Below are 144,179 nucleotides of genomic sequence, written 5' to 3'. Positions count from 1 at the left end.
CTTTCTCCGGTAAGAGACCAGATGTGGGTCACTTCAGGATCTTTGGCTCATCAGTATATTCCCATGTGACAAAGGATGCACGGAAGAAGATTGAGCCGACAACAGAGTTGGGGATATCTGTGGGGTACACTAATACACCTCACAACTATCGGGTGTACTTTCCTACCAGTCGGAGGACAGTGGTTCGTAGATATCTCAAGTTTGATGAGAAGAAATCCATGCGAGTTTCCCTTGAGAGGGAGCTCCAACTACAGGTTGTGGAGGAACTGTTGGTTCCTAAGGATGAGGAGCCTCAGACTGATGCGGAGCAGCCACATGCAGAGGTTCCAGGAGTGGAGACATCCACTCAAGCAGAGACTTCCAAATATGTACGGAAGCGCACAAGAGAAGCTGACAGATTGTTGGAGGATGCGAGAGAGAATGTGGGAGCACCATCTTCTCAGCGCAGACAAAGGAGGTCACCTGAGAGGTACACTGGATACATGGCCCTTGCTGGGGAATGTGTTGAGACTGAGCCATCTTCCTTTGAGGAAGCAGTGCAGCAGCCGATTTAGGTTGATGCTATGGTGGAGGAGTATGACTCCATAGTTCGTAACAGTGTTTGGGACGTGGTTCTGAGACCAGAGAACAAGTCAGTTGTGAGTTCTCGTTGGCTTTACAAGGTAAAGCAAGTTGCTGATGGTAGTGTGGAGAAGCATAAGGCAAGATTTGTTGCCCGTGGCTTTTCACAGGTCGAGAGGATCATGTTGCTGCAATATATTTCAACAAAGGAGCAAGATGCTGACATTTTGACAAAGGCATTGTCAAAGTGTAAATTCGAGTTCCATAGAGATAGGATCGAGGTGGCAGATAATCCCTTTCTTGTTGAGAGGGAGTGTTGAAATATCGAAACAAGAATATTCCAATTTAATTCTTCCTTGAATTAAATTGTGAATTAAAATTGAATTTAATCTTAACAGCTACTTGGAAATAATTAATTAATTTATTTTAAATTAATTAGTTGGAGAAATTCAAGTTAGAAGTCTTTTTGAAGTCATGCAAGAGTTATCCCTTAAATTAAGGACATAAGGTTGAGTTATATTTGAGTTGTAATTAGTTAACTCAGTTTACTAAGTTAAGTCGAGTTAAATTAGTTCCAAACTATTTGAGTAACTAATAGTGAGTTAACAATCAGTTGATGCATTAATGCACTCAACTAGTGCTACTCCAGTTAACTGAAGATTCCCTCATCAGAAACTCATGCATGTCTATTCTGAGAAAGACTCGGTTGAAATTAATGTTCAAGGACAGTGTACTATCAGTTTCATGTGTTTTCTTATGGAGAAAACTCATGCATGCAATCAAGGATTCATCCTTGAGGATTGCGCAGTTTGAAAGCTTGTTTTTCCACTTGGTAATAGGCTAATCATCCATAAGGAACATTGCAAGGAAATAGGAGCTTGGAGGGCAAAGAGGAACGCTGGAGAGAAGCCAAGATTTCCTGTGAGCATTTGTGAGGATTGTACTGAGAGTTGGCTAGCTGTGACAGCTAAGGCTTTGCATAATTCCTATGTATTTCTAATGAGCCCCAAAAATAGATAACTATATGGGCTCATTCAGCCTCCTAATTCAACTTAATCCACCATTCTCATTAGTTTATTGCATGTTTTTTATTATATTTATGCTAATAGAGTGAATTGGGTTAGTCATTATGCCAACAAGTCTAATGTGTGCTTTATGCAGTCTTTTTGGTCAATTTGGAGACAAAATCAAAGGTTTTAATGAGCACTTGGCAGCCAAATTCGTGGAAGAACAAGGGAGAGGATTTGTAGGAAGGTGTCCCCTTCATTTATGGGCCCTTACCTCGAATTCTCCACCATCAGCTCGGAGTTCAAGGGCCACCACATCAATTATCACAAGGGCAGCCGAGCAAGGGCTAGTAAAGTTGTTGTTAACTACAAGTTTTGGAAGCCAAGTTCCTAAAGTTTAGGAGGGCTGTTGGGGTCCTCAATTTGTATAAATAAGAGGGCTTAGGGCCTCATTTGGGGGTTGGCAGAAGTTAGCTAGTTGGCAGTTCGATTTTAGTCATTTTTTAGGCAGTAGGTTAGCTCTGCATTTCAGCACATTTTTGAGCTTTTCCTTGTGGACATTTTTTGGAATGTAACTATTCTTTTGATCAATAAAGATGAATCCAGCTTTGCACCAGCTCTAATCTCTCTTAGGAGGCTGTAGCTCTTGGGGTTGGGCCCAACCCAAGTGCCCAATACCTCCTTTGTTTACTTTCATGTGTCTTTGCTGCATTCTTAGAATAAAATCTGTTATTTAGATTAAAATATTGCTTTGTTACTTAGGTCATTTTTGATGATTAAAATAGCTTTTCATGTTCAGATTGATTTGATAGGTTAATAACAGAGAAGATCTTTAGAAAAAGGCTATCAAGCACCTCTGATCTCACCTCTCCCTCAGTGGGACCATGAGTTGGGACCAAGGTGACCTTGCTGCCACCAAAAACATTGTCTTTGCTTCATCATGCAATTATTAGTGTTAGATTCTCATTGGTAGAAGTTGATACCAGTTGTGGTTACATGCTCAGGTTCATGATTACTTAGTTTGCATAGCTATTTCACATGATCTCATTGCAAATAAACTTCTGTTCATTTTCTTTGCTGTTATTTAGATCAGATTAGGTTAAAGTAGCTAGGTCCTTGATTTTTCAAGTCTTTGTTTGTTCAGTTTGAGAAATAACTTTCAGAGAACCTGTATTACCTCTCTATCTACCTTTCCTCTATCATATAATTTGCTCCAGCCCTTAATCCATGATTCCTACCCTTCATTTTCCATACTTTTCCCACTGTTAGCTACCTATACCAATAGGTTTCATATTTCATGATTGGCAAAGAAAGTTCCAAATATGCTCTGCTTTGGTGATGCAAAGATCCCATATTTTCAAGGAAAGACAACATGTGTATACAGCTTGATGTTGACTCAATTTTGATGGATGGTCCAACAGCCTAATCTGGATCATGCCATGTTTCAATTTTCTGTTGTAGAATAGAGAAAGAAGTATGTCCAAACTGTTTAATCTTGGCAGACCAGTAGTTAGGTAGAGAATTAAGGTTCCCAACTGCTTAATCTGGGACCTTGGAAGCAATAAGGGTAGCCTTAGATAGAAAATCAAAAGAAAAAGCCAGAAGAAAAGAAAAGGCACATAAGGGTCTGCAAGTCTAAGTGCACCCTCCATGAAGAAACAAAAAATGCTAGACAAGTAGATGGGTAGGTAGATGGGGTTGCAGAAATGTCATTCATTTCAACTGAATCTTGCTGGTCTAACATAAAGGAAGCATCAATGGATAGAAAAGCTCCTCTTCTCTATCATTTTGCAACAACACAATGGAGCATGTCTAACTTCCCATTTTCCCCCTCCACATTCATTGCTAACACCCCTACACCAATTGTGTTCATGAAATAAGTCAAGGTCTTGTGTTGGTTCTTGGTTCTTTAAGAGCCACATTTCTTGTCTAAAATTCTTTTCATTTTGATCTACTTCCTAAACTAAGTTAATTCCATACAAAACTTAGTGTTTCCACTTCTAAAATCCCTTCTCATTCACTTCTCCCATTCATATTAACCCCTAACTTCTTATTATCTAAATCCCCTATGTTACCCTTTTCCCTCACTATTATAAACACTATGGTGTATAAACCCCAAGCATTCTATAAATATCCCTTCCCCTTTGGCATTATAGCCATATGTTCACAGTCAGGGATTAAAGTGACATCTGGTCAGTTTAAGAACCCAAACCCTACCCCTCTTCCCCCTTCAGAAGTCATTTAAACCATTTAACCCTTCATTTGCAAAAGAACCTTGTAAAAAAACCCATTTTCACCCCTAACCCGCTTTATTCGCAAAAATACATAAAAAACCCACTTTTCTGTCTTACCCAAAGTATGGGCGCAATACATATTTTCATAAAAATACATTGAAAAACCATATAAATTCGCCAAACTCCAAAGGTCCCCGCCGGGCGCGTATTCCAAAGAAAATATTATTTTATTCCCCGCCCCCTTCCGTATTGTCCTGGCACCTTGGCGATCCGTCGACCGTCAGATCTGGCTCTTTTCATCGGACGGCCCACATGCATATCGGGTCGGGCCCGACGTCCGTAAGTTAGCTTCCGAAATTTGTCAGAGGGTGACGTCAGGCCTCTGCCACGCGTCACCCCCAAATTGTATCGGGCCGCCCTCTGACAATCCCGCTTCCGTATAAAGAGCGGTGCGATATCATACCGCTTACCGTTTCTGGTTTTGTGTGAACACGTCATTGCTACATCACCGCCGCGTCAGCGCCCCCGTCCGCCACTGCTCCGACCTGCCCGCCACCTCACCACCCCCGTGGACCACTCACAGGCCGCCACGCCAGCCAATGACGTCATGCTGACGTCATCCGACCTTGACCCCACCTGATGACGTCATGCTGACGTCATCCAAAAAAAAGAGCCAAATAACCCAAAAGTCCACATTTTTGCCCAAAATTGTCGTTTTTGTCACTTTTGCAAAAAACGACTGTTGCTCACCTCTGCATGTATTTTGCGACCAATCTGTCGCCAACCTGCAAGAATCGAACTGAAGACCGTTGGCGTGCCAAATCCACCTGCATTTGTCACCATTGCCGGCAATTCACGAGGTATTTATCCGAATTATTCCTCCTGCGCCTGGTTTTGTCCATAAATCTCCAAAGATAGTTTAAAAGAGTGAAAAAACACAGCATTTACCAGCAAATCCCGGTGTTTAGCCTCCATTTTCAACTGTTGAATCGAAATTCACCTGCAGAGCCTTGTTTATCCAAGTTTTCACCAAACCTGCAATCTGTCCGCGCATTCGTGGACTTAAAACCCAAGCTGCTATAATTCACCGTGAAGAGAGTTTTTAAGGCCAAGCATTTACTCTAGCAGTGCTTTGTGCACTGTTTCAATTGCTGCCACTGCCATTCTACCCTCTGTTCCTCAGTAAGTCACTTCTCTGGTCCAAGAAATACTCCTCTGTGTCGCTCTGTTCAGTAACACCAGTTCACATACAAACAGAGTCCTAAAGTAACCATGGATGCACCGGTAGCACCTGTGGCCTTGAATATTGCTCCATTAAATGCCCCTCAAAGAGAATTGGAGTGGAAACCATTAGCAGACCTAGATTATCAAATATCAGAGGAAATGCTAATGCATAGCAAGTACCACATCCACTTGCTAAATGAATTGAAGATTAAGCATGAGAGTGGAACGGATGTATTGGGCATTTGGGACTCTTTCCTCCCAATCTTCAAGCTCCCTCAGGTCAACCAGTTTCCTGACCTAATCCACCGATGTGCTGACTGCTATGACCCCGCTCAGAGTGCTGTGCTTGACCCTTCAGGCTCAGTTGTTTTTTATGTCACCCCTGAAGCCATCAGAGAGATGCTACACTTCAATACTGATAAGAAATTAGTTCCTTTATCACTGATAGATCTGATAAAGCAAGGAGCTAAACTGACAGATGCTCAGGTCACCAAGTTGAATCAATTGTACATTGACTCTGACACCGTGAAGTATCCTCCCATTTCTCATGTATACCTCAACCAATTGGGCAGAGACCTTGTAGACATGATTAGTCCCATATTGGGCTATAATTCAATTGAGTTTGTTGATGAAACTGTGCTGGTGATGATGCTCATGTTTTTCCCTGGCAAGTCCCCAATCTGTTATGACTATGCCACTTACATATCCAATAAAATACATGAGCAATTGATGAACTTGTCAAGAGAAAGGGTGTTCAGATACACCTCCTATATCTACCACTTAATCTTATATTATCAACATGAGAAATTTCCTTTTGTTGTGAAAAGAGTAGATGCACAAGGCAATCCAAGGTCAGTAGTCTATTGGTCCTCTGTTTTCCACTGCAGATCTTGTTCTCCATACACTTATTGTGAGTTTATAGACCTTTTCATCCACCCAGCCATGTCTCTGCTTCTGAGCTCACCTCCTCCTAGACTAACTGATGAGATGCAGAGGATTCTTCAGCTGTCTAAGGTATACAGCATTGGGGATTGGTACTATTACCAAAACCACACAGTTATCAGAATATATGCGTGTGAGTTGCCCCCATACAGATTACCCAAATATGTGCCTATGAGATTGTTTGCCCTTGAATACTTCAGGCAATTTGGGAATGCTGATGTACTCCATTTTTCAGGCAAAGGCAAGAAAGCACAGCTCAAAGTCAGAAACCAATTAGGCCACTTCATTTACAATAAAAGGGAGGAAGGTTGGCAAGAAGCAAATAGCATGCTAGAAGCCCTTGGCTTACAAACCAGCTTCCTTTGGAAACCATACGACCCCAATCATTTCATAAGTTTAAGAAGGATCAGATATAGGCTGGCCAGTTATGACCACTTAAGTTTGCCTCACATAGAAAAATATGCAAATCAAATAAAGTGGAGGAAAGGCACCTTAGAGGAGGCTGCCACACAAGAAGAACTAAGTCAAAGAGCAGTAAAAAATCTCCAAAAGTTGGCTGACTTAGAGCTTTGTTCACAGGTATTTGCTCTTCCAGGCACTCAAGTGGGAGCAGCTGCCTCATCCTCTACAGCACATCAGCAAGCAGCCAAAGCTACTGATCAAACTTCCAGCAAAGGCAAAGAGAAAGAGATGGAGCCAGAGCAGCCACCTCATGAGGAGGTACAGCAGCAGGAAGTGCAGCAACAGCAACAGGTACAACAGCAACAAGGGGGGCAGCAAGGAAAAGAGCAGCCAGTGCAACAAGAGCATACATCAGAGGCCCCAATGTCCACCGGGCAGCAGGCTCAGGACACTCTGCCTCCTAGGCAGGAGACAACAGTGGAGGCCTCAGTCCTCCAAACCCCACAAAAAGAAGACATAAATAGAAAGAGGGACAGAGAGCTGGAGACTCCCCTCACTACCTCCACAACTCAAGGGGATAAAAGACAAAGGTTAAATCCCCTCTCAGAAGAAGAAATGCCTATAGGGCAATCTTTGGGCATGGGCCCACCAAGCGTGGAAGCCTCGGCAAGTTCCTTCCAGTAGGAACAAGAAAGGACAGTGGGAGGAGAAGTCAGCTCCTCAAGCCAGCAAAGGGGAGGTGAACTATGCATCAAACAACAGTTTATTGATATAAAGAAGAGGAATGAGCCAAAAAGAATACAGCTGTACAATCATTTGTTAAAGATGGCTCCCACTAACCAGCAGAGATTAATGTCTGCATATCATGTCCAGGAGGGCAAAATGATCATGAGCCACTTTATGCCAACCGCGTTGCAGCCACAGTCGCCTGCAGACTACTTAAGGACCAATCTTGAGGTCCTTGCCAAGGACATCCACCCGATGGATCAGATTGAATTGCATAAGCAAACAGGTGAGATGGTGTATGCCTCCTTGGCAGACAAAACATTAGTGAACTACAGGCTGGAAAATAGCCTAAACAACACAACTGCCCAACTTGAGTTGGAGAGAGCATCCTCCCAGGCAAAAGACAACCGAATCAAAGCATTGGAGGATATCATCATAGAACTTGGGCATGATCCCAAGGACATCAAGGCCGTACAAGCACTGTTGAAATTGAGGGATGCAGATATGGCAGCATTGAAGAAAATGATTAAGATCCCAGCAACCATTCACCCACAAACTGAAGAAGTTGCCCAGCTGAGGCATGATCAAGATGCAGCAGCTATGCTGGTATCATTATATAAACAGTTGATCCAGACACAAGAAAAATTGGGAGAATCAGAGGCTGCACTGCAGGCAGCACTACAACAGAAGGAAGGAGGCCAAACTTCTCAGCCCCCTCCAAAAATAATCAATCTGGAGGAACCTCCTCAGACTACTGCTCCTCCTACTGAACAGACAGCACCATCTACATCAGCAACTGCACCAACAACAGAGCAGGCTCCAAGCCTGGATATGCAGAAGCTCAAGAATGAAATTCAGGCGTTAGAGGCCCAAATGGCAGAGCTAAATGAAGCCAGGGAGAATTGGCTAAGCTCAATGAAAAATATGACAAATCCAAGCAGACTGTAGCAAAAAAAGGAAGGGAAATAAAGGCCCTTAAGGAGAAGATAAAGGAGCTAGAGAAGGAGCTCACACTTGACAAAGTGATAGCTGAGCTTAAGACAGTTTTATGGGCCAACATTGGCCAATCAATCACTGATCAATGGCAATACATTGAGACCATTCATGAACAAATAGAGCTCATAGGAAAGGCACACAGGGAAATCCAGAGAGCAAGGGCATCTCTAGGCAATATGCCTGAGGTTGCCAATAGAATGATCAATGTGCCTAATAACAGAACAAGTGCTCAGTTGGCAGCAATGGGAATTTCCAACAGAACTGAGACCATTTTGCTGATAAAGAGGGTCCTGACACTAAGAAGCCTGGTACAAACACTGGAAAGAAGAAGCCAGGACATGCAGACAGAGGTTAATAAGTTTATGGACAAATTTGTAGCGTTACAAAACAGAGGTCTTCCTAGCTTACTGAACAGCGCAGGGAGACTACTTTCACATGAAAATTATGCCAAGAGGGTCAACACATTTGCTACAAATCAGATCACTGAAAGGCCAAGTACTTCAGAAGAAACAGGCCCAGCATCAGGGAAAAGTATCTATAACAGGGTAGAGAACCTATTTTTCATCATGAATGAGATCAAACATTTGTTTGAAGTACCTCAAAACTTCTACAAATACACAGAGGCAGATGAGACTTTAGAGGCAATTCTGAGACATCAATTGCCCACACAGGAAGTCTGGACCAAAATGATACAGTTAATACTGTAAACAAGAACCTGTAACCAAGTTTTTTCATTAAAATATATAAGTTATCGTGCACAGGAAAAGTTTGATGAATTCAGCATGTATGGAGAAAAATGGGCTGAGCCAACTCAGCAAAACCATTCGGCCACTAAAGCAGCATTGGCTGTCACAGGTGACAGGGCCGAGAAAGCTACAGGATGACAGGGACATAAAGACATATTATCCAGCATTAAAAAAGAACGTTCAAACCGACTCAGTGGCCTCCAAAGGTCAAAAAAGTCTTCTGACATAATTAAAGAGCATTTATTTTGTATTCAAAGCTGTAATAACTTTCTTATCTGCTGTTCTGTAATAGTTGGTGAATGTATTTATTTCTGAGATGACTCAATGGTTCAGATATTTTGTATGACCAATTGTATATATTCCCCCTCGCATAAGCTTGCAGGGGGGTTGTGGATTTCTCTTCTAGAGTTTCTTATGTTGTAAATTTCCAGAGTATTAATACAAAAGCTGATGGAATTTCCAAAGCTCTGTGTTAGCTGAGGCATTGTGGTGTTTTGCTGAATATTACAGGATTCCTGCGTACTTCATGGCACAATAATTTCTCCTTAAAAACTCTTCGTTATGTGTTTTTGTTATCTTTTCATAGCTCATTCATGTTTCTGTGTTTCATAGTTAATGGCAAAGAAAAAGAATAGTTCCAGGATTTATTCACAGAATACCCTGAACTCAATCTATGCTGTTATAAATGTTTTTCTTCAGTTATAGTCATAAGGTGTAATTCTTAACTGCTGCACCTCCAAACTATATCTTTCACAGTGATTGTTGTTTCAGGAATTCAAGTTTGCTCCTGTGCAATATATCTCTTTCTTACACCCCCAGCTTAGTGGAAAATTCTTAATTTCTTTTCGCTGGTTAAGCACACTTCATAATCACAATTTCAATTTTGTTTCATGAGGTATTTCAATGGCCCTGCAGTTTCAACAACTCAACTCAATATTTCAGACAACCTGTAGCCACAAACTCCATTGCCCAATGAACTAATACTGCCTGAAGACTTCCACCTTAGGTACAGAGAGACATCTCTCAACCAAAACATAAAACCAAAACCCTGAACTCATAACTAGCCTAAAATCTTCACAAAACAGAGACAAACCTTAAAGAGAGAGCCCTCTCTGATTACAGTTTGGCTAGAAGCTGTAATCCAAAGATTGGTTAGTGGTTACCCCGGCCGTATTCCCTTGGGAGTCAAAGGGAACAACCTGGGTGTTAACATAATTGGCGACTCCACTGGGGAGAGCATATTTTTCAACTATTGTCTGTCCCTAGACAGTGGTTCTAAAAACCTGAGCAGTCCCTTGAAACAATTCTAAATATATCCTGAAAATTTCAAAAATAAGTTCAGAAGCTGGCTCCTAAAAGGAAAACAAGGCACACTAGATCAAATCCTGACCCAAATCCTCCTCCTGTTTTCGATAACCCCAATTTGATCCATAAAACTCATAAAATCCAAGAGGAATGGGAGCAGTCTCCTGAATCTAGCCCTGAGGCAGCCCAGCATAGCTTTATCCCCACCCCTGCTAAACCTACTATTCACCTCCATTCCACTCATTCCTCCCCCTCTTCATCATCCACTTCACAAAATATATTGGCAACACCTAACACACAAACTGCTATCGTTGGTCCTGTTGTTCCAGTTGTCCCACCTATCCCACCAAATATGGCAAATCGTTATGCACCCCTTCAGCTGCCTAACAATCCTGGGGCCATGCCTCAGGATTACCAAGGAAAAATAACTTATTTCGATGGAACCAGTACATACACTGCCTTACAGCATACTAAGAAAATGCAAGACTACTTTGAAAACTATGAGATAGATGATGATGATGTAAGGATGAAAATTTTTGTACAAAGTCTGACAGGTGAAGTAAGAACTTGGTTCAGGGCATTGGCACCAAACTCTATAGCTAATTCGGGTGCTCTTTACCAGACCTTTCTAAACAGATGGGAAAAGAAAAAAGACCCTCTGCACATTCTATCTGAATATGACACCATAAAGAGGGGTCCACAAGAAACTGTTTCGGACTACTGCACTAGATTCACTTCTGTCTATAGTGTCATTCCTCAAAACCTTAGATCACCACCTGATCTAGCATTAATTAAGTTCCCCGATGGATTTGATGTTGATATGGCATATCAATTGAGAGAAAGAGCCCCTGCTACTTTGGCAGACATGCAAGACATAGCAGTAAGTGTAGAGGCAAATTTGATTGCCAAAAGAAATAGGGCAAGAACTGAAAGAAGAACTACATTTAAAGAAGAACCCTCAGCATTTGAGCAGAAGTTAGATGCAATCATCAAAGGTATGGATAGACTTGGGGACAGAGTGGAAACCATAGAAAGAAAGTCATCATGGGAAGGGCAAACAAGCAATGTAAGAAACCAAAATTTTAGAAAAACTCAAAATCCCAATGTTGGAAGGACTGATCCTGACCAACATGTCAGACCCCCTTTCCAAGAGAATTATGCTGAGGCTTCTACATCAAGTGAACCCAATGAAGACCCTCACATTAATCTAATGGGTTTGGATGGTGAAAATCAAGTCTTTTTAACACAAGAAGATCATAAAGATGATGACATCAAGCAGTTCCAAACCAAATCAGGTGAGTCATTTGATTTCAAACAAGGCTATGATACAGCTGTTTTTGAAGTCCACAAGCAATACAAATTGAGAAGTAGAACAATAAATGTGACACAGCCTGACAAAACAAAGGAAACCCCACAACCTAAGAAGGCTATTGTCACAGAGCCAATTGACAAAACTGATCCAATCTCAAAGGAAGTAACAGTGGAAGAAATAATTGAAGCATCTTCCTCAAATCAACAGCCAGTGGCAACGTCACCCTTGCAGCATAATCCCAGCAATATTTCTCAAAAGGTGAGTAAAAAGGACACACTCCAAGATCAAAATGAGAATCAGGAACAAAGCTCTAAGGAGTCCATTGAGAAGGAAAAGGTTGTTAACCAGAACACTAAAACCCAATCTGAAAAACCTTTTGATTTAGAAGCTGAAATTGGAAAACTGAAAATAGCCATTCCTCTCTCAGAGCTGGCTAAACATGACATCTATAAACAACAAATCAAGAGATCCCTTCAGCTTACCCATAACAAAGATGATGTCAATGTACTGGATGACACCCCTGAACTACTTTTCGGTCCAGAGGTTGATGGAAAGACAGCGGTTACAGGAATCTTACCTTTTTATGTCAGTCTGCATGTTCATGACAAGGTATTACACAATGCAATGTTTGATTCAGGCGCTTCCCACAACCTGATGCCCAAATCAGTCATGGAAAGATTAAATCTAGATATTACAAGACCATACAAGGACCTATTCTCATTTGACTCCAGCCAAGTTAAGTGTTTAGGTCTCATAAAGGATCTCTGTGTCTCACTCGTCCAATATCCCAATAAGACAATCTTGATGGATGTTGTAGTTGCTGATATCCCACCTAAGTATGGAATGCTGTTATCAAGATCATGGGGAGCTAAACTTCAAGGTTCCTTGCAGTTAGACATGTCATATGCCACTATCTCTGTCTTTGGGCAACCAAAGAGACTATACAGAGAAACACTCATGAAATACATGGTCAGCAGTGAAGAAAAACCTCAAAATTTTCCCATATATGCTGTCCATTCTGATATAGATTCATACATTCTCTTCAATGATAATTCAGGCCCTATAAATGATGATGAAACCAAGACACTCAAACAAGATCAGGACATTTATGAACAAGCTGCTGATCTAGAAATCACGCTGATTCAATCAAGTGATGAGACTGTCCTAAAAGACAAACTAAATGGAAAACCAGAACTTCAACTCACAATTCCAGATTACAGAGAAGCTATTAAGTCTCCCCTTGAACAAGAAATCCTATGGTTCCTTGAATTTGATGGGTCAGTCAACAAATTAGGGGCAGGAGCAGGAGTTTGGATACATAATGAACTAAACAGTCATGCAGAAGGTCGAGCTTATAGACTAAATTTCAGATGCACTAATAACATGGCAGAATATGAAGCTCTTTTACTAGGCCTCAAACTGGTAAAATCCTTACAAGCCACAAAGGTTTCAATCATGGGAGATTCAGACTTGATTATCCAACAAGTAAAGGGAAATTTTGTCACTAATGACAAAAGGTTGAGATCTTATAGGTCTGCTGCTGCTGAAATACTAAACTCCTTCACTGAATTTCAAATCACCAAAATCTCTAGAAACCATAATCTTCATGCTCATAGTTTGGCCACATTTGCAAGTACCTGCAAGCTGCCCTTCGAACCTAAGCATTGTTTTACAGCTGAGATAAAACACAGACCTTCTGTCCCAAACAATGTTAAAGATTGGCAAGTATTTGAAGATGATACACAAATAAATAATTTCTTGACCTTGCAACAAGAGTTTGCAGGACTAAATATTGACACTGAGGGAGCAAGTCAATCACAAATACTAGGTGAACAGAACCACAAGGCAATATCACCCAAAACAGCTAACCAAATGCTACATCCAACAATTTTTAACAAAGACAACATACAAGAAATTCAACAAATCAGTTGTGAAGAAATAGCTGGTGCTGAAGCTGAAGTGATACAATTGAAAGACAATTTTCTTCCAACAGGCCTAACTCCATTAGAGGATATTTTTGACTCAAATGATGTCCCTAGAAAACCAAAAATGCAGCCCCTTAATTCTGCCATTGAAGAATGCAACATTGGAACTATTGAAAGGCCCAAGATAATAAAATTGTCTGCGTCCTTACCTCCTGATCAGAAGCCCAAATACATTGATCTCTTCAAAGAGTTCCAAGATGTCTTTGCATGGAGTTATGAGGATTTAAAATCCTATGACACCTCTGTTATCCAACACACCATCCCTCTCAAGCCTAATCAAAAGCCATTCAAGCAGAAATTGAGAAGGATCAATCCCATGCTTCTCCCTTCAATTGAAAAAGAGCTGCAAAAAATGTTTAAAGCCGGCATCATAGCACCAATCAGGTTTTCAGACTGGATCTCAAATTTGGTGCCCACAAGAAAGAAAACTGGTGAGATAAGACTTTGTGTTGATCTTAGAAACCTAAACCAAGTGTCCCTCAAAGACAACTATCCCTTACCTAAGATGGATCACATTCTCCAAAGAGTGGTAGGAGCTTCAAGGATCTCATTACTTGATGGATTCTCAGGCTTTAATCAAATCCTAGTGCACCCTGATGATCAAGACAAAACTGCATTCACAACCCCATGGGGAACTTTCAAATATGTAAAAATGCCTTTTGGATTGAAAAATGCAGGGGCAACATTTCAAAGAGCAATGGATATTGCTTTTGCCAAGGAGATCCATGACTTCCTTGTTATTTATTTAGATGACCTCACACCTTTCTCAAAATCTGACCAAGAACACTTGAAGCACTTAAGGCAGATCTTCTTAACATGTAGGAAATATGGAATTTCCTTGAATCCCAAGAAGTCTCTATTTGGTTTGGAAGAAGGTAAGCTGTTAGGTCATATCATTTCAAAGGATGGCATTAGAATTGACCCAAACAGGATACAAGCTATCTTACAAATGCCCCACCCAAGAAACATCAAAGAATTACAAGCCTTCTTGGGAAAGATCAACTTCTTAAGGAGGTTTATCCCAAATTTAGCAGAATTGATCAGATTACTAAATAACATGCTAAAGAAGGATTCAAAAGTGAAATGGACAGTAGAAGCAAACCAAGCCTTTGAAGGTATAAAATTGGCCCTTACCCAAACCCCAGTCTTAACAAACCCTCGATTTGACAGAGAATTTATCATTTTTTCTTTTGCCTCCCAGCATACTATTGCTGTTGTTTTATTACAGAAAGATGACCAAGGAAATGAAAAACCCATTGCTTTCTTTAGTAGAGTTCTTAGAGATGCACCTCTGAAATATCAAATCATGGAAAAGCAAGCTTATGCTTTGGTCAAAGCCATCAAAGACTTTAGGATTTATATCCTATACTCCCATGTTATAGCTTATGTGCCAAGTCCTATTGTAAAAGACATACTTACCCAAGAGAACTTAGAGGGCAGAAGAGGCAAATGGATTGCCAACATCTTGGAATTTGATATTGAAATAAAACCTACAAAACTGATAAAAGGGCAAGGTTTGGCCAAATTAATGACAGAAGCAAACTTCCAAGCCTTAGACATAAACCAGCTAGACAATGAACTGGAGCTGGCGACTCCAAAGATCAATGTAGCCTTTGAACAATCCCCTTGGTACTCTGATATATGTTATGTGTTGCAAAACCTGTGTGCTCCACCAGGATTGTCTAGAACTAAGTGTAGGTTCCTAAAAATGAAAGCTTCAAGATTTTGTGTCATGGATGGTAATTTACTTTGGAAAAACCATGAGGGTATATTGTTAAACTGCTTGATTGAGAGTGAAACTAACAATATCATAAAAGAATTTCATGCAGGTGATTGTGGTGGACACTTGTATTGGAAGTCCACCGTGGATAAGATACTGAGGGCTGGTTACTATTGGCCCACTGTTTTCTCTGATGTCAAGAAATTTACCACTTCATGTCACAAATGCCAAGTATTTGAGGGAAAGAGAAAGTTACTGCCACTACCTTTGAGACCTATTGCAACAGAGAGACCTTTTCAACAATGGGGCTTGGATTTCATTGGGGAAATTCATCCCTCATCCTCAGGCCAGCATAGATGGATCCTCACAGCCACAGACTACTTCACCAAATGGATTGAGGCCATCCCATGTAGACAGGCAAATGATTCAACAATCATTCAGTTTTTGGAAAATAATATATTGTCCAGATTTGGTTGTCCTGATAAGATAATAACAGACAATGCTGCTGCTTTCAAATCTAAGAAGATGGTGAACTTCTGCCACAAATTTCATATTACCTTGGGCCATTCTACTGCATACTATCCCCAAGGAAATGGCCTTGCTGAATCATCAAATAAAAGCCTTATAAACATCATAAAGAAGATGTTGGAAGAAAATAAGAAGAACTGGCATAAGAAGCTAGTCAATGCCTTATGGGCAGACAGACTAACAACCAAGAGATCCATTGGGGTCAGCCCATATGAGTTAGTTTATGGATTAGAAGCCAAATTTCCTTCATCACTAGGGGTTCCTGTTATGAAACTGCTTCAAGAAAGTCAAGCTGAGCCCAATGACATGCAAAGAAGGATCAATCAAATAATATGTTTGCAGCAAACTAGAGACCAAGTTTTCAGCAGAGTTCAAGTTTTACAAGAAAAATTAAAGAAAGCTTTTGATAGAAGGACCAAGGCAAAAGATTTCAACATTGGTGACAAAGTCCTCAAGTGGGATTCAAGAAGGGAAGATAAGGGAAAACATGGAAAATTTGATTCCCTTTGGAGAGGACCATTTGTTGTTCAAGCAGTACAAGGAAACAATACTTATTTCCTTAAAAGTCTTGATGAAGCTGATTTAGATGAAGGTCCTGTGAATGGCAGGATGTTGAAGCACTATTTTGACTACTATCCATGAGTGCAGCCTAAGTATCCCTTGTACATATTCAGCTGTATATATTACTTTCTGTTAACATGTGAAAATGTAGTTTTTTCAAGTTTTGTCAGTTATCAGCAAAAGGCAAATAAGTTCAGAGACCTACTAAGATGGGAAGGGCACAGTGTGGAGAATTCAAAGAAGAATATTCCAAGTTTTGATACAAGAAGTCAAGGGCCAAGGCATTCTGACCTGCTGTTCTTGGTCTTTCAAATGGAAAAACCATCCCCATGTGGAGCCACTGTTAGCTACCTATACCAATAGGTTTCATATTTCATGATTAGCAAAGAAAGTTCCAAATATGCTCTGCTTTGGTGATGCAAAGATCCCATATTTTCAAGGAAAGACAACATGTGTATACAGCTTGATGTTGACTCAATTTTGATGGATGGTCCAACAGCCTAATCTGGATCATGCCATGTTTCAATTTTCTGTTGTAGAATAGAGAAAGAAGTCTGTCCAAACTGTTTAATCTTGGCAGACCAGTAGTTAGGTAGAGAATTAAGGTTCCCAACTGCTTAATCTGGGACCTTGGAAGCAATAAGGGTAGCCTTAGATAGAAAATCAAAATAAAAAGCCAAAAGAAAAGAAAAGGCACATAAGGGTCTGCAAGTCTAAGTGCACCCTCCATGAAGAAACAAAAAATGCTAGACAAGTAGATGGGTAGGTAGATGGGGTTGCAGAAATGTCATTCATTTCAACTGAATCTTGCTGGTCTAACATAAAGGAAGCATCAATGGATAGAAAAGCTCCTCTTCTCTATCATTTTGCAGCAACACAATGGAGCATGTCTAACTTCCCATTTTCCCCCTCCACATTCATTGCTAACACCCCTACACCAGTTGTGTTCATGAAAGAAGTCAAGGTCTTGTGTTGGTTCTTGGTTCTTTAAGAGCCACATTTCTTGTCTAAAATTCTTTTCATTTTGATCTACTTCCTAAACTAAGTTAATTCCATACAAAACTTAGTGTTACCACTTCTAAAATATCTTCTCATTCACTTCTCCCATTCATATTAACCCCTAACTTCTTATTATCTAAATCCCCTATGTTACCCTGTTTCCTCACTATTATAAACACTATGGTGTATAAACCCCAAGCATTCTATAAATATCCCTTCCCCTTTGGCATTATAGCCATATGTTCACAGTCAGGGATTAAAGTGACATCTGGTCAGTTTAAGAACCCAAACCCTACCCCTCTTACCCCTTCAGAAGTCATTTAAACCATTTAACCCTTCATTTGCAAAAGAACCTTGTAAAAAAACCCATTTTCACCCCTAACCCGCTTTATTCGCAAAAATACATAAAAAACCCACTTTTCCGTCTTACCCAAAGTATGGGCGCAAGACATATTTTCATAAAAATACATTGAAAAACCATATACATTCGCCAAACTCCAAAGGTCCCCGCCGGGCGCGTATTCCAAAGAAAATATTATTTTATTCCCCGCCCCCTTCCGTATTGTCCTGGCACCTTGGCGATCCGTCGACCGTCAGATCTGGCTCTTTTCATCGGACGGCCCACATGCATATCGGGTCAGGCCCAACGTCCGTAAGTTAGCTTCCGAAATTTGTCAGAGGGTGACGTCAGGCCTCTGCCACGCGTCACCCCCAAATTGTATCGGGCCGCCCTCTGACAACCCCGCTTCCGTATAAAGAGCGGTGCGATATCATACCGCTTACCATTTCTGGTATTGTGTGAACCCGCCATGCCAACCTCACTACCACGTCAAGCCCACGTCATTGCTACATCACCTCCGCGTCAGCGCCCCCGTCCGCCACTGCTCCAACCTGCCCGCCACCTCACCACCCCCGTGGACCACTCACAAGCCGCCACGCCAGCCAATGATGTCATGCTGACGTCATCCGACCTTGACCCCACCTGATGACGTCATGCTGACATCATCCAAAAAAAAGTGCCAAATAACCTAAAAGTCCACATTTTTGCCCAAAATTGTCGTTTTTGTCACTTTTGCAAAAAACGACTGTTGCTCACCTCTGCATGTATTTTGCGACCAATCTGTCGCCAACCTGCAAGAATCGAACTGAAGACCGTTGGCGCGCCAAATCCACCTGCATTTGTCACCATTGCCGGCAATTCACGAGGTATTTATCCGAATTATTCCTCCTGCCCCTGGTTTTGTCCATAAATCTCCAAAGATAGTTTAAAAGAGTGAAAAAACACAGCATTTACCAGCAAATCCCGGTGTTTAGCCTCCATTTTCAACTGTTGAATTGAAATTCACCTGCAGAGCCTTGTTTATCCAAGTTTTCACCAAACCTGCAATCTGTCCGCGCATTCGTGGACTTAAAACCCAAGCTGCTATAATTGACCGTGAAGAGAGTTTTTAAGGCCAAGCATTTACTCCAGCAGTGCTTTATGCACTGTTTCAATTGCTGCCACTGCCATTCTACCCTATGTTCCTCAGTAAGTCACTTCTCTGGTCCAAGAAATACTCCTCTGTGTCGCTTTGTTCAGTAACACCAGTTCACATACAAACAGAGTCCTAAAGTAACCATGGATGCACCGGTAGCACCTGTGGCCTTGAATATTGCTCCATTAAATGCCCCTCAAAGAGAATTGGAGTGGAAACCATTAGCAGACCTAGATTATCAAATATCAGAGGAAATGCTAATGCATAGCAAGTACCACATCCACTTGCTAAATGAATTGAAGATTAAGCATGAGAGTGGAACGGATGTATTGGGCATTTGGGACTCTTTCCTCCCAATATTCAAGCTCCCTCAGGTCAACCAGTTTCCTGACCTAATCCACCGATGTGCTGACTGCTATGACCCCGCTCAGAGGGCTGTGCTTGACCCTTCAGGCTCAGTTGTTTTTTATGTCACCCCTGAAGCCATCAGAGAGATGCTACACTTCAATACTGATAAGAAATTAGTTCCTTTATCACTGATAGATCTGATAAAGCAAGGAGCTAAACTGACAGATGCTCAGGTCACCAAGTTGAATCAATTGTACATTGACTCTGACACCGTGAAGTATCCTCCCATTTCTCATGTATACCTCAACCAATTGGGCAGAGACCTTGTAGACATGATTAGTCCCATATTAGGCTATAATTCAATTGAGTTTGTTGATGAAACTGTGCTGGTGATGATGCTCATGTTTTTCCCTAGCAAGTCCCCAATCTGTTATGACTATGCCACTTACATATCCGATAAAATACATGAGCAATTGAAGAACTTGTCAAGAGAAAGGGTGTTCAGATACACCTCCTATATCTACCACTTAATCTTATATTATCAACATGAGAAATTTCCTTTTGTTGTGAAAAGAGTGGATGCACAAGGCAATCCAAGGTCAGTAGTCTATTGGTCCTCTGTTTTCCACTGCAGATCTTGTTCTCCATACACTTATTGTGAGTTTATAGACCTTTTCATCCACCCAGCCATGTCTCTGCTTCTGAGCTCACCTCCTCCTAGACTAACTGATGAGATGCAGAGGATTCTTCAGCTGTCTAAGGTATACAGCATTGGGGATTGGTATTATTACCAAAACCACACAGTTATCATAATATATGGGTGTGAGTTGCCCCCATACAGATTACCCAAATATGTGCCTATGAGATTGTTTGCCCTTGAATACTTCAGGCAATTTGGGAATGCTGATGTACTCCATTTTTCAGGAAAAGGCAAGAAAGCACAGCTCAAAGTCAGAAACCAATTAGGCCACTTCATTTACAATAAAAGGGAGGAAGGTTGGCAAGAAAGAGATAGCATGCTAGAAGCCCTTGGCTTACAGACCAGCTTCCTTTGGAAACCATACAACCCCAATCATTTCATAAGTTTAAGAAGGATCAGATATAGGCTGGCCAGTTATGACCACTTAAGTTTGCCTCACATAGAAAAATATGCAAATCAAATAAAGTGGAGGAAAGGCACCTTAGAGGAGGCTGCCACACAAGAAGAACTAAGTCAAAGAGCAGTAAAAAATCTCCAAAAGTTGGCTGACTTAGAGCTTTGTTCACAGGTATTTGCTCTTCCAGGCACTCAAGTGGGAGCAGCTGCCTCATCCTCTACAGCACATCAGCAAGCAGCCAAAGCTACTGATCAAACTTCCAGCAAAGGCAAAGAGAAAGAGATGGAGCCAGAGCAGCCACCTCATGAGGAGGTACAGCAGTAGGGAGTGCAGCAACAGCAACAGGTACAACAGCAACAAGGGGGGCAGCAAGGAAAAGAGCAGCCAGTGCAACAAGAGCATACATTAGAGGCCCCAATGTCCACCGGGCAGCAGGCTCAAGACACTCTGCCTCCTAGGCAGGAGACAACAGTGGAGGCCTCAGTCCTCCAAACCCCACAAAAAGAAGACATAAATAGAAAGAGGGACAGAGAGCTGGAGACTCCCCTCACTACCTCCACAACTCAAGGGGATAAAAGACAAAGTTTAAATCCCCTCTCAGAAGAAGAAATGCCTATAGGTCAATCTTTGGGCATGGGCCCACCAAGCATGGAAGCCTCGGCAAGTTCCTTCCAGTAGGAACAAGAAAGGACAGTGGGAGGAGAAGTCAGCTCCTCAAGCCAGCAAAGGGGAGGTGAACTAGGCATCAAACAACAGTTTATTGATATAAAGAAGAGGAATGAGCCAATAAGAATACAGCTGTACAATCATTTGTTAAAGATGGATCCCACTAACCAGCAGAGATTAATGTCTGCATATGATGTCCAGGAGGGCAAAATGATCATGAGCCACTTTATGCCAACCGCGTTGTAGCCACAGTCGCCTGCAGACTACTTAAGGACCAATCTTGAGGTCCTTGCCAAGGACATCCACCCGATGGATCAGATTGAATTGCATAAGCAAACGGGTGAGATGGTGTATGCCTCCTTGGCAGACAAAACATTAGTGAACTATAGGCTAGAAAATAGCCTAAACAACACAACTGCCCAACTTGAGTTGGAGAGAGCATCCTCCCAGGCAAAAGACAACCGAATCAAAGCATTGGAGGATATCATCATAGAACTTGGGCATGATCCCAAGGACATCAAGGCCGTACAAGCATTGTTGAAATTGAGGGATGCAGATATGGCAGCATTGAAGAAAATGATTAAGATCCCAGCAACCATTCACCCACAAACAGAAGAAGTTGCCTAGCTGAGGCATGATCAAGATGCAGCAGCTATGCTGGTATCATTATATAAATAGCTGATCTAGACACAAGAAAAATTTGGAGAATCAGAGGCTGCACTGCAGGCAGCACTACAACAGAAGGAAGGAGGCCAAACTTCTCAGCCCCCTCCAGAAATAATCAATCTGGAGGAACCTCCTCAGACTACTGCTCCTCCTACTGAACAGACAGCACCATCTACATCAGCAACTGCACCAACAACAGAGCAGGCTCCAAGCCTGGATATGCAGAAGCTCAAGAATGAAATTCAGGCCTTAGAGGCCCAAATGGCAGAGCTAAATGAAGCCAGGGAGAATTTGGCTAAGCTCAATGAAAAATATGACAAATCCAAGCAGACTGTAGCAGAAAAAGGAAGGGAAATAAAGGCCCTTAAGGAGAAGATAAAGGAGCTGGAGAAGGAGCTCACACTTGACAAAGTGATAGCTGAGCTTAAGACAGTTTTATGGGCCAACATTGGCCAATCAATCACTGATCAATGGCAATACATTGAGACCATTCATGAGCAAATAGAGCTCATAGGAAAGGCACACAGGGAAATCCAGAGAGCAAGGGCATCTCTAGGCAATATGCCTGAGGTTGCCAATAGAATGATCAATGTGCTTAATAACAGAACAAGTGCTCAGTTGGCAGCAATGGGAATTTCCAACAGAACTGAGACCATTTTGCTGATAAAGAGGGTCCTGACACTAAGAAGCCTGGTACAAACACTGGAAAGAAGAAGCCAGGACATGCAGACAGAGGTTAATAAGTTTATGGACAAATTTGTAGCATTACAAAACAGAGGTCTTCCTAGCTTACTGAACAGCGCAGGGAGACTACTTTCACATGAAAATTATGCCAAGAGGGTCAACACATTTGCTACAAATCAGATCACTGAAAGGCCAAGTACTTCAGAAGAAACAGGGCCAGCATCAGGGCAAAGTCTCTATAACAGGGTAGAGAACCTATTTTTCATCATGAATGAGATCAAACATTTGTTTGAAGTACCTCCAAACTTCTACAAATACACAGAGGCAGATGAGACTTTAGAGGCAATTCTGAGACATCAATTGCCCACACAGGAAGTCTGGACCAAAATGATACAGTTAATACTGTAAACAAGAACCTGTAACCAAGTTTTTTCATTAAAATATATAAGTTATCATGCACAGGAAAAATTTGATGAATTCAGCATGTATGGAGAAAAATGGGCTGAGCCAACTCAGCAAAACCATTCGGCCACTAAAGCAGCACTGGCAGTCACAGGTGACAGGGCCGAGAAAGCTACAGGATGACAGGGACATAAAGACATATTATCCAGCATTAAAAAAGAACGTTCAAACCGACTCAGTGGCCTCCAAAGGTCAAAAAAGTCTTCTGACAGAATTAAAGAGCATTTATTTTGTATTCAAAGCTGTAATAACTTTCTTATCTGCTGTTCTGTAATAGTTGGTGAACGTATTTATTTCTGAGATGACTCAACGGTTCAGATATTTTGTATGACCAATTGTATATATTCCCCCTCGCATAAGCTTGCAGGGGTTGTTGTGGATTTCTCTTCTAGAGTTTCTTATGTTGTAAATTTCCAGAGTATTAATACAAAAGCTGATGGAATTTCCAAAGCTCTGCGTTATCTGAGGCATTGTGGTGTTTTGCTGAATATTACAGGATTCCTGCGTACTTCATGGCACAATAAGTTCTCCTTAAAAACTCTTCGTTATGTGTTTTTGTTATCTTTTCATAGCTCATTCATGTTTCTGTGTTTCATAGTTAATGGCAAAGAAAAAGAATAGTTCCAGGATTTATTCACAGAATACCCTGAACTCAATCTATGCTGTTATAAATGTTTTTCTTCAGTTATAGTCATAAGGTGTAATTCTTAACTGCTGCACCTCCAAACTATATCTTTCTCAGTGATTGTTGTTTCAGGAATTCAAGTTTGCTCCTGTGCAATATATCTCTTTCTTACACCCCCAGCTTAGTGGAAAATTCTTAATTGCTTTTCACTGGTTAAACACACTTCATAATCACAATTTCAATTTTGTTTCATGATGTATTTAAATGGCCCTGCAGTTTCAGCAACTCAACTCAATATTTCAGACAACCTGTAGCCACAGACTCCATTGCCCAATGAACTAATACTGCCTGAAGACTTCCACCTTAGGTACAGAGAGACATCTCTCAACCAAAACATAAAACCAAAACCCTGAACTCATAACTAGCCTAAAATCTTCACAAAACAGAGACAAACCTTAAAGAGAGAGCCCTCTCTGATTACAGTTTGGCTAGAAGCTGTAATCCAAAGATTGGTTAGTGGTTACCCCGGCCGTATTCCCTTGGGAGTCAAAGGGAACAACCTGGGTGTTAACACCCACATTGCCCTAATTTCTACATTCTTGTGCATCATCGCTTCCTCCATCCTCGAACAAATCCAATTGCTCCTTAGCCCCATTCACCAGGTCCTAGACCCCTTAACATAATTATCCAACCTCTATTTCCACTTTCCCACCATTTTTCCTCCATCAACCCTCCAAATTCCTCTTTTCGAAACATCCTGTAGAACCCTTGCAGACTTCCTGTAGAAGCTCACGAAAGCGGTTTCTTGAGATCCGATCACTGTGAAACTCTTTGGAAGGGTGCTAGGGACCCCTTAGGCCCTCTTCTAACCTTCCAAACCTCTTGCAAGCATTCCCTTTCGCCAATCCACCTCTGGACAGTCAAAAACAGTTAAAGCACATGCACAATAATTCTGCCAACTTACTCAAAAATACAAAAAGATGTTTATTTTCATATTTCACTTCAGAAGTAGCTTAGTCACATGCATTTTACCTTTCTAAGAGTCCATGGCATTCCTTTTAGTAGCTTTCATCCTCTTTCTTGCATCAGTAGGGCTAGCTGGTAAAATTAGGGTTTTCTAGGGTTTGCATTTCCTTTTAGCTTTTCAGTTTCTTTCTGCAAGTAGATTAGCCTCCTTTGAGTTAGCTTTCATCCATCAGTTAAAAAGCTTCTTCTAAGATCTCATAGAAGTTAGCTTAAGCTCCTAGCAGACTTGTGCCAGCTGACCAAGTGATAGCCGCAGCAAGAGCCAGTACTTGTGCATACAGCACCGTCACTTTCAAATTTGTTACGAACTACCGGGCTGATAAAATTAAAGAAGGGTGTTCCAGGAGTTGCAGCATTATTGCTGCAATACTGGGGCCCACCATCTTTTTAGCGCCGTTGCCGGGGAAGCGTCAAAGTATTGGTGATTGCTACTTTTCTTCTATTTTCTACTACAACTTTCTGCTAAGTAGTTTATTTCATTTCCATTCTACAATTTCATTTCCGCAAAAGTAGATTAGACATTTCCTGCTTTCATAGATTAGCATTTCAATTCCACAATTTCATTTCTGCAAGCGTAGATTAGCATTTCAATTCCGTAATTCAATTCTGCAAGCATAGATTAGCATTTCATTCCTGTAATTTCATTTCAGCAAGATAGATTTTAGTTAGTTGTAGTTCAATCTATTTCAGTTTTGCAGGTACAAGCAGAAAAAAAAAAAAAAAAAAAAAAAAATAAATAAATAAAATAAAATAAATAAATAAAATAAATAAATAAATAATAATAATAATAATAATCAACGAAAAAGATTTCATTTCATGCCTTGTAGGAGTAGAGATAAGTCAGAAAAATGTTTGCACAATACCCCCCACTGCTTCACACATCCAACCTTCTCCCTTCTTCGATGGCTGTGAGTAAGAACAATCCCTAGGTGGACATCAAGACATATTTGAAGAACCTCTAGGGGAGAAGAAGAAGAAAACATTCCTCTAGAGCAAATGGCTACAAACAGAAATGTTGGGAGTAGTACCTTATCCAAAAATGAATTTGCAAATCAGATGGAAGATTTCAAGAGCGAGGTGAGGCAGTTTCTTACCATGCAAATGGATAACTTGTGGATCCAAAGGAAGCAAGAGGAAGCCGAGAGGGCTTTGGCCATCTTCTGTCCTAGGTGCACTAGAAAGCATCCTAGGAAAGAATGTCCAATGCACTCCGTAGAAGTGTGTTTCGTCTGTGAAGAATACCATCCTACGAATCGGTGCCCTTCCTTGCCTGGACTTAAAGCTGCATATCAGAGAGCCAAAGAAGCCACTGAATCACTCTATTATATGAACCAAAGGAGGCCACATGGACCCATACCCTACCAGCAAGGAATGCAAGGGACATCCCAGACCTATTACGACCCCTATCAAGCCACTTCCATGCCTTCTTGGGGTCCCCCTGCTCATCCTTCCTGGTCCACACCCCCTCCTTGGTCGTATCCTCCTCAATACCATGCTTCTCCAGTTGCTCATTCGTTTCACTCTTATGCTCAGCCACAGCCTCAGTGGAATGCACCTCATCAGGGGTGGAGGCCCTAGTACAACTCTCCTCCCGCTCATTTTCCTCCACCACCTGCCCAACCACAACCCCATCCACATCCATCTCAAATATACACCCCCACTCAACTACCCATGCCACCATTTCCAAACTCACACATTGGAGTAGCTCAACCCAGTTACAATGCTGAGGCACAACATGTCCAAACAACTCCTCTTGAGCTCAATGATATTCACCATAGCTCAGGAAGAATATTGCAAGAAAGAGATTATATTGACAGCATTGAAGGACCACATCCAGCAAAAGAAGATTCAAAAGAGGAGATCAAATAACCATGGGCTGCACTTGATGAAGAGAAGACATCAGAATCAAAGATTGAGAGTACTCCCTCATGGTTACCATCAAATCCTCCATGTATTCAAGAGAAAACTTAGCAAAAAGAGGAATATTTGAAGGTCATGATAGAAGAAGATATGGAGAATGATCCAGATCAGTAAAAGGATATCAGAGCCATATTGAGATATGGTTCCAGACAGTCACTAAGTTGCAGCAGTACTTTCTTCCTCAACTATGTTTGATCCCTTCAAAGTCAAATCATTCGGTCTTTGAAATCCGGATAGCTGTCAAAGCATGCATTTCAAGCCTCCACATCATCTTGTCTCTAATCTCGATGTGCACATGGCTCCATTGGAAGTATTCTTATACTTGAAAATGATTTTGTTTTTCAAGTAGGGTAGGGTAGGAAAAAAGAAAAAAATGAAAAAATGAAAATAAGAAGAAAATAAAAATCTAAGGTGAAAACCTCCTTGGAGGCACCTCAGATTGGCTCATTGATTGAAAACCTCCATGAGGCGGTCAATGGGTTGGAAAGAAGAAAAAAGAAAAAAAAATAAGATTCATGGGTGAAAACCTCCCTTGGAAGCACCCAAGGCAGGCAATTAGGGTGAAAACCTCCATGAGGCAGCCTAGTTGTTTTCAAAAAAAAAAGAGAGAAAAAAAAGAAGAAAAAAGAGAAAAAATAAACCTAATTTCTATTGAATAATTGTAGGTTGCAAGAAGGACATTGCAGGTCAGGAGGATCGCTCAAAACAAAGACAGAGGAAGTTTTGTGCCTTTTACAGGAAGTTCTGTGTCTTCTACAGGAAGTTCTATGTCTTCTACAGGAAGCCTACAAGCAAGCCAAAATTGATCTCTGAAGAGGACCATAAGGCTAGGAATATGTCCATGAGGCCTGCACACATCCATGTTTCCATCCCTCACCCTTCTCCATTATTCTTTCCATCTCATTGTGCTTCTTTCCTAAAAACTGTGTGCTCTACAGGAAGTTCCTCTAGAAATTATAAGAAGCTAGAAATGGATTTCAAAAAGGCAGTATGGCGAACATGATAGCCTCCTAAAGGGTTCATAAGTCCTCCTACAATCTTCAAACTCCTCCTCCATCATTTCCATGCCTGCATCACAGCCCAAGCTCATTTTTTCTTACCATGTAAAAAACTGCAGAATGCTTGGAAGCAAAAATACATAGTGCTGAAATTTGTTTTTTCCCTAACTTGAAAACCCTCCATCCATTTACAAAACCATTTTACGAGGAGTTGTATAGGGATGATGGCAACACACCTGAGCAATTTCAACCAATTCTGGTGCACGGTTTCCAAGAAATCAACCTCCATCACCTTCATCCATTTTTGCATTTTCTCCATATCTGTGCATCTGTTTCAAAATCTATTTCATGGGGAGATGCATATGGGTGATAGTCACCTACCCAAGCAGTTTCAGCCGATTCCGATGCACGGTTTCCGAGAAATTGACCTCTGTAATATTAAGATATTTTCAGTTTTTCTCGATATCCGTGCATCCATTGACCATAATTTTGCTATGGGAGGTGAATAACAATGATAGAAGCATGCTCAAAAAGTTTTAGGTCAATCCGATTTATCGTTTGGGAGCAATGGAGGAAACAAGTTGTTGTCCTGCGAAAATCCAGCATCAGCAGCATGAAGGTGCAAATCTGAAGGATGAAACTGACTTTTGCAACTTAGATCCAACCAGAGGATACCTGCACAAGAAAAATAACCACACATCAAACAACAAAAAGCTTATAGCATAAAGGATCCAGGCATGCAATAATGGAATATGAGCATGCAGCAGCAAAAGCACCTCACAGCGACCACATTCGACTTCCAGGTACGTGACTAAGCTCGTTCCTCTGATTGCATGAATGTAATTTGAGAACTACGTGAACAATGAGATGGTTGTGATTAAAAAATTGGTGGCCAGCTAACTGGCCACCCTCATCCAGTTCAAACAGTGCTCGGTGGGTGAATACGACACGTGTGCTCAGCCATCTCAGGAGGAAATCTGGAAACAAGTAGTGGTGACCATTTAAACTTAAATGTAATTGATGGAAGTGATTACAGGTAGAAAAAATGAAGTTTCGGGACAACACTGCCATCTGCATGGGGCCAATGCACATTTTTCCACCTCATCCCCTCACCACGAATCACGCCGCAATTAAAAAAAATGTTGCGCTGAAACTCACACCACCTGTTGTTCATTTGCACTTGCAATGTCCTCAACTGAAGTATGCGTCCTCCGCTTCCACAAAATGATTAACTAGTCGTCCTCCACTGGTTTTTCTACCTATCTTCGAGATTCTGTTGCATATCGGGCTCACTCAGAGGCGCAGTAGCGTTCTACAGGAACCGGGGGGGTCTTCTACAGGAAGTACGACACAACTTTCCGGAGCAGGGAAGCCTGGACTTTTCCACGTCGAATTTGGAGTTCCGAGAGAGGTAGGCTCGAAAACACTCTTCCATGCATGGTATGTTTCAAAAAGGTGGTGAAATTGAACTATCTTGAATTGGAAAGTCCGAGAAAAGTCTGCCTATGAGTTAGCGATAGCAGTTGCCTGTGTATTTGCACGGAATTTCTCAGTCGTTCTACATCAAAATTTTCCTCCACAGTTCCTGTTAAAAAAATTCTCCTATAGGAAAGATAGGCAACTGTGAGGGCTAGCCTGTATATAAAAAATTTGAATTTGCATGTTTGTATGTATGCTGGGAGTAAAAATTGAAGTGCTGTACCCTGTTTGTGGAAACCAAATTTCTCCCTCCATAAACGGGCAGCCGAGTTCTGGGCAGCAACAGCCGTAGAACCAGGGAATCGGTGCTAATTGATAGTTGAAATCCCTTGTCCAGGGGAGAAATCCATACACGGCATTCCCTTTTCTGATCAGAGCATAAAATAGAGCACTCTCACCATGCCAGGGGGGTTTATTAGGAAAGAACCCTCGGATCCCAGTAAGCTGCACGAGCATCCTGAGGTGGTGGACCTCTTCACCCACGCCAATTGGATGTCCTTTTGTGACAAACTTCAGGGTTATGACGATGAGATAATGGCAGAATTCTTAATGTCCCTAAAAACTGAATCAAAGACACAGGCCATAGTGAATTTTAGGGGATTGACCCTGGAAGTTACCCCTGAGCTTATATCCAGTAGTGAAGAAGGGGAACACACTGAAGCAGGATAGAAAACCAGTGGTAAAGAAACACAGGCCAAACAAGCACAAGCATGACAGAAAGAGAAACGGGAAAAGGGCCAAATTGCTGAGCCCAAAGCAGTAGGAGGAACAACGGCACAAACACCTAGGGAAAAACAATTGCAAAGTAGAGCAGAGAGGGCTGAACAAGTCCAACTGAAGAGTATCACATCCAAGGCATCCACACAGAAACAAAAGGAGAAAACAGAGTCAGCAAAATAGGCAGAAACAGGCACGGGAATTTCTACAGGAAGCGAGGAAAAAGAGTAGCAAGAGGAGAAATCAATCGAGATATTGGCTAGGGAGGTAGCAGTTGTGCTTGCTACCTTAAGCACATCTCCCAAGCAAAAAGGGAAGCGAAAAAGGGAGACCCCCATGTACTTTAAGGCAAGAAGGAGCACATGGATAAAAGTGGGCAGACCCAAACCACAGTCAAAAGAGCCAATTACTATTGAGGATGCCACAACTAAACAAAAGGAGGAGTCTCATTCAAAGATAACCATCACCTATGAATGAGGAAGCCAAAAACCTTCACTTGGAGAGAGAGAATTCAGATGATGGACTCAAAGACAGCTCTACAGGAAGCTGAGACAGTTCTACAGGAAGCTGAGACAGTTCTACAGGAAGCTGAGAATTCTCTACAGGAAACTCAGGCTAAGCTAAGAGAGACCGAGAAATTGGAGGAAAAGGCGGCCAAACAATCACATGAAGAAGGAAAGACAAGGAAACATCTGATGAATAGCAAAGAGAGGACAAGCTGCAGGCTAAGGTTGAGGCGCTAACAAAACTACTACAAGAAAAGGAGCACAGGCAGTGGGAAGAAGTAGAGAGAAAAGCACGGTTTCATGACCGAGAAGAGGACATCACTTCAGAAGCTTGGCATGACAGGGTGGCCACCAAGGCCATCAAAGATGAAGAGATATATTAGTTGCTCAGAGGATGAGCAACACTTTCAGTAGGGGGGTGATGATGAGCCCCAAAAATGGATAATTATATGGGCTCATTCAGCCTCCTAATTCGACTTAATCCACCATTCTCATTAGTTTATTGCATGTTTTTTATTATATTTATGCTAATAGAGTGAATTGGGTTAGTCATTATGCCAACAAGTCTAATGTGTGCTTTATGCAGTCTTTTTGGTCAATTTGGAGACAAAATCAAAGGTTTTAATGAGCACTTGGCAGCCAAATTCGTGGAAGAACAAGGGAGAGGATTTGTAGGAAGGTGTCCCCTTCATTTATGGGCCCTTACCTCGAATTCTCCACCATCAGCTCGGAGTTCAAGGGCCACCACATCAATTATCACAAGGGCAGCCGAGCAAGGGCTAGTAAAGTTGTTGTTAACTACAAGTTTTGGCAGCCAAGTTCCTAAAGTTTAGGAGGGCTGTTGGGGTCCTCAATTTGTATAAATAAGAGGGCTTAGGGCCTCATTTGGGGGTTGGTAGAAGTTATCTAGTTGGCAGTTCGATTTTAGTCATTTTTTAGGCAGTAGGTTAGCTCTGCATTTCAGCGCATTTTCGAGCTTTTCCTTGTGGACAATTTTTGGAATGTAACTATTCTTTTCATCAATAAAGATGAATCCAACTTTGCACCAGCTCTAATATCTCTTAGGAGGCTGTAGCTCTTGGGGTTGGGCCCAACCCAAGTGCCCAGTACCTCCTTTGTTTACTTTCATGTGTCTTTGCTGCATTCTTAGAATAAAATCTATTATTTAGATTAAAATATTGTTTTGTTACTTAGGTCGTTTTTGATGATTAAAATATATTTTCATGTTCAGATTGATTTGATAGGTTAATAACAGAGAAGATCTTCAGAAAAAGGCTATCAAGCACCTTTGATCTCACCTCTCCCTCAGTGGAACCATGAGCTGGGACCAAGGTGACCTTGCTGCCACCAAAAACACTGTCTTTGCTTCATCATGCAATTATTAGTGTTAGATTCTCATTGGTAGAAGTTGATACCAGTTGTGGTTACATGCTCAGGTTCATGATTGCTTAGTTTGCATAGCTATTTCACATGATTTCGTTGCAAATAAACTTCTGTTCATTTTCTTTGCTATTATTTAGATCATATTAGGTTAAAGTAGCTAGGTCCTTGATTTTTCGAGTCTTTGTTTGTTCAGTTTGAGAAATAACTTGCAGAGCACCTGTATTACCTCTCTATCTACCTTTCCTCCATCAGATAATCTACTCCAACCCTTAATCCATGATTCCTACCCTTCATTTGCCATACTTTTCCCACCTTGCCCTAATTTCTACATTCTTGTGCATCATCGCTTCCTCCATCCTCGAACAAATCCAATCGCTCCTTAGCCCCATTCACCAGGTCCTAGACCCCTTAACATCATTATCCAACCTCCATTTCCACTTTCCCACCATTTTTCCTCCATCAACCCTCCAAAATCCTCTTTTCGGAACATCCTGTAGAAATTACAGAACATCCTGTAGAACCCCTGCAGACTTCTTGTAGAAGCTCACGAAAGCGGTTTCTTGAGATCCGATCACTGTGAAACTCTTTGGAAGGGTGTTAGGAACCCCTTAGGCCCTCTTCTAACCTTCCCAACCTCCTGCGAGCATTCCCTTTCGCCAATCCACCTCTGCACAGTCAAAAACAGTTAAAGCACATGCACAGTAATTCTGCCAACTTACTCAAAAATACAAAAAGATGTTTCTTTTCACATTTCACTTCAGAAGTAGCTTAGTCACATGTATTTTACCTTTCGAAGAGTCCATGGCATTCCTTTCAATAGCTTTCATCCTCTTTCTTGCATCAGTAGGGCTAGCTGGTAAAATTAGGGTTTGCTAGGGTTTGCATTTCCTTTCAGCTTTTCAGTTTCTTTCTGCAAGTAGATTAGCCTCCTTTGAGTTAGCTTTCATCCATCAATTAAAAAGCTTCTTCTAAGAGCTCATAGAAGTTGGCTTAAGCTCCTAGCGGACTTGTGCCAGCTGACCAAGTGACAGCCGCAGCAAGAGCTAGTACTTGTGCATACAACACCATCGCTTCCAAGTTTGTTACGAACTACCGGGTTGATAAAATTAAAGAAGGGAGTTCCAGGAGTTGTAGAATTATTGCTGCAATACTGGGGCCCACCAATTTCCACCATGTATGATAATACAATAGTGTGGGGTTTTTATCTGAGGACTTCCCCAAAATATTTTCATATGTATTGTGCCATTGATTCTTCTTCTTCTGGTTATATTGTTCAGCTTGATCTTTAAGCTTCCACAAATTGATAGTAGAAGTAGGTTATAGTATTCTGCTTTGATTTATATTACATTATCGGGTTAACCTATCACAGATTTTCTACATGGTATCAGAGCTGTGAACAATATACTGAGAAGAGAATTCGAATTTTGAAGTTCGGGGTTGGAGGTGAAAATAGAATTCATATCATACTTCAAGGTTGGCCAATGGCGTTCTATGGCTTGAGACTCGAGTATGCCTTGGAAGGTAGTTCGAATTACATAACATGGAAAGATAGAATGGAGTTGTATTAGAAGACAATGGCTTGAAGGAATTCATTGATCAAGAAATCCCAAAGCCAGCTTCAACTAATGCAAAAGAGTTGGCTAAGTGGAAGAAGTGTGTGGCGAAGGCGAGACGGATCATCCTTGAGGGAGTTCGAGACCATATTGTCTTGAGTCTCCATGGGAAGGATACTCCATTTTCAATGTGGAAGACATTGAAGGACCTCTACCAGAACAGTAGCGACTAGAGGAAATTGGTGCTCAAGGATAAGCTTCGAAGAATCAAGATGGAGAAGGGCGATACTATTTCCACATATCTGAACAAGCTCACCACCTGCAGAGATGAGCTTGGCAGTGTGGGAATAACTACTGCCAATGATGATATGGTGAGCCTCACTCTCCTTGGCCTTCCAAAGAGTTGGAATAACTACCAGGACTCTGTGAATGGAAGGGAGAAACTGTCAGATTGGGAACGACTGTGGTCGGATCTTATGTAGGAGGAGATCAGGAGGAGCACACAAGATGGTTCTTCATCCAAGAATGATGATGAAGAAAATCTGGCCTTAGCAAGTAAGGCAAGGAAAGGGAAGGGAAGGGGAAGGCTTCCCATTTCAAATCAAATTCTTCTCATGGAGGGAAGAAGAGTGACATGTCTAAAGCAAGATGCTTTAATTGTCACAAGATGGGACATTATGCAACTAATTGCCCATCGAATAATTCCAAGAAGGGATCCTCGGAAGGATCGAAAGGTGAGGCATTAGCCTCTCAGTTCGAAATGGACTTTACCCTCATCGCATGCATGGTGTCATCGATGATGGATTGTGTCTGGTATCTTGACAGTGGAGCCTCATTCCACATGACTGGTGATAAAAATTTATTCAGTGCCTTGGAGAGAAAGACCTCAAGATGCGCATAGAGGTGGGTGACGATGGAAGGTATAGTGTTTCAGGAGTGGGCACGGTTGCTTTTCAGAAGAAGCATGGAACTCCTCTCACCTTGACAGATGTGATGTATGTGCCTGGACTGAAGAAGAACTTGGTATCGGTCATGATGTTGGAGGACAAAGGCTATGATGTTGTCTTCAGTAAAGGAAAGGTGTTCCTAAGACACATAGCCACGGGTCAGACCAAGAGGAGAGGGATTCAGGTGAAGAATCTCTATAAACTAGAGGTAGATGATTGTGCAGTATTGAGTACGAAAGAAAAATTGGTGCAAAGCCAAGACATTAGCGAGTTGTGGCACAGGCAGTTGGGCCATTTTCATCATGGGGCTTTGAAGATAATGCAGCAGATATCTACAAGACTTCCCAAAGGTAAACTTGAGCAAGTTAACACATGCAAAGGTTGTACCTTGGGAAAGTACACCAAGTCTTCCTTTCATGATCGAGACAGTTGAGCAGAGGCTATCTTAGAGCGAGTTCATACTGATTTGTGTGGACCATTATCAACGACATCCACAATGAAGCAAAGGTATTATGTGATTTTCATTTATGACTATTCTCGTAAATGTTGGATTTATTTCATGCAGAAGAAGGACCAGACCTTCACAAATTTTTGTGAGTTCAAAGCTTTGGTCAAGAAAGAGTCAAGGAAGAAGATCAAGGCCTTGAGAAGCGACAACGGTGGAGAATATGTCTCTCAAGAGTTTAAGGACTTCTTTGCAGTGGAAGGAATTAAATGAGAGTTGATAGCACCTCATAACCCATAGCAAAAATGGGTGTCCGAGAGGAAGAAAAAAACTATTGTAGGGGCAGCACAGGCAATGCTGCATGACCAAGGCAAACCACTTCACTTGTGGGCTGAGGCATGCAACACAGCGGTCTATTTACAGAATAAAAGCCCGCATCGCATACATGGGATGAAGACACCAGAGGAATCTTTCTCCAGTAAGAGACCAGATGTGGATCACTTCAGGATCTTTGGCTCATCGGTATATTCCCATGTGACAAAGGATGCATGGAAGAAGCTTGAGCCGACAACATAGTTGTGGATCTTTTTGGGGTACACTGATACACCTCACAACTATCGGGTGTACTTGCCTACCAGTCGAAGGACAGTGGTTCGTAGAGATCTCAAGTTTGATGAGAAGAAGGCCATGTGAGTTTCCCTTGAGAGGGAGCTCCAACTATAGGCTGTGGAGGAACTGTTGGTTCCTAAGGAGGAGGAGCCTCAGACTAATGCAAACCGGCCACATGCAGAGGTTCCAGGATTGGAGAGATCCACTCAAGCAGAGTCTTCCAAAGATGGACGGAAGCGTACAAGAGAAGTTGACAGATTGTTGGAGGATGCGAGAGAGAATGTGGGAGCACCATCTTCTCAGCGCAAACAGAGGAGGTCACCTGAGAGGTACACTGGATACATGGCCCTTGCTAGGGAATGTGTTGAGACCGAGCCATGTTCCTTTGAGGAAGTAGTGCAACAACCAATTTGGATTGATGCTATGGTGGAGGAGTATGGCTCCATAGTCTGTAACGGTGTTTGGGATGTGGTTTCGAGACTGCAGAACAAGTCAGTTGTGAGTTCCCGTTGGCTTTACAAGGTAAAGCAAGCTGCTGATGGTAGTGTGGAGAAGCATAAGGCAAGATTTGTTGCCCGTGGCTTTTCACAGGTTGAGAGGATCATGTTGCTGCAGTATATTTCAATAGAGGAGCAAGATGCTGGCATTTTAACAAAGGCATTGTCAAAGTGTAAATTCGAGTTCCATAAAGACAGGATCAAGGTGGCCGATAATCCCTTTCTTGTTGAGAGGGAGTGTTGAAATATGGCAACAAGAATATTCCAATTTAATTTGTCATTGAATTAAATTGTGAATTAAAATTGAATTTAGTCTTAACAGCTACTTGGAAATAATTAATTAATTTAATTTAAATTAATTAGTTGGAGAAATTCAAGTTAGAAGTATTTTTGAAGTCATGCAAGAGTTATCCCTTAAATTAAGGAGATAAGATTGAGTTATATTTGAGTTGTAATTAGTTAACTCAGTTTATTGAGTTAAGCCGAGTTAAATTAGTTCCAAACTGTTTGAGGAACTAATAGTGAGTTAACAGTCAGTTGATGCATTAATGCACTCAACTAGTGATACTCCAGTTAACTAAAGATTCCCTCATCAGAATCTCATGCATGTCTATTCTGAGAAAGACCCAGTTGAGATGAATGTTCAAGGACAGTGTGCTATTAGTTGCATGTGTTTTCTCATGGAAAAAACTCATACATGCAGTCAAGGATTCATCCTTGAGGATTGTGTAGTTTTTAAGGCTTGTTTTTCCACTTGGTAATAGGCTAATCATCCATAAGGAACAATGCAAGGAAATAGGAGCTTGGAGGGTAGAGAGGAAGGTTGAAGAGAAGCCAAGGTTGCCTATGAGCATCTATGAGGATTGTATTGAGAGCTGGCTAGCTGTGAGAGCTAAGGATTTGTATAATTCCTATGTATTTCCACCATGTATGATAATACAATAGTGTGGGGTTTTTATCTGAGGATTTCCCCAAAGTATTTTCATGTGTATTGTGACATTGATTCTTCTTCTACTGGTTATATTTTTTAGCTTGATCTTTAAGCTTTCGCAAATTGATAGTAGAATTAGGTTATAGTATTCTACTTTGATTTATATTGCATTATCGGGTTAACCTATCACATATTTTCTACAAAAAGTCCTTGATGTTTTTCATTTTTCATTTCTTAAGAGATATGTGGAGGATGTTGATCATGTGATTGATTGGTTTATATTGCATGTGGAACCAAAGGAAGAGTTCCATCTAGAACCTCAATGCAACCCACAACAAAAACAACTCAAGATCCGAAACCGAGCAATAGAGCAAGTTAAAGTGTAGTGGAAGCACTTTGGGCCTGATGAATCTAGATGGGGGATGACTTATTAGATTCGGGCTTTGTATCCTTCATTATTTGTTGGTTCAAGAAAATTATTTTTTGGTATATATACATATATGGATTAAATACCGCAATGAGTTTTGTTATAAAGCTCCATTAAGTGGTATGTTTATTTTGTTTTCAACAAGATGTCATTGTAAATATTGTATAGAACTATGATAAATCTCCATAGGAAGTACGTTTTATTTTCAGCGGTTTGTTGGTGATAGGTGTCACAGAACATCGAGGATGTGTTCCCCCAAGGCGGATGAGTTTGTAACAACCTTGGGTTAGAGTTTCATGTAATAAAATATAATAAAGGAAAAATAACACCAAGGTCATGGGATACATATTCAAAGATGAATGTTCGGGAAAACACTTTAGTGGACATCACTTGTGGTTTAATAATGTCTATGGAAATTGGAAAATGCATTGTCAAAGGAAAAAAAAGGCAATAATTGACATATAATTATGAAAATAATGGAAAATAGGAGAAGAGGAAGGTGAAGAGACACAAATTTACATGCAAGGGAAATTAGACGAAAATGAAGAAAAAGGGGGACATCAATGATAAAAAGGCATAAGAGAACCAATTCACATATTTTGGCTTAGCTTTCTTTCAATTTAGTTTTGGATCTCATTCACTCTTGCACACTTAGATAATTCTTGGAGAACTATAGCATTCACTTGGATTTTGAGAAAGGCAAGCAAGCAAAAAAAGGAAGGAAAAGGAAAAGTAAAGGAAAGTGAATGGAAGCAAGGAGAAGGGTGGATCAACAACTTCAACATGAAGAAATTGTAGGTAATAGGTTACATGTGTCATTTCCTTGGTGGGATGTGAATACATGGTACATGCACTTGTTTATTTGGTTCATTTGCTATCATTAGCATGAGTTTTGCCTATTTTGACAGTGGTTTCAAAATTATCTTGCCATTTCCTGAATAACCATGGTGTGAAGGGATTCATTCTTGATTGAACTTTGGATTGTTGAAAGGTTTTGGAACTGGGTGAGGTGGCCTGAGGAAAATCCCAAAGGTTGGGGGTGGAGATGGTTTTCTTTAGGAATCCCTCGACAGGTGGGTGGAGATTGGAAAATTCCTCAGGATATGGTGAAGGAATTCTGAGGCATCCAAGCTTGGTTTGGTTTTGTGATTTGGGGACCAGTTCATGGTAGCTTGAGGGTGGAGGTGGTTTAACCTCTGGATTCCCTGTTTGGTTATGTCTTGGTTTATCCCATGATATCCCACATTCATGCTTGGAATATGGCATGAGGTGATTGGATGAAAGAAATATTTGGTTCAACCCAATCTATGGTCGAGTGGTACGTGGAAGTCCCTGACTTGGTTGGATTTTGCATAAGTTAATATGGGCTATTCTTCTAATGTAATTAATGAGCACAAGTACTTTTTATTATGAGTATTTTATGGCTAATTTGTCATGGTTTCTATTATGGTTATATGTTGCTTATATACCTATTTATGTGATGTGCTCTAGCTATGGCTCTTTTTCATGAGTTGATATTTTTTGAATGGTTGATGAATGCATAGGATAACAAGTGTTGTTGCAGCTAAATTGAGAAGGAATTGAGCCTTCTTGGTGATTCTCAAATGAGCTTCAAAATTTTATGATCAGATATGCATTCATGACCTGTAGCTTATATGTTTACCATGTGTTTGACGAAATTTCTATCATGTACTAGGCATGTTCTGGCCAAGATTGTGTTCAAGTTTTGAATGGTTAGCCTTGCTATCATGTTATTTATGTTTCTAGAAGCTTACAAGCAGTTTGGGGTAGTGGTCTAGAGGCTTGCCTAAAAAAGTGGCATAGATCTCGTGATCACATGCACATGACAGGGGATTTTTAGTCATAACCACATGTAGGAAGACTTATGTGGGCAGTTGGAGCTTCATGACCACATTCACAGTGTGTCAAGGGTGCGGTTGGGGTGTTAAGTCAGTGAAAAAGAGTTCCAACTCAGGGATTGATCACTTGGGATCATTATCAGGCTCATTAATGGAATGTAGTCTCTGAGGGATGTCAGGTCATGTCATGTCATAGTAGAACTCAAATCATGTTTACCTTGGAGAGATTGTTAAAGAAAGTAAACATGGGAGGATGTTTTACATTGGTTGTAGATCTGATACATGGGCAATTTGATCAAACAACCGAATGTGGGGCTCCCCCCTCATTAAACTATAATAAGGAAAGAACCCTTGCACTCAGTTGATCTTTGGTTAATTTATAAAAAAAAATTAATATGTGCCAGTAGTTTGCAAATGCTAGGCATATACCCTTTAAGAGAACCAAAAAAAATTCCCAAACCACTCACAATTTCTTGAATATTCCCAAACGAAACTCAACTGGGGCCATTATCCAAAAAACCCATATCACGTTTTTTTGAAATTTTCCCTCAATCATCTAGAAAATGAATCCAAAATTTTCTACTTGGAGACCACTAAAAAAATTGAAGAAAGGTCAATTAACATTGAGTTTCTTAGCGACTTCAACCAAATCATAACATATGTTCAATTGTTGTCCATAATAGTCTCGTATCCTATGTATAATAGTAATTACAATGCATTCTACAAATTCCTTTCTAATGATTTCCTGGAGAATGACATATGTAACATTGTCTATTGATGATGTTATCTCACCAAGAACAAGGATTCAACTTTTTCCTAGCAATGTGTGCCTCAAACAAAATAATTTTCTTTTCCCTAGACTCCAATTCTCTCCATTATCCTCTACTATTGCATCCACACCATCCACCTTCCCATTTGGAATAATTAATTTCAGTAGAAACTAACAGAGTTGAGAATATCTCTTTTAAATCCACAATTGTTAAAATCCCAATTTTCTTCATTCCATAAGATTTGTGTTGCCAATACTAGTAACCTGGGTGTGCCTAAATATTTTTACTCAAATAAAAATAAATAAAGAGGATGCAATGTTGTGGAGATATCTCAGCCTTTAAGATCTCATTAAAAGGAAAACAATGGATCAAATTCTTGAAGACCCCACCACTAGAATACACCATCATCATATAAAATTTTTAGAACCAAGGAGACCTCCTTGGAAAATCGATTGTCGCATTGTTATTCTTTGCAAAGTTTCCATTTTTATTGAGAATCCATTCAACTAACTATGTAGTATCTTTACTCTTAAAAACATATTACAGTTCTTGTGAGGGGCATGTGATATTGATTTTCATATTTTACATTCACAAATGACTTTTTAGTTTTATAGCTAGACTTTAGAAGTTTTTAGACTTGAAACATGATACTTTGTCTTGATCTATGCACTCCATTCAAATTCACATGACTTAACTATGATAATTTCAATAGATAATGATCAATATGAAGCAACTTCTAATATGTTATTTGCATTTTTTTTGGTGGAAAATTCCCAAAGAAAATCAACTTTCCTGATTCGTGACATTGATATATAGCAACATCATCTACTTGAGCAATCTTTGAAGAACTATCGAAAAATAAGTTTCTTGATACCAAAGTACTGCAAATAATGCTTGATCTGAGCAATCTGTCACAAAATAAATACCAAAGAATAATTTCCTACATCTTGAAGGTACCCATCAAAAGAGTGTTGCCCAAAGAAACCTTCTCAATATGGAGCTTGCCAAAGGCTTCTCTCGCTTTTCTTCCCCATCACCATACTTTATGGGGTATAAATACACTTTAAGGTATTTCCATTGATTGACACACTCATGGATCTTGGTGGCATCTATAATAATGAGATCATGTTTTGTCTTGAACTATGTTGATTGAAAATTTCTACAATATAATCATATCCATAACTCCTTAAAAATAAAAACCAAGTTGAGCTAATGACATGTTATTTCGTGAAAGCAGTCTCTTGTTGGATTTTTCCTCAAAAATATTTGACATTTTAACTATGCAAGATTCTGGTACAACATCGGCTCCAACTATGGACAATGTCTCGCTTGCAAGTAACTGAGAATTGTAGACTAGGTGCCTTATTGGGCTATGGAGTTAAACTTTAAAATTTCTCCTAGTCAGCTCTAGAAACCCTTAGATATGATATCTCCATGAAGGCTTCATTCTCTGGAGCATTATTCTTCATGAACTAAAGCATTAAAATAAACTTCTATAACCTACAATCTATAAATTAAATTCTCACTTGCTGAGCTTATCTATGTACAACACTTGCATAAAAAAATCAACTAATTTCTATTAAGTGAATATAGTCTTCTAGTGGTACCATGACAACATTTGAGTACTTAATCTTATGCCATATCCTTGTTGAACTTTGAAAAGAGGAAAGGACATGAATAGAAGAAAGTGATTAACAAAAGTTGATACATATCCAATAAAATATTGGTTGCAAAAGATATCTTATCTCCATCTTATTCAAAGAGTCCATATACTTTACTACAAGGTCATTAAAAACATGAGAGAAAATATCATCTTAACTAGTAAATGGAAATTGCAACATAACAATAAAATTTGTTTCAATAAAATATCTTGATCAACTGAACATTTTCTATAATAGTTGTTTGATGTATATTATGAATATTTTTAACCAACAATTCTTTGGGACATGTGAGGATATCTTCTTCTACAAGTCTGCCTTCATTAATTCTTGATTCTTCAACTTTGGATCTTTTGCAAAAATATTGATATATATTTTTTATACAAAATGCATATGGCCAACCTCTTGAAATGTACTTACCTTTATTTGAGGAGTATCAATCTATTCTTGTGGTTGTATTTGGCATGTGATTGTACCCCTCTTTTCATCTGAATCATATGAAACATAAATAGCAACACCTTCAAAATGCACAAAATAAGACCGTTGATGATTAACTTGTAGCTTGATAATTTTTTCTCTGTCTTGACTATTGAGCAGTGGTTCTTGGTGTAGGTATGGAAGGATTCTTGATATATGTACATCTTCATTTTCTTGAGAAATAATTTCATTACTTCTTGAAATTCCTCCTCATTTTCAACAAGACAATTTCTTTCATAATCTTCTTGAGGAGATTCTTGATTTTCAATTTTAGATTTGTCTCCAATAGCTTTATTAGTAACTTCATAATTTGCATGAGCATCACCATCTTAATTGTTTAAACTTTTCTTAGATGAAAAAAACTTGCACCAGTCTTTAAAAATAAATTCTTGTGGATACAAGGTTTTGCAAAAGGAATTAAATGTTGCATGAAAAAATTTCAAGGGTGAAATTTTGGAAAAAGGTAGGGTTTTATACCAATCTTGTTCATCTTTTTCCAAAGAATAGAAAAACAACTTATTTTTGCATCTTCGTGGAAACACCTTGCTAGTCCATACAATTATGAAAGTCTTTGAGGTGATGGTTTGGACTTTCATCTTTAACTCCACTAAATCTTGGGAGATAAAGTTTCCACTTATGAAATGTAGTCACAAGACTTGGAAAACTAGGTATCCTAGAGAAATATAATGGGGCAAACTTGTTGGCCAAGAATGTAGGGACTGTCATTTTTTAAATCCGGAAAAATAAAATGGCAAAAGATGAAATTATTAGGTGAAGATTTATAGCATAAGCCTACTTCTTGTCACCATCAAGAATCAACTCTAAATTTTCAATACCCAGGGAAAATATTCAAATTCATCCCTAGAAACAACACCAATAGAGGTTGTTCCCTGGAGACAACCCCTAGCTATAAGAGGTCAGTGTCCAAGAAATTTATCAAGATTTAATGAAAAATGTTTAAATGATTGGTTGGAGTTGGGAAAACAAAAATTGCAACAAACATATCTAATTCAAAGACTCATAACTTTCAATCAAAATAGTCGACATCTGACATTTGAGAAATGCAAATCTTCAAAGTAATAGGATGGAGAAAAGAAAACTGAGAATGCAAGATTTAATAGTTTGAGAAAGAAGAATTCAAGCTTCAAACCTTCAAAATAAAGTGATGAATAAAACAAAAAACTGAGTAATTATGAGTGAATTTCTGAAAAAAATGGAATGTCCATTAAAAAAATTTTTACTCAAACTATAGATACTATTTGATACAAACAATATCGTAAATAAATATATAGTATTGATTTAAATTCATCCTCCTACTACATACATCTTTCCCAACAACGAAAAATGAAATAATAAAAACATAAAGAAACATAACATTACATATTACATCTTTTGCTTAAAATTTAAAATTAAAATAATCTTTCATTAATCTAGTCTTTGAGAAATTTCGTACATTGCATCTCCATATGAATTCCAAAGCCTCTTAAAGTTATAATGTTTCACTTTTATTTCTCACCACGATCTAACTGTCTTTATTAGTTGTAAAATTGATGGAATTAACAACTATAAAACTAACTTTGGTTTATAATAAAAATTACAATGTTAAATGGATTTAATATTATATAAATATTACTCCTTTTTAATAAAATGAAGTCTCGTTGCCTTATACAAAATTTTACAATATATAAACTTTGGGAATTTTTGAATCAAAACAAAAAAGTATATATATAAAAAACCTTTTTGAAATGAAGTGGAGGGTTGTTAGAGTTGAGAATATCTCTTTTAAGTCCACTATTGTTAAAATCCCAATTTTCTTCCTTCCATAAAATTTGTGATACTAGTAACTGGGGCATGCCTAAATATTTGTACTTAAATGAACACAATAAAAAGGAGGATACAATGCTATGGAGAGGTATTGGCCTTTAACAATGGACTAAATTCTTGTTGACCCCACCACTAGAATATATCATCATCATATAAAACTTTCAGAACCCTTCGACTAAGTGTGCTGTACTTTCAAAAACATATCGATTTGGGTATTTTTACTCTCACAAATGACTTTATTGTTATATCTCTCGGCAAGGATTTATATTTGAATGCATAATATTTTGTCTTCAATTTTGCACTTTATTCAAAATACAATTACCTATCAAAGTAGAATGGAATGAATTTTTTATTTTTAGAAGTAACAAAAAATTATAATTTTGAAAAGCGTTGATTTAGAATGTATTTTTTGGAGCATATTTTTGATATTTTAAATATTTTTTTGCACAATTTTTTTTAAAATGTTATTGCTTAATCATTTAAATTAAAAAAATCAAATACAAAAAAATTGTTTTAAAAAAATAAAAAATAACACATAATTTTTTTTTTAAAATAACAAAAAAAACCCGATAAAACTATGAAAATTCATATATATATATCTTTAAAAAAAATATAATTATGTCTATCTATCTATATATAACACATTGAGAAAAAGAAATCCATCTTTGTTTGGCGGTAGGGCAGGGGTGTCAAGTTGATTCCCGGAATTACCCTGCTATCCTTGCTTAGCAGCCAAAGGGTTGTGGGCCAAGGCAGGTGCCTTTGCCTGTGGCCCCTTGGTCGTTGGGCGGGGCTGGCAAGCCGATTATGGGGGGTGGCAGGCTGATTCCCAAAATCGACCTGCCACCCTCGCCCAGTTGCCAAAAGGCTGCAGGGTAGAGCAGACACCCTGGCCCATGGTCCCTTGGTCCTTGAGTAGGGGGTGGAATCCATTGATTATATATATATGTTTATTTAAAAATATATATATCTTTTATTTATTTATTTATTTTATGTCCTTTTTAATATTTTTTTTGTTTTTACATTTTTCTTGTGTTTTAATTTTTTTTCGTATTTTTTATGAGTTATTTTTCATTAGTTTTTCTTTTTTAATTTTTATGTATTTTATACAAATTTTTTATATTTGATTTTTTTTGTCACTTTTAATCTTTAATTTTTCTTTTCTCAATGCTTTAATTTAATTTAATTTACTTTTAGACTTATTACAATATATGTGGCAAGCACGTTGTTAGGCAAATTTTTTTTGACTGCATATTAGTTTGTTTTGACCAAAAATTTATGTCACTTATCCATAGTTTAACAATTTAATTTTTTTTTAATTTTTATTATTATTTAAATTTATTTATTGGTAAAGTGATTGGTTTAAGTCTTATTTTTTAGTAACTTCCATTTCTATTAGTTACTAATTTTTTATTTTTTCTATTATTTTCATTTTCATGAATTACCATATTTTCAATTTAAGATGACTTATTATTATATTAAAAAGTATATATATATATATTTTTAAAGTGCATATATTTTAATACAAACAATATTAATTAATCATATTTCTTAATTTTTGGTTATGAAATTTAACAATACAATGTTTTATTAGTTATTTTATTTTGGTGATTAATTTTTTGTCTTTATTATTTTTTAGTTAAAATAAGTTAATGAAGCTAAGAGGCGGGTACTAGCGACTATGTAGCCCTTGTTTTTTTTGTTGTTATGATTTAATTTAATTTTTGTTTTATTTTATTTTTTAATTTATTGATTTATTTGTTTAATTTTTGTTGTAGAGCTTGTGTCGATGTTGAACCAGCGACTCGACCAAAATATGTGTCAATTTGATAGTTGATTTTTCAGTTTTTGTTACATGAATCAAGTTCGCTTCCACTATGTGGTAATTTGATAAGATTTTTAAGTTTCAATTGCAATGGGTCAAGCACACCCCAACTATGTGCCAATTTGATAGTTGATTTTTTAGTTTTCATTGGAATGTGTTAAGTTGTCTTAGGCTTAGAATTAAAAAAAAAGCTATATTTTTAGCATTTGGTATAATGGATTTTTTATTTAGGTATTTATTTGTAAAGTTTAATTTAGTCATGGTATTTGATCTAGAAATATGTTGAAAATCTAAAATTTGTTATAGTAATGATATTTGTTTTTAATTCCATGGTTGAAAAATGTTGAAATTTTTTGGTTTTTTGGAGTCGTGATATTTTATTTTTAATGCCATGGTTGAAAAATGCTAAAATTATAATGTTTTTTAGAGTCATAACGCCATGGTTGAAAATTGTTGGAAATTTTAGGTTTTTAAAGTCATGGTATTTTATCTTCAGCGTATTGTTGAAAATCTTTGGAATTTTAATGATTTTTAGAGTCATGGTATTTTATTTTTAATGTCATTGCTAAAAAATGTTGGAATTTTAGCGAGAAAAGAAAGTGTTGATGATGTTGAAATTTTAGTGAAAAAATAAAATGTTGATGCCAGCATCAAAACTTTTTTATTTCAGAGTGTTTTTTGCGCAAAAAAATAGTTTTTACTATCATTTAAAAAAATTGTTGAAAATTTACCCCTAAGAAAATCATCATTCCAACATACACACTTTTCATTGTTGTGTTGTTTTCTCATGTTTTTTGTGGGTTTTTTAGCTTGATTTCTCCTTTTGAGGTTATAGTTCCTATTTGATTCATAAATTTGTTTCAAATTCCCATGACTTATCTATGATAATTTCAATAGATAATTATCAATAAGAAGCAACTTCTAATTTGTGCTTTACATTGTTTTTGGTGGACAATCCCCAAAGAAAATTGGTTGTCTAGATTCAAGACACTGATATATAGCAACAACATTTGTTTGAGCAAACTTTGAAGAACTACTAAAAAGAAGTTTCTCGATACCAAAGTACTCCAAAAGATGCTTGATCTAAGCAATTTTCCGCAAAAGAAATACCAAAGAATAATCGCCTAAATCTTGAAGGTAATTGGCAAAGGAGTAATACCTAAAGCAACCTTCTCAAAATGGATCTTGCCAAAGACTTCTCTTACTTTTCTCCCCATCATCATATTTGATGAGTTAACACTGCACTTTAATGTCTTTCAATTGATTAACAAGGCTCATGGAACTTGGTGGCATCCAAAATAATGAGATCATGTTTTGCCTTGGACTATTTTGGTTGATAGTTTCTACAGAATAAGCATATCCATAACTCCTCTTTTTTTTAAACGAAATTGAGTTGACGACATGTTATTTGGTGAATGTGGTCCCTTGCTAGAGTTTTCCTAAAAAATATTTGACATTCTAACTATGCAAGCTTCTACTACAACACCTAGGAACAACCCTTGCTATTAATTGAGCTTTACATTTCTCCACCCTACCTTTTGCATTCAACTTCTTCTTAAACACCCATTTAATACCAATGGGTTTTTTTCTCGCTGGCAACTCCACTAGATCCTAAGATTTATTCTTGTCTAAGGCCACATTTTCTTCAACCATAGCCTTTTTCTAGAGTTTTCCATCATTTGAATCCACTTCCTCCCTAACATTTCTTAGATAATCATCAGTAATAAATAAAGAAAAAATTGAACAAAAATAAGACAGAGTATACCTTTCTAGCTACCTTCTTTTTTAAATTGATATCCTCAGTGTTAGAGTCTATGGTTCTCCTTCTTATTATTCCTATTCTTCTATAGATTTTGATTCATCATCCTTCAATTCAAACTCTATCTTTTCTAGTTATTTTCCCCTTAGTAAGACTTCATTATTTACAGTATCTTCGACTTCTTTGAATACCACATATTGGCTATCCACGACCTTCTTAGTTTATGGGTTGCAAAGCTTATTAGATTGTCATCGAATGATCCAGAAAAGGAGAGTACAATGATTCATATCTTCATCCACACAACTATCCAACAAAAACAACTACACAATATCCATGAAATGAACTCAATAATGTTTATACTCAAAATTCTGATTCTAAAGCCTATAATGAACTATCCCTATCTGCGGTCAACTTCCGAACACTGTGGTCACTGAGCGAAATCTTTGGACAACTGAAATTCCATCATTTAGGTCTCGGGCACATGGAGGAGGAGTCATTCGTGTGAATGAGAAGGTTTTAGTCGCTCCCTGGAGCCTATAAGCCAACGACTGTAGTCTACAACTAAGTCTCAAAAACCCTGGATGCCAGCGGCATGGAGGACGAGCTATGTGTGCGACTGAGATTCTTCGGTCACATGGATGAGCCAGTTAGCGAGCGACTGTGGTCGAGTTCTTCTTGTGTCATGCTTGCGACTGAGGCCCAAAACCCTAAAACAAATATGCAAGCTTCAGACCATGCAATTTTGTCTCTGAGAAAACACATTCCTCCACGGATGTACCTCACACCTATGCGAGCCAAAAACCAAGAAGGAGAATAGAAGAATGTCTCATGATGATATCCAAATGAGGTTGAGGTCATTTTTATTTATAGCCTTCCAAGGGTGTTCAATTTGCTTTAGGGCCGACTTTATCAAATATGTGCATGTGGGCTTTTCTTCATAAGTACATTTTTCTTTATCCAATTTGAGTGATCTTTAGGTCAATTTTGGCCCTCTCAAAAAGATGAATTCAATGCAATCTTTATCTTCTTCAAATGAATTGTCCAAATTGAAATTTGACCACAATTTCATATTTTAATAGAACATCCAAAAAAAATGCCCATTCATTCATTCATTTGTATACCTCATTAGTTATATAGTCAAAACCAAAACATGAATAAAAAATAAATACAAAATTTTCTTTCAAAATATAACCACCATCAATAACCCTTAAAAAAATTCATATAAAATTATTAAATAAATAACCCCTAACACTCCAAAAGACACCATTACTTAAATAAACCACTATTTGCTTTTTGTAATTTCCAAATAAAAAATCCCAAAAAAACCCAAATTTATTTCTCTTTTAATGATATTGATTATACAACCAATTCAATCAATCTAATCCAGGGAATATATGTATATATAGCTTCATTTCCAACATAAAAATAAATGCTAAATTTCGATAGACGAAAGTAAAAGCATTAAACAAATTACCTAAAACAGTGATTCTATAGTAATCACAACCCATTTACCTAAAATAGTGATCACATAGCCCATTCCTTAAGGTTGTCGAGAGAAAGGAGTATAGAATGTTGTGTATGGCACAATATCTTCGCCATTACAAGCAGACTTGGACGCAAAACGAGGGTTGAGGATTGAAGGAATTTTTTTGGAGTGGTTTAAAGAGGTGGAGGAATTGAATTGATCTTATGGTCAAAAGTGGTTAGAATCTGGGCAAAAAAATTCAAAAAATCTTGCAGAGGCAATGTTTGAATCGTGTTTTTGATGGTGGAAATGAATTCAGCACTATCAAAAACGTCTAGGACACCTGAAATTATGAAATTTAACAATTATAACGTAGATTTACAAATATCTTTGCCAGATTTTCTCTAAATATGACCAGAATTTCCATAACTTTCTAGGCAACTTCTCCACCTCATTAAACTACGCGAATCTTTTCTTGAAAGTCAAAAAATGGGAAGGACTTTTGCCCTAATAAATTATGTATATTGGCGTTAGGGAAACAGGCTGCAAGGGAGAAAAAAATATATATCAGAGAATCTTTGTTTTGAAGAATAAGAGGCAAAAAGGAGCAAGAAATTAAAAGCAAAATAAAAACTCTAGAGGTACCTAGTCCCAACTATTAGTTTTCCTTTTTTTTCTCTTAATTTAAAATACAATTTATTGTATAGTTAAATTTTTGAGACATTCTTAGTGCATAGAAAAACACTGAAGAAAATGTGTAGAGTTTATAGATGTGATCAAACATTTCAATGTTCATTTAAATAAAAGATATGTTTTACTGCTTTAAGATAAGTATTAAATAATAATAATAATGTTTTTTTTAATTGAAAAAAAATAATAAATAGATTTAATTTAATGTTTTATATTATAATTTTATTTTTATTAATAAAAGTACATATATTTTTTTTTAAATAAATTAAAATAATAATGATTTATATTAGTAAACAATATAGATCTATTTTGATCTACTAAATTTAGAGAAGAATCAAATCTCTCAAGTATAAATCTTTTTTCAAATTTTACATTCAAAATAATATTTCTTTTTTATCTCATAACTTTACTAAATTCACTAAATCTAATGTGCAAATGGATCTATGTTAATTTGTAATCAAATGTTGTTTAACTTATTCTAAATCACTCAAGATTTATCATTTATTTAATCTATACCACTACACTAATATATAATATATAATATATAGTGCTTTTATTAATTCTTACTCTCAATCAAAATTTTATTGAAATACAATCTATTATAATTAAATCTTTAAAACATTATCACTCTGTCATCCAGTGTAGATAAACTCATTATGTGATTCATGTCCATATGGAAAACAAGGTGACATATTTTACAGTTTTATTATTACAAATATTTAACTTATATTTAAAATTTAATAAAAAAATTATTTTTCATGATTACTGTTTAATGGAAAGATTTAATTATTTTATCAAATTATATGCATTTTATAAATGGGAATTTGTGACCATATACCTTTTTAAAAGAGTTTTTTTTTAATAATTGCCTTAACATTCAAATCTTGGTTATTATCACAATGATTTTACTTGCAACGATTTAAGTTATATTAGGATGTTAATATTATAACTATCAACATTCATCATCACAATCATCTTTATTTTGGGTGTTGTTAATAGAGGCATCAATTTTGTTTAATAAAAAATGACCAATTTTGAAAAAAAAATCTCACAGTGGTAGTGATTGATTCATGTTTTTGATTTACCACCATTAGGAAAAAAAAACCCTAGTCACCCAAAATCTTGAATCTTGCCAACTAAAACCTAGATTTCCAAAATTTTCATAATTTTCAGAAAAAACAAACCTATGATTTTATAAATATTGTAGAATCTTATAAATAATAATAAAAAATTGACATAACTTTTATCTATAAAAAAATCTACCAATCTACCATCAAATTCAACCCATGTATAACCTATTATATAGGCCTTATTTTCTCAATGCAATAATCGAATTAAGTTCAACTTATATATATGGCCCATATATTGCCCTTGTTTTCTCAGGAGTTGTCTTTAGTGTGATTTTTGGACTTTCTGGCAGCGGAAAATTTTGAGGTGAAATCTTGATTTGTGTTATTTGAACTAGTTTTTTGACTGTATATATAGATTCAGCACCCTCTAAAACTCCTAAGGCACTTCGATTGCACAGGATTACCCATCAAACTTGTGATTTCAATAAATTCCTATATTTCAGAAAAATTTCACAGGAAAAACTCATCTTATAAACTTTCAAAAAATCTCACTAAAAACAATTCAATTTTCTCATATTGATCCAAACTTTTATATACTTAGATTTCCAAAGTACGTGTCTGTAATGGGCTCATTCCGAGGCACTGCTTTTACATTCGCACCGCCTGCGCCGTCTTTGTGTGCACTGATGCGCCACATTTGGTCTACTGCACCACCTGTGAGCTGCCCCACGATTTCAGTGGCTTCCCATCGACACCCACCTGGCACAAGGTGCGCTGCGCGCCGTCTTTGTGTGCACTGATACGCCATATTTGTTCTACTGCACCACCTGTGACCTGCCCCACGATTTCAGTGGCTTCCCCTCGGAACCCACCTGGCATAAGGCGCGCAAACACGGCAGCGCATTCAACTGAACCACATCTGAGGCCGCCAGGAGGCTTCAACACGCCTCCTCAGCCATAGGGCAGTCAACCATACGCAGAAAGGCCAGGTGCTCGCATTCCGGCAACTCTGGGCTAAAGGGCCAAGCACATTCTCGTTACGCCCGGCCAAGCAAGTAATCGAGAGCCCGCAAGAGGGCAGTGATTTCTGAATACCTTAATCGAATGGGTAGGAGGGGCGGCATGGCCAGCAACTGAAGCACGGGTAATCATGGGCCACTGTCCATGCATGCCCTGAATTTTGGGAATATCTAGGAATTTAATAGTGAGGATAGAGGTAAATTGTTTGACAGTTTTTCTGCCTATCAGATTTTTTAATATTTTTGAAATCCTTAATTAACATAAGGATATTCCAATGCATGTTAAGAGTATTGATGTTAGTAATGTTCTGAAATTTTTAATAGACATAAGGATGCATGTATGTTGAATAGGTCACAATTTTGTTTATAATTATAGGAATTCTGGTCAGATTTAAAAAAAATCTTGGTTATTGATGTCAAGCTTGGAATTCTGTGTATCTATTGGGTTCTGGATGATGCTAAATTCATTTGTCATAAATAAATAATTTGAACACTTCCACAATCATACTTCCACAATCATATTAATGAAAAAGATAGTAAAATTTCAGCAAAAAAATTATGACCTCAATAGGCAATGCCCATAAAAAAAGACCAACACAAACAACACCCATAAAAAGAGCCAATGCATGTCACCTGAACTATGCCAGCCTGCCCAAACAATGTAAATTTGAGTAAATTGTAAATTTTAAGAATATGAAATAAAATTAAACCATTTATTTTTAATCTTGTTTTAATTAATCAAAATAAAGATTATCCTCCACCACCACCAGCGCCGCTGTAGCTCCACCTCCACCTCCACCTCCACCTTCACCTTCACCTTCACCATACACCTCCACTTGAACAACATGTAGCTACGCTTATCTTAATGATAAATTTTACCTATATTGGTATAAAATATATATATATCTGTTCCACAAAATTTGCCAAGAGAAGATGGTGAGAGCTACTCCTTGAAAGCGCAGAGCTCAAATTTGACAACAGTTCATACATTATCAGCTGGTTTTGTCCACGTTCGGCAAATATTTGTTCTACAAGCTTCCAGAACGAGGGTTTTCCTTCCCTATACAATTTCACAATTATAAGCAATTTTATGCACAATGTTCTCAGTTGTGTTTTCTGTATTTTTATTAAGAATAATAGAAATATTTTTGGAAGAAATCATATTAGAATAAAATGGAAACGTTTTGGACTAATCAGTGGATTCATCAACTTTTTATTAATAAAAAATTTTGGATTCATCAACTTTTTATTAATAAAAAATTTTAAATACATAAATAGCTTGAATAGCGCAAAAAGAATTCCAGAAAATAAATCTTAACCTCTGCAGTTTATATCCATTAAAACTAATTACATATAAAAAAAACAAATATGTCTCTGGCCTTTAGCATTTAACAAGCTTGGGAAACTCTTAAATAGGAAAACATTACAATTCAGAAAAAGGCCACTTCCACGATTCTAAGGCATTACCACCATACCAATGAAACAAAAACTCTATCGTCAACCTTCGAAACAACCAGCCACGAGATCCTTCCATGACGAGAGCCAAGGAAATATGAAATTCAAACTATAGTTACTAAATTCGAATTCAAATATTAGAATTTCAATATAAATTCAAATTTAAATTTGATACGGAAAAAAATTGAGAGTATAAAATTCAATTGGAGAATATACATTTTATATAGATTAATATATTATTATTTTTTTTCAAAATTTTATAAAATTATAAAAAATCTTTTCTATAATGATAGCCTTATTTCTAGTCTTAATATTTTTTGTCTATTTATTTTTTTATTTATTTAAAATAAATATTTAAATAAAATATAATAATATAAATAACAAAAGCTAAAAGTTGATGTTCAATGTAAAGAATGAAATAAAATAACAAAAGCTAAAAGTTGATGTTCAATGTAAAGAATGAAATATTGGATATTTAAATAATCTCCACAAATAAAATATATATATATATATATATATATATATATATATATATATATATATTACTAATTCCCTTTAGAATCTAAATTTATTCAATAATAACTCTGTAGATTAATCTTTGTGGTAAATCATACAAAATAAATGCTTTAATTGAATTCCAAATCAACTATTAGTAAAACCAATTTAGATAATGACTGTTATTAAAAACTATATTTTAAAGTTTTTGCAATTTTTAAAATATAGAACTTACCCTTTCTTGTACTTTTTTAATACAAAACCACATTTTTAATAAAAAATTTACTATTTTATATTTGAAATTTTTAAATATAAAATTTCCATAACATTTTTTAATATATAAATTACTATTTTTTTCATACTTTTAAGCCATTCAGAAACTAGTGAATGCTCCCGTGGATGGATGTTTATCTATATATATATAAATGCTCATGTGGGATGGATGTTTCTATATATTTGTATTAGGTTGGGTGCTTGATTATTGAATGCTCCAATGGATATATGTTTCTATATATATAAATCCTCATTTGGATGGATGTTTCTATATATATGTGTTGCGTTGGTTGCTTGTTGGTTGCTTGATTATTGACCTGAGGAAATTCAAACAGTGCTTGGAAGCATCGTACCCTTTGTTGAGTTGTTCAGAGTCACAATTGGAAGTAGAGATGTGTAAAATTATTGTAGGAGCAAAAAATTCCTATGTATCGAAATTAATGTATTAAATGGTGAACTGAATCGTATTAGCGAATTTCTGAACTTTTTCGACGAATACCACCAAACTTGGTAACTATGATTCAAACCATCCAAAAAGCCGTCTAGAAAAAAGACCATATCCCAACCAAAACAAGCAAGGTCGTAACTCTTTTACATCATCGTAAACCCAAGAAAGGAAGGTCATGCCATGGCCAACCAAAGACAAAACAAAGGTGCATGAGGAAGAAGCCAAACCTCAACACCCACCACTCAATCTCACTACTAGTTTTCAAACGAGGACACGTCGGTCGGAGCACAAACACTTGAACCAGGAGGATCTCTGACCTTCCCTCCATCTGACTCACAAGGAACGTGGCTCTCCATGTGTATGAGACGTGAATCCATTCTATCCACACAGAACCATAAATTTCTTATCATCATCTTGACATCTTCTAGGGAGGCAAATATGCATTTCTCAGCCTATTTGTCTCTCGGCGCTAAACTCAACAGGGCCTTCATTTGTAAATGAAGTGAAATTGAATCTAAGTACTACTTCTTTCTTCCTCTAGTATGGACAGGGTCTCGCACCCACCCTACTAAGTCCTCAAGCAACTCTGAGTTTGACATAGACTGTCTCTCCTCCCCAATCTTTACATTCAACTCCCTTATATCCTGCTCATTTTCAGCAGAATCACGTTGAAGCAAGTCACCATAGAGTCATGAGTGAAGAGCATTGCTCCGTGTGACCCAGTTGATCTATGCCCCCTCCAGCTCTTCAATTTCTCTACCTCTATCTTGGCAGCATCTCTGAGTCTCAACTAGAACAAAGTTACCGATCAAACGAAAACTATTACTTCAAAACGAGAATCTAACAAAAAAAACCCTAAAAAACATGAAAAAAAGTGTTGATGTTGGAATAACAATGGTTTTTTGTGGGGGTAAATTTTCAACATTTTTTAAAAATGGAAGTAAAAGCCAATTTTTTTTTTGCAAAAAACACCCTGAAAATGAAGTGTTATGCTAGAGTAATTTTTTTTTTTTAATAATTACATTAATGATAAAATATCATGACTCTGAAAAACTTTAAAATTATTCCAAAGTCATGGTGTTAATATTTAAAAAAAAATTATTACCATTTAATTTATATTAATTTATTTTTATTTAAAGTTTATCATATTAATAACAATTTATTAAATATAATGTCTTTTTTATATAATGTATTGAAGTCAATATATAGAAACACTTCAGTTAGGATGAATGAACAACTTTAATATGTTGTTCATGACGATGAACCACAATTGTTGGTTCGAAATGTGTCGACAAATGAATTTTGATGTGATTTTCGCCTAAAACTCTTTTCAATAAACCTTACAAAACACATGAATTTATATGTGATCACATGAATTTATATGTGATTTTATAGTTTTTGATACTCTGATATTTGTTTTTTTTAGAAATTTGTGTAAACATTTTTCTTTTAATAATTTTAAGATTTTGAAATTTGCAAATTATTTTTTAAAACTATATTTCATTATTCAAAAATATATATATTTTAATTTTATTTTAACATATGTATATAATAATAATAATATTAAAATTAAAATTATATTTCTTTTGAATTTAATAAATGTAGGAATTTACAGGGTAAGTTCCTTAGATAGAACACCAAAGGACACCTCTCACAAACAGATCACACATCAATACAGCAATATTCTTAACGTGGTTAAAACCCTCAAAGTGGGAAATAGTCAATGGCCTGAGCCAACGTGGCCACTTCAGGCAATTTTTTAATGTAAAAGAAAGAAAATTTACATAAGCTTTTCTCATGAATGATCACTTTACAAATGACCCTCCATGCTCTTTAAATAGAGATCATGGACCAATCCTGTGTTAAGCCACGGATCAAGTGTCGGTAATACCAAGGACAGAATGAACCGTTGGATCACTTCATGTCTAGAACAAATCGTGATCATCAGATTGTAAGTTACAAAAGTACATAGTAAAAAAACACACTTTACCTAACTCTACACTAGACCAAGTTATACTTAACTATTTCCTATGTGTCAAAATATCTTAACATCCTCCCTTAAGAACAACTTAGGATAGGATTGAAGGATGTACAAATATGGCACAATAGGAGAAGGAAGGAGGCATTAGAGCCTATCCCCCCTTAGTGACAACTTCCTGAATTCCAACCATAAATCAAAGTTTAGTAAACTTCGCCTCTGTGAGAGCCTTTGTAAAGATGTCCACAACTTGATCATTGGTTGAACAATATTGCACTTCAAGAACATGGTCATGAATGAGCTTTTTGATGACATGGATGTGTAGTTCAATGTGTTTGTTGCGCTGATGTCAGACTGGATCTTTGCATAGTTGAATGACACTTTTATTATCACACCAAAGTGTAGTTGGATGCTGCAGTTGAAAGCCAAACTCTGACAGGATCTGACGAAGCCACAGGGATTCCTTACTAGCTTCTACGGCACCACGATACTCTGCTTTTGCTGAAGAAAGAAAAATGGCACTTTGTTTCTTGCAAGACCATGTAATAGGTCCAGAACCAAGAGTGAAGACATAACCTGCAGTAGACTTCCGATCATCAGGGTCATGCCCAATTAGAATCAGTGAAACCAACCAATAGAGGAGATTCTTCTACACTGTAATGAATCCCAAACTGAACTATACGTTAAACATAACGAAGTATTCTTTTAGCTGCTTTCCAATGAATTTCATGTGGGTTTTTCATAAACCGAGCAATAAGGCCAACAACAAAGGAAATGTCAGGATGGGCATGGGTCAGATACAAAAGTTTTCCTACAAGCTGACGGTATAAGGTAGCATCAACTTCAGGGGAAGTACAAGTGACTGAAATTTGACTCCAGACTGAAAGGGAGAAGGGGCTGGCTTACAGTCTTTCATGTGAAAGTGGCATAGAAGATCCCAGGCATACTTGGACTGGGAAAGGGAAATACCTCCCTTGGATTGCAAGACTTGAAGACCAAGAAAATAATGCAAGTGTCCTAAGTCTGTCATTTCAAACTGATTTTTAAGGTTGGACTTCACATGCTTTATAAGGTTTGGATCACTACCAATAAGGATAAGATCATCAACATAAAGAATAAGAATGATAAGAGACTTACACACTTTCTTGGTGTAAAAATTATTGTCAGAATGACACCGAGAAAAGCCAATATCTAAGATAATGTTATCAATTTTGGCATACCAAGACTGAGGAGCTTGCTTGAGACCATAAAGGGATTTCTTAAGCCGACATACAAGGTTGGAGTTTGTTTGTATAAATCCGAGAGGTTGTTCCATATAGAATTCTTCATGCAAGTCCCCATGCAAGAAGACAAATTTAACATCCATCTGTTGTACTTCCCATTTGAAAGAGGCAACAAGGGAAAGAACAAGGCAGATAGAGTTCAATTTTGGCAACAAGGGAGAAGGTTTCAGCATAGTTAATGCCTTCAACTTATGAAAAAACCTTAGCAACAAGATGAGCTTTATGTTTATCAACTTTTCCATCTGGTCCAAACTTGGTTCTATAAACCCATTTGCATCTAACAAGTTTTCATCCCTTTGGAAGAGGAACAAGATCACATGTATCATTTGCCAATAATGAACGATATTCTTCATCCATAACTGTGTCCTAATCTAGATGGCTTGAAGCTTCTGCAAAGGTGTCAGGATCATAATTCGTTGAAGCTTGAGCCAGTAAATAAGAGGCTCTATCGAATTGAGAATGTGTACATCATTGATCTGTAGGATCACCTACAAGAGCACCTGTTGCGTCCCAAGTAGCACAGACCCATGTTGGAAGCTGAGGAGTTGAAGGAGGATCCCGAGAAGGGTGGGGGGGGGGATTGTCATCCTCATTGTCATCATCTAAAGAATAAATATTTTCAGAAGTATAAGGGATAGAGAAAGGTGGCACATCCACCAAACTAGGTTGGTAGGCCGATATATTTTGAGCAAACTTTACATCTCTTCTAATGATAACAATTTTGGACTTAGGTGGAAGAAGTCTATATCCTTTGACATCTTCAGAATATCCAACAAAAATATATTTTCCACTCTTAAGTTATAAGGCTTTATGTTTCTCATCAGGAATGTGGGCTCATTCTTCACTTCCAAAAACACGAAAGTGACTTACATCTGGTTTAATTGAGCTCCATGCATCTTCTAGAGTGATATTCTTTAAAACCTTAGTAGGAGTGTGATTTACTATGTAATTTGCATAGTTAATTGCTTCTGCCCAAAAATTAAGACTAAGTCCTTTAGATTGAAGCATACAATTAGCCATTTCCTTTAAGGTGTGATTCTTCCTTTCAGATACACCATTTTGTTGTGGAGTATATGGAACAATATGTTGCATTTGAATTCCATGCTCAATGCAAAACTTGATAAATTTGTTGTTAATGTATTCTCTGCCATTATCAGATCTTAGCGTAAGAATTTGATATCCAGATTGTTTCTCAACAAAGGCCTTAAAGATCAAGAACATGTTAAATATTTCACTCTTTAGTTTTAAGAAGAACACCCAAGTGCATCTGGAGAAATCATCAATGAAAGTTAAGAAATACTTGTAGCCAAAGAATGAAACAACTGGAAGTGGACCACATAAATCACTATGCACAAGCTGTAAAGGGTTGAGGCGTGCCAAGAGGCACTTTTTTAAAAACTATCCTAATGATGTTTTCCGAGTACACATTTGGAACAAACACCATCTCTACAAGATACCATAGGAAGACCTGTCACCATATTTTCTTTACATAGATTTTGAAGGGAGCGATAGTTTAAGTGACCAAATCGCTCATGCCAAAGTTTTCTCACTTCATCATTATGAGAAACAAATACTGAAGGAAGAGTTGATGACCCAAAGTTGTTAAACTTATACAACCTTATAGAATCATCAGCAATGTCAGTAACTAAAATCTATCTAGGATCTCTTAGGTCCTTAATTACAACATCATGAGGTGAAAATTCAACGATTTTACCTTCACCTGAATGAGTTATCTGATATACAAATAGAAGGTTCCAGGATAAGGTTGGAACACATAATACATCATTAAATTGACCATTGTTTAGATGAATAGTTATAGTCCCTACAACACTAAGAGATCTATCATCACCAACATATATATTTTTGGTGTTACAACCATTTAAAGAAGAAAACATGGCTTTGTTTTTGGCCATGTGATAAGAATCTCTAGAATCAATGAGCCACTCATGAGAATGATAAGAACAAGATACATTTAATGCATAACCAGACCGAGATGCTTGACAACCACATGCAGAAAGTGTTATTCCTAAAGATAAAGTTGAAGTTGAAGAGTGCTCCAAATGGATGTTATGCTTCTTCATTGCTGCTTCCAAGGCTTCCATCTTCTTAAAGCATTTGGATTCTAAGTGGCCATCTCGATTACAAAAGTTGTAATGTCTATTAGTCTTCTTCCCTTTGTTTTTATTTGCCTTATCATTTTGTTGAATTGATTTTTCATTTTGAGACTGAAAGTGCTTAGGACCCTTGGTTGGTTTAGGACCATTATTTTTAGGATGTTTCTTCTTAAGATTCTTTGAACTTGGTTGCTGTTGGGTGGCTAAGGCTTTCTTAGAAGAGTTTCCAAGATTAAGAAGACCAAGATGTAAGAGTTTTTCTTGTTCTCTTATTAAAGAATCACAAAAGGCATCAAAAGAGGGGGACTTGTAGGCTTGTCTTTGAGAAATAAAGGCTTCTCTAGTAGAATGGAAGGTGGAAACAAACATAGAGTAGGCTGGTCCTAACTTAGTAAGAATGGAATAGATAAGGCTACCATCTTCTTTCTTAACCTTAACACCTTCCAAGAGAAGTCTAAGGGTCTTGAACTTGGACAAAAAATATTAAATGGAAGAAAAATTATTGGGGTCCAACGTAAGCAACTCATTTTCAAGTTGATGGGCTCTAATTTTGTTTTTAATTCCAAAAACTTTATTGAGCTGTTTCATTGCTTCATCAGGGGTATCAAGTTCTGCGATATGGAATCTAAGGTTTGGAGAAATAAACATCCCTATCAACCCACGTGCTTGATCTTTCTTATTTTCCCATTTGACTGCCTTATCTTCATCATTAGGTTTAGACTCTTGACCTCAGGCTATTCTATAAAGACTTTTACTTCTAAGTAAATCCTCCATGTAGGACACCTATTGGAAGTAGTTGGTGCTGTCAAGAATAACTTGGCATGGAATTTCCATTTTAATAGAAACTAAAGCTGAAAATGTTCAAATTAAGTGTTTCAATGGAAAGATCTCAAAAAATTAGGGCAATTAAAAAAAACAGCTTCTGGATGAAGAAGTTATGGTTTTTTGAAGAAAAGTTGTTGAAGATGCCAACGAAGTACATGAATGTGTGGAAATGAATAATAATGTTATATTTAAAAAAAAAAAATCCCCCCTCTTTCCAAACTTAATCTAATTAGCTCACTTTTAAAAAAAAATATGTGACTCAATTTTATAAATAAGTGAACGTCACTTTTACAATGGTACTTTATGAGCTACCCATTAAATTGTAACTTGAATAAAAGATAAAGAGACTTTAGAATTATAAGTGACTCACTTTTTATAATGGGTGAGAACACTTTTATGTAAAGTAACTTTAAAACATAAGTTACATGTGTTTTTTGAAAAGGTAAAGTAACTTTAAACTCAACAAAAGGGAAGACTTGAACTCAAGACATTTATTCTCATAAAGTAACTTTGGACCAAGTGAGCTAGTTTAAAAGGTCAGTAATTCTTGGAAAAGAGGAAGGGTTTTTTTTTTAATCACTGAAGCTTTGGAGTGCGTGCTTACCTGAGAAAGTCCTTTTTGCCTCTAAATCTTACAAATGACGTAGCTAGGGCTACTAGAAACTTTTTCGCATGAAAAGAAAGGGGTTCCTCACTGGAACAGATGATCCTAACACATTATAGCAGTGATCTCGGCTTGAAAGCGGTTAGAAATAGTAAGATCTAGGAAACAACAGCCAGATGTAGTTGTACCAGTTTCGGATTTGGATCACCAACAATTTGGCCCTCAAATAGCTCCGATACCATGTAGGAATTTACAGGATAAGTTCCTCAGATAGAACACCAAAGGACACTGCTCACAAACATATCACAAATCAATACACCTGTATTATTGATGTGGTTAAAACCCTCAAAGAGGAAAACAGTGCATGGCCTGAGCCAATGCAACCACTTCAGGCAATTTATTAATGTAAAAGAAAGAAAATTTATATAATCTTCTCCCATGAATGATCACCTTACAAATGACCCTCCATGCTCTTTAAATAGAGATCATGGACCAATTGGGTGTTAAGCCACGGATCAAGTGTTGGAAATACTGAGGAGAGAACGAACAGTCAGATCACTTCATGTCTAGAACATATCGTGACCGTCGAATTGTAAGTTACAAAAGTACATAGTAAAGAAACACACTTTACCTAACTCTACACTAGACCAAGTTATACTTAATTGTTTCCTATGAGTCGGAATATCCTAACAGTAAATTGAAACTAATAAATATTAAGCTAAAAAAAATGTCCTTTCGACAATCCTATCGACTGCAAAGGAAGTACACCATCAACAAAAGAATTGTTCTCCTAAACTTATTACTTTTATATATTTTTATTTTTTTCCTTTCGACAATCCTATCGACTGCAAAGGAATTACACCATCAACAAAAAAATTGTTCTCCTAGACTTATTACTTCTATATATATTTTTTTCATTTTTCGATGTTTTCATATTCTCATATAAAAAATATTATTGTTATTTTTTTTCAAACTTTGCAAAACAGATTAAAATTTTCATTATAAAAAATCATTGCAAAGAAAAACAAAAAGCACATGTTTGGAAAACCTTTAAAAAATAATCTTAGGACAAAAATCAAGAAGATGAATAAGATAAAAATGGTAAAATAAACAACATCTAAAAAAAATATTCACACTTAATACAATAGAAAATTTAAAGTGTAAAAAATGAGCTCTCTAAAAAAGGGGGTTGATGTTGCATTAACACTTTTCAACATCAGCATGAAGATCACTAACTTTAAAAAAAAATTGTTCATATTTGATACATAAAAAAAAATTAAAGCGTCAAAAATATGCTCAAAAAATAAATGTACATTCCGAATAACCAGTTTTCAAAATTTGTTGATTTCTTTGCTACCTTAAAAAAACGGGTAATCAATAATTTTCACGTTTGATTGGTAACTATGTTCTAGACAGATGTAATTCTATGAATGAGTTTCCCCTTCATGCAAAAGGACACACAAACCTACCCAAATCCCTCTCTACCAATTTTGGACACCAACACACTAGGTCATCATAATAAGACCAGACATAGGGATTGAATTTTGACAACAATCCCCCTGAGCAGGCCAAAGACAACACAAATTCAAACACTGACCTAATTCATTCTGCTAGACACAAAAGACAACCCCCCAAGAATGCGGAGCTACCATGACCTCGTGCACAAAGACCCCACTTCAAATGCTTCTCATAAGACCTAACTCAAGCAACAACTAAAACTATCCAGAACCAACCCAACCACAAAGGCTCATTGGTTTCACTAGCAACACCTCCAAGTTGACACAGACCCAAACATCCAAAGACCCTTGACAATTCATAAGAATTACACAACTTCAAGGTACATTAGATGAGCCACAACTGAAATATACGCCCAAAAGGACCCCAAAGACCATAAAGGCCCACTAGGGTAACAAGCTAGACTAGACACAAGAACATAACAACTGAAAAACAGTTAGAGGCCAAGTGCTCCAGCTCGAAACAAGAAGCCTTGAACTCTACCTCCCTACGATACCCAAATACAAAAGCCTCCACTACTACCACGCACCAGAGGGTGAAGAGCCTCGAAATATCGTTTCAGCTCAGGCGGGACACCATAAGCTCCCACATCGAGGCTACATTCGAACTCACCTTATCAAGTTAGATACTCTAGGAGGCTGGTGTCATACCCTCGGCTCTCGTTCTCTCTTCCTTAGAAAAACTGCCAACTTTCAATGCCATAACACAACACACCATCCAAGGGTTTAATTGCATGCTTGCGCACGTGAACCTCTTGCCGCATACCGTGATCATTATATAACTGATTATATGTTCGAGGGTGGTGGGCATAATGTCCTAGGCCTCATCCCTTCTCCAATAACACCCACATATGGGACCACAATATGTTCTCTATTATACAAAATCAATTATTAACATAGTTATTTATATATATTTTTAATATTTAATAAAAAAAAATTGGTGACCTAGAGGAACCCAACATCACGCCTGACACATAACTACCAGTAAACCTCTGTGGGGCTATGATATGTCCTCCTCCCCGTAGCCCGGATCACAAGAGGGGAGGGTTGAACCCAACTCTTTCGAGTTTCAACAATTTCACATTTCTTGGATTAACCAATTAAGATGCCCCCCAAGACTAAATATTTAATTTTATTTATTAATATGATTAATTATAATTTTTCCCATCCAAAATGGTTATTTATAATTTTTTAAATTGAATTATTCAAAGACATGTAAATTTATTTTTAGGCTTGGTTCTTAAGGATGAGTGGAGTTTCCACTCGTGGAATCAGTCACACACTAAAAATATCTACAAATATTAACTATGATTATGGACTGTGGAAGCCTACATACTATTATTTTACTCTTTTTAATTTTAATTTAATTTATTTATTTTTTAATATATGTGTGTGTGTGTGTGTGTGTGTGAAGAATATTGTGTGTGTGTGTGTGTTTAATTATTTTAAATGTGAATTTTTTAATAATATTTTTAAAACTTTAATTTAATTTTCAACAATTATTAAAGGAGTTGTCTTTAGTGCGACTTTTTGGACTTTCCTGTGTTGAAATCCGACGGAAAAAATTGAGGTGAAACCTTGAGTTGCGTTATTTAAACTGGGATTTTGATTGTATATATGGATTCAACACCCTGAAAAACCCCTAGGGCACTTCGATTATGCCGGGGTTACCTATCAAGCTTGTGATTTCAATAAATTCCTACCAAATTTTACAAAAATTAGATCGGAAAAACCCACCGGAAAAGCTTCCAAAAAGTCTCACTAAAGACAACTCAATTATTAAGTGGATCGTGGTAAGGATTTAATCTCTATGGAATATTTGGTTGACTATAGTTATGTCCACTTCTCAAATTGATAGAGGGTTGACTATAACTATAGTGACTTTTCAAATTAATTTAATTATTTTTTATATATTTTTAAAATCATTGTAATGATGTATCATCAAAGAGATATCTTGATGTTTACTATGGATTAATGACTATAATTATTTAATACCAAACTAGATCTATCTTAACTCTGGATCTACCAAGCGTGAGGGATCAAATATATTTTTACTCTAAAAGAGGTTTGCGCCTCAAGATATTTGATCTCTTGGTGTTTGGTAGATTTGGAGTTGAGAGGGATCGAATCTCTTTTCACTCTAAAAGAGTTTTGCACCTCAAGAGATTTGATCTCTCAATGCTCGTAGATCCAAAGTTAAGAAGGATCTAGGCTAGTTTAATTATTGATTATAGTTGTAATTATTTATTTTATTTTATTATGTAATTTCAAGGAGTGAAAATGTTTCAATTAATAATTATAATTTTTATTTTATTATATTAATACTTCTTTTTGTGTAATTTAACCAAGTTAAAATGTTTACATAACATAACAAGATAGGACATGACAACTTATCTTCCATACTAGGCTAGACAACACCTTTAGAGACAACCAGCCTAGATCCATCTTTACTCTGGATCTAACAAGTGCCAATAGGGATCAAATCTCTTTTCACTCTAAAAATGTTTGCATCTCAAAATATTTGATCCCTCTCTTAGTAGATCTAGAATTAAGATGCATCTAGACTGGTTTAATTTCCCCCTTTAAATAGACTATATTCCACATGAATACCATGGGTCAATACCATGGGTTCTCATAAACCTGGAGCTCAAAAATCACTAGTAATTTACTTTAATTTTTATTTTATTTTGACTGAGTTAAAATGTTTACATGACATTACATTACATTACAATATCTCTACCATAATGGGTTAGAGAGCGCCTCTAATATAATATAACCAACATAGATCCATCTTAACTCTAGATCTACCAAGAGATAAGAGGAATCAAATCCCTTTTCATTCTAAAATATGTTCACATCTCAGGACATTTGATTTGGCGTTAACATAGATCTAGGTTGGTTAAATTTATCCCTTTAAATAGACAATATTTCACATGAATACCATGGGTTCTCATACCATGGGGAAATATCATGAAGTTTTTTTTGTTTTAACAATTTTTTTTTTGAAATTTATACCATGGATTCTCAAATACTAATAAGTTGTTGATAGGTATAACAACGGATCTGAGGCTAGGATTTTTAGAGGTTTTTGGTAGGTAGGGTTGCAGGAAGGGAAGATGTTCATAGGATGGGGAAGCGGGGATCCCTCCTACAAAAATATAGTAATAGACAAAGGGTAGGAGTTCCATGGAGGTTTTAAGTTTCCAGCTGACAATTCATAAGGTTCAAGTCAAGGAGTAGGTGGGACTGAAAATCAAGACTCGATTAGGCGGAAATGAGGTGAAGGTAGAGGTACGACAAAGGACTAGGTATATCAGAGGAAAATATTAAATGGGACAAGTAGAAATAGACCATGCAGGACCAAATCGACAGAGATCCCAAACTTTCTTATCAGAAACCCCAAGATGCAAGCATTTAGAGATCACATGCGTAATTTCACATTAATATGTAAATTCATGGGATTGTGGCCAATGCAAAAAGATCTTTGCACATGGATCAAGCATAACTGGAAGCCTTAGGGTGAGGTGGAATTACACCTAGGTTCGAAAGGCTTATTTACTGTGGTTTTTACGAACCTTAAAGACAAAGAAAAAGTGTTTGATGGAGGCCCTTATTTCTTTGCCTTAGCCAAACTATATATGTGTCCATGGAAGATGAATTTTATCCTAGAAAAGGAATCCTTCACTAATGTTCCAGTGTGGGTCAAGATTTAATCCATGCCCCTGGACTACTAGTTATCGTCGACCCTAGAAATTATTGGCAATACACTGGGGAATTTATAAATATATCAGACACGACTCTGCAAAGAGGATACACTTCATATGAAAAGATCTGCATAGAAATTGATGTATCGGGAGCCTTACCGAAGGCAATCTGTATGGAGTTTCGGGATGAAAAAGGGTTGCAAATCATTGACTATGAAAATATTCCATTTAGAAGTAGGAACTACCACGAGCATGGGGATTTGATAAGGGATTTCCCCTTGGACCATGTAGAGGAGCAACAAAAGGATTATGATCCAAAAGATAAAGATAATTTTGTAAAACCATGTCAGAAAGGGCGAGCAAATAGACGATAGAAACAAAGAAATACGATGGGGAGAAATACATCAAAGAACAAATTCAACATCCTCTCAGAGATGATGTGCGAACAAGAAGAGAAAGATGGAGAAAATGAGGACAATCAAACAAATAATAGTAAGTGTTGGGAATCACAATTTTCATTAGACCAAAACCCACAGGTGTTAGTCAACGATCACATCGCCATAGATAAGGATCCATGAGAGGCGGTTAGTCCATGTTGCAAAACACATGGGGAGCATTAGTTTACCCAATTTCCAAAAATCTCCCCCCCAACGAAAGTTGTTGTGTATCGAACTCGTGACCTACACTCTGATACCACTTCTTGGGAATCACAATTATCGTTAGACCAAAACCCATAGGTGTTAGTCAACAATTGCATCACCAAAGACAAGGATCTATGAGAGGCGGTTAGTCCATGTCACAAAACACACAAGGAGAATTGGTTTATCCAATGTCCAACAGTAAGAAAGTTAGGAGGGATGCTCAGGACGATACCACTAAGGACATATATAGTCCAGATCTAGGGAAAGACCTAGAAGGAGACTCAGAAATGGCACCAAGTGAGGATGATGTAGAGGATCTCGATCTCTAGGAACTTGTGGAGAGGGAGGGGAGGGATTTATAGATTATTGGGGAATAATGGAGAATGCAGGGGTTAGATTCAATCCCATCGGAGCAGGTGGATCAAATCCAACATCTTTATCTTATGCGAGAAGATGGGAAACTTTGAGGGTTGAAGCAAACGGATGGGGAAATTAGCGATTTTGGAATCGAGGTGGTTGAATCCCAACTTCACCTAAAGCCAAAGAAAACTAGGAAAAAAATGGGAAGAAAGTTTAAAAGTGTAGTCCTGCAAGAATTAGGAATGATGTTGATCAATTCAGGTAAGATGCGAGCTCTCACCTCATCCCTTAACCCCCTTAGTTAAAAATGAAAATAATTACTTGGAATCTAATAAGCATGCATAGCCTCAGAAAACACATACTGCTAAAGATAAATATAAGGATGAAAAATTTAGATTTGATATTCATTAAAGAAACTAAATGTACAGTTGATAATACGAAGGAAGTAGATAGGAAGTTGGGCAGGAAATTCAATTATTTAGATGTAGAATCTCAAAAATAATGTGGGAGGACTAGTAACTTGGTGGAATCCTAAGGTGCTTAACTTGGTAGCTGCATAATCCACTAGATCCTTCCTCTCCCTTGAGAGTTACAATTAATAGGGTCTCCTGGTTCCATTTTGTTCACAAATTTCTATGGGTCCCAAAGAGTTGAGGAGAAAGTAATTTTCATCCAGGCCTTGAAAGACCTAAGGAAAAGAAACCCAAATCAATAGTGGATTGTAGGGGGGGATTTTAACATGCTAACTTCATTGGCAGAAAAGAAAGGTGGTATGAGAAGACTAGATAGAGACTTTGAGACCTTTAAGAGTTTCATAGAGGATTATAAAATGATTGATATCGATACAGGTAATTGGGTTTTTACTTGGAGTAATAAGAGAGGTGGGGATCATGAAGTGGCCTCTAGACTAGTTCGTTTCTTAGTCTCAGAAGAATTTTTATTGCAAGGGTTGGATATTGAGACAACCATTCTTCCCAACAGGGGTTCAGATCATTGGCCAGTAGTACTAGCAGTGGTAATGTTAGGAACTCCTAAAAACCAATCATTTAGATCTGAAGCTTTCTAGATAAACCACCCTTCCTTCATGGAGAATATTAAGAAATGGTGCTCATAACCTCTTCGAAAACGAGGTACTAAGATGTTCAAAATGAAAACAAGATTGAAATATAATAAGAACCAACTAAAGAGCTAGAATAAAAATGAGTTCAGTGATATCTTTAAGGAAAAAAATGACCTCAAAATCAAGATGGAGAAATTACAAAGATGTTTGATTATAGAGGGATACATAGAGGAGAAAAAGAGAGATGAGCTTGATCTAATGAAGAAGTGGGAGGATAGATGCTTGCCAAAAGAAATTCTATGGAAGAAAAAGTTCAGAATCTCGTGGTTACAGGAAGGGGAGAAAAACATTAAGTTCTTTCATAGGTCAGCGATAGTTCACAGAAATTCTAATAGAATCCTTAGAATAAAGGATTCAGAGGGAGAATCTTATGAGACCCATAAATATATTGAGGATATATTGGTGCAAAAATTTCAAATAGTTTCTATAGAACCCCAGATGGATAGGTTAGTAGTGATCCAAAAGATTACAAGGCATATTCCTAGGGTGATGACAAAGGAATAGAATCATAATTTTAATAAACCCATTTCAATAGAAGAGGTTACATAGGTAGTTTAGGAGATGCCAACAACAAAGCTCTTGGCCCCGATGGATTCACCATATATTTTTTTAAATCTTGTCAGGAGGTGGTAAAACAAGATGTTTTTAAAGTAGTTGAAGACTCTTGGGACTCATCAATAGTCCTTAAAGCTCTAAACTCCACTTTTATAATCTTAATTGCAAAGGAGGAGGCAACTAGTACAACAGATAAGTTCAAGCTTATAGATTTGTGCAATGTGATATATAATATTATTTATAAAGTTGTCGAAAATCACCTTAAAATGAATCTTCCTATGTTGATTTCAGAGGAACAATCTAACTTCGTGGAAGGAATGAAAATGTTGGATAACTATAACAACCCTTAGTTAAAATTTTGCGTAGTAAAGTTAATAAAGGAAAAATAAGACCAAGGTCATGGGACATGTATTCCAAGCTAAATGTTGGGGAAAACATCCTAGTGAGCATCACTTGTTGTTTATTATGGCTAATGAAATTGGCAAAGGATTTGGAAAGGAAAACTAGCAATTATTGGCATTTATTTATGAAAATAAAGGAAAATAGGAGAAAAGGGAGATGAAAGGTTGTAGGTTGCATGTGAGGAGGAAAATGAAGAAATAAGAGGCATCAACAATAAAAAAGCATCAAAGAATCAGTTTGGGACCTTTTTTCAGTTTAGTTTTGGAATTGGTTTCAGAGAGGAGAATAGCACCAAGAGGAGGAAGCAAGCAAGTGAGTAAAGGAAAGAAAAGACAAGAAAAGGAATGATAAAGAAAGCAAAGGAAATCAAGGATAAATTGAGGAAGTGTTGGATCAAGCAACTACAATGAGATTACTTGCAGGTATTAAGTTGCATGTATGATTTCCTTGCTATTTTTGGCATGCATGTATGTATTTCATACATTTCTTGTCGATGGCATGGGTTTTTCCTAGTTTGGCAGTGGTTTCATGCTTACCTTGCCATTTCTGGATAACCATGGTGTGATGTGATCCATTCTTGGTTGATCTTTGGATTCTCAGAAGGTTTTGGATCTGGGTGAGGTGGTCTCAGGAAAATCCCAAGGGTTGGGAGTGGATATGGTTTTCGCGGGAAGCCCTCAACAGGTGGGTGGAGATAGGAAAAATTCCTCAATGGATGATGAAGGAATTCTAAGCCATCCAAGCATGGTTTCATTTTGTAATCTTGGGACCATTTTAAGTGAGATCATGGTAGTGTGAGGGTGGAGGTAGTTTAAGCTCTAGATTCCCTTGGTTGTTTATGTATTGGTTTATCCCATGAGATCCCACATTCATGCTTGGAATACGTCACGAGGGTGATTGGCTAGAAGAAAGATTTGGTTAATACCAATCTATGGTCGGGTGGTAGGTGGAAGTCCCTGACTTGGTTCGCTTTTGCATATGTTAATAAGAGCTATTTTCATATTTTATTTTATGATTAAATATACTTGTTATGATGTGGCTTTGATGGTTGTTCTATCATTGTTATTATTCTAGTTATATGCAGTTGGTTATAAGCATGGTTTTATGACAGATTCCAGTTACGACTCTTATCATTTTTTTATTGGTAAATGAATGGTTATTGAATGCATGAACTAATAGATGTTATTGTAGCTATTGTGAGAGGGTATTAGACCTTCTTGATGATTCTCAAATAAGTATCAGACCCCTATGTTCAGATATGCATTCATGACTTGTAGATTTCATGTTCACTATGTGTTTGACGAAATGTTTGTCATGGTTCATCCTAGTTATGTCAATTTATTTACTAAGATTTTCATTAATGGATTTTTATTTGTGTCATTCATCATTATAGAAAGTTATATCAAGTTTTGGGTAGAGGTATGGATACTATCCCTTAAAAAGTGGCTCAGATTCCGGGGGTCACATGCTCAGAACTAAGAAATCTAGATTGTAGTCTATAGGAGGCAGGGTTATCCATGTGACTGAAGGGTTACAGTTGTTGGCTTTCCTTGTTATGCAAGCGACTAGGACTTCATGTCACTAAAAAGGCAAGTTAATTTAGGGTTATGGCCCCTGGAGTGGTTGTTTAGCTCCTACGGGTCCTGTAGCTCCTGAGGAAGGTCAGTACAATTTTAGTTTGTTAATTCCAGTTCCTTACATGTACTTAGGAGGTTGAGACATGTCATATTAGCCCTAAGCTCATGTTTACCCCTGTAGGATGGTGAAAGTGGGTAAATTTGGGAGCGGTGGTCATATATTAGTATCAGAGCATGGTTCAAACACTTGGACTAGATGGGCTAGATGCATATTCTTATGCATGCATTGTCGTGGTTTTGGTTGTCATGCATGAGGTCATGGTATGCACTTGGTAATATCACTAATGATGTTGGTATATTGATATGATTATGATTATACATGTAATATGCTAATGTGGACTGATTTTGTAGATGAAATAGCCTCCCTTAAACGTCATTGAGGTATGATTTTGATTATCCTATCTATTTGGTTTATCTGACATGGCATGTTTGTAGGAAGAAGAGGATAAGAGATGATGAGAAAAATGGTGGAATATAGTTCATGTGATCTCACTACAAATTAATTGAGCAACAAGGAGATGAGTATTATCCTGATATAAAAGATACATTGAAGAGTTTAAAGGCGGAGATAATAAGTTACAAGGAAGACAATGACAGGTTGGTTGAGGCTTAGGAAAAGTAGGTGGAGGTCAATGCAGTCATCCTTTAGAGTTTGTCAGACTTGTAGAGACAGGTACAACTGAATATTAGTCAAGAAAAGGGAGAGAAGACTAATAGGGCATATGGTAGTAGGTCTTGGTCAGGATACAGGTTAGATAGAGGGGACACAGTCAGAGATGGCAGATCATTAGGTACAACTGACAGGAGAACTAGTATGTATGGGTTTTTATAGGCCTATAAATTAGACATAAATTAAGGCCCATCTGACCATCCTTCAATACATTAAATCTCTACTTTTTCATTAGATAATGTATTTTTAACTTTAAAATGTTCATTAGGAAGGTTTGTGGATAATTGCATATTTGTGCCTAATATTATTTATTTTTGTGGAATATTGTGAGAATATTGGGCGGAATATGGAGATTTGGAAGATGAGATAATCTAGGGATCTGCTCCCTACTATAGGAGGATCAATATTAAATAATAAATCAACAAGATATTCTGGAATTATGGCATAGATTATGGAGCTCCAATGATTGAGAAAATCTAGGAATGTGTTCCCTGCCATTTAATGCAGATTCCTAGTATTGGGAGCTAGATCCACTAATCAAGGGATTTTGGTGGGGAAAGCTTCCTCCTTTCATGGGGAATGATTCTTAATCATTTTTTATAAGTACCAAGTTGAATTTTCCTCTAGGGGTGGATTTTTATTAGTCTTCTTGTGGAGAGAACTCATATTTTTGCAGCTCCACTTTCATTTTCTACAGGGATGTAATTGTATTGATGGAAATAATGAAGATTGGTGACATGTTCAACTTCTAGATCTTGGTCTCCTTCATAGGACTCTGAGTTTCCTTGGGCTTGGCCATCCCAGGAGCCTCAAAGCCCTTTTGTATCATTTAATTTTCTTCTTTTCACTTCTTATTCACATGCATCTCTTGTTTTTGTCTTTTTTCCTATTTCTGCATTTAGTATTAATGATTTCTTGTTGTAGGATTGGTTTAAATGGTTGAGGTAAGTTATTTTGTAGGATCACAAGAATCATTTCATCATTGGAACAAATTTGGAAGGTCATAGTAATCATTGAGCTACTTGGATTAGTTTCCTTATTCCCAAATCTAGAGTTTCGGAAGTCCTTTGTGGAAAATAACATTAAATTTATGATATTTTTTAGAGCATTCTAACGAGATTCAATCGAGTTGATTCCACTTAAATTAGATCACAAAATAATTCTAGTTAATAACAATAATCACGCCATTGCATTTTCACATGATTAGGTTAGGCATTTGATAGATTTACTAGCTCGCTATTTCTCAAATTTCTAAATTTTAGACTGGTAATTTTCTGCAATTTTTTAGCATGGGTTAATAGAGGTCTTTTTGAGTGATTCCACTTGGAATGGAGACCTAAGACATCCTAGTCAATAAAAAAATTTGTCCCATCCAATTTGGATTTGATTTGGTTGGTCATTCGGTGAATTATAACTCCCTATAGAAAATTTGTTGTTTCTTGTAGTAAACTACAGGAAACCCTGTAGCAGCCTTCCAACATGTATATACTTGCCCATATTCACTCAAGAAGCTTGGTTATTATCCCTTAGGGTTGAATAAAGACCCCTAGGCTCTAAATCAATTATTAGGGAAGACTAAAGACCACTTAGGACTTGCCTCTTTACCCATGCAAAACATTTCAACGATTTGGGCTAATGGACAGATTTATGGATTGGATAATACAATGATGATTTTCTTGATTTCCACATCCAATTAACTCTGTTAATGGATATAATTTTTTTGAAATGTAACGGTTTACTTTTATTTCATGATCTTTACTTTATGCAATTAGAATATTTTTATTTTCTTGTCCTTTCTTTCTTGCAATAGGTTAAGGTTTCTATTTCGAGCATTTCATTTTTTTGCAACTAGTTTAGGATTTGATTTCATTACATGCACTCCATTACATTATGAGAACAAAGGAATGACACATTTTATGTTGCACATATAGTGTTGATACCTCTTAAGTTTGTACGAACCCCATATTGATAATTAAATCTGGTAGCCTTGGGAGTTGCAACATTCTTGTTGCAATACCGAGGCTCATCACTTTTTGGTGCCGTTTCCGGGGAGGTGTCAAAGTATGCATTGTTTTATTCCTTAGTTGATTCATTTCTTTTACTTCCTACAAAACAAAAAAAAAATGCATTAGGCATCTTTCATTTCAAAAACATAAAATTTCATTGCATTATTGTTTTCAGTCAATCATAAAAACAAAAAGAAAAAAAATTCTCCAACACCAAACCCCCCATTTGATCACATGGTGTAGTAAGAGCCACATCACCATTAATTTTTGCAGGTAGAAGAAGAAGAGGTGACAAAGAAGGTAGAATAAATGGATGGATATGATGACAATGAACAAGATCTTCTTGGATTCCCCATTCAAGATACTAATGTCAGTGTGCATATGAAGAACATCCCTCCATATTTTCTTCCAAACTTTCATGGTCTAAGGTCAGAGGATCTGGAAACCTTTCTCTTTGAATTTGAAATTGTTTGTAGATCTTATGGTTACTTATTAAACACTCAAAAATTGAGATTGTTTGCGGTGACATTAAAGAATAGAACTCTTAAATGGTTCATGAGTTTAGGGACTCATTCAATAAGATCATGGAATGATATGCAAAAGATATTTCTAGAAAAATATAAAGATCATGATCTTAAAGAAGAAATATTTAGAATGAATCAAAAAGAAGATGAGAGCCTTTAGGATCTAATAGAGAGGTTCATGTATAATGTTAAGAGGGAAAAATTACATCATTTAGGATCTAACACACTAAAAACCCTCTTACTTAGAAAAATTAGGGATGAGTGGATTGATCTCCTTGATCTCATGAGTAGAGGTGATGTATACCAATTATCATTTGAAGAAATTTGTGAAACATGAAAACACATATCAAGAGGAAGGGAAAGAGTAAGTAAATCAGCATCAAGATTGGTAAGTCAAGCTAAACTTGGAAATTTGTTTGACGACTTTAAAATAGAAATTCTTAGCAATCTAACCAAACAAGTAGAAATTTTAAGAATGCAAGATGAATAAAAAGAATATGTTGATATTTGCGTTGTCCATGCAGAATCACATGATGTTAAATATTGTCCATCATCACCAAGGTTGAAGGAACTTTACCAAGAGGACAATGGAGCAAGCCAATCACCAAGCAACTATGTTATGTAGCTCCAAGAGGACCATGGAATCCTAATCAACCTAGTATGAAGCAAGAGCCTAATTCACAATTTCAAAGTTATGCATATCCACCTCAAAGTAATTGGAACACACCCTTTCCTTGGCAACATTGGCCATCTCAACTCCAAAATCAATCTCAGCAACAAGGTTGGAAAGGAACTTATGGGAGCCATCCATAATATCCTCAATATTTTCCTCAATATACTCCATACTCAACTCCATGTTATCTCTCCCATTCACCTCCACCACAACCACAACCCCAACCACATCCATCTCAAATATTCACTCCCGCTCAACTACCTGTACCACCATTTCTGAACCCACACAATGTAGCTCATCCCACTTACAATGCTGAGGTACAACACTTCCAAACATCTCCTCTTGATCTAAATGGTATTCATATTAGCTCAAGAAGAGTATCACAAAAAAGAGATTCTCTTGATATCATTGAAGGACAACATGCAGAAAAAGAAGATTCAAATGAGAAGACCAGAGAATCATTAACTGCACTTGACAAAGAGCAGACATCAGAATCAGATATTGGGAAAGTGCCTTAATGTTTACCATCAGATCCTCTATGTGTTCAGGAGAATAATCAGCAAAAAGAAGAAGATCTTAATTTCATGGAGGAAGAAGACATTGAAGATGATCCAAATCAGCAAGTGGACTAGGGGCATCATAACTATATTGAAATATGGTTCCAAACAGTCACTAAGTTGCAACAATACTCTCTTATTCAATTGTGCTTGATATTATCAAAGTCAAAGCATTTGGTCTCTTACATACAGGTACATGTCAAAGAATACATTTCAAGCCTACACATCAGTTTATATGTCATCTTGATGTGCACTTGGCTTCATTGGAAGTATCCCTACACTTGAAAATGATTTTGTTTTTTTCAAGTAGAGTGGGATATGAAAAGAAATAAAAAATGAAAAATAAGGGAAAAAGCAAAAATCTCAAGCGAAAAACTCCTTTGAGGCACCTGAGATTGACTCATTGATTGAAAACCTCCATTAGGCGGTCAATGGGTTGAGAAAAAAAGAGAAAAAGAGGAAAAAAGAAAGGATCCTAGGTGAAAACCTCATTTGAGATGCCTAAGCAGACCTACTAGTTGAAAAGCTCATTAAGGCGGCTAGTAGGCATAGAAGAAGAAAAAAGGAAAAAATAAAAAAATATTTGCTCCATGTATCTCTCTTATGAATTTAGGTGCCCTCCAACATCTGCAAGCAACAAAAACAAGTTGGCACCAAAGAAAAGAAAAAATTGGTCAAAATTCTAGTCAAAGGAAGTCAAACTTGGACTTTCTCCTCCTTTGCTCAGATGCTCCAGAAGGGCCAAGGCCATGCCAATCCATCACCCTCATCTATTTCCACCATCCACCCATCATTCCCAATATTTTCCCATTCATTTTCCTTGCTTTCCTAAAATACTACAGGAATGCTCTGTTTTACTACAGGAAACATAAATACATAGAGTAGAAAATTATTTTTGTCATATCTTGAAAACCATGCATCCATTTTCTAATATGTTTTAGGTGGAGATGCATATGGATGGTAACATGGTCAAGCAATTTCAGCAAATTCAAGTGAACAATTTTTGAGAAATCGACCTCCATCACCTACAACCATTTTTGAATTTTCTCGATATTTGTGCATCCATTTGCAAATTTGTTTCATGGGGAGATGCATCTGGATGATGGTAACATTCCCAAGCAATTTCAAAAAATTCTAGTGCATGGTTTCCAAGAAATCGACCTCCATCAAATTCAACCATTTTTAACTTTTCTCGAGATTTGTGCATCTATTGGCCAGATTTTTTTTATGGGGAGGTGCAAAAGGATGATGGTGATATGCTCAGAAAATTTCAGGTCAATCCATTTTGTCGTTTGGGAGATATGGACAAAAAAATGTTGCTATAGGGTTTCCTATAGTACTACAGGAGTCCTAGTTTACTATAGGAAATAAGATGAAAGCAAAAGGAAGGTACAGAAGGTGAAATAAAGTGTCGGAAAGGTGCTTAATGGTGGAATAAGGTATAGGCAAAGTGAACATCACCCATGGCCAAGCCCAACACTCCAAGAAGGTTTGGTTTGACTAAGATAGCTTGCTCATGGTAACTGGAAGACATAGGTTTAGAATCAACAAGCTATGAAGACCCGCGCAGAAGAAAACAAAGGAAATTATCACCTCTAGAGAACTATGGATCGATCATCAACTCAGCAACATCCTGCATGTCTCTCCAATAACCATTAGGTAGGTACATGTATGCAATATTCTTGACCTCTTCTCTTGAGCATATTATAGTTAGAAGAGATGAGGGTTTATAAGCTAAGGATGGGTCAGCAGTCTTGGTCACCTTCAACTAGTTAATTGTAGCTCACTCCTTCACTCATGCAATGTGGAAAAGCCAAATTAGGAAGGGTGATGATTTTGAGGAATGGGGACAATAGTTAAAAGAAGAAATTTTTGCAAAGGCCAAGTCACCACAGCACTCCAAGCCCTCCATCCACTTCATATCCACTATCTATCCATCATTCATCCATCCCATTTCATAAGAAAAAAATTAATATTTTTCAAGAACAAACCCTACACTTTGTCTCACCTTGAAAATTTCTTGAAAAAACACATAGAGCACATCCTCTCCATTTTCACAAACCTACACTACTCCCTTTGATCCCTAGCATCATCCTCCAAACCCTCTACATCATTTCTCATCACTCCCATATAGTTAGAAGACCCTGAAAGAGGAGGAATGACTACTACAGGAAGGTAGAATGCTGCTACAAGAAGGAAGAAATGAACAAATTGTGCTAAAACCCAAAATGGCAGTGCCTAAGAGAGACCTAATCAAAACAGAGAACTCCAAGGCCATTAGGCAATCATCTAGGCCACAAAAGAGAAGAATAAGGCAACAAAAGGAAAGAAGGCATTCACCATCAAAATAGAACTCAAACTGTAGTGATGAAAAGAGGCTTTCCAAGAGGTCTCTAATCTCTTTCTAGCTTTTGTCCAAGGCCTAAAAGATGTTATAGAAATGGGAGAAAGGCATGGAAGTCAAGTTGAGGGCCTATCTTAGGCTCAGACTATCATTTTTGCTCAAAACAGATTTAAACAGGGTTTCCTGTAGTAATACAGGAACTGTGATAGGGTTTCTCATAGTACTACAGGAACTGCTACAGGGTTTCCTGTAGTTAGTACAAGAATTACTACATGATGCCCTAGTTCTCATGTAAAGGAATTTTGAAGGTTTCAAAGGTGTCCAAATGGTGGAAAAAAGTAGCAGAAGGTTGGAAAAGGATGTGGAATACCTTACCAAATTGAAAAATATTCAAGAACCCATCTTGAATAAGGGGAAGAAGGTAGGCTAATGGTCTCAAGAAACACTGTGATTTTTTTTCTATGCACAAATAGTTTTGGAAAAATGAGTGAAAATGAAATGAAGGTTTCAAGGGAGAGGATGTGAATGAAATGGATCTACAAGCCAACAAAGTTCACTTGCAAAGAGGAAAGTTATGTTTTTTTTGCTTGAAAGATTGTTAAACAATCATGAAAAGAACAATTACATGTTTGTGCTTGTCCTTGTAGAACATACAACCAAGATTATTAAGAGAAAAGATTGAGGAATGCATAAGAGATAGACCACCAGGGCCATGAATGAGGCACAATGAGGTCACTAAGTTGCTCAGAGGATGAGCAACACTTTTAGTAGGGGGTATGATGGGCCTCTAAATTAGACATAAATTAAGGCCCATCTAACCATCCTTCAACACATTAAAACTCTCTTTTGGCATTCGATAATGTATTTTTAACTTTAATATGTTCATTATGAAGGTTTATGGATAATTGCATATTTGTGCCTAATATTATTTATTTTTGTGGAATATTGTGAGATGGAGATTTGGAGGAGATAATCTAGGGACCTTCTCTCTACTACAAGAGAATCAATATTAAATAATAAATCAACAAGATATTCCGGAATTATGGCACAGATTGTGGAGCTCCAATGATTGAGAAAATCTAGAAATGTGTTCCCTGCCATTTAATCCAAATCCCTAGTATTGGGAGCCAGATCCACTAATCAAGGGATTTTGGTGGGGAAAGATTCCTCCTTTCATGGGTAATAATTTCTAATAATTTTGTATAAGTACCAACTTGAATTTTCCTCTGGGGGTGGATTTTTATTAGTCTTCTTGTGGAGAGAACTCGTATTTTTGCAGCTCCACTTTCATTTTCTGTAGGGATGTAATTGTATTGATGGAAATAATAAATATTGGTGACATGTTCAGCTTCTAGATCTTGGTTTGCTTCATATGACTCAGAGTTTCCTTGGGCTTGGCCATCCCAAGAGCCTCAGATCCCTTTTGTATCATTTACTTTTATTCTTTTCATTTCTTATTCACATGCATCTCTTGTTCTTGTCTTTTTCTTATTTATGCATTTAGTAATAATGATTCCTTGTTGTAGAATTGGTTTAAATGGTTGAAGTAAGTTATTTTGTAGGATCACAAGCACAATTTAATCATTGGAACAACTTTGAAAGGTCATAGTATTCATTGAGCTACTTGGATTAGTTTGGTTATTCCCAAATCTAGATTTATGGAAGTCCTTTGTGGCAAATAACAGTAACATTATGCTATTTTTTAGAGCATGCTAACAAGCTTCAATAAAGTTAATTTCACTTGAATTAGATCAAAAAAACATTCTAGTTAATAAAAAAAATTACCCCATTTCATTTGCACTTGATTATGTTAGGTATTTGATATATTTACTAGCTCACTAGTTCTCGAATTTCCAGATTTTAGACAAGTAATTTTCTTCCACTTTTAGGATGGGTTAACAGAGGTATTTTTGAGTGATTCCACTTGGAATGGAGACCTAAGTGATCCTAGACAATAAAAAGATTGTCCCATCGAATTTGGATTTGATTTTTTTGGTCATTCGGTGAATTATAACTCATAGAATATTTGTTGTTTCCTATAGTAAACTACAGGAAACCCTGTAGTAGCCTTCCAATATGTATATACTTGCCAAGATTCGCTCATTAAGCTTCGTTATTGTCACTTAGGGATGAATAAAGACCCCTAGGCTCTAAATCAATTATTATGGAAGACTAAAAACCACTTAGGACTTGCCTCTTTACCCATCCAACACATTTCAGTGATCTGGGCTAATGGACAAATTTATGGATTGGATAATACAACGATGATTTTATTGATTGCCACATCGAATGAACTCGGTTAATGGATTTAGACTTTTTGAAATGTAATGGTTGAAATTTAGTTCATGATCTTTAGTTTATGTAATTATAATAGGTTTATTTACTTGTTCTTTCATTCTTGCAATAGGTTAATGTTTCCATTTCGAGCATTTCATTTTCTGCAATTAGTTTTAGGATTTGATTCATTACACATTGTATGTTGCACATATAGTTCTAATACCTATTAAGTTTGTACGAAACCCAGGTTGATAATTAAAGTTGGTAGCCTTGGGAGTTGCAGCATTCTTGTTGCAATACCGAGGTTGATCAGGTTTCATTCTACTCCCTCATCTAGGAGACATCATCACCATTATCACTACCATCATCCTTATAGGAGTGAGTACTTTCCTGAGGAGTTCAAGAAATTAAATCTTCTTACATTTGATGGAGAGATGAAGAAGTTATAAGATGCAGAGACATGGTTTCTTGGGATGAAGAAATTATTCAAATTGCATAATTATTCAAATAACATGAAACACAAAATAGCTACCTTTAGTCTTAAAGGGAAGGCATATATATGGTGAGAAGATGTGAAGAATGTTAGAGGAATTCGAGAAGAAGATTTGATTTGGGATGAGTTTGAGAGACTCTTTAAGAAGAAGTACCTATCTAAGATATATTACAATGACATAGCTAAGGAGTAGATGGGTTCCATCATAGATGATGAGTATACTAGTAGGTTCCTGGAGCTGTTGAGGTATGTTCCTTACCTCAAGGATGAGAAATCAAAGATTCAAAGGTTCATCGGTGGGTTTCCAACAACATATAGAGATTAGATTGAGTTTGATGAGCCTCGGTCGTTAGAGGAATCCATCAGGAAACTGAAGCATTGTTATGAGCAATCAAAGCGTAAAGCTAAGCCTAAGCATGATTTGAAGGGGAATGATAAAGTTAAAGGGAAGTGGCCACTGAAGTGGGAAATATCTCAAGATATATGTGAGAAAGAAAAAATCTCTCCTTACAAGAAGTTTAATGCAATTGATAAGGGACATGGGTCGCATCCTGGAGAGCAACAGAATAAAGGTGATGGTAAGGGACCATTGAAGTGTTGAATTTATGGAAAAGATAATCGAAAGAAGGATTGTTCTTTGTACCAGGGTAGCAGGTCTCAAATCTAAAGTTCTCAGGAGGCACAAATAGTTGGGGATGTTAGCCATAACATTCCTAGGATTTATGCAATTGTGGAAAACAAGTAGGAAAATCACCAGACATCCATTATTGAGATGGAAGGTAAGATTTGCGATTGAGTTGTTTCTATTTTGATTGAACCTTGATCCAATTATAGTTATTTTAATCCTGACCTAGTGGATAATTGTGGTTTGGGAAAAAAAAGTGCATGCAAAGTCTTGGTTGGTGCAATTGGCTACATGTACTAAGAAGAGAGTTCATCATTGGGTAAGGAATTGTGAATTTGACCTGAATGGTATGCCTACATCAACACATCTAAATGTGCTTCCATTGGGATCATATAGTACTCTTCTGGGTATGGATTGGTTGTATCTTCACATGACCAAAATAGATTGTTATGATAAGGTTATTGAGTGTCTGGATGATAATGGGGAAAAAATAATCTTGCAGGGAAAGAAGAAGCCTACATCTCTTAGGATGGTTACAACTATACAAACTAAGTGAAACTATAGGAAGGGGTTTGTACTATTTGTAGTTCATATTTCCAGTGACAAGGGTAAGGATGTTGGGGATGCAGAATTCACCAAGAGGTACCCTGTCTTACAGAAGTTTCAGGATGTATTTCCAACAGATATTTCAGATTTTCCTCCCCACAGGGAAGTGGACTTTTCTATTGATTTGGTAAAAAGAGAAACATCAACATCAAAGGAACCTTACAATATGAGCACTCTATAATTAGTGGAATTGAAGTTGAAATTGAAGGAAATCCTTCACGAGGGATATATTAATCCAAGTGTGTCACCTTGGGGCGCACCGATATTGTTCGTGAAGAAGAAGGACAGTACTCTCAAGTTGTGTATTGATTACAAATAGTTGAACTAGGTGATGATCAAGAACATATATCCATTGCCAAGGATCAATTACTTGTTTGACCAGTTCAAGGGAGAAACAATGTTCTCGAAGATTGATTTGAGATCAGGATATCATTAGGTAGACATCAAGGAAGAGGATATATACAAGACCGATTTTAAGACCAAGTATGGGCATTATGAGTTTGTTATGGTTCCTTTCGGTTTGACTAATGCTCTAGATAATTTCATGTGTTTGATGAATAGTGTGTTGTTTCCTTATCTGGACAAGTTTTTGATTGTATTCATTGATGATATATTGATATATTCTAAGAATGAGGAAGAGCATGTAGAAAACCCGACAGCAGTGTTGAGATTGCTAACAAAGAAAAAATTGTATGTTAAGATTAGTAAATGCAGTTTCTTCCAGACAGAGGTACATTACTTGGGACATGTTATCTCCAAGGAAGGCATAACAGTGGATCTAGAAAGGATCATAGCTATCATGGAATCGACAGCTCCTAGAAATGTGGATGAGGTCGGATCATTCATGGGGATAACAGGTTACTACAAGCAGTTCATCAAGAATTTATCACAGATTGCATATCCTATTATATCATTGTAGAGGAAAGGAAAGAAATTTGAATGGATATAGGAATGTGAAGCAAGTATTGAGCAGTTGAAGTAGTTTATTACAAACACTAGAATTTTAAATATTGTAGATCCAGACAGAGAGTTTGTGGTGTGTATAGATGCTTTCAAGAGAGGCCTTGGTGGAGTCCTCATGTAGGAGGGACAGGTGGTGTGTTATGAGTCAAGGAAACTAAATGAGCATGAACAAAACTATGTGACTCATGATATTGAGTTGGTAGCTATTATTCGTGCCTTGAATATGTGGAGGCATTATCTTCTTGGTAGGAGGTTTATTTTGATGAATCACCATAGTGGATTGAGGTATTTGTTTGACCAACCTAATCTGAATGTCAAGAAAGCTAGATGGTTGGCTACACTTGGTGAGTTTGAATTTGATATTATATACATTAAAGGAAAGGAGAACATGGTTGCAAATGCTATCAGTGGGAGAGTGCAGGTAAACCATGTTACAACTGCGAGCTCTTATTGGAAATATTTACAGGATCATATCGTACAACCAGGACACCAGGATGACAAGTATCAACAACTTAAGCACAAGTTACAACAAGGTACAAGTGAACAGGATGTGGATTATCATATCATAGCAGATGGCTTAGTGAGATTTAGGGACAGGGTCTATGTGTCGAATGACAGTGAGCTCAACAAGCTTATCTTAAGGGGGTTTCATGTCAAGCCATATTCAAGTCACCTAGGATATCAGAAGACATTGACAACTGTGAAGAAGTTATACTATTGGACGAATTTGAAGAAGGAAGTAGCAACGTTTATTGCTAGATGTCTAGATAGTCAGCAAGTGAAATCTTAGTGTAAGTTCCCAACTGGTTTATTAGAACCTATTCCGATTGCAGAGTGGAAATGGGAAGTCATTTCCATGGATTTCATTACAGTTTTGTCGAGGACATCAAAGAAGCATTATTCCATCATGGTTGTGGTTGATAGGTTGAGAAATATAGCTCACTTCATTCCAATGAAGACTACTAATTCGGCTAAAGAGGTAGCTTAGGTCTTCATCACAGAGATAGAGAGATTGCATGGTATTCCTAAGAAGATCATATCAGATAGGATGCCAAGTTCACTTCTAACTTTTGGAAGTAGATGTTTGCAGGTTTGGGTACAAAGTTGGCCTTCAGTACAACTTATCATCCATAAACTGTTGGACAAACAGAGAGGGTCAACAAGATACTGGAGGATATGCTACGGATGTATGTCATGCACCAATAGAGGAGGTGGGAGGAGTATCTTCCACTGGTGGAGTTTTTTTAAAACAATGGATATCAGGAGTCACTAAAGATGAGTCTTTTTGAGGCACTCTATGGGAAAAGTTGTAATACTCCCATCAACTAGAGTGATCTAGTGAACTGGGTACTCTTAGGACCATATATGTTAGCAAAGATGGAACAGCGAATGCAGGTTATCAAGAAGAATATAAAGGTAACACAGGATATACAGAAGAGTTATGCATATCAGTATAGGGCATTTAAGGAGTTTCAGGTTGGGGAGCATGCGTACTTGCACATCCAGCCCAAGAAGATCTCCTTGAGGATTAGATCATGTGCCAAGTTGAAACCTTCTTATTGTGGGCTTTTCAAGGTACTTGAGAGGATTGGACCAGTGACCTACAGAATTTCATTACCTATCACAGTGAAATTCAATGATCTTTTCCATGTTTCATTTCTTAAAATATATGTGAAAGATGTTGATCATGTGATTGATTGGTTTGTATTATAGATAGAGCCAGAAGGATAAGTCCAGCTGGAACCTTAGTGCATATTATAGCGAAAACATCTCGTGCTCTAAAACCAAGAAATTGATTAAGTTAAAGTGTAGTGGAAGCACTTTGGGATCAATGAAGCTACATGGGAAATGGTTGATTAGATGCGTGATATGTATCCTTCATTGTTTTTCGGTTGAGGCAATGGAGTTTTGGTATATGTACATATTTCTGTATGGTTTTTATTGTAAATACCTCAATGAGCTATACTATAAATCTCCAATAAGTAGTATGGTTGTCATGTTGTCATGTTTTTTCATGATGGTTTTTCTTTGAGCAGGTTGTTCATTGTAAATACTGCAACGAACTAAGTTATAAATTTCCATGGGAAGTATGTTTTGGTTTTTAGTAATTTTTCTAGTTGTAGGTGTCATAGAACACCAAGGATGGTGTTCCCCTAAGGGGGAGGGGTCTGTAACAACCCCGGTTTAAAAGTTCATATAATAAAGTTAATAAAGGCAAAATAAGACCAAGTTCATGGGACATGTATTCCAAGCTGAATGTTAGGTAGAACATCCTAATGGGAATCACTTGTTGTTTATTATGGATAAGGACATTGGCAAAGGATTTGTGATCTAGGTGGATATTGGTGGCCACCCACCTATTCCACATAGACCTCCAACAAATTTCATTGGTTTCCTTGTTTATTTCAGCATTTACTATTTTTAGCAATTTTCGGGTTTTGAACTTCTGGAGTCGTTTGGACCCTCTAAACTTTTGTTCATGTTTAAGTTCGGATTAGTGGTATCAGAGCAGTATTCTCTTTCTCTGTTTTTATTTGCATGTCCCCAACGAGGTCAAGGTATAAAGATTTAGGGCTCGATTTGGTTGAACCTTTGCAAGACCAACCTCGCAAATCCTAACAGCCTCCTATGGCGGAAGAAAATAAATATGAGGAGGCAGGAGATCCTACCAAAATATTGCTCGAGGAATCCCTAGAGCAATGGAGGAACGCAATGATGGATAACTTTACCCAGATCCTTTGACAACTACCCACAGGCAACGCATCTTCATCCAGTAGCCACTCCTTTCAAGGTACAAGTTAACTTTGACATTCTCACATTTGGGGGCCAGATAGATGCAGACGTCATAGATCAATGGTTGAATCTATTAGAAGGATATTTTCCAGTTCATGATTTTTGTAATCGGGAAAATATTACTTTTGCACTTCTCAAAGCCACCCCACATGTCAAGGACTAATGGAAAACCTACTGTGAACAAAAATGATGAGAGGGAATCCTCACTATTTTCATCGGCACCCACTTGGGGTTCTTTCCGAGACACCATCAAAGAACAATATTACCCTATCAAGATCTATGAAGATAAATACATAAAGTGGACCACACTACGGTAAGGAAGGGACCAAGATGTGTTGGATTTCACAAATGTTTTCCATACCCTCTACACAAAATTGGGTATCAAGGATTCTGAGCAGCATTTGGTACTCAAGTATTGTGGATTCCTGCACAAGTACATCCATGACAAGATGGAGTTCCTAGACATCTCCTCGCTATGCATGACATACCGATACACTATCAAGATTGAGCAGAAGTTTAAACAGAAGAAGCGAGAATTTGGATCTACTCCGAAGAAATGAAAAAGCACACCCAAACCACAGAATAAAGACCAAATCCAAGACGGGGTGACCCAGGATAACTTGTCGAAGCCACAAGAAAATATTAACATTGAATTGGTATAGAAGAAGGATGGGACTTGAAGACTCGGAATTGACTATCGGCCACTAAAAAATATCATTGTTTAGAATAGGTACCCAATCCCACAAATTAATGACCTTCTGGACCAGCTCAAGGGGGCCAAATATTTCAGTAAGATTGAATTGAAGACCAATTATCACTAGGTGCCTATCGAACCCTCCGATGTGTGGAATACTACCTTCAAATCCAAGGAGGGCCTTTTCGAATCATTGGCCATGCCTTTTGGGTTGATGAATTCCCCCGCAACCTTCATGAGATTGATGTACAACATCTTGCGACCCTTCACCAATGCAATCGTGGTGGTGATGACATCTTGACCTTCAGCCAGATTTGGGAAGAGTACCTCCACCATATTCGATGGGTCCTTCAAACCCTGCAACAACACACATTGTGTGCCAATTTGGAGAAATGCGCTTTTGGCATGACCCAGGTTCAATATATGGGGTACATCATCGATTAGAAGGGTGTGCATGTGGACCTAACCAAGATACAAGTCATTCGGGATTGGCCAACCCCAACCACTCTAACAGAACTCTGCAGCTTTTTGGGTCTTGCCAATTTCTACCGTAGGTTCATGTTGGGGTTCTCTCATATCACTTGGCCTTTAAGTCAAGTCACCAAGGGTGGAGCGAAAGAAAAGTTTTTTTGGTCTGAAACCCAATAGAAGGCGTTTTCTGAGTTGAAGCATCACATCTTCTCTACACCAGTGCTCACATCACCAAACTTGCAACAACTATTTGAGATTGAGACAAATGCCTCTGACTATGTGATTGGTGCAGTTCTTACTTAGCAGGGGCATCTAGTTCCTTACCACAGTGAGACACTTTCAGAAACAGACTGAAATTATCTCACTTATGAAAAAAAAAAAAATTCCATTGTGCAGGCTTGCCGTCAATGTAAGCATTACATTCTGGGGAAGGAAATAGTCATCCACATAAACCACCGAACCTTGCAGTCCATATAGACACAAGGGAAGTTTCAGAATGATCGCCATAAAAAATGGTCCACATACCTGCAACAATTCCATTTGAACATTAAGTGCAAGAAGGAAAACGTCAATAATGTTGCAGACTACCTCAACCGACCACTAGTCATGGCATTGATCACTGTGATCGACTCCTGTGGGCACGAGACTTAGGGGTGGCCGCATCTTTACAATAGTGATCCAGAATTCGATAGCACATACCAGACACTCCTCGAAGTTAAGAAAGTTCCAAATTTTCACCTCCAAGATGCATTGTTATGCCACCTGGGACACATCTGTGTTCTTTCAAGTGAGCATGCCAAGATGATTTGGGAGGCACACTATAGTTATATCACTAGACATTCCAGGGTAGAGAAAATAGTGGCAGTACTACATAAGTATTTTAATTTTCTGAACCTTCATCAAGATGTTGGTAGGTACATTAAATCTTGCATTACCTTCGTCATTTCCAAACCAACCATCAAGAAGAAAGGGCTATATACTCCTATTCCTACTCCTAGTCGACCTTGGGAATCCATCTCCATGGATTACATGTCAGGCCTTCCTTCTTCTAAGCATGACAATGACTGTGTTTTCGTGGTCATCGATAGATTCTCTAAGATGGCCATTATGGTGCCCTGTAATAAGAGTATCATAGTAGAGGCCACTGTTAAACTCTTCTTTGAGCGAGTGTGGGTACACTTTGGGATCCCACAATCCATTGTCTCAGATCGAGACAACAAATTCTTGAGTGCATTTTGGTAAAGTCTCTGGTCGATGCTCGATACAAAACATACTAAGTCCACAACTTTCCATCGCCAAATGGATGGCCAAACAGAGGTCGTCAACAAGATGATCATACACATTCTACGCATGTGCAACTTGAAGCATCTACGTACATGGGATGAAAGACTGCCCTATGTTTAGCACAACTTCAATAGAGCTCTCCACCGCCCCTTTCAGGTAGGGCTATGATTTTAGCCATTATGTCCCATTGATGTGGCTATACCATTTGTAGCTACTCAGGAAGATTCGACTCATGTTTAGTTCGAAGCTGACAGGGCTAACAACTTCATTGAGTGAATTCAACACATCCTCCAGTAGGTCCATGATATATTGGACAGAGCCAATGCTAAGTACAAGCAACACCATGATTAGCATCGGGTTCTGCACAAGTTCCAGGTGGGCGACAAAGTTTGGCTACATTTGTAGAAGGAACGCCTCGTTGGACCCCACTGCAAGCTTCACTCACTCTGATATGGGATATAAACCATCACCAAGGCTGTGGGGGACAATTCCTTTGAGCTTAGTATTCCACCGTCCCTTGGTCTACACCCAATGTTCAATGTAAACCACCTTCAGCCATACTTTCCACCATTGATGGACACATCCGACATTGTAGAACAACTCACACCAACATAGATGAACCTAGACTACATGGAACAGGCCACAAATGATCAAATCATGGACACAAAGATCAAGAAAAATCACCAATAGAGGATCCAATTATATCGAGTTGTCAAAGCAAGCCAAGTCCTTCACTAGGGCAAGTGGTTCACCAGGGACAAGGTTCAACAAAAATTTTCTCACCTCATGGAGGCTCTCCACGTAATGGGGATCATTGCTCCCTAAGGAGGGAGGAATGATCCAGGTGGATATTGGTGGCCACCCGCCTATTCCACCTAGACCTCCAGTCAATTTCCTCTATTTCCTTGTTTGTTTTAGCATTTACTATTTTTAGCAGTTTTTCGGGTCTTAAACTTTCGGAGCCATTTTGACCCCCTAAGCAATGTTTTTTTGAGGTTCACAGTAGGCTCATTTCCATAGGCAGGGGCTTGCCACAAATCCTGTAGCTCTCAAAGAGACCTTTCCAACAAGGTATCGTACGCACCAAATGGAGATAATATGACCAAGTTATGACCCCGAGAAGTTGGTTGCCCAACTAACCCCAACAGGGCCCACAAACTATTGGTGTTCCATTTCTGGGGTTAGGGTTTTAATTGTTTAGGGTTTTCCCTTGTTATTCAATAATAAATAGGCCCTTGAGCCTCATTGTAACATATTTCACAGGCATGTAGCCACCACATATCTTCTTAGAGATATGTTACCATCACTCGATCTAGTTTATTTCCATTCTCTTTGTAAACATATTTCAATATTCTGGTATTAATGAAATGAAGTGTTATTTCTACTGCATCTCTATATTTGTGGTTATATCTATAATTTGTTGTGTTCCTATTTAAGTTTGGATCAATTTGGCAAAGGATTTGGAAAGGAAAAGTAACAATTATTGACATTTATTTATGAAAATAAAGGAAAATATGAGAAAAGGGAGATGAAAGCTCACAGGTTGCATGTGAGGAGGAAAATGAAGAAATTAGAGGCATCAATAATAAAAAGGCATCATAGCATCCATTTGGGGCCTTTTGTCAGCTTAGTTTTGGAATTGGTTTCAGAGAGGAGAAGAGCACTAAGAGGAGGAAGCAAGCAAGAAAGCAAACGAAATCAAGAACAAGCAAAGGAAGGACAAAGAAAGCAAAGGAAAGAAAGTATCAAACAAGGAAGAGGTGGATCAAGTGGCTACAATAGGATTAATTACAGATAGCAAGTTGCATGTATGATTTCCTTACTAGTTTTGGCTTGCATGGTACATACATGTGTGCATTTGGTTCATTTGTTGTCATTGACATGGGTTTTTCCTGGTTTCACGGTGGTTTCAACCTTGCCTTGCAATTTCTAGATAGCCATAGGGTGATGGGATTCATTCTTGGTTGAGATTTGGATATCCAGAAGGTTTTCGATCTAGGTGAGGTGGTCTCACGAAAATCCCAAGGGTTGGGGATGGAGATGTTTTCCGTCGGGAATCCCTCAATAGGTGGATAGAGGCAAGAAAATTCCTTAAGGGATGGTGAAGGAATTTTGAGGAATCCGAGATTGGTTTGGTTTTGTGATCTCAGGACTAGTTTAGGTGAGATCATGGTAGTGCAAGGGTGGAGGTGGTTTAACCTATGGATTCTCTTGGTTGTTTATGTATTGGTTCATCCCATTAGATCCTACATTCATGCTTGGAATATGGCATAGGGGGTGATTAGTTGAATGAAGGATTTGGTTCAGCCCAATCTATGGTTGGGTCGTACATGGAAGTCCCTGACTTGGTTGGCTTTTGCATATGTTAATAAGAGTTATTTTCCTCCTGTATTTTATGAGTAAATGTACTTGTTATGATGTGGCTTTTATGGTTTTTCTATATGTTATCACTTGGATTGAACCTCAGGCTAAAGGAAGGCAATGCCAGGGTAACCACAAACCATGCTTAGCCAAGTAGCTAGCCCTACTAGGCCAGGAGAAGGCTCTCTTTGTAAGGATCGTATCCAAATTTATTGGATCTAGAAACTAATATTAGGCTAGGTATATTAGCACAAGGTTTGATTTGATTTTGAAGGGTTTTGCTGCATCAGGAGGAGCCAAACAGTTAGGGCAAGGAAATTAGGTCAAAATTGCAGGGTGTTTGATGGGGCAAGGTAGGCACAAGGCTCAGCACTCTAGGGTTTGATGGGTGAGGTGATTTAAAGACAGGTGAGGAGTTAGAAATAGCATGTAAGCAACATGGATTCTTCCTAAACTAGAGAAAACATAGACTGTGAATATTCCCCCAAAACAGAGCATAAAATTATGGGTTATGCCTATCAACTTGAAAACATCCACTTAAAAGCAATGAAATGATTGATGAAGTAAAAAAAACATTCTAACATATGATCGCAATAGAGAAAACTGAATTGAATATCATACCACATGGATCCCAAAGAAATAGTTGCAACTTGTCATTAATCTCCTGCTGAAACTAATACAAAATGATGTCTACTCAAAGCATTAGCATCCAGCTGAGTCCAACCCTTTATAATGAGAAAGAAAAAGAAGATATAGACATTAATTCAACCTCCTCCCATCCTCAGGGGTAAAATCCCTAAGATGAGGAACTAATCTATCAAAAACTGAACAAGAAACTAGAATCTAGGCAGCCTAACAACTTCCCTCTAAAAGGGAGGAAACTGATTCATTTGTCCTCAAGATAACTTTTGATCTAATGAATCTACCCTCCAGTAACTACTATCCATCCTATTTACATGCCTAGTCACCATTTACATCAGTAAAACATCATCCATGAGAGAAAACCCAAAATTACAGTCATGGCACAGTAAAGTGAAAATTCAGCATAAAATTGTCCTATGCACAGCGCCCAAGCTCTATGCGCAACACTTTTTGCAGGACCATTTTGGAGGTCTTCCTGGTGTCCAAATTGAGCTCATGATAGCTCATTGGAAAGAATGTCCTGTCTATTTTCCAAATATTCCTTTAGTTTCCCATTTGGATTTTATTTGACCCCTCAAAAGCTGATTCTCCCAAGACTGCTTCTATGCACAGCGCCATGGTCAAAAAGAGGGCAGAAAGGTCATTTTTTGGGTTTTTTTTGACCTTTTGGTTGACCATTTTTGCTCCAAAATATTAGGAAATGGGCAGGGCACCTGTAATCATCATTTTGAATCCAAAAATGGTGACCATTTCCTTTTTGGATGCCCCTAGGAAAAGTGTAGCGCTAGTGGCGCTACGCATAGAGCCAATTTTTCTGAGTCAAAAATTGAAAAATTCTTCAAAAAGGAAAAAATTCTCAAAAATTACTCAAAATTTGTGGAGAACACCCCCATCAAGTGTCTAGGTTATCCAAGGAAGCTTCAGCAAGAAACCTAAGCCTATCACCCTCCTTTTTGCCTTTGAGTGCTTGTTTTAGCCTTGTCTTCAGTTGCTTGACTCTTATGTTACAAATCTTGTTTCGAGTCCTGTAATGGCAAGCCATGTGCCTAATGATTTGATTGTCCATGTTGGCCCCTTGTAGTAGCTTCTCCAAATGCACATTAACCTTGTCAAGCCATGTTTATCTATCCTCCTCAATCTCCTTTCCAAGCCTTTGTTTTGTAGTCAAGGTGGCTAGGGTTTCTTCCTCTTGCATTTATGATTTGCCTTTGTCACCTTGCCTCTTTGCTTTGAGAAGTTCCAGCTCCATGAGGAATTGTTTGTCACTTAGCTACTTGTTCTCTTTCTTAAGGTATGAAATTTCATACTTAGCTCTCGCCAAGTTTTCCATCAGTTCTTGGATCTATGCATCTTTTTCCCTTATGGTTATATTTTCATTTGTTGCCTCATTTTGAGCCTCCAAATCGACCATCTTAATGCCATGATGAATCTGTGGCTGTTCTGGTTCACAATATTTCATCAAGTCAAATTCCCTTTCCTCTTCATCATTGAGGCTTTCCTCCATCATCTTTTCTTTCCCTTTATGCACCTGACGCACCTGATGTGTTGATGAAGAAGGCAAAGCCCCTTCCACAGTTTGTGGAGCAAACATTTGCCTATGAGCTGATGAAGAATGGAAGACCCCTTCCACATTAGGTGGAGTAAACACTTGCCTATTTGCTGCAAACAACTTTCTAGCCCCTCTCTGATATTCTTTGTAGGTTTCTGGCTTCTCAACAACTTTAGTCTCTTTAGCCTTCTTACTTTTCTTTACTTTGGCACTGCTGGAAGGCCTTTCTACTTCTTGAGGCACCGGTGGAGGAATCTGAGGACCATTGAAGATGTCATTGGCAATAAATGTATCCCAGGAGATGTTGAGGAGGTTGAGATGATGTAACGCAATCATCTTAATCAAGGAATAGTGATAGATACTATTCATCTGCTGGGGGTATGGCTTTTTCTGTACAATGTAGGCCATCTTCTCAATGTTCCTGAATAAGAAGTATGGGATGTTCATCATTTTCATTCTTTTGAAGTGCATAAGAAGCCTAATATGAGAGGTTTATAACCTGGAAAATATGCCCTCACATGTAAAATACTTCATAATGAACCTCATCATAGGGGCATACTTGTCATGAAGGAACTTGAAAGGAAAGGTCTTCTTCTTTTCATTCCTGTACCTGGATTTGATGTATGGCTCATAGTAGTGCTCATCCAAATCTTGTGCTTTATACCATTTTTCCCCCACATTCGGAATCCTTGTAGCATCAGAAATGATGGAGGTTGAACTGTAAATGTCACCCCAGAAAGAGTTACCTTGTTGTCAAGGAGATTGGCTACAAAAAGCCTGGTCAGCTCAGGATGATGTTGAACTCTTTGTACCTGCTCACAAAACTCATAACACCCTAGATGCCTGAAACAAGAGACGCTCATATGAGAAGCCTGTAACTCTCTGATGTTTGGTGGTTCCTCCCTGATAATTCTGCCCCCCTTATGTGGTTTTCTCTGATGCCGAGGTTCATCTCCCATGCTTTCACTGCCACTATTTTCCTCCACCTCATAATCTCTATCCTCTTTATCCATGTTTTTTGAATTTGAAGCTTTAGAAACCCTAGAGGAGGTAATCAAGAAGTGAGTTATGGTGAATAGGGATAGGGGAAGGGGAGAGGAGTTTGTGTGATGTAGGATGAGATATGTATGATGTGAGAGTGAGGAGGAGGGTATTTTTTGGTAGTGATTGTTTAGTAAATAGGGGTTTAAGGTTTTTGTTTTGGGGATTAGGGTATAGAGGATATGTGTAGGAATTTTGTTTGGGGGATTAGAGTGAGTATAGGGGATAGGTGTGATATTTATGGATATGACAAGGGAATGATGGATGTGATAACAAGATGTGGGAATAAGGGATATGGTAAGCAGGGAGGGTTTTTAGACAATATAGGGTTTGAAAAGTTAAATAGCAAACAAACTTCAAAATCATGAAATGAGTGTTGGGAGGATGGTTCAAGGAGTGTACTTACTCGTTTAGAGGCTCTAGGTAGCAAAAGAGCGATTTAGATGGTTGTTTGGATAGTCTTTGTGTTTGTTGGCCCTATGCGCAACACCTTGTACAAGTGCGCAACGCTTTGTTTGTATGCGTAGTGCCATGCAAAAATGCACTGGCACACAGTCTCTATGCACATTGCTTCCACAACTTTCCCTGTGCGCAACACCCGTGATTTTCTCAGCCACCAATTTGCTTCAACTCCCTTCTCTCCTTCAACTCTCTTCTCTCTCTTTGTCAAATGAGTATGATGAATTTTGAAAAATGATTTTGAAATCTTATATAGAGGGTGATTTTGATTTTCCCTTAGAAAAAACCCACTTTGTAATGTTTTTTGGAACTTTTACTTTGTTTTCAAATCTTTGTTTAATGCTTTTCTTTCTTTGTCTCTTTTCAAGTGGGTGGTGCTTTAATTGAACTGATTTCTTCAATGGCTTCATTTCTTGCACCAAGGAGAAATGCTTGGGCAGCTTATGGGAACACTTATTACATGAAATGACTTGAATTACATCAAAAAAATATGAATCAACTTAAATACTCTATTTTCATCTCAAAAACATGTTTTTTGAGATGAAAATTACATCAGTGAAATAAGATCTTTGTACAATAACCATGACTTGCTACCAACCACTCTTTGTTTACTGGTCTTCCTCATACCTTTGTTACCCTTTTTACACTTGAAACTATGCTTTTGACCTTGGAAATGAACCCTATGACCTAATGGAAACATCACTGCCTTAACTCTAATGATAACATAACTGAAACCATAAATAAATGCAACATGGAGATGGGTCAGCAAATGTACCTCATGAGGGAAAAATTGGTTTTCTGAGAAGAAGACAACCATCAATAGACCATTTTGGCATGACCTAGTGGAATGATAAAAAAATTAGTATGAGACACCTAAAATCAAAATGCAAAGAGTAGATTTGATCCTTGATGGAAGTATGCATATACTGACACTAACACTATCATTGTTATTATTTTGGTTATATGTCAGTTATAAGCATGGTTTTATGAAATATTCAAGTTATGGCTCTTATCATGTTTTGATTGGTAAATGAATGGTTATTGAATGCATGACTTAGTAGATGTTATTGTAGCTATTGTAAGAGGGTATTATACATTCTTGATTATTCTTAGATAAGTATCAAACCCCTATGTTCAAATATGCATTCATGACCTATATATTTCATGTTCAATATGTGTTTGATGGAATGTATATCATGGTTAGGCCTAGTTAGGTCAAGTTCTTGACCAATTTTTGCATTAATGGCTTTTTCCCTTTTATCATTCATCATTATGAAAGTTCTATCAAGTTATGGGAAGAGGTATGGATACTAGCCCTGAAAAGGTGGCTCAGATTCTAGGGTTCCATGCTCAGAACTAGGAAATCTAGACTGTAGTTGCAAGGAGGTAGGGTTATCCATGCGACTGGAGGGTTATAGTTGTTGGCTTTCCTTTTTATGAAAGTGTATATGATTCCAGATCACTAAAAAGGCAAGTTAACGTAAGGTTATGGCACCTTCAATGATTGTTTAGCTCCTGGGGGTCCTGTAGCTCCTGAGAAAGGTCAGTACAGTTTTGGTTTGCCAATTCCTCTTCTTTAACTGTACTTAGGAGGTTGAGTCATTTCATAATATTCCTCAACTCATGTTTACCCTGGTAGGCCAATGAAAGTGGCTAAATGTGGGAGGGGTAGTTACAATAATGTTATCCACGCCCATGATATTTTCCACTCCCTTAAAAATTTGAAGAAGGCAGGGATGATTATTCAACTAGATTTATCCAAGGCTTATGACAAGGTCATTTGGTAATATATGGAAACAATTTTATAGGATTTTGGTTTTGATCACCTTTAGATTAGATGGATTATGTCATTAGTAACTTCCCCAAGTTTTTATATTTTAGTGAATGGAGCCCCTACTAAACTCTTTTTCCCTTCTCGAGGGATCTGTCAGGGGGATCCATTGTCTCCTTTATTGTTTGTCATCATGATGGAAGGTCTTGGTAGGGCCATCAAAGCTATGACTGGGGAAGGGGATATCAAAGGTCTTCAAACTCATGAAGGATTACCAACTACAACCAATCAACAATTTGTAGATGACACTATGCTTCATGGCATCCCCACAATAAGAGAGGCCAAAGCATTCAAGGCTATTTTGAATTTCTTTTCCGAAGCCTTAGGCATGAAGATTAATCAGGTGAAATCTATGGTATTTTTCCTTAATACCCCCATAATTATCTATAGGAATTTGACTAACATCTTAGGGTTTCATAGGAAGTGACTTCCCTCTAGACACTTGGGTAACCCCCTGACAGACAGGGCTTGGAAGAAATCAAATTGGGAGAAGGTAGTGTCTAATTTCGAGGATAGGGTGAAACACTAGACCTATAGAGCTTTGAATTTCTATACTAGGCTTGTCTTAACTAAGGAGGCGCTATATGAAATATCGACGTACATGCCATCATTCCTCCTGGATCCTAAAGGAACCTTGTAAAAGAGAAGAGAGATATAGAGGAATTTTCTATGGAAAGGAGCCGAAGACAAGCAGAAATGGGAATTAGTAGCCTGGGAGAAGGTATGTAAGCCAAAGGGTTTGGGTGCCCTTGGTTGTTAGGTGATCTAGATTGGATCATTATATTGTTTTTCATCCATACCGATGCATTTAGAATGGAAAAAGTGGAGGAATAAACTCACAAGATTGTTTTTACCGACACAACCCAGTTTGGCGAAACATGATCTGAAACCTTCAGGGAGCGTTTTGACGCATCAAATGATGTTTTTTGGGGGTAAAACTTTGTTGCTTCAGCATTGCACCATTTCATGTTATTCTACACATAGATCTTTCCAACGACATAAGAAGCACATCAATTGAACTCCATATGCAAAATTTATGCCACTTAGAAGTTGAACTTGATGTTTTCACACATATAATTTGAGAGGATGTCGCATCAGCCCCCTGTTGAAGCCTCGAAAATCGGGTCTACAACAAGGGGGATACCCACCCGGTCCGGACCTTGGTTAGTAGCTCCTTTTCCGTTTGGTATAGTGGGTCCGACTGGGGATATGGGACCAGTTTCCCAATTTATGTGTGTGTGTGTGAAGAATTGATATTTCTCTTCTAAAAGTTCCTACGTGAGATGCTCTAATTTTAACTCTAATCTAATAACATGTAAATTTTATTCTAATAAACATAAACATCTAATTCTACACTAACCTGGGGTGTAATCTTTCTGTTATGCGATCTAAAATGATTTCAAATAACAATTGGTAATAAAGATCATTCAACTGCTATGAGAAAAGAGTTCAATAAAGATGAACCACTTCGTATAAAAATTTAGACGAAACAGTTGTGAAAAACATATCGCATAATAAGCTATTCATACATTAAGCATAAATAAATAGCTATCACCGTACAAAAGAGCCGAATGATAACTCAAGCATTCACACATTACTATATAAACAACTGAACTTGAATATCACTTTTAACACAAAGGCAGAAATAGTTAAGAGATAGAAGTACCATTTATAACTAGTCCTACTCATGAGCTTCAAGTGATAATGATTTATCTCTTCTTAATCCAACATCCACTAAGAGTACAGAAGTGCAACATCAGTAGCAGATATTAAATGCAGATATCAATAAATCATGTTCCAATCATTCATCAAAACCTCCTCAGAGGGTACAAAAGTGCATGTTCTGGGGATGAGTTTTTGATAAATTTCAGGACCCTTCTCTAAATGCATGAGAAGGGTTTAAATACTACTAACTAAATCTAAAAATAAATTATTACAAAATGTAGGATGCGTTTTAAATGACCGTCCTTAATTTGAGCAAAAATAAAACTAAATTAAAACTAAAATTACTAACTAATTGTGTATTTGATCCTTGAAATCACACGCATTCAGCATCTATTTGAGAAGAGTCGGCTGGCTAACTTCCGATTTTAGCTGTGCTGAGAAAACAGAAACGGTGAGAGCTGGCACCATCTTCTCGACAGAATTGATGATGCACTTGAGAGTCATGCACTGGCCGTGTGGTTGCTTTCTTGCAAATTTTTGGGCTTGCAGGTGACTGAGCAATTAGAAGCTTTCCTTTTCAAGAAGTTTTGCTCAGCGATGAGCGATTAGTGCTAGGCACTAATTGTGCATCGGAAACTACCTCTGTTTCTTGATCCGGGTTTCCTTGGTGCATTTTTCGCCTTTTGCGCTTTTTCTTTTAGCGGATATAAAGATCAAAAATTGTAAAAGTAATGATTCCATAAGCTCTTGACCCTAAGTCTTAAACTGTCTGTTTCTAATATCAGCATTGTCCAGTATCCATTTAACCATGTTCGTATATGGAATAATTTTGGGCCTCGTCGCTATTTGATGTAAGAACGAACAAGCTAGCTCTGTAAGGGATGCTTCGGAGGAACTATGTGAGCCTGCAGTAGCTTCAACCTCCATTACTCTGGGATTCTCTTCCTCAAGTAGATTGTACATGCCTTCCCAGGTAGCAATACTAGCATCTCGGTTGCAGGCGGTGTCTGTATACAAAGGTGCCATTTCCTTTTCTTCAGAGCTTGGGGCTTTGCCTTTCTTTCCCATAGTATCCTGCGTACTGCTTTGTATCGTTCTCTGTTCTTCGTTCCTGCAATTTACAAGTGAAGTGAGAATAATGATAAGGAATGGTGATGGGAAAGTCTTAAATGCTGAAGACATGTAAGATACACCACCTTACGTGAAATGATTTTTTGATAAGCACGAAACCCTATTCCATTAATTACTGGAAACTAACTCATTAATTGGCATTAAAGCGCATAACCAAGTCTTGGTTTATGGAAAATATTTTTTCGAACCACGAGCCAGCAAGATCTGCGATGAAGCGATTTTACGATTTGCTTCGCAATATCGTAGATCGCAACATCACAGAATCACGTCATCGCTTGCTTGCTATATCGCAAACTCACAATATCGCATTATCACATTGCCGCTTTTATCACAATATCGCAGAATTGCTCTATCGCAATATCGCATAATTGCAATATCGCAATATCGCGATATCGCGGGAGCGTGGCATATGACAATTTTTGTTAATCTGTTTCCTGCGATTTGCGATATGCGCCGTCGCATATCGGCAGTTTAAATTTTTTCAATGTAAGCGGTGTTTGACGCATGCGATGCAATATATGTCGATAGTCCTGTATCGCGATTTCGCAATTTTAGAATTCGGCTTGCAAGGGGGTATTTATGATCCTTTTGCGATGTGATATTTCCTAAGGAATAATCCTACTTTATCATAAAACTTAGGCTTTTTTGATTTTTTAAGGGTTTTCTCTTAAGTTTAAGATGGTAAGTTTTATTGAAAAAGGAAATATAAGCACTAGTTGATTTTTTAAGTTTTTGACTAAGGGTCTCCACTTATTTGGTATTAGTAATAACACCAAATAAGAAGGGGGATTGTTGTTGGCCACAACAATTGGCGATTCACTTGGAAGAACCAGTTATCTCTGTTTTTCCTTTGAATTTTCTAAACTTCCAAAACAGAAAATTTTCCAGGAAATTAAACATTATTATAGATAGACAAAGTGCAATATGCTTTTACCTATCAATGATATTTTGTTTCTTCTATTTTCAACTTTGATTATTTACTCCCTCAGGCTAGTCCTTGTATCTACATCAGTTATTACCTAGTTTATAAAGATAAAAACAAAGCCTTCTCTGTAAATCAGTTTTGAATATGCTCATTTGTCATAGGTAGAGCCTCTACTACCAGCAGGCGTTTATAGCCTCGACAGGATTACCTGTTACCCAGCAATGATCCTATATCCTACTTAGAGAAATTTACAATTTTCAAAGAGAAATCCATATCCACACTTATCACTTTCATTTTCTTTTTTTTTTACCCTTAAAGAATAATGTCTTGGTTTGGTAGCCAGCTTATGACACAGTCATTCACTGATTTATAACTTTGCTGAACAAGCTGGCTCGTGAGGAGACCCCTTGTCTTTTGATTGCAACAATCTTGAGTCATTTCCCTGTTGTGGTATGCAGTATTGGCAAAGTCAGCAAGCTATAATATCTATGATCATGATAAGTCGGCTCGTGATGAGACCTCTTACTCTTTAAGTTTAAAGTGTATCATTGGATCGTTCCCTGAACGTTGTAGCTTCCTAGGTGGGGAGGAAGTCATTGTTTCCTTAAGATGGCTCTGGATGACAATAATAGAGTTTTTTGGAAAGAGCTTTTCTACAGAGAATCTTCATTTTATTATTGATACCTTTCATTGGACTGATGCAAAACAATTTCTTTACTAAAAGTCGTTTTTTATCAAAATTTATACAGTTGAAACTAGCATCATTTCTAGGCGTAGAGTTTTTAACTGTATCTTTCAATAATAATGATCAATTTTCTAAAAAGAATTCTATTTATACAAGTGAAAAACAAAATCTAAAAGAGAATTTATGTCTTTTTCATGAATCCCGAATGTAACCATTTACAACCGGTTTTATTATGAAACTAAAACAACTATTCTACAAAATAGAAGAATGATCTCCTATGGAAATATTTTTTGAGAATCTGACCGTTAACAGGTAAAGAATCTCTTTTTCCTGTTAAATCCTGTAACATAAATGTAGACGGACCTATGACTTCTATGATTTGAAAAGGGCCAAGCCACATTCGTTGAAATTTTGTATGTTTCCCTTTTTCCTCATGAGCCTTGTCCCATTTTAAAACTAGATCTCCCATCTGAAAATATTTTCCGGATATCATGTTGGAATCAAAAGAGGCTTTTACTAAGGCTTGATGATGAGCGTGAGTTATCTTGGCCTGTTCTCGTTGTTCTTCTAACTTTATTATTTCCTGTTGCCTTAGTTGTAAGGAAGAAGTTGGTGTTTCACCAATATATTGAACCAAGGCTAAAGAGGGAATTGCCAAATGAGTTACAAGAACCACTTCTTTCCCATAAACTAAATTAAAGGGAGAAGTGCCGATGGAGGCTTTCTGCGTTATTCGATCTGGCCATAAAGCGTATATTAAAGACTTATGCCAGTTTTTATGATTTTGGTCAATGGTTCGCTTAATTATTTTGATTAAATTCTTATTTGTAGATTCAGCTAACCCATTCCCTTGTGGGTAATAATTGGAAAATTATTTGAGTTTGAAACCTCTTTTGAGTGCAAATTCGGTCATTGCATTACCAGAAAAATATGATGCATTATGAAACATTGAAGCAGAAGGCAACCCAAACCTGGTGATTATGAACTGATCTATGAACTCGATGATATTTTCAACATTAGCTGTCTTGAGTGGAACTGCTTCTACCCATTTAGTAAAGTAATCTGTTGTTGTAAGGATATATCTATGTTGCTTAGAAGAGTGAGGAACGATCTCACCTATTATGTCCAATCCCCACTCATCGAAAGGCTGCTCAATGTTAACTGGTTGCAATGGAAAGGATGGTTTCTTTTGTCTCCCAGTAACGGTTTGACAGACTTGACATTTCCTCACGTGGTTATGTGAGTCTTTGAACAATGTGGGCCAGTAATAGCCTACGCGTAAGATTTTATGAGCAGTAGCTTCTCCAGCGTAGTGTCTGCCTGCTGGCCCATCATGGAGTTCCTGCAAGACTTTTTCAGCTTCAGATTTCTCAAGACATCTAAGGAGAACAGAATCATAATTTATTCTAAAATGAACATCATTCACAAGCTGATATTGTTTGGCTTTCAACCTTAGAGCTCTTTTCTTGGTATGATCGAGGTTTGACAGAGCGTATCCATTCTTTAGATAATAAATGATATCAGCGTATAATGACTCAACATCGTTTAGGCTTACCTCGTACATTTGTATCTCTGCAGATGGAATTTTGGACATTAGCAATGCTCCGACCAGCATTTTGCAAAAGCCTTGACCTTTTACAATATTTGCTGGTTTGATTTCTACGTCATATTCCTGTAAGGTAATAACCCAATTGGCTCTTTTCTCTCCCACATCCCTCTGTACTAGAAGATTTCTTACCGCTGGAAATGGTACTATGATCTTTGTATGTGTTTTGAGTAGAAAAGGTCTGAAATATTTAATCGCTTTGAAAACAGCATAACCTTGTTTCTCCATATCTGAATAATTCAACTCAGCCCCTTGTAAATTGGAACTGAAAAAAGCTATTGGGGCTTCTGCCTTTTCTTGATTTACTTGAGTGAGTATCGCAGCATATTATCTATCAGAGGCAAATGTATATAAAATAAAAGGATCGGAAAAATTTGGAGTTGCTAAAGATGGAGCATTAATGATTTCTTGTTTGATCAGATTGAATGCCTCATGTTCATCTTGGCCCCATTTAAAGTTTGAGTTCCTTTTAATCATTGCTTGTAAAGGAGACACAATTCTTGAAAAATCTGGAACAAATCTCTTTACAAAGTTAATCTGGCCAAGAAAAGATTGCATGGCTTTCTTGTTGTGAGGTAGAGGGACTACAGAAATCTCCTTGATTCTGTCAGGATCAATGTGAATTCCAGATTTCGACGCTATGAATCCAAGAAGTTTTCCTTCACTTAATGCAAAAAAAAAGATTTTTTGGGTTGAGTGAAATCGCATACTTTTGACAACGTTGGAAGATTTGTTTTAAATCTCTAAGATGATTGTTTCATTTCTTGGAATATACAGTTATATCATCCAAATATATGACCACTGATTTATTAACTAACCCTTTGAATGCGATGTCCATAGCTCTCTAAAATGTAGCACCAGCATTAATTAGACCAAATAGCATCTTTTGATATGCGTATGTGCCCCATTTGGTTTTGAATGTGGTTTTTAATTGATCATCGGGATGTACCAACACTTGATTGTATCCTGAGAATCCATCCAAGAAGGACATCAATTCTGAGCTCGCAACCACCTGCAGTATTTGTTCCATGGGAGGTAAAGGAAAATTGTCCTTTTGGCAGGCTTTGTTAAGATTTCAAAATTCAATACAAATTCTAATGTCTCCATTTTTCTTTCTAACAAGGACCATATTGGAAACCCATTTGGAATGTCGAACGGGAAAAATTATTTTGGCTTTCAATAACTTATTGAGTTCAAATTTGATCTAGTTTTCTAAATTGGGATGGATCTTTCTCAACTTTTGTTGGACGGGTTTTTCATTGTCTATCATTGGAATAGTATGTTGGATGATGGATGTGTCATAAGTTTTGAGTTCATCGTAATTCCAAGCAAAGACACTTTTGTATTGTCTTAAGAGACGAATATACGCTAATTTTTCTTCAGGAGCTAGACCGAGGCCTAGATTGATATTCTGTGGTTTGGTATCAGTTCCTAGATTTACTAATTCATAATTCAATGTTGAACTTTGGAGTTTTGAATTGGTAGATCTTTTAAACCGATCTTTTAAATCATAAAGATCTTCTAACTTAACTACTGACTTTGGTATAGCATTTTTAGTGCTATCTTGTTGCAATTGTTGGTCATGTTGGTCTTCGTCAATTATTTGATTGGTGTAGGATCCTTCAGATGTGAGGAAACTCACAATATCAGGATCGTCGTTGAAAATCCTCCAATTGGTAATGTTATCAGGAATAGATGGTCTAAAAATTAATTCAATTGAAAATCGATCAGGGCTAAAATCTTCTGAAGGAATGAGTTTGGAAGCTACGTTGGCTAAGAGGTCTACACTAGCATTCTGGAGTCTGGGAATTGAAGAAATATTAAATGCTATAAAGTGTTCAGTCAGATCTTGGACTAAAGATTGGTAATGTTTTAAATGACCTTATAAACAATGTATAGTATTACGTACCTGTCTGATTACAATTTCAGAATCTCCGAAAACTTGAAGATATTTAACGTCTAATCCGATTGCTTTGTACAACCCTTGGACTAAAGCCTCGTATTCTGCTGTATTGTTCGTGAAATCAAATTCGAGTCTGCAAATTAGCATAGTCTTATCTCCCTCTGGACTTATTAACACGCATCCTGCTCCTGCTCCTTCGTTAGACTTAGAACCATAAAAAAAAAATTTCCAAAATAAAGATTTATTTACAGGACTATCTATAAAATTGATACATCTAGAACTATCTGTTTGGGAGAAATTTTCTACTTGAGATAAAACAGAATGTTCTAAGTAAGGTGAAGTATGAGCATTAAAATTTCCTAGGAAAGAATCTACTGAATAGTTGTCAATGATGTTAGAATTATATGCTACTGGTTCATTTTCTCCTTCGAGCTCTGTTACTATGTATTTCTGATGTCTTTCCCACTCAAATTTTATCTGATTTGGTTTACCATTGTAAGGGAGCCACATGTGCGACCAGTCAGTTGCAAAGTATCCATGAAGTTTTTCTCACCAATCTCCGCTAAGAATTAAGCCATAAAATTCCGGAATATCAGCAACTAAAATATCGATTACTTGACATACCTTTGGGTTGGATGACAGCCTTATGGTGACCTGATTTAATTCGCCAATCACTTCAACTTACGATCGATCTAGCTGAACTATGCGCACAACGGATTTTTGTGGTTGAACATTCAATTTTGCACATATTGACCTTGGTAAAATATTCGATGAAGCTCCAGAATCCACTAAGTAATTATGCACATTTTTATTGAAAATTTCATAAGTAAGAAGAAATGGGGGAGTATGAGATCTCGATCTTCCTCCAATTAAGGCGATATCGTTTGGATCAACTTTATTTATCGCATTAGTTGGAGGTCTTCCCATGTCATGGGAAGCTTGAGAGATTACAGCGGCTGGAAAAGAAGCAACTGGTACAGCATGCAATTCTGTCAAAAGTACCTTTTGCTGGTGTTTTAACTTGCTCAATTCGAAAAAAGTAATATTGGCCCTAGTATTTTTCATGTCTTCTATGATATTATACTCCATTTCATCCGAAATGATCGGTGTTTTAGATGGAGTTGATGGGTCTGTTTGAATTGGGCTGGTTTGAGTCGCTTTAGGTGACGTCTTCTTGGCTGCGACTTTATCCTTAGTCATTGAGCTTGCGCTCTTTGGCTTAGGTGTAGGTTGAGGAGGATCAAGTTGATTTCTGCTGCGAGTACTAACCGGGGATGCCTCTTGATCCTCTTTGTCTGGGATGAAATCCCACATACCTTGTAATTCTACAACTTCTTCTTCATCGGTATGTTCTTCAGTAGTGATTTCCTCTTCTTCTTCTTCTTCAGATTCAGCGCTTGTAATAGTGTTAGGGGGTTTGGAATCGGTTGAAGGGTTTCTTTTAAAAGGTGTGTATGACTTTTTAGAAGAAGTTTCTGCCACTTGTTTCTTAATGTCGACCATCTCGTTAGACATGGTCTTAAAAACATTTTGCAATCCTTCTAAATCGAATGGATCTTTCAATTGTTTTTTCTTGGGGTCTTCCTTGAAAGTAACCTTCTTGGATTTTCATTCTTCTATTGTGTTTTTCTTTTCTAGGGCTATAATACGTTTCTCTATTGCTATTGCTTCTTTCATATTTTCAACTAAAGTTGTTTTGTCAGCCCTATCAACAAATATCGCTATGTTTGATGGTAAAGCAGTAATGTACCATTCACTTCGCACTTCTTCGCTAGGCTGGGAAGCAGCAGGAATTTTATTTAAGATTTTATTGAAACGTAAATTGAAATCTTTGATAGGCTCTTTTGACTCGGCCCTAATGTTAGATAGGTCGTTGATCAATGTCGCCGTAGACCTATTATCACCAAATTTAATCAAGAATTGTTCTTGGAAAATCTCCCAACTAGTAATAGATCCAGACGGTAATGAAAAATACCATGATCCGGCTGTTCCTTGCAGAGTATAAGGAAAAAGTTGAACAACAGCGTCTTCATTGGTAACTCCATTAAGATTTATGGATAGCATAAAGTTATTTATATGTTCTTCTGCTAGCATGCCTGCCTCAGGGTTAAACTTAGGCATCCATTTTGCAGGATGGGCCGATAGCTGACTCAAGGGTGCAGGCATTAAGACTGCCCCTAGGTTATTCCATGGAGATTGAGCCATTGCTGAACTGCTAATAGAGGAATTTGCAGAAGATGATCCCTGCGGTTGAGAAGATGAGGATATTATGACTCCAGATGATTGAGAAGAAGATGTGGTAGTGTCGGTGGGCTGATGGACAATGATCTGAAGTTGAGGGGTGGATGGTTGACTTCGCGGTGAAGAGGTTGAGATGGATGATGATGATGAAAGAGCCTCGCTATCGGACCCTTTCGAAGATTTCCTTGCTCTCTTCCTTGTAGGTAGAGGTAACTCGGTTGGCTGAACACCAAACTTTTCACTCTTTAATCTGGTAAAAGGATGAGCAGTGTTATGTTGCGAAGTCACGCTGCCTTGAGATTTATCAAATTTCTGAGGAGATATAGAAAATCGCTGAAGTTTGTGAATCAAAGATTCAACTTCAGGAGGTTCAATAGTAGACTGTTCTGAAATGTCAGGGTTTGTAGCAGCAGTTGTTGCTCCAGCGACTTCTGGCTCTGGATTTAAAGATTCTAAATGCAATGGAGAAGTCGGGGGAGAAGGTGAGGGCGATTTACTCTCAGAATGGTATTTAGATTTGGATTTACTTGCCATTCACACTTCAGGCCCTCCTTCTAGTGCCAAATATGTTGAAGCCCCGAAAATCAGGTCTACAACAAGGGGGATACCCACCCGGTCCGGACCTTGGTTAGCAGCTCCTTTTCCATTTGGTATAGTGGGTCCGACTGGGGATATGGGACCAGTTTCCCAATTTATGTGTGTGTGTGTGAAGAATTAATATTTCTCTTCTAAAATTTCCTACGTGAGATGCTCTAATTCTAACTCTAATCTAATAACATGCAAATTTTATTCTAATAAACAAAAACATCTAATTATACACTAACCTGGGGTGTAATCCTTCTGTTATGCGATCTAAAATGATTTCAAATAACAATTGGTAATAAAGATCATTCAACTGCTATGAGAAAAGAGTTCAATAAAGATGAACCACTTCGTATAAAAAGTTAGACGAAACAGTTGTGAAAAACATATCGCATAATAAGCTATTCATACATTAAGCATAAATAAATAGCTATCACCGTACAAAAGTGCCAAATGATAACTCAAGCATTCACACATTAATATATAAACAACTGAACTTGAATATCACTTTTAACACAAAGGCAGAAATAGTTAAGAGATAGAAGTACCATTTATAACTAGTCCTACTCATGAGCTTCAAGTGATAATGATTTATCTCTTCTTAATCCAACATCCACTAAGAGTACAGAAGTGCAACATCAGTAGCAGATATTAAATGCAGATATCAATAAATCTTGTTCCATTCATTCATCAAAACCTCCTCAAAGGGTACAAAAGTGCATGTTCTGGGGATGAGTTTTTGATAAATTTCAGGACCCTTCTCTAAATGCATGAGAAGGGTTTAAATACTACTAACTAAATCTAAAAATAAATTATTACAAAAATGTAGGATGCGGTTTAAATGACCGTCCTTACTTTGAGCAAAAATAAAACAAAATTAAAACTAAAATTACTAACTAATTGTGTATTTGATCCTTGAAATCGCACGCATTCAGCATCTGTTTGAGAAGAGTCGGCTGGCCAACTTCCGATTTTAGCTGTGCTGAGAAAACAGAATCGGTGAGAGCTGGCACCATCTTCTCGGCAGAATTGATGATGCACTTAAGAGTCATGCACTGGCTGTGTGGTTGCTTTCTTGCAAATTTTTGGGCTTGTAGGTGACTGAGCAATTAGAAGCTTTCCTTTTCAAGAAGTTTTTCTCAGCGATGCACGATTGCGCCTCGAAAACTGCGTCCGTTTCTTGATCCAGGCTTCCTTGGTGCATTTTTCGCCTTTTGTGCTTTTTCTTTTAGTGGATATAAAGCTCAAAATTTGTAAAAGTAATGATTCCGTAAGCTCTTGACCCTGAGTCTTAAACTGTCTATTTCTGATATCAGCATTGTCCAGTATCCATTTAACCATGTCCATATATGGAAGAATTTTGGGCCTCGCCGCTATTCGATGTAAGAACGAACAAGCTAGCTTTGTAAGGGATGCTTCATAGGAACTATGTGAGCCTACAGTAGCTTCGACCTCCATTACTCTGGGATTCTCTTCCTCAAGTAGATTGTACATGCCTTCCCAGGTAGCAATACCAGCATCTTGGTTGCAGGCGGTGTCTGTATACAAGGGTGCCATTTCCTTTTCTTCAAAGCTCGGGGCTTTGCCTTTCTTTCCCATAGTATCCTGCGTACTGCTTTGTATCATTCTTTGTTCTTTGTTCCTGCAATTTACAGGTGAAGTGAGAATAATGATAAGGAAAGGTGATGGGAAAGTCTTAAATGCTGAAGACATATAAAATACACCACCTTACGTGAAATGATTTTTTGATAAGCACGAAACCCTATTCCATTAATTACTCACAACTAACTCATTAATTGGCATTAAAGCGCATAACCAGGTCTTGGTTTATGGAAAATACTTTTTCGAACCACGAGCCCGCAAGATCTGTGATGAACCGATTTTGCGATTTGCTTCGCAATATCGCAGATGCAAAATCGCAGAATCACAACATCGCTTGCTTGCTATATCGCATTATCGCATAATCGTGCTATTGCATTGCCGCTTTTATCGCAATATCGCAGAATTGCTCTATCGCAATATCGCAATATCGCGATATCGTGGGAGCATGGCATATGACAATTTTCGTTAATCTGTTTCCTGCGATTTGCGATATGCGCCGTCGCATATCAGCAGTTTAAAGTTTTTTAATGTAAGCGGTGTTTGATGCATGCGATGCGATATATGTCCGTAGTCCCGTATCGTGATTTTGCAATTTTAGAATTCGGCTTGCAAGGGGGTATTTATGATCCTTTTGCGATGCGATATTTCTTAAGGAACAATCCTACTTTATCATAAAACTTAGGCTTTTTTTATTTTTTAAGGGTTTTCTCCTAAGTTTAAGATGGTAAGTTTTATTAAAAAAGGAAATATAAGCACTAGTTGATTTTTTAAATTTTTGACTAAGGGTCCCCACTTATTTAGTATTAGTAATAACACCAAATAAGAAGGGGGGTTGTTGCTGGCCACAACACCCCCATTATTTATGGAAAAGTGTCTAGCCACATGTTTTTGATGTAAAAGACTCTAGATGAGTCTATATTATAAATCTAGTTAAGAGTTGATGTAGTCAAAATTAACCACTAGTAGGCTATTAGGTTTTGTTATAACCGGGCCACTAGGAGGAGGAGGCAGTCCATTCTTTCGAGAGAATTTTGTTCCATATATGAGAAAATATAGCCAGGAGAGATCGGAGGTAGAGTACACAGAGAGCATCTATGCACTATAGCATCTCACAAGCCACATACATTACTTCTTTGTACTTGCAGCCATATTTCCAGAGAAAGAAAGAGAGCAAAGCGACCTCACCTTCTAGTTGGGTTTTCTCCCAAAAGGGTTTCCCAGAGAACATATATTGTGTCTTATTTGTGTGCGTGAGATTATTTACCGTTCTCTATTTTTCTGCATAATTTCTATTCACATGCATGCACTAGTTACAGTTAAATCTACAAATCTAGAATTTTAATGAAACTGTAATAGTGTAAAATTTCATAATATATTATTATCATATTTATTATGAAAAACTGTCCAGTGGAATATCCATGGTTGTCTATGCATCATTTGGTATTAGAATCCATTTCTTTGGGTATTTTTTGGATATTACAGAGATCTAGATCAGCAAGGCCAAAAATCGTAAAAACCTAATCATGGCTGACGAATATGTAAACAAGCCTTGTGATCCTGCAGAGGTGAAGTTTACGCGATTGGAACAATAAGTCACAGATATAAACTGTAATCTAGACCTCCTCATGGAAATCCTAATAAATAATCCAGGGATATTTGGAGAAGATGGGATTTCAAATGCAGAGGACAAATTAAAAGGGGGATCGGGATATTGGGAAGACACGAAGAACCATCTGAAGAAAGAAGCCGGAAAATATCAACCCATTTCGAGTGCCATGAATCAATCCATATTTAAAATGGAAACAAAATTTGATATCAAGTCGTACCATGGCGATATCGATGCTCTGAAGATAAACCACTGGTTGCAATTACTGGAATTTTATTTCAGTGTCCATTAGATCAAGGAAGGGAAAAACATACCATTCACGTGACTAAAATTAGAGGGCCATAGACTGACTTGGTGGGAGATCCACCCGGAAACCATGAGGTTAGAGGGAGAACCTCCAGTTACTAAGTGGGAGGATTTAAAAACCCTAAGTAAGTCATAGTTTTATCCCATTGGGTGCATGGAGGACCAGTGGATCCGGTGGAATTACTTTAGGTAAAATTCAAGCTAAAGCATGCAAGAGTACACCACAGAATCCAGGAAGATGACTATAATGTTTGGTATCTCCCAAAAGAACCCAAATGTACTCCTCAAGTATTTGGGTGATCTGCACCGCCATCTATGTGAGAAAGTGATTTTGTTCACCCAGATCGGTGGACGAGGCTTTTGTACAAACCTAATACCTGGAAAACATAGGACTAGAGCATAATCAGGTGGATCAAAGAAAAAGGAGAAACATGATGCTTCTAAGGAGGGGAAGAAGAAGAAAAAATGGGGAAAAGATAAAAAGATGGAAGCCACAATGCATTAGTGTAAAAATCCCAGAAACTGTAGAATTTTCTATCTACAAATCCAGCTTTGTAGATATGTTGTAGGTTAACCCGATAATGCAATATAAATCAAAGCGCAATACTATAACCTACTTCTACTATCAATTTGCGGAAGCTTAAAGATCGAGAAAGATTGAGCTGAACACATATAACCAAAAGAAGAAGAATCAATGCACAATACACATGAAACTACTTCGGGGAAAGCCTCAGCTAAAAACCCCACTATCTGTATTATCATACAAGGTGGAAATACATAGGAATTATACAAAGCCTTAGCTCTCATAGCTAGCCATCTCTTAGTACAATCCTCACAGATGCTCACAGGCAATCAAAGCTTCTCACAAGCCTTCCTCTCTACCCTCCAAACTCCTATTTTCTTGTGTAGTTTCTCCTTGTGGATGATTCCCTATTACCAAGTGTAACACTGATCTCACACACTGCTCTAACACACTGTCAGAACTGCGCAATCCTCAAGGAACCTTTTCTTGACTGCATGCATGAGTTTCCTTTATAGGAGAAAACATGCAACTGATAGTACATTTTCCTTGACATTTAGCTCAACTGGGTCTTTCTCAGAATAGACATGCATGAGTTACTAATGAGGGAATCTTTAGTTATCTGGAGCAAATTTGTTGAGTGCATGCATGCATCAACTAACTGATAACTCACAATTAGTTCCTCAAAAAGTTTAGAACTAATTTAACTGGACTTAAATTAGTAAACTAAGCTAACTAATTACAACTCAAATATAACTCAACCTTATCTCCTTAATTAAGGGATAATCTCCTTAATTAAGGGATAATCTCCTTAATTTAAGGGATAACTCTTGCATGACTTCAGAAAGACTTCTAACTTGAATTTCTCCAACTAATTAATTGATAATGAATTAATTAATTATTTTCAAGTAGCTGGTGAGACTAAATTCGATTTTAATTCACAATTTTAATTCAAGGACAAATTAAAATTAGAATATTTTCAATTCTATTTTTATCATTTCTTGTTTCTATTTTCAACACTCCCTCTCAACAAGAAAGTAATTCCACTCGATCCTGATCGTGAACCTTTGGAATGTTATGCATGAAACACTTCTCTCTAGTGTTGTTGCTCCAACAACTCCAAAAACAAAAAAACATCCAACCTGAATCAGTATGATGCATCTATCATCAACATCTCTAACTACTACTGCCTTTGTCAACTGAAAACTTTGCGCTTCTGCTGACTCTACCTTTCTGCACTGTTGTCAATCCTTCTCTACACTCTTCAGTATCTGACTGCTCTAGCCTCTGTCACTTTGATCTCTGATTGCATCAATCCCATTGATTCCTCCCGCTACTATGTACTTTGGGCTCCCGTAGCAAGGTATGATCCATGAGATAAAACCTCTCAATGGACCCTACCCAATTTCAACCTTCTTGGGACTATCACTTCACATTGACCCACCTCACACCTAGAGATATGGCTGCATGTGATCCCTCTACCCACTTGTATCGAAATTCCCCCCCTAATGGAGGTATCTGCATGAGTGGATCTCTTCACTTAGTCTCCCCTCTGCTTCTCCAATTGTGGCTCCTCCACAATTGTCTGAGACTTCTTCTAGGACTGCATGTTGAGAGGTAATTTACTCTCCCTCTCATCCACCACGTCTCTAACATTTTCCTTGCTCCTCAAGGCTTTGCATGCATCTTGAACCTCAAAATCATACAGGTTCTTAACTCATGAACCGATCTGTTTCACCTGTCTCGTGGTGATGTGTCTAAGGAAAACCTTTCCCTTACTAAAGACAACATCGTAGCCTTTGTCCTCCAACATCATGACCGATACCAAGTTCTTCTTCAGTCCAGGCACATACTTCACATCTTTCAAGGTGATAGGAGATCCCTCTGAAAAGCAACGGTGCCCACTCCTGAAACACTATACCTTTTGTCGTCACCCATCTCTATGTGCATCTTGATGTCTTTCTCCTCCAATGTACTGAATAAAATTTTATCACTAGTCATGTGGAATGAGACTCCACTATCAAGATACCAGACACAACCCATCATTGATGACACCATGCATGCCATGAGGGTAAAGTCCATCTCAAACTGAGAGGCTAATGCCTCACCTTCCAATCCTTCTGAGGATCCCTTCTTGGACTTCTTCGATGGGAAATTAGTCACATAATGTCCCATCTCATGACAATTAAAGCATCTCACTTTAGACTTGTCACCCTTCTTCCCACCATGAGAAGAATTCCATTTGGAATGGGAAGCCTTCTCCTTCCCTTTCCTTGCCTTACTTGCTAAGGCCAGATTTTCTTCATCATCATCCATGGATGAAGAACCATCTCATGTGCTCCTCCTGATCTCCTCCTACATGAGATCCGACCACAGTCATTCCCAATCCAACAGTTGCTCCCTTCCATTCAAGAGTCCTGATAGTTATTCCAACTCTTTGGAAGGCCAAGGAGAGTGAGGCTCACCATATCATCATCGGCAGTAGTTATTCCCACACTTCTAGGCTCATCTCTGCAGGTGGTGAACTTGTTCAGATATGTGGAAATAGTATTGCCCTTCTCCATCTTGATTCTTCGAAGCTTATCCTTGAGCGCCAATTTCCTCCGGTCGCTACTCTTCTGCTAGAGATCCTTCAATGTCCTCCACATTGAAAATGGAGTATCCTTCCCATGGAGACTTGAGGAAATGTGGTCTTGAACTCTATCCAGGATGATCCGTCTCGCCCTCGCCACACACTTATTCCACTCAGCCAACTCTTGTGCATTAGTTGAAGCTGGCTTTGGGATTTCTTGATCAATGAATTCCTTCAAGCCATTGTCTTCTAATACAACCTCCATTCTATCTTTCCATGCTATGTAATTCGAGCTACCTTCCAAGGCATACTCAAGTCTCAAGCCATAGAACGCCATTGGCCAACCTGAAGTATGATATGAATTCGATTTGGACCGGCAACCCTGAACTTCAAACTTTGAATTCTCTTCTCAGTATACTGTTCACAGCTCCGATAAACTTTTCTTTGATACCATGTAGAATTTTCTATCTACAAATCCAGCTCTGTAGATCTGCTGTAGGTTAACCCGATAATGCAATATAAATCAAAGCAGAATACTCTAACCTACTTCTACTATCAATTTGCGGAAGCTTAAAGATCAAGCAAGATCGAGCTGAACACATATAACCAAAAGAATAAGAATCAATGCACAATACACATGAAAATACTCCGAGGAAAGCCTCAGCTAAAAACCCCACTATCTGTATTATCATACAAGGTGGAAATACATAGGAATTATACAAATCCTTAGCTCTCACAACTAGCCAGCTCTCAGTATAATCCTCACAGATGCTCACAGGCAATCAAATCTTCTCACAAGCCTTCTTCTCTGCCCTCCAAGCTCCCATTTCCTTGAGAAGTTTCTCCTTGTGGATGATTCCCTGTTACCAAGTGTAACACTGATCTCACACAATGATCTAACACAGTGTCAGAACTACGCAATCCTCAAGGAACCTTTTCTTGACTACATGCATGAGTTTCCTTTATAGGAGAAAACATGCAACTAATAGTACACTATCCTTGACATTTAGCTCAACTAGATCTTTCTCATAATAGAGATGCATGAGTTACTAATGAGGGAATCTTCAGTTAACTGGAGTACACTTGTTGAGTGCATGCATGCATCGATTGACTAATAACTCACATTTAGTTCCTCAAATAGTTTGGAACTAATTTAACTGGACTTAACTCAATAAACTGAGCTAACTAATTACAACTCAAATATAACTCAACCTTATCTCCTTAATTAAGGGATAATCTCCTTAATTTAATGGATAACTCTTGCATGACTTCAGAAAGACTTCTAACTTGAATTTCTCCAACTAATTAATCCATAATGAATTAAATAATTATTTTCAAGTAGATGGTGAGACTAAATTTGATTTTAATTCACAATTTTAATTCAAGGACAAATTAAAATTGGAATATTCTGGATTCTATTTTTATCATTTCTTGTTGCTATTTTCAAGAGCAACCACTACAACCACTGCAACATTGATGGCCATATAGTGGAAAAATGTTAGAAGTTGCATCCAGAGCTAAACCTGAAGAACGAGAAGAAGAATCTTATGGCCACAGATTTGAGCAACCAAGTTGAAAGAAACTCGTACGTGGACGAGAAGATCATCTATACATTAGTGAAGAAGGAGGTGAATATGAGTAGCCTTCAACAAAAGGAAGAGAAAGAAATGACAAAACTCTTCCATATAATGATATAGGTTAAGAAGACAAAGATTGATGCTCTGTTTGACTCAGGATCACAAGAAAATCTCATTGCAGCAAAGCTGGTCGAGAAGTAAATCTCAAGAAGTGCAAGTTTGCGCAACAGTCTTTAGTGTATATGGGGTATGTGATCAGTGGAGGAGAGTTGAAGATGGAGGCCATCATGAAATGTTCGGTGCCTAATAATGTTTATGATATCAGGAGTTTCATTGGCTTAGGATAGTACATGAGGAAATTCATAGCCTTGTTTTTAGTGGTAGAAACACCACTCTACGCCATAACAACAAGTGGCAAGAGTTTTGAGCGAGGAAATGGTTATCAAATGGATTTTAAAGAGATAAAGAAGAAGATCAACCAAGAACTAGTTCTGGCATTACCAAACTTGCAACAACCCTTTATAGTTCAAATAGATGTGAGTGGGTATGTTATGGAAGTTGTCTTGATGCGGGGAGGAAGGCCTATATGCTACCATTTTGAAGTATTTCATGGGGCAATTCTTAACTACCCTACTTACAAAAGAAGCTCTATGCCATGGTCCAAGCTACGAAGAAGCGGAAGCAATATCTAATGGGAAATGAGATAGTAATCCATGCAGATCACGAGTCGTTACAGTACTTGCAAGCCCTGAGTAAGCTACAAGAGACTAGGAATTACAAGTGGATGGGGTTTTTATAGTAGTTTCATTTGATGATCAAGTATAATAAGGGAAACACCAAAAATTTGTTCAACATGCTTTCAAGACCACACAGATTACAACTTTGGGGACTCTTATGCACATGGATCCCTTCACCCATGATGCATACGAAGAGGCATATTCAGAGGATGAGGACTTTAAGGAGGTGTATCAGCAGTTGCAAAGTCAGAGTCATGTGCATGATGGAAATAACATCATTGACTACCATCTCTAGGATGGGTTACTCTAAAGGTTGGATAATTTTTGTTCCTAAAGGTGAGAAATTGTACCTGATTAGAGAGGCTCATACCTCAAAGGTTGCAGGGCACTTTGATGTAGGGAAGACTGTGGAAAACTTGGAGAGGTACGCGTATTGGCACAAGATGCAAAAGCAGGTAGCTAGGTTCATAAGAGGATGCATTCTTTGTTGTACCAACAAGCATAGAAATATGAAACGAGGTCTATATCATCCCTTACATGTACGTACTCCTCCTCGGGAAATCATTTCCATGGAATTTGTGGGAGGTTTACCGAAAACCAAGAAGGGACATGACTATCTATTCATGGTAGTTGACAGGTTCAGTAAGATGTGTGTTCTGATGCTCTATAAAAAGACCATCAGCGGGAAAGAAGCAAAAAACCTATTCTTTGGACATGTTTTGGTGCACTTTTGGATACTAAGGAGCATCATTTGAGACAGGGATATGAGGTTTATCAGTGAATTTTGGACTACATTGTGGGAGAATATGGACACAAATTTGAATAGATATACAACATTCCATCCACAGACAGATGGGTAAACAAAAGTAATCAACAGGACTGTGGTGCAACTTCTTAGGGGATACAACCAGAAGTATCTGAAGACTTGGGATGAAAATCCGATATACATACAACATTCTTATAACAAAACAGTCCACGATTCTACAAGAAAGTCCCCATTTGAAACTCGTTTTGGATATTTTCCACCTTCACCTTTGGATATTGCATATGGGTAGCAAGGAGGAGTGAGGGAATATCTTACAGGAGATGCTTTGAGGGCTAAAAATTTTATAGAGAAGATCAGGCAGATCCATCTATAGGTACAAAAAACACTTCAAAATTCATAGGAGAAGTATAAGGCCGGGCATGATCAACACATAATACATAAATAATTCAAGGTGGGAGACAAATTATGGTTACAATTGAATAAGGAGAGGCCGCAAGGGCCTGGTAATAAAATCAAGACTCTGAGGTATGGCCCCTTTAAGATACTAGAAAACATGGGTGATAATTCTTATCAACTCAGTTTACCACCATATATGTGCATTTAATCAGTTGTGAATGTAGATAATTTGAAACTCTATGATCCTTCCATGCTAGATCAGGAAGAGGAACATGTCCTACCTTCTGTGAAGGATTTGGAACCAGATGCTCAAGTAGCATTGAAAGAAGATAAATTTTTGTAGAAGAGGTCTAGAACTACAAGATAGGGGTAGCATGACCTTTGGAAGATTGGGTTGAAGGGACAACTTCCAATCAAAGCTAAATGGTACACCAAAGAGAAGGTGGAGGAAAAATTTTCTCACTGCATTCAGTAAAAGATGTTTAGGACCATAGGCCTCCAAAAATGGGGAGGTGTAATCCATATTGGATCATTATATTGTTTTCCATCCATCTCAATGCATTTGGAGTGGAAAAACTGGAGTAATCAATTCACAAGACCATTTTTACCGGCGGGACCAAGTTTGGAAAAACAGGGTCTAAAACCTCCTGAGAACGTTTTGAGGCATCAAAAAACATTTTTTAGGGGTAAAAATTTACCACTTTAGCACCACACAATTTAATGTAATTCCACACACATAGATATTTCCAACAGTGTAAGAAGTGTGCCAAATGGAGTCTGTATGTAAAAGTTATACCACTATGAAGTTTACCTTCTTGTTTTCACACCTATAATTCGGGAGGATGCCGCATTAGCCCCCATTATTCATGGAAAATGGGATAGCCATGTGTTTGTGATATTAAAAACTCTAGAAGAGTCTATATTATATCTCTATTTAAGAGTTGATGTAGTCAAAATTAACCACTAGTAGGCTATCAAGTTGTGTTATAACCGGGCCACTAGGAGGAAGAGGCATTTCATTCTTACGAGAGCATTTTGTTCCATAGATGAGAAAAGATAGCTAGGAGAGATAGGAGGTAGAGCACATAGAGATGATTTGTACACTATAGCAGCCCACATGCCATATGCATTACTTCTTTGTACCTTCTAGCTGGGTTTTCTCTCGAAAGGGTTTCCCAGAGAACATATCTTGTGTCTTATGTGTGTGTGTGAGCTTCTTTTGTCATTCTCCACTTTTCTGAATAATTTATATGCATGCACTAATTACAATTAAATCTACAAATCTAGGATTAATAAAAATGTAATAGTGTAAAAATTTATTATTTTAATATATTAATATCATATTTGTTGTGACGAACTATCTAGTGGAATATCAATGACAATTTACAAATCAATAGAGCACTGAGACTATTAATCGAGCTTGCAATATGAAGTTATAGTGGAGATGGTTGCAAGAAGCTACATCTTCGTGGACCATGCTATGGAAAGAAAAATATGCCCCTAATTGGAACTAGCGGGACCTTATTAAAATGTCAAGAATAATCAAAGGGTTAGCAATCTGGAATTTAGCTTGCGGTAGCAAGAAAATCATCCAAGAGAAAAACTTTTTTGAATTATGAAATGGAAGGACAACGTTGTTATAGGAAGATGCCTGGCAAGAGCAACCCAACCTGAGAAATGAGGAGAGACACCCATTTCAATTGGAATCTCAGAAACAAGGTCGAATGCAAGCATACCAATATTGGGAACATGAAATATAGAATACGAAATGGATAAGAGGGCACTCATATCTTTTTCAAGGTTTCAACCAAAATGATGCAGTGGTTATGGAATTAATGGAAGAACTAAACAAAATGCATATCCTTTATGCAGATGATAAGGATCAATTGAGATGGGGGGAAATAAGGGAGGCGAGTTCAATCTCAAAGAGAATGGGTTCTACCTTGAGGGTAACCATTGAAGGGAAGCAAAACTAGTGTGGAAAAATGTATGGACTTTGCAACACTAGACCAAGATTAAAAATTTCCTTTGCATGGTGTTGTAGAAGAAGGTACTGACATGGGAAAATTCAGTAAAAAAGGCTTCATATGGGCCTCCTAGTGCTATCTTTGTGAATGCAAGGAGGATAATCTAAATTATTTACTAAATGCTTGTTAGTCTACTTCAATTATCTGGGATTGGATAGCCATCATATTTCGACAAACTAACAGGGTAAGGAATAACATTCAAGGAATGATTGGAAAATTGAGATAGAGTTTTACAAAGAATGAGATGGTCAATCTTACTTGGTGTTTAGACCTAGGCTCATAATTTGTGCCATGTGGAAAGAATTAATCGTTGAATATTCTAGAATAATAGGTTATCAACTGAAATATTGATAGAAGGGATTCAAAAGCAACTGAAGGAAACTATAATAAGTTGAAGAATTATGCCTCTGAAGAATAATCTTCACCACACAAGGAAAGGATATTATTTTTTTTTTAATTGGATAATTCAAGAGTACAAATGATGAGACGCCAAGAACCTCGGATAGATATGGGCTCTAAGATCTGGCTCTTGCCTCCCCATGGGTTTTTCAAGTTGAACTTTGATGGGGCTTCAAAAGGAAACCCAGGGGATCCAGGAGCAGGGAGAGTCATCAGAGAATACAAAGGGTATATATGTAAGGCATTCTTCACCAACCTTGGATAAGCAACAAATAATGCCGCGAAATTGCATGCCTTGTAAGAGGGAATGGGAATTTTGGTCTGGGAATGACTGTTGAATGTTATAACTTGAGGGGGATTCTACGATTTCCATCCAAGCAAAAAAAAGGTTACAATATAGTTCTCAACTCAACAAGGTTACAAAACAATGGCATCTGGATTTGATGACCCAATGAATCAAACAACACTTAACTATCCTAGTTGCCATTTAGTTTAGTTTGGTTTGATGATCTATAAATGCACGTTGTTGACAAGTTGGCTAATGAAGGGACCAGCTTGAGAGAAAATGAGGACATGGCATGGTCGGAGGTCCAGGAGGGTCGATTGAAAGAGAATTGTCAGAAATTAGCAGAAAATGACTATAGGATAGGAAAAATAATGGATGATGGTGAAGAGGTGAACTAGGGACAAGACAGGGGGGCACCTGTTGGGATGATTAATTAGCAAGTGCATCATCAAGGAAAGTGTCCATTAACAAGAGGCAAGGTGATAAGAACATGGACTTGTTGCATGGGAAATTTGAAGGGCGAAGGTAGCGATGGTGTGAAAACCTAGACCATCTCAAATTATGAAAGATGGTATGTAATTTAGGAAAGGATGGATGAACGTCGGTATGGTATGATCTACATAAAGGAGAAATACATAGGTAGGGGAGAGTAATTAATGATCTTGTCATATATGCAGGCTAGGGTGAATGAGGGATGTGAAAATTGGAGGATTGCTCTAGGTGGGTATCTTGACGCAAGCAGAGTAGGCTAGATCAATACAACTCCCGAAGATGTGATGGTAATTATGGAAAAGCACAGAAGGCAAATTACTCAGTGCCATAGGGTTTTAAATATCTAGGTTGATGCTCTTCATATATTGCACTATTGGGATTCCTTAAAGAGTAAACTAAATAAGGAGGTAGGCTTGGTGTGTTCTGGGTCGGCAAAGGAAATTCTGGTAATAGTCAGGGAGATGGGGCAAGTTAAATACTTGGAAGGGAGACTTAGGGAGGAGGAATAGGGGGGAGGGAGCCATAAGAGAACTTGCATGGAGTCTTCTGCCAGAGAGGCAATGAGAGAATTCCACTCTATTGTTCTAGAAAAAGGGAAAGAGGCTATAGAGGCTTCAGAAAGGGAAGTCTGCAAGTAACGAGTGACTCTGGCCGATAGTCAGATAGAGGAGGAAGTCAACTGGATCATTGACACTGGATCCACGTGAACCAAAGAGACCCTGTATCACCGTACTCTAGAAACAACACAACATTTAAAAACCTTGGGGAAGTTGTAAGCTGAAAGGGAGGAAGCTAAGGAGAATCTCTAGGAGGAAATGATGAACCAATTAAAGGAAATTATTAATAGGATTGGAGAGGTCAAGACGGTTATGAAGATGTTTTCTAACAAAGAAAAGTTGCAACGAAGCAGGATTGATTATCTACATCACATGTTTCATATCTATGTGCAGTGTTTCAACAGGATTGACATTACTCCTCGGGGTGTGAAGGGAAATCCAGTGCATCCCAGGAAGGTTAAAGAGGGAGCTACAGGGGTGTCAAGCTCTTCTTCTGCATAGGATCTGGCTTTGACTCCTACGAAAGAAATTTTCAGCAAGGAAGTGGATGACGAGGTCCTAGATGAAATAGTTTTAGTTCTTATGTTTAATATGTTTTTAGGGTCTTTCGATATAGATGATAATGAGAATATGATAGGTTCTTTTGATACTTGTAGGTCAAGATATGACAAGTTGAATTATAATAGACGTGAGTTTGATATTAACACTCATATAATGCTTTTTGTTTTAAACAACAGTTATAAGAATTTGATGGGTAGTTTATTCAAGGATGGTATTAAAACAATCTGTTTTTGCAGCTGGTCTAGTTTCTAGTATGAGAGACCAATTTTTATTTTGTATTTTGATATGGTTAAAGTAATATAAGTTCCATCTACTTACCAAAAAAAAGCCATATATTCTCATAAACCTAGAACTTTCCAATGTGAGAGACCAACTCTTATGTTGTATTTTGATATGGTTAAAGTAATATAAATTCCTACAGTTGACTTACAAAAACAAATACCACATATTCTCATAAACCTAGAACTCAAAAACCACAGTAACTTGATTTTGTAATGTCATGTATTATCTTGTCTTGTAAACATTTTGAGTCAGTCAAATTAAATAAAAATAAAAATTAAAGTTAATAATACAAAAAATTAATAATGTGAAAACATTTTTACTCTGTCAACATTAAAATAAAAACAATTTCACGGTATTGACCCATGGTATGATAACCCATGGTATTGACCCATAGTATTCATGTGGAATATAGCCTATTTAAAAGGGGAAATTAAATCAACCTAATCCATCTTTACTTTTGACCCTATCATTAGTTCTCAAGACTCCCTAATCCATCTTGACTTTTGACCCTATTATTTAGTTCTCGAGACTCCTCCCTATTTATACAACTTGTTGGATCATATTCTCTTCATCTTTCTGTCTTGACAAGTAGACCCTAAAGTATGCATGTGATTGATTCAAAAGAACTATTTCTCAAAACATTATGAATCACTGAAGCTTGAGTTCAGAGGGATAAAATCTCTTGAGATGCAAACCTATTTTAAAGTAAAAAGAGATTTGATCCCTCTAGAGGCTTGGTAGATCCAGAATTAAGATAAATCTAGGCTGGTTTTTATTTTATTTTAGCCAAAATAAAAATATTTACCAAACATCACATTACTTTGCATTACAATATCTCTACCATACTTAACGAGAAAACACATCTCCATAATCATTTACATATTCCATCAAATAAATTAGCTAAATAAATTATATTAAATTTACTTTAATCAATATACATATTCCATCAAATAAATTAGCTAAAGAAATTATATTAAATTTACTTTAATCAATATTCTCAATATATAATTAAATTAATTCAATCTGCCAAATCTTTCATATTAAAAAAAAAAACAAATTATGCTGGTATAATTATTAAATAAACTTGTTTTATTAAAAAGTATTTCTCTAAAACAATAAGTAATGATACCATATGAGATAGTCGTACATCTTAGTTAAGAGAACTAGAAAACAATATAGTTAACCATTGATTTTTCTTGTGTTTGCCACCGACGGTCTCAATTTAATTGTTTAATTTTGCATATACGATTATAAATCATTTTTAAAATACTAATATAAATAAATGTTATATTATAAATAATTAATATGATTTCACTTTATTGATTAATTTTGTATTTATGATTATTAATTATTTTAAAATATTAATATAAATAAATATAATATTAAAAATAATTAATATAAATATATCTTAATTTTGAAAGTTTAAAGTACAAAAATTATACATAGATTTTTTTTCAACTTTTGTATTTAATTTTTTTTATATATTAAGAGATTTGATTATTCTTGACTTTTAGTAAATTATATATATATATATTTAACTCTTAGTAAATCATATATATATTTGAAAAAAGATTTTGGTAAGTATTAAGTTTTTAAAAATTTATTAATTAAATATAAATATGATTTTTTTAAATATAATATTTACAAATATGACATTTTTTAAATTTATATATATATATTCGTTCAAATCACTATGGTATATTAAAATGTTAACCAGGACAAATACAAAATTTCAATTTCCCTAGAAGCCATACAAAAATTTTACAGAGAGTATACTAAAATTCTAGCAAGTTTGTTTAAAATACATGGCCTCTCTCGCTATTCTTTAACAGTAAACAAAATAGCTAAGGCTAAGAAGTGAAACAATAGATGTCATATAAACCATTCAAGATTTTCCAAACTCCAAGACTTTAATAGGGATAGATTCCCTGTTACTTCCTCGAGAACAACCTGGATCAGGGGTGGGCCGAGGTGGGCCAAGGTTTTCTCAAGTCTATTGTTCAAAGTTCAAACTAGAATATGCAAATTTTCCACTTGGAGGAGAATCTCTTCTTTGACCGTGTTTTTTTCCACCAACACATGACCCAATAGTAGTTTTAGACGCTAGCAGAGATCTACTATGTGCATGTAGTGAGTGTGACAACCTCTAGTGGCCCATATCTGGAACCCAGTCTACAACCTCTGCTGGCACCTCAAAGTTTGTTAAGCAACAATGCTTGTCCACTATGTTTCACTCTACATGGGAAAATTATTTCCAAATTTTTGGTAGAGGGAATTCCCTGTAATAAGCAGTCGAGCTCTCTTCTCGATGTTGTGTTATGAGACCTCCAAGTTCACAATAATAGGCTACGCCTCGATGTACTTGAGCCTATTGTCTTAGTGTCCCTACCACCAGTGAGGAAAACTTTGCACGGCAAGGGAGAATGGGAAATGAAGAGCTAACTACCATTGGGGAAAGGGCACTAGAGAGAGAAAAATAGGAGTAGAGGAGGTAGCATAAACCAAAAGGTGAGTTGATGCACTAGTAGATAAAAAAAGGCTGATGATCTTGAGAAGCCAAGGAGGGAGGACTCAACATAAACTTAGGGGAGGACGAGGTAATGATAATGGTATAGGTCGTGACAAACCATGAAGACTAGCTTGTCACCACATTATCAACATGAAATTCTATTATCCCCACCAAAAAGGATGATGCATGACAAAGTAAAAAACTTGAAGCATTAAAATAACTTCCCTTAACCCATTGAGATACCTTTAGGTAGGTTGGTGATGTCACACAAGTCCCTATCGCCATAAACCAATGTGCACAATAAACTTTCACATGAAAACTATAATCTACCTTCCTCGTGCCCAGTGAGATGGCCCTACATGTAGTAATGATTATCCAATGAATGTGTAGCATGAGAGTTGGCTCACTCACATCATCGAGTGGCCATGTATGGCAGGAGTTGACTAACCAATATATCTACAAATGCTAAGAGATATATAGCATTAAAACATAGTAGAGAGACATGACCGACATGATAAAGGTTGAGTAAATGTTTGCAAAACGTGAGACTCATGGGATGTGTAGTGTGAAGTCATGGGGGTTGGTGATGTTTTATATGTTTATTAATTATTCACTTCCAATCATTGACTAAATTGAAAGAGAAATTAATCTATAAATTTCTTATATATATATATATATCTGTTTTTCTAATTTTAATTTAACAGAAATTATTTATTTTTTTAACTTTAATTTTAAATCCATCCATTTACATCAACATCTCCCATACTAGCTAGAGAGCCTCTCAATCCAATAAAAAGAATAATAATTATAACAAAAGTGATCAATGAGGGGATTAGTGATTAACAACATATTCTACCTCATAAGAAATCACAAGTTCAAAATTAAGATAGATACACTGTGTACACCTTTATATAACTACTACTTCTATTTAAAAGAAATTAAAATTGATATAATATAAATAAAAGGAAGTGAAAATTTATAGATTAATTTCTCTTTCAATTTAGTCAATGATTGGAAGTGAATAATTAATAAACATATAAGTAAAAGGAAAAGTGAAATCATCTTCTTCTTTTTTGGAAGTTACTTAAATAAATATGTTTAAGTGATTATGTTTGGTTTTTTAATGATAAAATAAATTAATAAAAAGATATTAGAAATTGTTATAAGAAATAGGGGAAAAAATTATAATTCTTTTCTCATTTAAAAACATAAATAATATTTAGCTTATATGGCATAGAGAAAATGGTGATAAGATGTTCATTAAATCACTCCATGGTGTAAAGGTCATCAATTCAAAACTTTGTGGGTAAAAATCCAGCCATGCATAAAACTATACTATTGCATAAAACTATTTGTTATAAATAGAATGCTTTTGTTTGGCCTCATTCATTTTTTCGCTGAAGTATGCAACTGTTTTAACATCCTAGCTAAAGATAACTCCAATCGTTGTTCCAATGGAATCAAACTGCACCTAGAAAGGCTTCTAGAAATTAGGAAAAAACCAAAATAGGTTGCTCAATGATTTTCTTCCTCCGCAAATAGAATTCTTCTTTTGTTGTTGTTGTCCACTTAAAAGGTTATTGTTCCTTTTTAATTGTCTCTACCATTGATACACAAATGTGGCTGAAATTTCATATAATTTTTTGTAAAATCTAGCCAATACATGGAAGCTCTTGACCTCATGTATTTTGGTTGGAGAAGGCCAATATATAATGAATTTTACTTTCTCAGGGTCCATTTTTAGTCCTTCAACAGAAATTACAAATCATAAATAAACTAACTCTATTTTAAGAAAACAACACTTTTTTAGGTTTATTAGAAGTTTATCTTGCTACAATTTCTTTAATACCAACTTTAAAAATCTGAGGGGTTCTTCCTTGGTTCTGTTGTACACAAGGATATCATCCAAATAAAAAATCACAAACTTGCCAATAAATTCCTTGAGAACTTTATTCGTGAGCCTCATAAAAGTGTTAGGTGCGTTGGTCAAGCTAAAAGGCATAACCAGCCATTTGTACAAGCTCTCATTGGTTTAAATGTTGTCTTCCACTCTTCCCTCTCTCTCATTCAAATATGATAATACTCGTTCTTTAAATATATTTTGGAAAAATATTTGGCACCACTGAGATAATCCATTGTATCATCCATGCAAGGTAAAGGGAATTTGTACCTAATCATTATTTTGTTAATGGCTCTAGAATTAGGGCACATCCTCCAGCCTCTGCCTTTTTTTGGACTCAAGACAACTAACACAACACAAGGGCTCAAAGTCTCTCTAATCATCCCTTTGTCCAACAAATCCTCGACTTGCTTTTGATTTCTTAATTTTCTTTAGGGGTGATTCTATAAGCTTCCTTGTTAGGTAGACTAGCTTCTGGAATTAAATATATATGATAGCTAATACTCCTCACGGGTGGTAAGGAATTTGACAACTAATCGAAAATAACATCAACATATTCATCTAATAATAATTGAATTTCAGTAGGCAACTCATTTAGATTTGTGTGCGCAAGGATATTTTGAGGCTTACCAATTACAATGAACTACATGTCCTCTTTTCATTTGATTTTTTGTATTGGCTCTTTCCCAGTCATCATTAACACGCTCTTAACATGCTCGAGCCTCCATCCTCTTTTCCTCCTTTCTCTTCCAATGATAACAACACGTGCCTGCATTTTTCCTACTCAAAAGAGTAGGTGTTCTTTCTCCCATCATGAATAAACCTTTTCCATATTGCCACAACCTGCCTAATAAGATGTGGCAAACATCCATTGGCATGATGGCACACACATTAGAGAAACTTTGAGTTAAAAAATGGGCCTCAAAACAAAAATGTACAACCAAAATCAACTTTACAAGAGCCAATAGGATTCAAATTGATGATCACAACCATAGGGGAGGATTCACCAATTTTAAAGTAAAAAATTTAAAAAAATAGAAAAACTATGTTTTCAACTCGTATTTTCAACTTATCTCCCTACTATTTTACTCAAACTTCGAGTGGGAGAACTTGTTGGATGAAAAATTTAATTCGTCATCCAAGAAGTACTCTTGTTGCATACTTTTGATGTACCTTGCTACACGAAAAACGAGAAATACATGAACAACGTTATTGTAATCACATTTTTCATGTATTTCTCGTTTTTCGTGTAGCAGGGTCCATCAAAAGTATGTAACATGGGTACTACTTAGACGAGGAATTAAATTTCACATCCAACGAGTGATCCCACTAGAAATTTGAGTAAAACCTTAGGGAGATAAGTTGAAAATATGAGTTGAAAAAGTAGTTTTTTCTTGTTTCCCTTTAAAACTTGATGTTGTAATCTAATCTTATTTTATTCTTTCCACTATTAATAATATTCCTTAGGAGACCCATTTTAGACCTCAAAATTTCTCTGTTGACACCTCATCATTGTAGTTTCCAATTTGGAATTCCACCTTACTCTATTCATTGACCAAAATTTGATGTCCTTTTTGTAACCATGTCACCCGATAGGGAGTGGGATGTGTCATCCTTTGCAACCCCAATTTCTCCACCATTTCGACAGAAATCAAGTTATCAGTGTTGTTGTTATCAATATTTACATTGCAACATTTTCCCTTGGACTTGTAGACTATTCTAAATAAATTCCTCCACTATGTTGGATCTTGTTTCTCCTTTTCTCCCTTAATCAAAATCCTCTTCAACATTAAAGACCCCCCCAGCTCAAGGGTTTCCTCTTTTAATTTTGTTGTTTTTGCCTCATCCCTAGCTTCTTCAACATGCTTTCCTCTTTGCCTTGTTGATTTATTTTCACAATACTTCCATGACAGATGGCCCGTCTTTCCACATATGTAGCATCTAACTTCCCTGCCTATGCCTCTGCCTCTTGGGGAAAATATCCTACTCCTTCATTCTCCTCCTCTCGAATATTGGCTACTCTAACTCCCTGATTCTTCTCTTGGATTCTAGGCTCTTCCCCTGTTGGGATACCCTTTCCCTCTAGCTAGACTCCTTCCTCTGCTATGTTGGTTTTTCTTCATAGACAACTTTTCTTCTTCTCTCAGTTCTTCCTGGTAGGCATCCTCCACAATCTTCAAGGGTAAGAGGCTAGTTTTATCTTGAATTTCAAATATCAAGCCATTTATATACCTGGCCACCTTCTCCACATCTTATTTGATGTGCCCTGCTCTTATATTCAACCTGTAAAAATCCTCTGTATATTCTTCCACCGTCATGAATTTCCACCTCATATTCTACAACTACCCTAACAAATTTAGCCGGTAGTCCTTGGGCATAAATTTTCTCTTGAATTTATCCAACATCATATCCCAAATTTTAATCTTTGCTCTTTCTTTCTTTCTTCGGTTTGCGTGTAATTCACCCCACTATAGGATTGCATGTCCTCTCAACCTAGTCACAACATATTTGACCTTTTGGTCCTCCTCAACATCTTCATAGTCAAAATATTATCCGAAGTCTAATCCAACAACTCTTCCATGTTCACATTGCCTGCATATACCATCACTTCCATTTTTGGTCTGGACTCAACCTTGGTAACCAATTTAATTAGCTATTCATCCGAGTCTTGTCTTCCTTGAGTTCTTTCTAGTTCTTCCTCAAAAATCATGTCCTCACTCATTGATTTCTCTTACATCGGGTTCTCATCTCTGGGTGGTTTCCATGTATTCATATTTGCCTAGACACATCTCAGCTCCAATTTCTAGCCATCCTCCATTCCATGCCCTTCTCGGCTTCCTCTTTTTGGTGACATATTTGCATTGCACTCTTAACAACTTTAGATTCACTTGTAGGTGTAGGCTTTTTATAGCTCAAAAGTACACTCTGATACCACAAATAACACAGTGAAAATGTGATCTTTTTTTCTCAAAAAAATTTAAACAAAAAAAAAATTACAAAATACCCCAGGGTTCTCGACTCTCTTTTTTACACGAGGGAAAATATAATAGATTTTTTTTCTTATGAAATAAATCAACTCTTTAAGGGAATAGCCATGTACCACTTATAACCATATATGACTCCCAATGCTTGCACGGTCACCAAAACAACAGGTTTTTCGCTCGCCCCCATATGCAAAGCCTGACTGTAGAGATTTCTGGAAAATTAGTTTGACCCAACCTAAGGTCAAGATCACTGCTCTCCTGTTGACTAGAATTTACATGCGACTATGCCAATTCTACACTGGTTGGGTTGGTCTAACTTGAAGTCAGGATGGGAGACTACCCCCCTTATCAGGGGGTATGCAGGGGGGGTGGTAGCCCCCCTCCACGGGGTCCAGGGCAATGCCCCCGATTCTTTTTTTTGAACCCTATGTTAGGTGGGCAGACCCACCTATGGTTTTGTGCATGGATCTCGCACATGGTTTTGGGCATGATAGTTTACTGTCCATGGTATTTTGTAGATCTGATCAAGGGAACTATAGTTATGTTCTAATCCAGGGTTAATGGATTAGGAATTATGGATGCTTCATCATGTATATATATATATATATATATATATATATATATATATATATATATATATATCTGCATTGTAACAATGAAAGGAATATAATGAAAAATTAATCTAGTAGTCTCAATTTTGGGATCCAGGGGAAAATCTCTATGTATATATGTTTTATGTTTTATTCTCTCGCCATTGTTTATTTTCTATTTTTACAATTCATATGCAGGTAATTTATGCACTGGGTTAAAACCTACACCCCTTGTGATGGTTCCTTTGCTTCTTTAGTGTAATTGCAACTCCAAAATTGGTTGATGAATGAGAAAAATAAGTTGGAAAGATAATATCAATAAGAGTGGATCCTCAAGATTCTAATGGTATCTTAACAACATAACCTTACTTGTGAAGATGGGTGGATGGAGTGACATCAAGTGCCTTATTTGTAGTTTTGTAGTGGTTAACCCCTTTGGCATGGTCTTCCTTGTAATTGTTAAATATTGTTGGATCAAGTTTAAACATAGCAATTATGGTTAACATGATAGATATGTAACTAACATCCCATCATAAAAATTAAGGTGCATTAATGAGGGCCATAAATAGTCGAAATTGGTGATTTTAAAGGGAAATTTAGACTTTGGGGGTATTTCTACATTGTCTACATGCACATGATGGGGTAAATATATATGCTAGCTATTTCTGTTCAACTTTAGCAATTGAATATGTTGATTATAGGAAGTTTAAGGTCATATGATTGTGTGAAGGGGATGGAAATTAGGGCTATGCATGCCAAAAGTGATGTATTCTTACATAACAACTCAAAATGTGATATGAAATGGATTTGAATAAATTAAAGGTTAAATGAATTATCATTGTTTTCATTATTGTCAACAGGCACTTAGAAGAGTTTGCCTTGTGTTGATGTCAACCTAGATTGTGTCTCACCCTTTGTGATTGTAGAAAAGTTGTAGGAGGATGCACAGGTACCTGACAAGGTTGAGTTTTATGTTGATTCCTTGATTCTTATAGAGAACATGTTTGGAGGATTTGTCATGGTCATCAGATACTTATCATGGATATGCAAAGGTTCTATAGGGTTAGGAGGTGCTTGAAGAAGTATATGATAAATTTTTGGAGGTCCTGAAGCTAGGCAAGAGGAAAAATGGAGGTATTGAAGGGGTAACACATGTCTCTTGAGCATAACTTGCATTATGCCCACAAGGGTAATGCATATTAAATGAAGGAAACCTATGTTATTAACTCACTTCCTCAAAGATAGGACCAACATTATTGTTTCTGAGTGAGCTTTTATGGATTCTTCACAGTCAAGATCTTTCCAAGGGTATTTATGATGGTTTTACACTTGGTAACTGATTAAGAAATATGAGGAAGTCTTCTAAAAGGTGATTAAAGTTGAAAAAGTATCTTATTTAATCAATATCATGGAGGGTCAGGTCAAGGAAGATAAATGTTCAAAATTCTAGACCAATTCATGAGTGTATGAACAAAGACTTGTTGAGCTTGGGACTCCTTGCTAATTATTGTCTTAATCACTCCAAGAAATTATATACTAGAGAATGTCTTGAGGATTTTTGGTTGGTTTTGCTATTGGTTGAGTGAGTGTGAGAGAGGAGAAGTGTGTGCAAGTTGTTTGAGACTTAATGTAGAAAATATGAAGCAGATTGTAGGTGTTGGAGAAGGTAACAGAGTCATATCTTAGCCATCGTTCTATGCAGAGAGTGAGGAGATGGAGTAAGCAATGGTTGCATATTATTTTGGTATTTGGTAGTTGCTTGTGCATTCATCAGATCATTGTTTTTATGTATTGTTTGTTTTTGGACAAATTTTATATTTTGCAAATACTGATGTGTTGTTGTTGAGTTGTGAAGTTATCCTTGGAGCCCAATTTGAAAATGAATGAAATCATAGATTTGAGGGTTTGAGGAGGTGCTATCCTCCGTTCAATACCGGATAAACAAGATAGGGGTGATGGCTCCTTGCTAGTAGTGGCCACAAAATGGTATATTGTTAGTGGTATCTCCATCTAGTGGTTGATGGGCAAGGCTTCTTGGGAATGGTTGCTTCCAATAGGTGGTGGCTTGCAAAGTCGTGTGAGTAGAGACTTCCTAGCTAGTGGTGGCCAGTTGAAAGATGTAGAAGAATTGATTTATAATAATAAGAGAATGAGAAGTAGCATAGTACTAGTGGGTGTTTTTTCTTCCCGTGAGGGATTCCACCAGGAATCTATGTGTCACATGTGTTAATTATCTTTTATGGTTTTGTGTTGTGTTTTGGTGCTCTGATCTCTCTATGTGTGTTTCAAATTGAAAATTTTTTACTGGATTATTTGACTAGTAAAAAAATTATAAATTATTCACCCCCTCCCCTCTTAGTAGTGATCTACATTTCTAATAAGTGGTAATAGATTTGATGCCTTTATTGCAACTTAATCTCTAGAAAGTGGATCTAAGTGAATCATGGGTTATCAAGATGCTCCATGACTCAATGCTGCAATTTTTTTGGCATGGAGAGAGAAGGTGAAATCATAAATATTTGCTTGAGGATTTGAAGTTTGGAAATTGTGATAAATTCTTATGATGGTAAACCCATTTCAAAAAAATATCATCTATTGGATGCACAAGCCAGATGTGTAATTTATGATAATCTTCACAATCGAGACATTGAGAAAATCACGAATCTCAATTTTGCAAGAGAGATATGAGATAGGTTGCAAGGAATAGAAATGTGGAGAAATGATGAAGAGAAGGAGAAATAGGTTGAATATTAAACCCAACTTAGTGTAGAATTGATAGAAATAGAATAGCTCTCAACAAAAAAATAAAGATTTGAAAAAGCGTCTCCAAATTTTTGATGAGAAGGAATGTGCCTTCAAGGAAGAAATCATTAGACTAAAAACTCAACCAGAAGAAATAAGGTGAGTTGAAGAGGGAATGAGGAAGAATATAGAAAAGGAGGATTAGTGTGAGAGGTTAGAAGCTGAAGTGGTTTCAATAAGAAAGTATTTAGAGAAAAAAACCACTCATCTAAAGAGCAGCCAAAATTCTACATCTGTCAAATCATATTTCAACTTGCACAATGGTGAAACCAGCTAAGAAAATAAGAAAAGGTTGGAGCAGATAATAGCAACAAGAAAAAGGAGAGTCATCAGGAAGACCAACAACCAATAAAGGACAAAAGTAATGAGCCAAGAAAGGTATATTTTACAAGAAAATCTATTGCTCCCATAATGAGAAATGTCAATTGTTTTAGCTGTCAAAAATTTGGACATATAGAAACATATTAAAATATAAAGAGATCAAGTCATCTCAAAAAAATGAGTAGCCATAGGGGAAGCTTCATCAAGAAAGCATGCAACGAAGTTTTCCCTATTCATGAAGATCATGAATAGTCAAGTATAATAGTCCTTTTTATGGTTATTGTTTCTAGTGTAATGATTTTGGCCATAGGGCTATTGACTATAGGACATATGCAAGGAATAGAAAATAGATCAATAGAAGATATGATGTTATTCCATTGTTCCTTGGTCGCATAAGGTGTTATGTATGTGACAATATTGGCCACAAGGCCAGAGATTTCAGGCTTCCCATTTGTTACAGGAAATCCAGTCAAAGAGATAAGATAATGTAAGGCCAACTACATAAGAAGAAGGACAGTGATGCGCATGTCAAAGATTAGCCTATCAAAGTGTGGAGGAGAAAGGAGTAGCAAGAGAATCCCACCAAAAATTGAACCCTGCATGGTCTCAGGGGGAGCATATGGCTACATCTTGAGTTGCGTGTATACCATTGGAGGTGCATCCATATCAGATATATTGGATGAAGACAAATTTTCATGTCAAGAAAGTGATGCATGCATTTAGGGGGAGTTCATGAGGTTTGAAGCATTTGTTTTTATTTATGATCTATTCATATTTTCAATTTGATATCAGTTGGATCAGCCATATGTGATTGTTGATAGTGTCGAAGCATTTTTATTGTTGAGAATCTAATGATGTATTGAAGACATAAAAACCAAGCATATGACCCCATGTGCATGTTTAAGGTTCTTATTTGATGCAATTTGGATGTGAGATAGGGTTTGCCCCTATTTTCTTGACTGGTGTAGTTATTGCTATACATGATGGCAACATGTGGTACTAATACTCATCTTGATATATCACATTTATGTCATGCATGGTAGGCTTCTATGGAGATCAAAAGATGGTTCCTTGGAGTTAGCAAATCTAGAGTGCGTGATCCGGATTTAAACAGGAACGCAACACATTACAGAGATAACCATAAACACAAAGATGTAGCGGAAATAATACTTCATTTCATTAATGTAAAATATTGAAATATGCTTACAAACAGAAATGGAAATAAACTAGCTAGGGCGATGGTAGCTTATCTTTGAGAAGAGATGTGGTGGGTACATGCCTCTGAACTGTGTTACAATGAGGCTCGAAGGCCTATTTATTGTTGATAAACAATGGAAAACCCTAAACATCCAAAAACCTAACCCTAGAAGATGAAACGCCAAACTGTGGGCCTCGTTTGGGTAAATTGGTACATCAACTTCCCGGGGTCGTAACTTTGGTATATGATCTCCGTTTGATGCACACAATATCTCGTTAGAAAGATCTATTCAAGAAATACAACTTTGGGAAGAGAAACATCACTCCATGGACCCATGTTGCTCCCAATTTTCCCAAAAAATGTTGTTTAGGGCCTCAAAATGGCTCCAGAAGTTCAAGATCCAAAAAACTGCTAAAAACAGTAAGTTGTGCTACAATTAAGGAAACTGAAAAGGTTGAGAGAAACAATGGTGGGGTCCAAGTGGATTTGGCAGGTGGCCACCAATATCCACCTGGATCATTCCTCCCCCCTTAAGAAGCAATGGTCCCCATTGTGTTGAGTTCCTCCATGAGATGAGGAAACTTGTGCTAAACTTGGTCCCTAGTGAGCCACTTGCCCTGGTGAAGGAGTTGGCCTGCTTTGACAACTCGATACAGTTGGATATTCTGTTGGTGAGTGTGCTTGATCTGTGTGTCCATGATCTGATTAGTTGCAGCTTGTTCCATGCAATCTGGATTTAATTCTGTGGGTGTGAGCTGTTCTGCAATGTCGGATGTGTCTAGTAATGGTGGAAAGTATGGCTGAAGGCAGTCCACATTGAACACTGGGTGCAGGCCAAGGAATGGGGGAATGCTGAGCTCAAATGCATTACCTCCCATAGCCTTGGTAATGGTGTAAGGACCATATTGGAGTGGTCTCAATTTCTGATAGGCTCTGGTAAGGCATTCCTTTTGCAAATGCAACCAGACTTTGTCGCCCACCTGAAACTTGTGTGGCACCCGATGTTGATCATGTTGTTGTTTGTACTTAGCATTTGATTTCTCAAAAATGTCATGGACTTGCTGGCGAATATGTTGGATGTGCTCAATGAAGTTGGTTGCCTTATCTATTTCGCACTGGACATGAGCCGAATCTGTGTGAGTAGCTATAAATGGCATGGCCACATCAATGGGACATAGTGGCTAGAATCCCAAGCCCACCTAAAAAGGGTTGTGGCCAGTCGAGCTGTGAAGAGCTCGATTGTAGCTATGCTGAACATAGGGTAGGCTCTCGTCCCATGTGCGTGGATGCTTTGAGTTGTACATGCACAGAATGTGTACAATCATCCTGTTGACAACCTCTGTCTGGCCATCAGTTTGAGGATGGGAGGCTGTGGACTTAGTGAGTTTGGTGTCCAGCATCAACCAGATACTGTACCAAAATGTACTGAGGAACCGACTGTCCCGATTTGGGATGATAGATTGTGGGATCCCAAAGTGCACCCACACTCGTTCAAAGAAGAGTTTAGCAGTGGCTTTTGCTGTGATATTCTTATTGCAGGCCGCCATAATGGCCATCTTCGAGAACCTGTCGATGACCACAAAAACACAGCCATTTCCATGCTTAGTGGAAGGAAGGCCTGACATGTAATCCATGGAGATGGATTCCCAAGGTCAACTAGGGGTAGGCAGAGGGGTATAGAGGCCTTGCTTCTTGATGTTGGTTTGGCAATGGAACAGGCAGTGCATGATCTGATGTACTTCCCGACATCCTATCGAAGATTCGGCCAATAGAAATACTTTTGCAGTAATGCCATTGTTTTCTCAACCCCGAAATGCCCAGCAGCCCCACTGTAATGTGCTTCCCAAATCAGCTTGGCACGCTCACTTGAAGGAACATAAAGGTGACCCAGGTGGCATAAAAGGGCATCCTAGAGGTGAAAATCTAGAACAGGCCAACCCTCCAAGAGTGTCTAGTATGTGTGGCCGAATTCTAGGTCGCTTTTGTAGAGAAGTGGCCAATCAGAAGTGTCGTGCCCACAAGAGTTGAGCACGGTGGTTAACGCCATGATCGGTGGTCGATTGAGGTAATCTGCAACATTATTGGTGCTGCCCTTCTTATACTTGATATTCAAATGGAACTGTTGCAAGTATGTAGACCACTTCTGATGGTGATCATTCTACAATTTCCCTTGGGTCTGTGTGAACTACAGGAGTCGGTGGTCTATGTGGATGACCGTTTCCTTCCCCAAAATGTAATGCTTCCATTGTCGGCAAGCCTGCACAATGGAATACATTTCTTTGTCATAAGTGGAATACTTCCGGACTGTATTTGAAAGTGTCTCACTGTGATATGCCACTGGATGCCCATGTTGAGTAAGGATTGCCCCAATAGCATAATCAGAGAGGCATCTATCTCAACCTCAAATGGTTGTTGCAATTTTGGTAACATGAGCACTAGTGCCATGCATAGGCGATCTTTCAACTTTGTGAATGCCTTCTGTTCAGATTCAGACCAAAAGAATTTTGCTTTTGCTCCTCCCTTGGTGACTTGACTCAAGGGCCAAGTGATATGAGAAAACCCCAACACGAACCTTCAGTAGAAGTTGGCAAGACCTAGAAAGTTGCAGAGCTATGTCAAAGTGGTTGGAGATGGAAAATCCCGAATCACTTGGATCCTGGCTGGATCCACATGCACCCCCTGTTCATCAATAATGTATCCCAGATACTGAAACTGGGTCATGCCAAAAGTGCATTTCTCCAAATTGGCACATAGCTTGTGTTGCCGCAGTGTTTGGAGAACCTGTCGGATGTGGTGGAGGTGCTCTTCCCAACTCTGGCTGAAGATCAAGATGTCATCCAAGTATACCACTATGAATGAGTTGGTGAATGGTCGCAAGATGTCATCCATTAGCCCCATGAAGGTTGCAGGAGCATTCGTCAATCCGAAAGGCATAACCAACCATTCGAAAAGGCCCTCCTTGGCTTTGAAGGCAGTCTTCCACACATCAAAGGGTTCGATTGGTACCTGGTGATATTCTAACTTCAGATTGATCTTGCTGAAATATTTTTCCCCCTTTATTTGGTCCAGGATGTCATCAATCCGCGGGATCAAGTACCTATTATGGACAATGATCTTGTTCAGCGCTCGATAGTCAATACAAAGTCTCCAAGTCCCATCCTTCTTCTGTACCAACATGATCGGGCTCCCACAGGGTGATGAACTTGGACGGATGTGACCTTTTTGCAACAGCTCTTGAATCTACCTCTTGATTTCATCGTTCTCCAGAACGAAGCACTGATAGATTGGTCCATTAGGCAAAGATGCACCTGGGGTCAGATCGATGGAGTGATTGACCTGACAATGCAGAGGAATCCCCTGCGGGGAAGGTGAAGATGTCCTCGTACTCCTCCATGATCGTGTCCATTTGTAGTTTTCATGTGGAGGGGCCCTGTCTGGAGGTCGTGGACACCGTCTTCTTCTTTCCTTGAGGGCGTATCATCAGGAAAACAAATTTCCCGGTTTTTGAAATGAACTTACTGCATTGTTTTACAGTAACCAAAGAGATGGCGATAGGTGGTGCTACCTCTGGTATCTTGTACAACTTATTTCCCAATGTAACAATAACAGCATGGGGCCTTGATTCATACATAGCATGTCGCTTCCACAAGCATGGTTGTCCTAATAATACATCACAAACTTCAAGGGGAGCAATGTCACACAATACCTCATCTGTGAAGGGCTTGATGTTGTATGGAAGGCGACACTGCTGGCTCACGCAAAGATTCCATCCTTGGTGAAGCCACCTGATGGTGTATAGTTGTGGATGTGTTGTGGTCGGTAAGCCCAACCGCTTCATGACCTCTGCCGAAATGAGGTTCTTTTGGCTCCCGCTGTCGACAATGAATTGTAGTGGGGAGCCCTTTAAACACATCTAGGAGTGGAAGAGACGCTCCTCCTCCTCTGGATCTTCAAGTTCCTCCTTCTGTATCTTTGTGGTGGCAATGGTGGCATTGGGCTCCGCATCGATAATCTGCTTCCCTTTGTCATTCCCCTTGTTAGGTTCTGACTTAGAGTCGAAACATGCATCTGATTCTGAAACCTTTAGCTTGGCCACCGATTGCTTGGCCCGACACTCACTTGTGTTGTGAGTGGAGCTCTTATGGAACTCACACCACTTTCCCGTGTCCTTTTTCGGCTTCACGGTGTTGTTCTTTGCTTGCAGCTTTGGCGAGTTGTCTTGGGTCGTCCCGCCTTGGTTTTTTCCTTTGTTCTGTGGTTTGGGGGCACCTTTCCCTTGCTTCGAATTCGTAGATCCAAAGTCTCACTTCTTCTGTTTAAACTTTTTCTCAACCTTGACGGCATATCGGTATTCTGTGCCGAGCGAGGGGATGTTCAGGAATTATATTTCTTCCTAGATGTACTTGTGTAGGCAGCCAATGTATTTGAGTACCAAACGCTGCTCCGAATCTTTGATACCCAACTTTGTGCGAAGGGTATGGAAAATATTGGTAAACTCTGGTACGTCTTGGTCCCTTCCTTGCTGCAGTGTGGTCCACTTTATATATTGATCCTCATAGCTTTCGACAGGGTAGTACTGCTCCTTGATGTCATCCCGGAATGAATCCCAAGTGGGTGCGGCCAAAAATAGTGAGCTTGTACTTTCATCCTTCAGCTCACAGTATGTTTCCCACTAGTCCTTCACGTGGGGGGCTGCTTTAAGAAGAGAAAAAATAATATTTTCCCGACTGGAAAAATCATGAATAGAAAAATAACCCTCTAGCAGATTTAATCATTTATCTATGGCATCTGCGTCTATTTGACCCTCAAAGATGGGGATTTCCAAATTAATTTTTACCTTAAAGGACATGGCATTTCCAGAGGAGCTGCTGGAAGCCAATGCGTTGTCTCAGGGTAGCCACTGAAGGATCTGGGCAAAACTATCCATCATCGCATTCCTTTGTCGCTCGAGGGCTTCTTCGAGCAAGATTTTGATAGGATCTCCTGCCCCCCTCGTCTTTATTTTCATCTACCATGGGAGGTCGTCGGGATTTGTGGGGTTGGTCTTGCAAAGGGTCGACTAGTTCAATCCCTAACTCCTTATATCCCGACCTCGTTGGGGACATGCAAACAAAAACAGAGAAGAAAAGCAGACCGCTTTGATACCACTGATCCAGATTTAAACAGGAACGTGACAAATTACAGAGATAACCATGAACACAGAGATGTAGCGGAAATAATACTTCATTTCATTAATGTAAAATACTGAAATATGCTTACAAATAGAAATAGAAATAAACCAGCTAGGGCGATGGTAGCTTATCTCTGAGAAGAGATGTGGTGGCTACATGCCTCTAAACTATGTTACAATGAGGCTTGAAGGCCTATTTATTTATGAGAGATTCTTCAGCGTAAATCACATAGAATATCATTTGTCGACGCGTTTCGAACCAACTAGTGTGGTTCATCGTCAGGACAAGTTCAAGAAACAGATCCAGCTTAGCATGTTAAATAGTCTGAGCAGAGTCTCCAAAGCTAATTCGACCAATGGCTAATTTTGACTTTGGGACCAGGGTCAAATTATTAATATTAATATTATTATTACTATTATTTATTTATTTATTTATTTATTATTATTATTATTATTATTCATTTTTAATAAATAAAATAAATCTAATTGGTGTTAATGGTTAGTTAAAAAATTAATTAATTTATTTATTTAATAATTAATAATTATAAAGATTATAATAATAGGTTGTTAATAAAAGTTAGTTAGAATTAATAAAAATATAGGAACGAGGTAACTTAAAAAATAAAAATAATTGGAGTGAGGTAATAAAAATAAAAATACATAAATAAATAAATAAATATTAATGTATGTAAATTAAAGACGCTGGTTATAAAAGGTACTAAAATAAATAAATAATAAAATAAATTAGTTAATTAATAAAAAATAACCATAAATTAAAAAAATAAATAAATAATAATAATAAGTAACAAGAAAATATTATCAAGTTAAAAAAGTTAATTAATAAAAATCATAATCCTTCAATTAGGAAGAGAGGGCTGGGATCCAGCAGCTGCTTATCTTCCATCCGTCCTCTCTATTGAGATTGTTCGGTCTTTTCTCAATTTCAAGGGCTTCCCTAAATTTTCGGTGATGGAATTGCGAAACCCTAGCGATAACACTCGCCTCCTCTATGCAGACATGATGATTGGTACTCTCTGCATGCTCAGCTAAAGCGGAAGACTTGGTTCTCCTATGCCTGAGGTCAGCTGCATGCTCACTAATCCTTTGACTAATGGAGCGACCAGTCTCACCAATATAGGGTACCCCACAGGAACAAGGAATAATATAAACCCCTTTCATGTCCTTAGGGTCGATAGGTCCTTCACAGATCTGAGGGATTTACGGATGGTGTTGAGGGGTCTAAAGGTGTGCATATTGTTACTCTTGTATTATATATCTAGATGCATGATGCATGTTGTTGTTGTTATGTTTTGTGTTTGTATGGCTAAGTTGTGATGAGCTTATGCATTTATGAGAGTTGTATTAGAGTGATATTGTTGTTGATGCATGGAGATAGTTTGTTGTTGTATGAGTCTCATGGGAGTATGTTATTGCCTATGATATTTTGTTTCTAATGTTGTTGTTTCTTGGAATTTTGATCCCATTACATGAGGAGAGAGAGTGAGTTGACCTTGAAAACATGAGGTCAAGGAGATGATGAGTTGGTAATAGAAATATATTGCAAGATAATATGTTGTTTTTTTTGCATAGATTAGTTCTATTTTATTGCTTCTCGGGTGCATTAACTTTTTGGACACACACTGGTGATGTTGGAGAGATTACTTGTCTTTGATTAGCTATTACAAGTGATTCTTTTGTTGCTTATTGATTTGTTTCCTAGAGATAGAGTTGGTGGTACTGTAGTATGCTTCTTGATGTTGTGCCTCTTTGATGACATATTTTCCACTAATGATGAGGATTTATATGTTGTTGTTATTATGTTTCTTCTGTCAAATGATTATGCCACATATGACTATGTGGAAAGTGGTGGTTGCCGGTGGTTATCATGGGTTTGATGTAAAGATTTCATTGTTGGTGTTAATGTGAGATACACACATGTTGATGGAAAGATCCTTGTTTATGGCTGAGATGTTGAGAGTATATATTTACTATCATATGTCATGTATAGTACTCCTATTGTTGCTACATAGACCACATATCATTTCTCATGGATGCCATGTATTTGATGCATATCATTGTATCGGGATTGCACAAAGGAGAGAAAAATTTTGTGCAGTTGTAAAAGCCATGTATCATTATTGTTTCATCTTGTTGGTGGATTTCTCATGGAGATACCAAGTCATGTCTTATTTTCTATATCATTGATGTAGCCCTATTACATTTGGTGAATGATGTAAACTTGGGTCCATAGAGTCAATGGTTGGTGATAGGTATGCTTATAGAGGAGTCATATGTCAGTGTTATGTACTTACCATAGCGCATATATTTTCTCCATGAAGCCTTGTATTTATATGGAACTTCATTGTATACCATTTCTCAAAGTTAGTTGGAGTCTTATTCTATGAGGAGTTTCTTGCACTTGGCAAGGAAGCTTATTGCAGAAAATATGAAGTGTTACTACAACAAAAAAGAGACTGCATTTGTAGCTCCATAACATTCTGAGGGGGAGAATGTTCAACATGAGAGGATGCATGGTATTGGCTAGAGACATGTTGGCAACTGAGTCCATAGTTTTACATACCTGTCTTGCTGGAGAGACATCCTTGGTTCATTGGTTTGTATCGGAAGTTGATTTTTATTGGCATGGTGTTTGAGCATGACAGGGGGGAGTACTTATTTCATCCCTCACATTGTTGGAATTTTTATATAGTGTTGGTATTTCCCTTTTCCATTGATGTCAAAGGGGGAGAGAGATTAGAGGGAGCATGAAGAGTGAAGGGAGATCTAATCACCCTCAGAGTTATGGAGATTAGGTTGAGGTTGGAATCAATGCCAAAGGGGGAGAATTTTGGCATTTTAGTGTTGGAATTGATGTCAGACACTTAGAAGATTTTTTCTTGTGTTGATGTCAACCTAGATTGTGTCTCACCCTTTGTGATTGCATAAAAGTTGCAGGAGGATGCACAGGTACTTGACAAGGTGGAGTTTTATGTTGATGCCTTGATGCTTGCAGAGAACATGTTTGGAGAATTTTTCTTGGTTATCGGAGACTTGTAATGGATATGCAAAGGTTCTACAGGTTTAGGAGGTGCTATAAGAAGTATATGAACAAGTTATGGAGGTATTGAAGCTAGGCAGATGGTAGAATGGAGGCATTGAAGGGATAATACAGGTCTCTTGAGAAAAAACTACGTTAGGAGTGAGGGTATTGTAGGTTACATGAAGGAAACCTATGTTACTAACTCACTTCTTGAAGTCAAGACCAAATTTAATGTTTCTGAGTTAGTTTTTTGGATTTTATTCGGATTTCCAGGGGTATTTCCGATGGTTTGAGACTTGGTGATTGATTAAGAATTTCGAGGAAGTCTTATAGAAGGTGATTAAAGTTGATAAAATATATTATTTAATGAATATCATGGAGGATCAATACAAGGAGGAGTAATGTTCAAAATGTCGGATGAATTCATGAGTGTGTGAACAAAGACTTGTTGAGCTCAGGACTTGATTGTAATTATTGCCTTAATCACACCAAGAAATTATATATTGGAGAATATATTGAGGATTTTTGGCTGGGTGTGCCATTGGTTGAGTGAGTGTGAGAGAGGAGAACTATGTCAAGCTATATGAGACATAATGCAGAAAATATGAAGCAATTTGCAGGTGTTGGAGAAGGTAGTAGAGGCATATCTCAACCAACATTTTATGCATAAGTGAGGAGATGGATTAAGGAATGGCTGCATATTATTTTGGTGTTTGGTAGCTACTTGTGAATTAATCATATCATTGTTTGTATGTAGTGTTTGTATTTGGACATATTTTATATTTTGCAGAGAATTGCTGTGTGGTTGTTGAGTTGTGAAGTTCTCCTTGGAGTTCATTTTGAAAATGAATGAAAGCGTGGCTTTAAGAGTTTCTGGAGGTGGTGGCATCCATCCAGTAGTGGCTGAAAAAGATAGGGGCGGCGGTTACATGATGGTAGTGGCCAGTAGAATGGTATATTGGGAGTGGTACATCCATCCAGTAGTGGTTGGGAGAGGCTTATTGGGAGTGGTGGCTTCCAGTAGGTGGTGGTCTACAAAGTCGTATGAGTAGATACTTCCTAGTTGGTGGTTGAAAACAATATTCTTCATAGGGGTAGTAACTCCTACCTAGTGGTGGCCAGCTAAAAGATGTAGAAATATTTTTTTATAATAATAAGAGAATGAGAAGCAACACAACAAAAGTTAGTGGTTTTTCTCCCCTTAAGGGGTTCCACCAGATATTTATGGGTCTCATGTGTTGATTAAATTTTATGTTTTTTTTTTATGTTTTTGTGCTCTAATCTCTCTCTATGTGTTTTAGATTGAAAATGTTTTAATAGACTAATTGGTTGGTGAAAATTTTATAAGTGCCATCACTATTTATTCATCCCCCAATAGTGATCTACATTTCTAACAAGTACTTGGAAAATAATTCAATAATTAAATAAGTTTAGACAAAGTATGAAATATATTTTTAATGTAAATGTGAATGAGTCAAAAAATAAAATAAAATGAAAAAAAATATTAAAGTAGAGAAAAGACCAAGAAATGGGAAATGCAAGGTTATGCCAATTGGTCTTTCCATTACTCCATCTCTCCCTATATATTATTGGATTTGCATACTCTCTTTTTTCCCAGGAGAGGAAGCTGGATAGAGTGCCATGAATAGCATTGTAACAAAATATTGTCAAAATATACTAAACATCCATTTGAAGCGAGTTTTCCATTTGGGTTTATAACGTAAACTCAAAGTTCTTATGTGTGAATATATTTTTTTCAATGTTGTTTTCTTTGTCTATGAGTTCGAAATGGAGATGATCCTTATTTTAACGCTTTCTTGTGTTGTTTATTCACTAAATATTCTCTATCAACTATGGTTGTGATGCTTTCCTTCTTGGTTACGATCTCCACAAGTAAGAGAACTCACCCAACAACTCTTTGTTCTTGTCAATTCATCCATTCTTTAGATGGGATATTGATGGGACACCTTCCAAAGATATAGTTTTAAACACATTTTAGGATTTTATTTTAATGAATTTATCTCTCTTACAAGTTTTTATTGTAGTTTATTTTTTGTTGTGGGCAAATTTATCTCTCCTACAAGTTTTTAATTCATTATTGATAGGCCAAGAATTAGCAACTCCATGAATGTATTTATTTTTCTAAAGTAATCCATACATTAATACAATAAGAAGTGACCCTTGGTTTCATCTTCCAATAGGATTGATGGCTCTTCCTTTTCACTAATGGCTCTCCATACTTATCCTAAATTAATATTTACAGTATGCCATAATCCTAAGGATTAAGTATCTAACATTATGTTGTCATTGATGTGTGTTGCAATGTTGTTGGTTGACATTGATGTCAACCTAGTAGAATGAGTTGTCAGTAGCATAAGTTTTCTTATGTATATGCTTGTTTGGTATAGGTATTGGTCATGATTGGTTGCAACTGTTAATGCAGGAACAAGATGAAATTTGTTGTGTGTGGATGCTATGGTAGAAGATTGTGTTATCAGTTGCAGAGCATGTCATTGATGATTTTAAGGTTATATTGGCTATGATTGGTTATGTTAGTGTTGCATGTGGTTTGATTTACTGGCTAACATTACCAAAGATTTTTCCTATGGTATTTCGGTATGACAACTTAATGGTTTACCATGATATCTAGTGTGAGTGCTAATGATTGCATGCGCTTGAATAATAATACCCTGTTATGTGTCCTTGGTATTGAGCATGAGTCAAATAATACCGTGGCATTTTTTTGGTATTGGTTCCAGATAGTTTGTTATATGTGTTTGTTTGGGGGAGGCGGGGGGGGGTGGGGCGGGGTCGGGGGAATATTGAGGTGATTATGGTATGTTTG

Source organism: Pinus tabuliformis, chromosome 5_2 (assembly GCF_031772625.1).
Source record: "Pinus tabuliformis cultivar Carrire ecotype Pingquan chromosome 5_2, CPIR1, whole genome shotgun sequence".
NCBI classification, from domain to species: Eukaryota; Viridiplantae; Streptophyta; class Pinopsida; order Pinales; family Pinaceae; genus Pinus; species Pinus tabuliformis.
The sequence above is the reverse complement of the archived record's forward strand: the minus strand, read 5'-3'. Positions refer to the sequence as shown.